The sequence below is a fragment of the Notamacropus eugenii genome, chromosome 2 (genome assembly GCF_028372415.1).
Source record: "Notamacropus eugenii isolate mMacEug1 chromosome 2, mMacEug1.pri_v2, whole genome shotgun sequence".
NCBI classification, from domain to species: domain Eukaryota; kingdom Metazoa; phylum Chordata; class Mammalia; order Diprotodontia; family Macropodidae; genus Notamacropus; species Notamacropus eugenii.
This window is the reverse complement of record NC_092873.1, coordinates 475,657,097-475,801,275: the sequence shown is the minus strand read 5'-3', so window position 1 is coordinate 475,801,275 and position 144,179 is coordinate 475,657,097. Positions and strand designations below refer to the sequence as shown.

At 38.8% G+C, this 144,179-nt stretch overlaps 1 protein-coding gene and 1 non-coding gene across 3 annotated transcripts; one reads left to right on the top strand and one right to left on the bottom strand.

Annotated features, from left to right (window-relative positions):
- Positions 1-32,772: 32,772 nt before the first annotated feature.
- PRRX1 (paired related homeobox 1) lies at positions 32,773-127,898 on the top strand. 2 transcript variants are annotated; one of them, XM_072648677.1, is made up of 5 exons: positions 32,773-34,208; positions 108,728-108,903; positions 115,980-116,161; positions 121,064-121,135; positions 127,730-127,898. In XM_072648677.1, exons 1-4 carry the CDS (start codon positions 33,968-33,970, stop codon positions 121,116-121,118), a joined length of 654 nt encoding a protein of 217 aa, XP_072504778.1. In that variant the 5' UTR covers positions 32,773-33,967; the 3' UTR covers positions 121,119-121,135; positions 127,730-127,898. The 2 variants fall into 2 exon arrangements, with proteins under 2 accessions (XP_072504778.1, XP_072504777.1); XM_072648676.1 differs by lacking the exon at positions 121,064-121,135 and having other exon boundaries at positions 33,254-34,208.
- On the bottom strand, positions 97,577-97,699 carry LOC140530692 (U6atac minor spliceosomal RNA). The gene has a single exon (XR_011976112.1). It is a non-coding gene; the product is annotated as a U6atac minor spliceosomal RNA (small nuclear RNA).
- Positions 127,899-144,179: the final 16,281 nt, after the last annotated feature.

Sequence of the window (144,179 nt, the reverse complement as noted above, 5' to 3'; positions counted from 1 at the left end):
TTCTGTCATTTAATGGACAAGTGTTGGCATTGAGATAATTTTTACATTATTTATCTATTTGCCATTTTCAATTTGCCAATTGGCAAATCAATTTGCTAATTCAATCCCTGAATTTTGGTAATAATTTATATGAAATATAGCTTTTATTCTTCTTAAAATGTTGGCAGAAATTTCAGCCACTTCTGCTTTGTGCATTTTGGTCTTTGGTCTATCACTAAGTTTGGAGCCTCAGTTGTGGATTTGGCTAAGGCTGTTGCTAGACAACAAACCATGCAAAACTGTGAAGGATGGGGGAAAAACTAGAGAACCATCACTGTCTCTTTGAATTTGGGGCTTGGCTGAGGGCTGGTATGTAGAGCATGCCAGATTTAGAACCACCTCAAACTGTGTGTGTTCAGAGACAAAAATCAAAGTCCAGGGTCTATCCATGACTGGCAGGAGATAAGGTTCCATTTTAAAAGAAATAATTTTCAAGGATTCTCAAAACTTAGCTCTTCTGGAGGAAGGGTTGAGTTAAGAGGCAATCACACTGGCTTAAGGACTTGGCAGCCATCTTGTTCACTGAAAGACAAAGTTGCTGACTTTGAAATAAGTTAAACTGAAATGACCAATATTGTATTCTTTAAACACCAATGAGCCCTTTTCCCCTGAGGTTAGAGCTAGGAGATGTGCATGAGCATATATACACAAGAATGAGTACACACACAAACATTCATATCCATACAAACACACACACACACACACACACACACACACACACACACACACACACACAGAGTAACATGATGATTCAGGAAATGCAGCCATTTGAGAAGATCAAAACCCCAGAAGAACATTCTTGTGACTGGCACTGACCAATGATGCTTCAATGTTTGGGTTCAAATTAGTAACTAATGACAGCGGTTCCTAAATTGAAATCAACCCATAGATGAAGGTGTGTGTGTGTGTGTGTGTGTGTGTGTGTGTGTGTGTGTGTGTGTGTATGTGTGTGTGTGTGTATGTGTGAGAGAGACAGAGACAGAAAGAGAGAGAGAGAGAGAGAGAGAGAGAGAGAGAGAGAGAGAGAGAGAGAGAGAGAGAGAGAGAGAGAGTTGCAAGGATGACCTAGCAACTTAAAAAAAATCTTTCTTTGGCTGTTTATTTTTCTCCAATCACTCATCCACCTATGATAGGCAACAACAGTGCATTGTCACTCTGACGAACCTACCTGAGGTATGGTTTTCGCCACCTCTCCAAATCCTACAAAACTGATGGCTGACTACCTCCATGTAACCTCCTTAAAACTCTCTGTTCTCCAGCACATGCTTGGGTGTTGGAATAGATATTTGATATGGAAGGGAATGTGATTCCACATCTAAGCTCCAGACTACTACCAGAATGTGTCATATGTCTGGCACTGCATGTAAACACCCTGCCAACTTAAAACTGCCTCCATCATCTCAGTTTTCTTGAAAGAAAAAAGGAAGAAGAAGATGATGACATTGGTTCATTAGAGGATAATGAAAAGAAATCTCACTAAAAACCTATTAGTTGAACAAAAAGTTTCAACTCTGAGTTAAAAATGAATTAAATAGTGGTGGATTTTCCCAATATATTTATATAATATTGCAATATTATACATATTTTTATATACTTATATGGAAGCTTATATAATTATACTTATTTCAAAACAGTTATTATGGACATCTTTTGTTTTTACATCACCTATATTTCCCCCATATTCTTTCCCTTCCTCCTCCCAGAGAGCTATCCATTATAATAAATATATTTTTTCAAAAAGAGAGAAAAAATTCCAGCAAAACCAGTGCGTTAAAAAAACAACAACTTGACATGTGGAATATACCACATCTATGAATCTCCCACCTCTATAAAAGAGTGGGGCAGAGGCTGTCTCATATTTCTTCTTTGGGGTCATACTGTTCTTTACAATTCCATAACATTCAGCTTTGATTGTTTTGTGGCTGTTCTTTCCATTGTGGAAGTCATTTTATGCATTGTTTTCCTGACTACTTACTTCACTTTATATATCTTTCCAAGCTTCCCTATATTTATCATATTCATTACTTCTTACATCATAGCAATATTCCATATATTGTACCACACACCATCATTCTATTACATTGTACCACAATTTATTCAGCAATTCCCAAATTTATGGGTATATATTTTATTTCCAGTTCTTTGCTATCACTATGACCTCCATCTCAATGTCTCAGATCAAAATTACTGGAGGGGGCAGGTCCAAGAAGCTATAATCCACCAGGCTTGTTAATTGGACTAATTTAGGATAAGAATTGAGAGCTTGGTATGATATCCAATAGCATTTCCACCCCAGATGTCATGCTGCGCAAATGGAGCCCCAATAACTACATCAATTGTAGAACCAAGAGATGCTTGAAAGAAATAGAAAGCAACACCCTTGCCAGTCATTCCTAACTGAAGGACTAAAGAACCAAACAGAAGCAAATATCTAATACAGTGAAGAATTACTATGGGTTAAGTGCAATCTAATATAACATTTTAGAATAATACAGTATTTCTAAAATAATTGCAATCTGAATCCCAGAGAATGAAAAAGAATGGTTGGACCAAAAGGGGTCTAAGAGTGGATAGAAAGCCTACTTAAAGAAATAAAGGTAGAAATAAAGAGTAAAATTAGAATTCTTGAGAAAACACTTGAAAGGTGATAAACAACTTGGAAAGAAGCTGGAAAATCTTACCCAAGAAGCAGATATCTTGGAAAATAGAATAGAAAAAATAAAACACAAAAATTCAATGATATAGCAAGAAATATTAGAGCAAAGTCAAAAGATTAAATAATGAGAAGTTATGAGGTATCTAGTATGAAAAGCAACTAGCTAGAAAACTCAATGAGGAGAGAGAACCACTATAAAGCAACTACAAAAAATAAACCTAGCCACTGTGTTTTGAGAAATCATAAAAGAAACCTGCCCAGAACCATTGGATTGAAAAGATAAAGTGAAATTAGACAGAATCCAGAGGTCATTGCCTTAAACAAACTCAAAATTTAAAACGTCCAGAAATGAGCTTGTCAAACTCTAGAGCTCCCAGGTTTAAAAAAATAATAATGCAAGAAGTCAGGAGGCTAAATAATACTGTGTCTGAAATATTATGAAGGGGACTTATGTTTTAGGAATGAAATGGATTAGCTGACCTCTGAGATCTGTTCTATCCCTTAATTCTGTGATTTTGTGTGATTGGTAATCACAATTCTCCTATAACCTCCTAAATGGTCAGTACTCCTACTAGGTGTCTTTTATGTATATTCTGCTTAGTATTTAGCATATTAATATAATAACAATAGACTGGTTAAAAAATATCCATTTTAAAATTCATATGCCCAGAAGAAACAAATAGTGCATTTATTCACCTGCTTTTATAATAGTGGTAGAAATAAAAAGAAAGATGGTGGTTAAGATTTTTCTCCTCTTTGGTTTCTTTGGACTCCTTCAACCCAAAGAAAATAAACATGCACAGCTGTTACATGATTTGATTTCTGCTTCTGAGAGGTATAAGTGTGGTGTAGAAAATTGGGTACCTCCAGACATTCTTTAATAACTAGATGAAGAAGATCACAATGGATTCTTCTCTGTGGCTCTGGCAGCTTTACAGAAAGAAGGTCATTGCAAAAGCATTCAGAAGTCATTAGAAAAACATTCAGGCAGCTGCACTAGGTGTCTTTCCTCCCTCAGCTGTGTTGGAGTACTTTCTTGCCTAAATTTGTGCAAATGTAATACAGTATATTTTGCTGGCTGCATCCACCCCTGGGTGGGACCAAGTTGTAGTCTGACAGGGATGTAGGCTGAGCAGGGTCAGCGATGCTCATCAAACCCTCCTAGCTTAGGGAGCAGGAGAAAGAGTAGCAGAGGACCTAGCATGAGTGGAATTTGGGAATGCAACATCTCAGACACCCTAGCTGGGTGACCTTGGGCAAGTCACTTAACCCCAATTGCCTCATCCTGGTTATCTCTGGTCATTCTGATGAATATCTGGTTACTGGATTCAGATGGCTCTGGAGGAGAAGTGAGGCTGGTGAGCTGCACAGCCCTCCCTCACTGAAAACAAGTGCAAGTCAGGTCATCATTTCTTTGATGGCATGGTCTTCTTTGACAATGAAGGATGAACACACACACACACACACACACACACACACACACACACACACACACACATTTCCTGTAAGAGACTCTGCAGTGTTCCAAGATTTGATTAATTCACTATAATGCCTTCTACAAACAAGAATACCTGATGTGTCTGACCATCTATCAGGAAAATTCTCCACTTGGTTAGTATAACCAGACCCCTTCAATGGCAATGGAAAAGAACCTTTGTTGAGAATGCTTTTCCATACCTTGCTTGAAATTAATACTCAGAGGACCATAGAAAAAAAAATACTTTTGCTGTCATATTTTTCAAGGAATCTCATATGATTTTAACATGTACATGTGACCAACTTTGTTGGAGGAGGGCCTTTAAGAAAGCATGTCATCGGGGCAGAGCCAAGATGGCAGAGTAGAAGCACCTATCTGTTGGAGCTCTTCTATCAAAGCCCTTATAATACCTGTAAAAAATGGCTCTAAACAAATTCTAGAGCAACAGAGGCCACAGAGTAAATGACAGAGTAAAACAGATTTCTAGCCTAAGACAGTCTGAAAGGCTGACAGGAAAGGTCTATTGCACTGGGTTCAGAACAGAGCACAGCCCAGGGTGGGCCATATGGACACAGACAGGACTGGAGCAGACTTTAGGGTGATGAATCACAGGCTGTTGCTGTGAGTTTCCAAATTTCTCAACCCATAAATGTCAAAGACAGCTTCAAAGGTCAGTGAAAAAGTTCTTTCACCTGGGTGAAAAGGGAGTGGTTCAAACCCCAGCTCCAGGGTGGTGATAGCCCCTGCTGTATCGGCAGCCTCTTCTGGAGCTCTTAGCCTATAGACCTTGGGGGAATCAAGCAGCTTATCTGGGTCTCATTCCTGAATAGTGGTCCTGGGGTGAGGAGGAGCACTGGTGTGGCAGAGCTGGTGGTGGCTGTGGAGAGGGAATCTTGTTCACAGATCAAGGCCAGAAAAAAGTGCTTGTGGTTGCTCAGAGATTAGAGTACAGACCAGGAAAGGAGTAAACACCTCTCCCTTGATTATACCACTTTGGAGGAACTAAGTACTAATATGTCTCTAGAGATATCTTAGAGAACAGCTGCACAAAACCTCTGAAGCCTGGGGTAGTACACCCTTCAATTGACAAAGGACTCAAAAAGTCAAGTAATTGGCTGGGAACATGCCCCCCAAAAGGGAAAGATAAGATTGTAGAAGGTTACTTTCTTGGTGAAAATGTCTTTTTTTCCATCCTTTCAGATGAGGAAGAACAAGCATACAACTGGAGGAATATAGAAAAGTTAAGGCTCCTCCATCCAAAGCCTCCCTCCAAAATATGAAATAGTCTCAGGCCATGGAAGAGCTCAAAAAGGACTTTGAGAGTCAAGTAAGAGAGGTGGAGGAAAAATTGGAAAGAGAAATGAGAGTGATGAAAGAAAATAATGAAAAACAGTCAACGACTTGCTAAAGGAGACCCAAAAAATGCTGAAGAAAAAGACCTTTAAAAATTGACTAACCCAAATGGCAAAAGAGGTTCAAAAATCCAACCAGGAGACGATTGCATTAAAAAGCAGGATTAGCCAAATGGAAAAGGAGTTCCAAAATATCACTGAAGAAAATAGTTCTTTAAAAATTAGAATGGAGTAGATGGAAGCTAATGACTTCATGAGAAATCAATAAATTATAAAACAAAACCAAAAAGATGAAAAAAATAGAAGACAATGTGAAATATCTCATTGGAAAAACAACTGATCTGGAAAATAGATCCAGGAGAGATAATTTAAAAATTATTGGTCTACCTGAAAACCATGATAAAAAAAGAACCTAGATATCACTTTTCAAGAAATTATCAAAGAAAACTACCCTGCCCTGATATTCTAGAACCAGAGGGTAAAATAGAAAGGGAAAGAATTAACCGATCACCTCCTTAAAGAGATCCTAAAAAGTAAGCTCCTAGGAATATTGTAGCAAAATTTCAGAGTTTCCAGGTCTAGGAGAAAATGTTACAAGTTGTGGAAATACAATCAGGATAACACAGGATTTAGCAGCTTCTACACTAAGGGATCAAAGGGCTTGGAACATGATATTCCAGAGATTAAAGGAACTAGGATTAAAACCAAGAATCACATACTCAGCAAAACTGAGTATATTACTTCAGGAAAAGAAATAGAACTTCAGTGAAATAGAGGATTTTCAAGCATTCTTGTTGAAAAGACCACAGCTGAATAGAAAATTTGACTTTCAAATGCAAGAATCAAGAGAAACATGAAAAGGTAAACAGGAAAGTGAAGCCATAAGGGACTTATTAAAGTTGAACTGTTTACATTCTTACATGGAAAGATGATATTTGTAACTCATAAGACCTTTTTCAGTATTAGAATAGTTAGAGGAAATATATATATATACATATATACATATATATGTAAAATGTAAGGGTGTATATGTATGCATATATTATATTTGTGTACGTATGTATATGTACATAGGTATATGTGTGTGCATATATATACACAGAGGGCACAGGGTGAGCTGAATATGCAGGAAGAATATTTAAAAAATAAAATTTATTGTTAAGTAAGAGTACTAGGAGTAAGAGAGGGAGAAGTAGAATGTAGCAAATCATCTCACATAAAAGAGGCAAGAAAGAACTCACAATGGAGGAGAAGAGGGGAAACTTGAAAGGGAATAAGTGAGTGAGCCTTACTGTCATGGAATTTGGCTTAAGGAGGGAATAACACACACTCATTTGGATAAGGAAATCTATTTTATCCTGCAGGAAGGCAAGGGAAAGGGGATAGGAGAGGGAAGATAATAGAAGGGACAGCAAATTGGGGAAAGGGATAATCAGAAGCAAACACTATTGTGGGAGGACAGGTCAAGGCAGAGAATGGAATAAATGCAGGGCAGAATAGGACAGAGGGAAATCTGGAACATAACTATTATGGAAGTATCTTGCATGGCTACACATGTTTGACCTATATTGAACTGCTTGCTTCCTCAGTGAGGGTGGGTGGGGAGGGAGAAAGGGAGAGAATATGGAACTCAAAGCTTTAATAATGAATGTTAAAAATTGTTTTTGCATGCAACTGGAAAATAAGATGTATAGGCAACAGGGTATAGAAATCTATTTTGCCCTACAGGAAAATAGAGGGGAGGAGGATGGAAGAAGGGTTGAGTAGTAGAAGGGAGGAAAGACTGGAGGAAGGGGTGGATGGATTGCATGCTGTCCTGGGGTGGGGGGTGGGGACAGATGGGGAGAAAGTTTTGAATTAAAATTCTTATGGAAGGGAATGTTGAAAATGGAAAATAAATAAATAATATATCAGAAAAAAATAAAAAAAAAGAAACTGGGGTCTTCAGAGGCTAAGAGGTGGACATAAACATAAATGATACTGTGGGGGAGGGGAGTGGTTGCCTGCACCATTTTCCTTATTGATCACCTATCACAATTAACTACACTGACATTCCTTCCTTGGATATTTAGGGCTAGTATCTGAGTGCTTTGGTGCATGTATAGATTGGGTATCACTTGGTGATAGAGAGGGTGGGGGAAAGAGTGCATTACTTGGTGCCTGTAGGATGCAAGATAAGATTTAGTAGCTTTCTTGAGGGGAAGAGGTTGGAAGATGTGAAAGAGGGCATTTCACTTTTGTTGAACAAGTAAATGAAAAAGAAATGGTTTGTTCCATAAAAATATTCACCATCATAATAGATTACATTTATATGGAAGGTTATTGCTACTCATAAATGCAATGCAATTCAATTTTATGAACATTTATTAGGCAAATATGTGCAAAGTTCTAGGGACATAAGAACGATACAAAAGATAGTTCCCATCTGCAAAGAGCTTACATTCCAGTGGGGAGTGCTTCCGGCTCATTATTTCATTTAAAACTCAGCCTTGTGAGCTGAGTAGTGTGAATATTAATATCTCTGCTCTACAGATGAGGAAACTGAGATTTAGATGTTCAATGTCACAGAGCCAAATTTAATCCAAAGCTCCTTCGAGTATATCACAAGTACTAGGTGGCACAGTGGATAGAGTGTTAGGCTTGGAATCATGAAGACGTGAGTTCAAATCTAACCTCAGACACTTACTAGAAGTGTGATTCTCAACAAGTCACCTAATATCGATCTGCCTCAATTTCCTCAAGTGTAACATAAGGTTAATAATAACACCTACCTCACAGGGTTGTTATGAGAATCAAATGAAGTATTTATAAAGTACTTAGCACAATGCCTAGCATGTAGTAAGAAATTAATAAATGTTCGTTCTCTTACTCCCACCCTCCTTTCTATCAGTGACTACAAAAAGGAAGAGAAGGGCTCAACAAAAAGGATGAGTAAGTTGAGAATAATTTCCAGTGTTATCTCTGATGGTGTTTCTCTAAATACTTAAGAATTCCACAGGGAGGAATTCCACAGGTGGCTCAGTTGATCGTGTTGTGCTTGAAGTCAGGAAGACTATCTCCCCGAATTCAAATCTGGCTCAGACACTTACCAGTTGTTGTGACCCTGGGCAAGTCATTTAACCCTGTTTGCCTCAGTTTTCTCAACTGGAAAATGAGCTGGAGAAGTAAACGGCAAACCACTCCAGTATCTTTGCCACTCCCACTGGGGTCATGAAGAGTTGGACACAACTGAATGACAACAAAACCTAAGATCTAAAATTTAAGCACTGGAAGGAATCTTAGAGACCCCCTTAATTCACAGATAAAAAACCTGAGGTTCAGAGAAAGGAAGCAACTTGGTCAAAATCACACAGTTAATTAAATGGCTGACCTGGAATTAGACAAAGTTGGAGTATTTGGTGCAGAGAGGCAAAAATTTTATTTTTAAGCAAAAACATATTTTGTTGGTTAGGCTTTACAAACATTAGGCATGTAGAGCCCTGTAGAAATAATAGCTTACATCCATGTGTCTGAAACATTTTTGCAGTGACGGAACACTTCATTTTATTTCTTAAATAAGTTTTTATTGATATCTTCTGTTTCTTACATCATCATAGATATTCTAAGTTTTCCACCCTCTCCCCCTCCCAGAGAGCCATTCATGTATTCAAATTCTTACTATGCTGTAAGAAATAAAAGCTCCAAATGAACTGATGCTGAATGAGGTAAGCAGAGTCAAGAATTTTCCAATTACTGGGCACTTTCGATTATTAATTTGTAGCCTGCAATAGGCTGAAGCTATTAATTGTTTCAATTAGTATCTTTGTTGATTCCCTAAGATTGTTCAAGTAAACCATCTTATCACTAGCAAATAGGAATAGTTTTTATTTCTTCATTACCTATCTTTATGCCTGCAACTTCATTCTCTTATTTCATTGTTTATTGCTACCATTTATAGAACTATATCAAATAATAATGGGGAGAGTGGTCATCCTTGCTTCCCTCCCATATTTATTGAAAAATATTCTATTGTATCCCCATTGCATATTATGCTTGCTTTTGGATAGATGCTATTCATATTTTTTAAAGCATACTTCTATGCCTATACTTTGAAGGGTTTTTAAAGATAAAAGAGTATTGTACTTTATCCAAAGCTTTTGAGATCTATTAAGATGATTTTATGGCTTTGAATTTGATTTTTCATATAATTAAATATGTTGATTGTTTTCCTAATGTTGAACAATCCTTGGACCCCTAGTATGAATTCCACTTGGTCATAATGAATGATGTCTTGGATAAATCTCTGTAGTCTGTTTGGCAGGATTTTGTTAAAAATTTTTTGAGTCAATACTCATTAATAATATAGCTCATAGTTTTTTTCTTGTGCTTTAATATTTCTCATGTTTAGATATTAAAATTATATTTGTTTCATAAAAGAATTCTGATAGGGTGCTTTCTTTCTTAATTTTTGAGAATAATGAAGTATGGGTGCTATAACTGTTCTTTAAAGGTTTAATAAAATTGTCCTGTAAATCCATTGGGACCAGATTTTTTCCCCCTTTTGATAGCTTTTTTTTCTGCTAAATCTATTTCCTTTTCTGACATTGGGTTAAGATAGTTAAGATCTCTATCTAGAATTTTGATAGTTTGAGCATTATACATTTTAAAAAGTATGCCTCTATTTCTTTTGTGTTCTAAATTTTGTTATCATATAATTCTGCATGATATGTTCTGTCTTTATTTCTTCTGGTTTTGCTGTGATTATACCGTGCTCATTTGCTATTTTATTGACTTGATTTTCCTTTCTCTTTATTAAAAATCAAATTGTCTGTTTTTCAATTTTATCAGTCTTTTCAAAGAACCAGCTTTTAGTTTTATTTATCATTTCTATGGATTTTTGTTATAACTTACCTATTCCTCCTTTAATTTTAAAATCTCCTATTTTGTCTTTATTTTGAATTAATTTTTTGGTTTTCTAATTTTTTAATGCCTATTCACTTCATTAAGCCTCTCCTCCTCCCCCACCCCGATTTTATTAATGTGTGTTTATAAAGATAAGATTGTTCTCCTCCGTTTTAAAACAGGGCTGTTTTAGTGGCATCCCCAAAAATTTAGTACGTGTTTCATCATTTTTTATTAATTGTTTCTATGATTTGTTCTTTGATTCACTCATTGCTTTGAATTTCATTCTTAAGTCTCCATTTAGCTCTTTTGTTTGTGGTCCCTGAACCAATTATGATTTTGATTGTGTTATCGTCTGTAAAGAATTTGTTGACTATTTCTGCCTTTTTTATGTTTGTTTGCAATATTTCTGTGTCCTAGTACATAGTTAATTTTTATTAAAGTTCCATGTGCTATTGAATGAGAAATATGTATATTCTTTTCTGTCTCATTTAGAAAATGCCATAGGTCTTTTAATTCTAGTCTGTCCAATAATTTGTTCAGATACACATTTTCTCTCTTCTTTTTGTTTTTGTTACAGTTATCCAAAACTGAGAGAGGGATATTGAAGTCCCCTGTCAGTGTCGCATTACTCTCAATTTTTTCCTGTAGTTCAGTTTGGATGCTAAGGAATCTGTAGCATATAAGTTTATTACTGATAGTGATTTGCTGTTTATGATTACTTTCAGCTTAATATAGTTTCCTTTGTCATTTTTTATTTTTTGAATGTTCTGTTTTTGCATTATCAGATAACATGATTACAACTCCTGGGTTTTTTTTTATTCACTTGATGCATAATAATTTTTCCCCAACCCTTCAGTTTTATTTTGTGTGGTTTTTTTTGTTTTTTAAATGCGTTTCTTGTAAGCAATAGATTGCAGAGTTTCATTTTCTTTGTTTCTAATTTGTCATGTTTTTCTATTTTATTGCATTATTTAATCCATTCATATTTAAAGTTATGACAGGTTTATATTTTTCTCCACTTGACCCCAATATTGTGGGGGGGTTTTTCAGGGTGTGATTTTTTTTCTTTTCTACTTTAAACACAATACTATGTTCCTTCAGTTACTTTACCGTAGTATTTTTTAAGGTGGCCCTGTTAGTACTGGCTTTCTTCCCCTTACTTCTAATTTCCAGCTCTTATTTGTTACCCCTTTCCCTTTTTCTCTCTTGCTTTTATCTAGCTATTTAATTCTTTTCCCTTTTCCTCCTTTCAGTTAATAAAATACATTCTTGAGACCAGCATGTGGAATACAGATCAGTGCAGAGCACAGACCAGCCTGGAGCAGCAGGGACAGGACCCAGAGCAGATTTCAGGGCATCACCAGCAGCAGTTCCCAGATTGCTCAACCCACAAACTCCACAGACAGTTTCAAAGGTCAGTGGGAGGGCTCCTTCACTCAGGAGAGGGGAGTGCAGTGTGGACTTCTGTCAGCAGGTACTGCAGCAGCAGCTGCCATTTTTGGAGCCCTCCACCTAGAGCCCCTGAAGGAACTGAAGGGCTGATTGAATCTCAGCCCTGAGTGGCAGCCCTGGGAGACTTAAGCCTAAAGCCCCTGGGAAAATTGAGCCACTGATCTGATTCTCAGCCCTGAGCCCCATCCAGGGGTGAGGAGGAGCACTGGCAGTGGAACTGGAGGTGGTTGTGGTGAGGGAATTTCAATTGCAGATTCTGAGTGGAAAAGTTTTTGGTTGCTCCCAGACCAGTGCGAAGGTCAGGAGAGGAGTAAACACATCTCCCTTGATTGTGCCACCTTGGAGGAACTGAGAATTTACAGGTCCCCAGAATACATCCTCCTCTCAAAAGTCAAGTAACTAGTTAGGAAAATGCCCCAGAAAGGGAGAAAAAATAAGACTCTAGAAGGTTACTTTCTTGGTGAACAGGTATTTTCTTCCATCCTTTCAGATGAGGAAGAACAAAGCATAACATCATAGGAAGTCAAGGCTTCGGGGTCCAGAACCTCCAAAATAAATATGCAGTGGTCTCAGGCCATGGAAGAACTCAAAAAGGATTTTGAAAACCAAGTAAGAGAGGTGGAGGAAAAATTGGGAAGAGAAATGAGAGTGATACAAGAAAATCATGAAAAATGAGTCAACAGCTTGCTAAAGAAGACCCAAAAGATGCTGAAGAAAATAACACTTTTAAAAACAGGCTAACTCAATTGGCAAAAGAGATCCAAATTGTCAAGGAGAAAAAGAATGAGAAGAAGAATGCTTTAAAAAGCAGAATTATCCAAATGGAAAAGGAGGTTCAAAAGCTCACTGAAGAAAATAGTTCTTTAAAAATTAGAATGGAACAGATGGAAGCTAATGACTTTCTGAGAAACCAAGAAATTACAAAACAAAACCAAAAGAATGAAAAAATAGAAGATAACGTGAAATATCTCATTGAAAAAACAACTGACCTGGAAAATAGATCCAGCAGAGATAATGTAAAAAATTTTTGGTCTACCTGAAAACCATGATAAAAAAAGAGCTTAGACACCATCTTTCAAGAAATTATCAAGGAAAACTGCCCTGATATTCTAGAACCAGAGGATAAAATAGAAATAGAAAGAATCCACAGATCACCTTCTAAAAGAGATTCAAAAAGAAAAACTCCTAGGAATATTGTAGCCAAATTCCAGAGTTCTCAGGTCAAGGAGAAAATATTGCAAGCATCCAGAAAGAAACAGTTTGAGTATTGTGGAAATACAATCAGGATAACACAGGATCTGACAGTTTCTACATTAAGAGATCAAAGGGCTTGGAATATGATATTCCAGAAGTCAAAGGAATTGGGATTAAAACCAAGAATCACCTACTCAGCAAAACTGAGTATGATACTTCAGGGGAAAAATGGCCATTCAATGAAATAGAGAACTTTCAAAAATTCTTGATGAAAAGATCAGAGCTGAATAGAAAATTTGACTTTCAAACACAAGAGTCAAGAGAAACATGAAAAGGTAAAGAGAAAACAGAAAGAACTTTCTAAAGTTGAACTGTTTACATTCCTACATGGAAAGATGATATCTGTAACTCTTGAGACTTTTCTCAGTATTTGGGTAGTTGGAGGGATTATGCACACACACGCATACACATTATAGACAGAGAACACAGGGTGAGTTGAATAAGAAGGGATGATACCTTAAAAAATAAAATAAAATTTAGGGATGAGAGAGGAATATATTGGGAGGAGAAAGGAAGAAATGAAATGGGGTAAATTATCACTCATCAAGGAGGCAAGAAAAAGCTTCTTCAGTAGAGGAGAAAAGGGAGGATGTGAGAGGGAAAAAGAGAAGCTTACTCTCTTCACATTTGGCTTGAGGGAATGATATGCTTACTCAGTTTGGTATGAAAACCTATCTTGCACTACAGAAGGGTAGGGGAGAATGGGATAAATGGGATGTGGGGGGATGATAGAAGAGTGGGCAAATGGGAGAAGGGAGTAATCAGAAATAAACAGTTTTGGGGAGGCACAAGGTCAAAAGAGAGAATAGAATAAGTGGGGGCAGGATAGGATGGAGGGAAATATATTGAATTGCTTGCTTTCTTTCTCAGTGGGGATGGGTGGGGAGGGAGGAAGGGAGGAAAGTTGGAACTCAAAGTTTTAGGAACAAATGTTGAGAATTGCTTTTGCATGCAACTGGGAAATAAGAAATACAAGTAACAGGATACAGAAACCTTGCCCTATAAGAAAAGAGAGAAGAAGAGATAAGGGAAGGGAGGAGTGTGATAGAAAGGAGGGCATATTGAGGGAAAGAGTAGTCAGAATGCAAGGCATTATGGGGTGGGGGAGGGGAGAAACAGGGAGAAAATCTGGAATTCAAAATTTTGTGGAAATGAATGTTGAAAACTAAAAATAAATAAATAAACATTAAAAAAAATAAAATGCATTCTTCCTTCCTCTCCTGTCTTTCAACTAGTCCTGTTCAATAGTTGTTTGTTGTTTTTTTTTTAATTTCTGTTGTGGGGCTCCTTTTCAAAAAGAACCTCTTTCACGTTTTTTATTATCCATTCTCTTTTTTGATCTACTCTAGACTCTTGTTCTCTGATTCACGATGCATATAATTATCTGGTCTCCACTTTTTCTTGGTATTTCTCACATAGTCAAAACTTCCAAGGTATTCCTTCTAGGTTCTCCCCAATAGGCAATTTCTGCCACTACCTTGTAGGGTTTGCCCTGTAAATTCCCCTTTTCTATTAAGCCACACTCCCTAAACAATTCCAATTATTGGAAGTGTCAAAGAGGACATTGATTCATGGTAGGGTCCCTCTTGTACCATGTCACTGATTATATAGTCCACCCCACCATTATGCAGCCCACCACGGAGCTATATTCTCCACTAGTTACCTTTTTTTCACCACTTGCCTCAAAATCTCCCTGGATCTATGTTCTTCAACTCCCTCATATGCCAGTTATCCTCAGGAATTTCAATTCATCCCCTTTCAAGGTAGAATGAGTAGAATTTTCAAGCATCAAATCCCTAAGCCATACTTAGTAAAAGGTCCCCATCTTTCTCTAGAAATATCATCTCTGTACTCACAGTAATATTCATCAGTGGAAGTCCCTCCTATCATCAAAGCAAAGTCTCTCTCCTTTGCAACCCTTCTCCCACTTCCTCGACCACTCCCCTAGACTCTTCCTTTCCTAAGATCACAGGAGTCAACTTTCCCTCATTGTTAGCCCTTTGTTTGATTCCAGAGCATCACACATTTCTTCCCCCGATCCTCTTCCTCTTCCCCCACTCCTCTTCTCCCTCCCACCTAGTTCATATACCCTTTCATGTTGTAATGTGGTCCCTCCCAAAGAAACAACAACAACAAACAAAAAATAACCTTGATTCACTTGTAGTCAAGGTGTCACCATGTTATGGCCATCCTGCCCTAGACCTGCCTCTTCACTGCTACTTTCACCAGACTTCAGCCTTCACTCCTGTTCCCTTGTGCACATTTAGAAAGAAGTTTCTTAATGGTCTCTGCTGTCACTTGATGTTATTATCATTGGTTGCTGCAGATAATCATTCCTCCTTTATTTCTGTTGCTTGGGGTATTGGAGAAGCAAATATTCTCTTCAATTCTGGTGTACTTTCTAAAAATGTTTCAAGTGCTTTTTTTTATTATTGAGCATTCATCTTATGTCATTTATGGTTAAGGTCAGATTTGCAGAGCAGATTATCCTGGACAGTATCTTGAGCTATATTGCATGTTGGCAAATTATCCTTCTTATGTTTTTTGGTGAGTGCAAAATAGTCTTGCTTTATTCAAATTTCTTTTCCTCTGTATTTGAAGATCTTTCTACCGATCACTTTGCAGAACTTGTTTCTGAAATGAATTATTTAATTTAACTACTATGTGTCTTGGGGTTTGCAGCCTTGGGTTATTATTTTTTTTCTGGAAATGATCTGTAAGTTCTCTCAACTGGTATTTCATTCTCTGTTTCCAGAAAATCTGTACAGTTCTCTTTTATTGTTTCTTTCATTATGATGTTAAGTTCTTTTGTTCTGTTGTGTTTATCTGGGGGACCCGTGATCCTTGATTTATCTCTGTGAATCCTATCTTTGAGATTGTTAGGTTTTGCTTGCATAGTGAGCTTATTTTATTTTAATGTTATTGTTTTTTTTCTCTTCTCCAGATTGTTCTTCACATTTTTTTATTTTTGCATTCCCAATCTAATGTTCTTTTGTTTCTTTGGTGAAATTTGCTACCACAGATTCCATTCTAACTATTATTTTTGTTATGTTGGCCACTAATTTCACTCTCATAAGTCTCATTTCTCTTTTGAAACACTCAGGAACAGTGTGTTGTGGTTCCATGTTCTCCTCATATTCCACAGATTTCTCTGTCTCATCAACAATTGGATCATTTGTTAAAAAATTGTTCTGCTAGGTGTCTGAATTTGTTTCCTAGACCTAAAGGCCATATCGTCTTCTGTTTTTAATATTCTCCTGTTAATTTATCTGCTTCTTTTAATTAATGGTTCACCAGCCTAGGCCTCTGCCTCAGGTGACTTTTGGGTGGTCAGAACTGGGCCCAGCTGGATTTTATACTTTTTCCCTCAGACTTGGTGAAATTCTACAGTATCTGGTCCTGGTATCCTGCCCCATATCCTCTGTTCCTCAGTTTTCTGGCCTGCCTCTGGAAGGTCAGAGATTTTCAGCACTAGTACTATGGGACTGTGGCCCCTTGTAAGCTTTTGCTCCTGAAGAGTGGCCAACTGGCTGACTGTATATTGTAACCCAAATGCACTTCTGCAGCCTGAAGCCAGGAGATCCATGGTAATGGAAAGAAACTAAAATTATTATTATTGCCTCAATTGTTCATGGACGTAATAATCTTTCTACAATACAATTCACATTTAAATAGTAGACTTTGTAGTTTGCAAAATACTTTTCTTCATAAAAACTCTATGAGGTAGTTAGTCTTAGTATCATTATTCCTAATTTACAGATGAGGATACTGAAACCCAGATAGGTGAAAATAAGAAATGAATTAGAGGCTTAGATTTCCTCTTCTTTCTCTAGCTCTATTACCCTATTACCCTATGTAACCTGCAAGGCTGCAGTACAGTGAACTGGAGTCAGAAAGACTGTCTTCTAATCTCAGATATGCTGCTTACAACCAGTGTAACTCTGGACACATCCCTCTGTCTCTATGGGCCTCATTTTTATTCTCTACTAACCTAAGGATGTTCAGTTAGAATGACCTTCCAGCTCACAATCTATGACCTTAGATGTACAGCAAGTGTCTTGAACAAGATCAAATACAGCTATTAAATATCTGGAGCAGAAATCAATCCTAGGTATCCTATTTCTAAGACCAGAACACTTTGAATTTCACCCTGTAGCTCTAACTAGTAAGCCCAAACCAGTGATAACTATTGTCAGTTTATCTTTGCGGAAATTTGATGTTTGAATTTGGTTTGTGGGTATTTGTTTCATCATTGAAATCCTGTTTACTAATAATGGTCTTTGGTCAAACTTCTTGATTTTGTCTCAATTGCCCATGATGGGTACAAAAAATTGTAAGTTCATTCAAAATATACCATACTCTAATTGTATAAATGGATACCGTTTTTTACCTAGACCCTACAAAGACAGTCTGGCAATTATTCGATTTTATTCTACACATTATTGGGCTCAATCAGTGATTCTAGGTCAATAAGAAACAAACATTTTCATCATGTAATTGATTTTTGTCAATATCTTGTAATTTCCCACCTCAGCTGAGCAAACACAAGATCAGCAGCTGATGGGGACCACAAAGAGGATGGATTTACTGTGTGGCACATTCTTGATATCTACCTCCCCACCCCTTACAACAGTACTTTGTGGAACTTCTAGTGATGCGTCCCAGCTGGGACTCCCTGGAACATAGTTTCTGTACCACTGGCTAACATAATATAGAGGACTAGCAGCTCTTAAAGTGTGGTCTGAGGACTCGTAGATGTCTGAAGATTCTTTCAGGATGTTCACAAGCTCAAAATTATTTTCCCAATAATACTAAGACATTTTACTTTCCAGTATAGAACATATCAATTGATATAACCCACATAAACAAAAGTTCTTTGAAAGAGGCACTTCAATAATTTTTAAGACTGCGAAGGGATCCTGACCTAAAAAAATCTGAGGACTGCTGCAGTAGAGATTATCTCATCTGATCCTAACAACAATAATAGATCATGGAAATATTATTTTGTCCATTTGATAGATAAGGTAACTGAGGCTCATAGAAGTAGATATAGGGTTATAGACTTAGTGTTTCCCATCTAGCTATACCTCTAATATGATTTTTAGTGATAGAATTTACCCCAGTTCCTACCTATTAAGTGATACAACTGAGATTATAAATTTAAAGTACAAAGGAAAACCAACAATCATCTAGTTCAATCTCTCTCTTTTCGCAGTGGAAGAAAATGAGGCCAAGAGAGGTTAAATAATTTCCCTCAAAGTCACACAGATAGTAAGAGACAAAACTTGGATATGAACTCAGGTCTTTGGACTCCAAATGTAGCACTCTACGTTAATCAAACCCAACTCCATTGTACTTGCTACTAAAGCACAAAACAGACTTACTGATGAAATCTGAAACCTCATGAGAGAAATGAATGACTACCCACCACAAGGTACAAATCAAAGCACACAAAGGCCATTGTGTTGAATTGAATTTGACCTTTCATCTCAAATGCCATTAAAAGCAATATAGGCAAGGCAGACTATGGACATCCTCAGTTCAGGTGTTGCTACCTCTGAAATTTATATTTTTTATTTGATCTTCTATAGAACACTCTTTGTTCTCTTGCATGAGTAATGAGTCCAGGTTTTTATTAGGCTTGCCATAGTGGGGTGTAGTAGCTAAAATTCCTCCTAAACCTGTAGGTGTGCAGATTCCTTTTTCACTGCAGGCTGCTATCTCCTCTAAGGACATATTTCACTAATAAGGTCCAAGGCAGTGAGGCTGAGAGAAGAGTGATGATAACAAACCTCATCTAGTGTCATAAAACAGGAGGCTGCCTCCCAGCAGCCAGCAGCTCTGGAGCGTGCTGCCTGCAATATGTATCACAATGTGTTGATGAAAAGGAATTTCTCCTTCTTGAGGAAGGAAGGAGACCAATGCTGGTATTCAGGATCTGGTTGATTAAAAAAAGAGGAGAGAGAAAGAGAGAGAGAGAGAGAGAGAGAGAGAGAGAGAGAGAGAGAGAGAGAGAGAGAGAGAGAAACTTCTCCTTGAGAAATGGAGACAAATGCCATTATTCAAGGAACTGGTTGACTGATTGAAAGAGAGAAAAAAGTGGAAAAGGAAGGCACAGAAAGATATAAAGAGAAAAGAAAAAGAGAGAGGAAAAAGGGAGAGAGAGAAAGAGAAGAGAAAAAAGGAAGAGAGAGAAAGAATAGGGAAAAATAAAGATAAAAGGGAAGAGAGAGAAAGAAATAGGAGAGAAAAGAAAGAAGAGAAAGGAAAAGAGAAAAGACAGGAGAAGACAGAAGACAAAGAAAGGAGAAATAAGGAGAAAGAGGGGAGAGAGAGGAAAGGGGGAGAAATAGAGGGAAGAGGAAGAGAGAAGAAAGAAGGAGAAGAAGGAAAGAGGGAGGAAAGAGGAAAATAAAAAAGAAAAAGAGAAGGGAAGAGAGGAGAAAGAGGAAAAGGATGAGATAGAAAGAAAAGAGAAGAAAGCAGGAGAAAGTGATAGAGTTGGTAATGGAAGCATAAAGGAGGGAGAGAAGGAAGAAGGCTTTAGACCTACTGGGGCTCTTCCACTAATTAGTATGACCTTGGGGTAATCTCTTTGCTGAGGCTGCTTTTCTTCATCTTTACAGTGAATATTACTAGATGACCTTTAACATTCTTTCCATCTCTACCATTCTATGATGTAACTTATCTGCAGCTTTAGTGGGCATTGATAAGTGTCATAACTAGCTCTTCAACATATAGCAGAGAGGACAGGATGATTTGGCAAATATCCTTGTAAGCCAAAAGACAGTCTTTTACAGAAATGTTTGTGAGGATGTTATGGTATGCTGCCAAGGAAGATGATTCCTGAAGTGTCACACCGTATAAAAGGCAGAGTTCCATAGGTAATTTACATCCATTACCCAGAGTCATTCTGGAAGAGGGAGAACCACGTACGCTCCCAGTGCCTGGTGCTCTTGTACCCATGATTAATTTCCTTTTGACTTCAATGATATGATAAATAGGAGGTTCCTTAGCTTACCACATGTGATGCCATCTTTGGGCACAGACTACTTATTGCTTGAAAATAGGACTTCAGTTGGGTGAACCCTTACTAGATCTCAGATTTAGTACCTTTACTCGGGAAAAATAGAGGGTGGAAAAAGAAGAATTCAAGCCAACAAATATTTATTAACCACCTACTATATTCAATGCACTTGCTAGGTGCTGGGGAAACAAAACCAAACTAGATTCAGCCCTGTACCCTGTACCAAATCTATTAATCTGCAAAATGAATAGGCTAGAGACTAAACAAATGATCTTGAAGTCCCTTTCCAGCTTTCAATCCTATGCTTTTATAATCTACTGTGGTGGGGTGGGGGGAGTAGAAATACAAATTATAATAAGTACATGGAAGAGGTTTGAGAGATTAGAGGAGAGAAGGACATAGTAGTGAGTAGTAGTAGTAAGTAGTAGTAGTAGTAGTAGTAGTAGTAGTAGTAGTAGTAGTAGTAGTAGTAGTAGTAGTAGGAACAGCAGCAGAAGCACTTATATAGCATGTTACAAATATTACCTCATTTTATCATCATAACAATCCTGGGGAGGTAGATACTTATATTATTCCCATTTTAGAAATGAAGAAACTGAGGCAGAGAGAGGTTGGGTAACTTGCCTAAGATCCCACAGCTGCTAAGTATATGGAGGAGAATTTGAACTCAAGTCCTCCTGATTACAAGTCCAGGACTCTATCCACTGCAATCACCTAGCACCCTAGATGGCTGCCTTATTATTAGGGGGGATTTTGGGGGAATCATTCTTGATACTAGAGGAAACAGCACCTAAGTTTTTAGAGAAGAGAAGGAATCTAATAAGGTATAAGAGGAGGGGAGCAGAAAGGAAAGAATATTCTAGGAATGGGAAAGAATTGGCCCTAAGACACAGGTGCAGGAAAAGTCAGGATGAAATTGGGGAATGGTGATAGTCCAGTTTGGCTGGAGTATGGAGTATATGAAGATAGCAGTGTAAGTTCTATGAAGACTGGAAATCTAGGCTGATTCAGGACTGTGGAAGGTTTTCAATGCCCACATAAGGAATTGGTTTTTTGATTAATAAACAAAGGGGAAAACTTTTGAGCAGTAGACTGATATGGTCAATGAAGTAAAAAAAATTACTCTTACTCTTTAACGCATTGTACAATGATACTTTCAAGAAACATAGGAAGCAAGAATTTTAAGATCCCAGGATTTAGAGTTAGAAGGATTGTCAATAGAATATAACAGAAGATAAGTTCCTTGAGGTCAGAGACTTTTTCTGTTTTTTGTCTTTGTCTTCCCTGTTCTAGCAGTGTCTTGTATACAGTAGGTGTTTAATAAATGTTTGTCAAAATTGAATTATCAGCTATTTTGCCCAATATCTTTATTTTTACAGATTTAAAACACAGACAACAACTATGTTCTTTAGTGATATTTATTAGACCTTAGCTATTAATAGTGATAAAACCAACACATTCCTCTTTAACTTTATTTCTACAACCAGAGTGAGGATCAGACAAATGAGAATGGGACAGGAGAAAGAAGACTTTTGTCAGGGACAGGTAAAAGATAAATGACTTAAAAGAAGGAATAAAGATGGGGAAAAGGTAAAATTTCTAGAGTGGATACCTTCTCCCCCATTGTCCCATTCCCCCTTTTGGTTCCTTTTATGTGATTTTCCTGAGGCATTTATTTGTGTCCTCAGCAATTAGCAAAGAGTGGGATACATGGAAGGGCTTACAGAATGATTTTCATTCTTCAGAAAAATCATAGGATTTATAAATCACTTACGATTTATAAAGAGCTTTACATATATTATCTCATTAGATCCTCTCAACAACCCTATGAAGGTACAATTCTTACCCCCATTTCACAGATAAGGAAACTGAAACTGAGAGTAATTTAGAGACTTGCCTAGGGACATATAACTAGTAAGTGCCTAAGGCTGGATTCAAACTCAGGTCTTCCTGACTCAAAGGCAAGTGCTCTGTATAATGTACCATATTAGCTACATTTGAAAATGGGGAAATACATGAAAATTCAGAAAATAGGAGAAAGAGGTGAAATATAAAGAAATATTAAAGATAAACTCAAATTTGAGCATTATCTATTCAAATTGAAAAGTCATATGTATAATTTAAATTGTTTTTTATCCTTATTTTGATCATTATTTTGAATGCAGTGGGTAAGCACTGAATTTATGTAAATATTCTCTGAGTTAATTCTTTGGTAAGTCAACTATTCTCTAGTGTTGTTATCAATGATCTCCTAAGATACATATTTTAGAAATCTGTATTTTTTTTTAAATAAGGGATTTTCTTAAAGTGGGGGCATCCTATATTCGACTCATGGATATATGGCATTAGTAGGTGAAGATAAAGTTAGTGAAACACTTTCAAATTGGTGAAAGCTTTCATGTTTTGGTGTGGGAGCAATAACGTGGAAGACAATTTAATTTAATTTTTTTTTTATTTTGTAATGTTTAACAATCACTGCCATACAATTGCGATTTTATCCCTCCCCACCTACTCCCCACTACCCCCCTCCCTCCCCACGACTGCATACAATTCTGTATAGATTCTACATATACTTTCCTATTGAGTATATTTTCACTATAGTCATGCTATGTAGTCAGACTAAGATAAATGAAAGAAATCATATAACAAATCAGAACATGATACACAAACACATACACATACACAAACATGATCTGCTACAATATGTGAGTGACTTCCATATTTCTCTCTCTGAGTGTGGCAGGCATTTTGCCTTGAGATCCTCCATTGGGATTTTTTTTTTTTTTTTTGGTAAGAAGTTCTTGTGTTATTACAAAAATCTAAGTCTACCAGAAAAAACTCTCACACACTGTGGTTGTTGCTGTGCATAAAGTTCTCCTGGTTCTGCTCCTTTCACTCAGCATCAGGTCATATAAGTCCTTCCAGGCCTCTCTAAAGTCTTCTTGTTCATCATTTCTTATGGCACAATAGTACTCCATTACATTCATATACCATAATTTATTCAGCCATTCCCCAATTGATGGACATCCCCTTGACTTCCAGTTTTTGGCAACTACATAGAGTGCTGCTATAAATATTTTTGTACATGTGGGACCCTTTCCCATTTTTATGATCTCTTGGGGATATAGTCCTAGTAACGATATTGCTGGGTCAAAGGGTATGCACATTTTTGTAGCCCTTTGGGCATAGTTCCAAATTGCTCTCCAGAATGGTTGGATGTGCTTGCAGCTCCACCAACAATGAATTAGTGTTCCAACTTTCCCACATCCTCTCCAGCATTTATCATTTTCTTGTTCTGTCATGTTTGCCAATCTTATAGGTGTGATGTGGTACCTCAGAGTTGTTTTGATTTGCATCTCTCTAACCAATAGTGATTTAGAGCATTTTTTCATATGATTATAGATAGCTTTAATTTCTTCCTCTGAAAATTGCCTGTTCATATCCTTTGACCATTTATCAATTGGGGAATTAATTTAATTTTCAAGAGTAAAGGCTGCGTGATGTATCGAAAAGAACACTAGATATGGAATTAGAAGAAAATAACTTGAAAACCCAGTTCTGCTGCTTACTACCATTGTAGAGGTGGATTAACTACTTACCCTCTCAGAGACATAGGTCCACTACTGTAAAACTGAGGAGGTTGGCCTCAATGACTTCTAATGTTCATTCTAGCTCTACATCTATGATCCTATGACCTTTCATGGAGAGCTTCAATAATTTTATCAACACATCCTTACAACTGTTCTGATGAAGACATCCATATCTTATATCGCTTGTGACAGGACTTGGAAATGGAGAAACCAAGGCATCATCTAAATTTATATATTACATTTCAGTCTCATTCTTTTCTAGGTCCTTCCAGTTCTGCAGACTGAAACCTAGTCCACAGTTCTGTGTAAGGAAGAAGCAGCAGAAGGAAGAGCAGAAAAGAGGGAGGGAAAATAAGAATGAAAAATCCAAAGGGAATTTTGAGTTTGTTTTTTGTTTTTGTTTTACCCTGAAGCAATAAGAAGAAAGCTGATGACCAAGAACTCTGAAGAGGGAGGTTCATATGGTTGAAAGAGGTGAATAGTGGCTTAGAATGTGTTGAAGTAGTAGGTTCATGACCTTCAAAGTGTTGAAATAACACATTATTTGCAGGTTTTTTTTTTCACATTTCCAACTTCCACTATGTAAATCCAATAGTCATCTATGGAGATGAGAGGCAAAGGAACAGCAGAAAAGAAGGACAACTGGAGGTAACAGGAATAGCAAATGGTTTTAGGTCCAGTGGAGTCTTTCTTCTAAGTGCTCTAATATGCATATCATCTCCAAAGATTTCAAACACCAGTCCCTCTGGTACTTTATGATACCACCACTCATTAGAGAGTGGATTTGACAAAAGGCTGATCCATGTGAATATTTTTAAGACAACAGAGAAATAAAAAGAGGAACAAACAAACACACACTCACACTTGGGACTCCCAGAAGGACAAAAGCACAGAGAGCTTTCAAGGCTTATATTGTCCAGTATTCAATACTATCACTTTGCTTGCTTCTGAGAGTTGAATTTAGTTATTTGCTAGCTCCTGGCCAGTGGGAGCAGAGAGGAGCAGAGTCCTACTTAAAAGAGGTATTTGTGGAGCATCACAGGGGAGGAGAGTGGATGAGTTGGGGGTTGGGGTGAAGCTGCTCCTTAGGAGCTATGAGCAAAGCAGTACTGGCCAGAGTAACGCCACAACTCAGTGAGTATTACAGACATGCACACGAGCTGGCTGAAAGACTCACACCCTTCCCTTAGAAGATGACAATCTCTGCCACTGTGCCCTCTATGGTTTATAAAAATGATTCTTCCCCAAACATTTTGCGTTCATCCTATAAGACCTGCTCTACTTAGGCAGTCAGGAATTAAGCTCTCAGGTACAGCCTTTAGAGAGCCTATGAGCAGCAGTAAGTTATCATGGGACCTAACTTCAATGCTCTTAGGAGTGCCATGAATCCAATCCCTAAAATGCAATACTATTCTAAGTTATTTCCACTAGGAGCCTTTCAAGATACCTTCATGTTGCTTACTAGTATGTTTCTGTAACAAATTCATACACTAGTTCTGTAAGAATATACCAACATGTATCAATAGATTGCCTACAAGTCCTTCTTAAAATTCATTAATAATTTCTCCTTCACTCATGTGCCTCATGGTGACTCATCCCCCTGACTCAGTGATTCTGGCTGCTCCTGGACTGTCCCAACCAACAGAGCACAAGTTAAGGCAGGTCTTACCAGATTTTGGCTTCAGGACTGGCAATGGACTGTGTGGCCATTATCGAAGAATTAATTAATTTGAAAAATTATAATGATAATAATAACTGCACATTTATATTGTACTTTAAGGCTTACAGTGCATTTTCCTCAAAATTCTTGTCAAATAGGTAGTACAAGCTAAGTTTAGGGAAACTCATAACAAGAGTTTGGGCTACAACAAAATGAATGTTTTTGATCGTAACTCATGAAGACCCACTACTAAGTGGTAGAGAAAGCTTATTATGCTCACACTAACAAAAGCATTAATCTTCAAAATAAGTTGAAGTTAGTAATTGTCATGCAGTCATGTTACTAAGTCTTTCACTTATTTATCTTTTAATTTTCAATAACTCAACATGCTGTTATTCAGTCATGTCCAACTCTTCATGACCCCAATTTTCTTGACAAAGATACTGGAGTGTTTTGCCATTTCCTTTTCTGGCTCATTTTACAGAGGAGGAATCTGAGACAAACAAGGTGAAGTGTCTTGCCCAGAGTCACATAGCTAGGAAATGTCTAAGGCCAAATTTGAACTCAGGAAGATGTCTTTCTTACTTCAAGCCCAGGGAGTCTTTCTTACTCCAATCCACTGTGCCACCTTGCCATCCTTAATGGAAAAGACAACATCTGAATAAGTATATACACTCAAAATATATGCTGTGTAAATGGGATGCAATCTTAGGAGACAAGAACTGAGTTTAAGAGGAGGCAGACTGGAGATGGAGTTCTGAAGGAAGCTAGGAAATCCAAGAAGGAGATATGACTGCTTCACATGGCAAACAACATTTTATACTTTATCTTGGAGGTAACTGGGAGCTATTGGAGTGTGTTGAATTGTGGGAGTTGGGAGGTGATGTGGTCAGACATGTTCTTTAGGAAAATTACTAGTCAAGTAGAGGATGAGTTAGAATGTGAAAAGACTTGACACAAGGAGACTAACCAACAGACTGTTGTAATGGTCATATATTGAAATGATTGAAATTATGTGTGGAGAGGAGACGAAGAGATAGTTGGAAAACATTGTGAAGGTGGAGAAACTTGACAAAATATTGGATATGTCAATGAGGCATGGAGGATGACACTGAGGTTTCTGAATTGGACAACTGGGAGAATAATGAAGCTCTCACCAGTCATAGGAAAGGTTGCAAGAGAGGAGCATTTTGTCTTAAAGATAATGAGTTTTGTTTTGGCCATGTTAAGATACTTATAGGTCACTGGGTTTGAAATTTCCAGAAGTCATGTAATGATTCCAGACAGCTTCTCAGGAGGATGTGTTAGCCTGCATTGATAGAAGCTTGTCCATTCTCTATCCCTATATTTTGTATATCCTTGTATATATCCATATTGCCTTCCTTTATATTCAGCACTTCTTAAACTGTGGGTCACGTACAAGGTTTCTGAAGGCACAGTGACCAAAACTTAATTAAATTAATTAAAAATCAAACAAGTAATGAATCTGAGGTGTTTCTGGGAGCATTTGCCCATGTTGCATCATGCAACTTCACTTCAGTCTTGGTTTTGAATACACAGGCTGTGCAACATCAATAAACTTGCTGCCCAAATGTGAAAAGGGATTGGGAGAGGAAAAAGTTTAAGAAGTCCTGATCTATGGAATATAAGCTTCTTCCGGGCAGGAACTGCTTCACTTTTTTCATTGTATTCCTAGGGCTTTTGCACAGTGTCTGAACTTTGTAGAAGCTTAACAAATTCTTGATAATCAATTAATCATGCCCTTGAACCACTGGAGAAGATAGAAAAAATTTAATTATTTGTGGAGAAAGGCAAAATGTTTAAACCTCAATAGTAGTTACATGGCCCAGAATTGGAGGGGGCCAGGAAAGTTCCTTTTAGATCTGTCTTCAAACCTTTTGTTCGTAAAAGCTTAAAAATGGAAATTCCACAGGCTTTAAATCCTACCTCAACCACTTGTTAGCTGTGTGGTCCTCGGCAAATAATTTAACCTCTTGAGCCTCAGTTTCCTCATCTGTAAAGCGAAAAGGATGGATTTGATGGTCTCTATGGTCTCTTTGAGCTATACATTTACGGCCCTGTGGCTATGCATGGGAACTAGGGTATTTTTCTCCCTGCTACATATTCTTTGTATGAGCTTAGTGGTGCTTCAGTTTATATTCTTAATATTATGGAATCTGTGGACTTATCACATGGGTTTAGCGTGTCAGCTGTGATGACAAAATGTCACTGAATGCACCTCCTGACTCTACCCTCCAGAGCTCATTCTGGGGAGAATGTTCACTGTAGGGTCCATTCTGCTGACCAGATGGGAAAGGGGGCTCTGCCAACTCGTTGTGCCAGGAAAGCCCCCAAAGAGCTTTCCACTGCCAGTCAACATCAATTACTACGTGTCCAGTGCCTGATGGGCTCATGGCTCAGAATCAAGCCTTCCACCTTGGCCTGCTGCCCTGGCAGAGATGCCTGGATAGACTGAGTTTCCTGTCCCAGTTCAGTGGGGTGGGATATAACATCAAGCACCATTTTAAAGGGGTGGGGAAGAAAAGGGGCTTGAAAAATCCACTCCCAGCTGCTGAGAAGGCCAAGATAAAGGGTTCTAGCTCTTTATTTTGTTTTTCAGGTGTTAGTGCACACTTTAGGCTTTGAAACTTTTGTTGAATTATTGAAGTTACTAAAGATTCTTTCTGAAACCTGGGGAAGGCAGAGTGGGGTTAGATTTTGTAAGTGACCACTACTCTCTACTCCCACCCACTGCCTTCTTTCACCCTACTTCTCTCCCTTTTGCTCCCTCCACATGATGAATCCAAAGGGTTAAGAACCCACAGAATCACAGCCCTGAGAATTTCCCTTTTTTCCCCCTTCCCCATCCCCAAACTAGGCTTGCCGCGTGCCTAGGATCAGGGTGTGCCACCAGCCTCCGCTTTCCACACCTCCTACATATTTCTGCCAGATGGTCGCTTCTGCCTGTCTCGAGCGCATTCCCCACCTCGCTTCTTTAACCTGGGCAGAGCAAAGTTGGGTCTCCAGTCCCTGCCTTCGCTAGCTCCATTCCCTCGCCGCAGCGGTCGTGGCGCCTGGATGGCGAAACTGTTCAGGAGGGCCGCGGAGCACAGCTCTGCCCAGGCCCACTCGCTCGGATTTCCCAGGGAAGGTTCCCTGCGTGCCCAGAGCCGGCTAGGGTTGGCGCACCTCTGGCCAGCGGCCGAGACGGGGCTGCGCTGTGCTGCTTTGGGCCGGACTGAGCAACAGCTGGACATGCCTTGCACCCTTATAGAGTCACCGTCCTTTCACTAATAAAACCGTAGCATGAGGTTTTTGTTTTTGTTTTTATTTTGAGGAAATCATCGTCTTTTTATTAATAAAGGCATATCATGGGATTTTTCTTTAAAAAGAAAATCATCCTCGTCGTCCTAATTGCAAGGACCTTCCAGCCAAATTATACATCTGTGGCATAAAAAAATAATAACCTGATATATTTGTGATCTTCAAGACAGAAGTAAAGCACTTATAAGGAGAGAGGGAATGAGAAAAAAAAGAAAGGCAGCTACCAAAGAAAAAGAGGGGGGTGTTTTTGAAGTATCTTGCAGAATAAAGAGGGGAGAGGTTTCACCACACTGTTCCCCTTTCCAGTCCCTGTGTGCTAGGCCTTCCTCTTAACTCTCCAAACGCAGATATCAGAAAGGCGTCCCAGAGTTCAAGGACCTCAGAACCAGGCTCAGTCCAGAACCCGTGGGGTGGAGCTCCCTGGAGGCTAGAGGAGGGAGACAACACCTTAGACAGGTCCCAGAACCTTTGATCCTTTCCTCCTAGTAGAGTGGAATCCAGCCCAGCCCCGGCCCTGGGAAGAGACCTCTCCAAAGATGCCCAAGGGAGTCTGATTCCCCAGGATTTCTGACGCCAACCCTGCCCTCTCTTCTGCTGCAGGGTGGGTACTCGGGGGTCTTCTCTTGAAGACTCACTGAATTGCAGGGGTGGGAATGGACCCCAGAGGTCATGAAGACCAACCGGTAAGTGAACAAGAGTCTTCTTTACATCCCAGAAAAGGAGTCGTCCAGCCTTGGCTTGAAGATGTCCCCGGAGGTCTTCTGGAGGTCACAGGTTTCTAGCTTCTAGCTTCTAGCTCAGAGAACTATGGAGGGGGTCTATTTAGCAACACCTCATCTGCTTCAATAGAAGGAAAAGCAGAGGGAGACAGCATTCATGTGTTTCTCTTGTCTAATGGTTAGGGAGGAATAGGGCATGACTTCTTGGCAGGGAGCAGAGAAGGAAGAGAAAGGACAGGACAACATCCAGGGACCAAGCTCACTCTCCTTGTCTTCTGCTTGCTTACTAATGAAGCCTTGGGAAGAGATTTATTTGGGTTCTTGATACTACTTGCTGAAACAGTAGACTGAGTCATCTTGATTGAGTCTAGGGTCTTCCCTACAGGAAGACACACATTTTTAAGAGGATCCCCTCCCCTCCCCACCCCTCAAGTGGACTTGATTAAAAGCAATGGATGGCTAGACCACAAAACCAGGTATCACAATCTTCCTTCTCCTTCCTGTTTTCTTCAGCTTTCCCACCATTCTCTTTCTCCTCCCTTGTACCTCCCACTTTTCCTTTTCCTAACAATCTCTTTTCTGCCAAAGCTGCCTTCCCTGTAAGTTTTGCAGCACCACTGAAATCTTTTTGGTTCCCCCCAAAAAAGAGTGCTGGAACATATTTTCACCCCATTTCAGTCAAATATCATCTGACCTAGAAAAACCCTTCCTCAAATTCTCAAAGTTGGTTGCTGAGGCCTAGTGGCAGACATGGTTTCTGGGCCAAGCCACATCTTCATGTAAAGTGGGACTACAGAGGTTATAACATAAGCCAGTCTCCTCAGATATTGGGATCTCTTTCATTTCCATCATTAAACTCAATTGTTCATTAAAGTGCCTCTTAGAATTCTGACTTTTTCTACCCTACTATGCCCTTCTTCACAGTCATAATGCCATGTTTACAGAAATTCAGGAGGCACTTTTCCTTGAATGTGTGTATATCCCCTCTTCTTACTATGTTCCCCAGACCTTCAATAGGCAAATATCTTGTCAAAGGGATGTTTCAGCTTGGATCAAGGAGTCCTCTTTCCTCTACTACTTCCCTTTCCCTGTGCCAAGATACCCTTCACCTCCAATTTTACTAATCCACCAAAGTTCAGACCTCTTAAATCAGTTACAGAAAAGTAAAGCAAAAATTTTTAAAGCAGGTCAGGTAGAGTGGGAGGAAGGATAAGAGAAAGAATAAGAGTTGTTAAAACTGGGAAGATCTAGATTTGGGTCTTGGGAGTACAAACCCATTCTCCAATGACTTGTGAAAGAAAACTAAGAAGGCCTTTCACAAAAGTGCGTTCAGTGAGACTGATCAGTGAAAATCAAATACCTGATGCGTCCAGGCAGACCATAGGTGCGTGTACAGTTATACATTTGCAAAGTGATTATCTGGGGACCTCTAAAGTGATATAAGTAGTATATATAAGTATATATATATGTACATATATAATCTGTGTGTACGATATAAATGTCACATAAAAATTCCTATCTACTCTCATCCCAATTTGCATCAGACTAGTTATATGCACATCCAGCCCGAGTCAAACAACTGGAGTCTGCACACACAGAGATCTAGTCACGTGGACAGATGTTTGATTTGTCAAAGACCCTCAGATGAAAAGGACAGAGGAAGCCTTGCACTGGCACTGATCTGGGCTCAGTCTGCTGTGGAGGGGAAAAGAAAGAGGAGGAGGGGGTTGGTGGACTAATGATGAAAAAGTCTCCTCCAACCCAGCTCCTTAATTAAATGCATGGAAAGAACCGAAGCAAGCACATCTGGTTTCAATCTGAAGCCCTTTGATGGCATCAAATGTTCTTTTCCCAGATCAGGGGGCTGGAAGTTCTGGGCTAACTATGGCAGTTTGGAGCCCAGACTCCTGCCATTTACACACACGAACCCTTCTCTCCTGTTGAGCCTCTCACTTAAAAAAAAAAAAATCTAGCAAGCCAAGGGGCTGGGTTGGGGGGAGTGGCATGTGTTTCTTTAGACCAGAACACAAAACATCACAAATATAAACACTTAATATTTTACCTGCCCGTCATATAGTAATTCATTTCTAATGAGACTATTAAAACTGTTACTCAATTCCAATAGGTCAAGAATAGATCCAATAGATCAGCAGTCTTCCTCTTTATTTAGGCTTTGCTGTTCTAAGGACAAAACTGTATATGTATATTTAGACAGAGATAATCTCTCTCCTTCTGTCTTTTTGTCTCTGTCTCTCTCTTTTGATCTGTCTCTCTGTGTGTGTCTCTGTGTGTCTCTCTCTGTCCGTCTGTCTCTGTCTCTCTCTCTCTGTCCCTCTCTGTCTCTGTCTCTCTCTGTCCCTCTGTCACAGTCTCTGTCTCTCTCTGTGTGTCTCTCTCTGTCTCTGTCCCTCTGTCTCTATCTGTCTCTGTCTCTCTGTCTCTGTCTCTCTCTCTGTCTTTCTGTGTATCTCTGTCTGTCTCTGTCTGTCCCTCTGTCTCTCTCCCTCTGTCCCTCTCTGTCACTGTCTCTGTCTCTCTCTGTGTGTCTCTCTCTGTCACTGTCTATCTCTGTCTCTCCTCATTCCTCCGAAGCTGAACGGAATAAAGAACAGTCCTCTGAATACACCAACCCATCTTCTCCCAGTTCTAAGCCTCCTCAGCTACCCCGGTACCCCACCACATTGGTATTTCTATTTAGTTGACTTGGGAGGCATCTTAGCTGGATAAAATGAGGTAACAAAATTGGATGCGGTGGTGAGCATTTTATTTTAATTAGTTCCCTCGGGAAAATGAATAACACAGTTATCAGGTCGGAGACGTACAGACTTCTAAAGCTTTAGGTACAAAGTATAGTTCTCCGGAGAAGGCGTGGGAGATCCTCGCATTATTTATTATTGTTATTTTATTACATTATTTAATAGGCTGTCAATACACAACCACAACCAGCCCCCCCCTTATATCTTTCTCCATTCACGCCTCCCTCCACGCCCCCACCCCCCGCCCCGCTTAAAGCAAAACTGTTGGAACAGCAGGAAACGTTAAAAAGAGAGAAGAAAGTTTGATTGCAGTGATGTGGATTTTTTCCAAAAAGTTTCCCCGCAGCTGTTATCAAAACATGCAAATGAGATTTTCCAACAGGATCTTAAACAAATCAGGAGGAGTTAATGCCGAAGCAAAATAATCACCCCGTTTGAAGTGACTGTGGGTTTCAGTTTGTCCTCTCTCCCTGTGATACTACTGCAGGGGAATGATAATTAGACCTTTACTTACGAAATCCGAAGGGGCTCGCTCGAGCCCCCTCCCTTCCTCCACTCCTCTCTCTCTCTCTCTCTCTCTCTCTCTCTCTCTCTCTCTCTCTCTCTCTCTCTCTCTCTCTCTCTCTCTCAGATGTTGGCAAAGAGGGTTTTCTTAATCAGACTGTTTTTTTGGTCCGGGGAAGGAGGAAGAGGGAGATTGTGATGGAGAAAGGGGTCTGTAAAACGTCAGGAACAGCACAAAGACTTTGCCACGTAATTACAGGCTCCTATTAAGTCGAGATCTGCCCTCCCAGGGGTCTCCAATTTTCATGTATTCCCTACAAAGCCTCCTCTGCATGCCAGTTTGTGCCTTTTGAAGTGCCAGAGAGCTTCTTGATCCAACTGAGAAGGAAAACGGAGCTCAAAAAGAAGAGGGGGAGAGAGAGAAGGGAAAGGAAAAAAATCACCACCCTCCCTTGGACTCCTGAAACCCTCATTTTTTTTAATTCCTTTACGAAGAGTAAAGTGAGCGTCCTGCTCTCCAATACATCTGCAAGACATCACCCTCTCCTCCTGAAACCTTAGTCACTCCTGAGAATCAACAGGAGTGCAGAGAGGGGGGAACACGTTTTCTTGAAGATGTTTTAAAGCTGGAACAAGCCTTCTTCTGTTGGTGCTTGAACTCTTGCCTGGGAATAACTTCTTAACGTAAAAAAAAAAAAAAATCAAAACCACTTTGATTTTTCTCTCCCCCCCCAAACTTTTCGCTCTTTTTCTGTTTACGGAACTCACTCCCCATCCCTGCTGGCTTTCCCTTCCCTTGCTTCCCCTTATTAATAATAATAACAGCAGTATTCTTATTATTATTATTTTAGTGCCTGTGAAAGCTTTGGGGGGAACTGGAAGCGATTTTTTCTTCCTGAATGTAGGACGATTTAAAAAAAATTTTTTTTGATTGTGTGGAATATCTCTTTGGAATCCTCTGGTCTTCTAGGCTGCAGAAAACCAGCGAAGGCTGCAAGAGGTAGACCAGTGGAGAAGGCTCTGCTCTGCAGAAGGGGTCCCTGCCTTCTTTACTTTCTCTCTCTCTCTCTCTCTCTCTCTCTCTCTCTCTCTCTCTCTCTCTCTCTCTCTCTCTCTCTCCCTCCCTCTCTTTCTCTTCCCCCTCTCTCCCCCTTTCTCTCTCTCCTCCCCCCTTCTCCTTTTCCCACTCTGTCTCTCTCCCCCTTGCGCCCACAACGTTTGGTGCTGATCCGAGCGGGAAGAGGGGGGTGGGTGGGATTGGAGGGGGAAGACCATGACCTCCAGCTATGGGCACGTTCTGGAGCGGCAGCCGGCCCTGGGTGGCCGCTTGGACAGTCCCGGGAACCTCGATAACCTTCAAGCGAAAAAGAACTTCTCGGTGAGTCACCTGCTCGATCTGGAGGAGGCCGGTGACATGGTGGCCGCCCAGGCGGATGAAAGCGTCGGCGAGGCGGGACGGAGTCTGCTGGAGTCCCCCGGGCTGACCAGCGGCAGCGACACTCCACAGCAAGACAGTAAGTGTGCGTTCCCCGGCCTCCAGGGACATTGGGACAGGCATGGGCTTCGGGGAGCTCTTGGGGAAAGTGGACAGAGATAGACAAGAGGAAGACAGGCGCTGGGGACGAAGACAGGATAGCGGGGATGAGATCGAGGCAGGGGAAACCTGTAAATGGGGACGATTAAGGGACGTGGACGGTGGGTCAGCAGTCAGGGCCAGGAGCGAAGAGGAGACAAGGGGATTTTGTGCCACTGAGCAATGTTACTATTTCCAGAGCGTCCTTGGCTAAAGGGGGATCAGGCTTGAGGTAGAAGCTCTTGCCAGTCTTCCGCCTGACTAGTAAAGAACTGGGAACAGCATTTGGGCTCTTTTGCTTTCTTGAGCTAATGGGATTTAATAGGTTGTCTCCTCCTACTTTTCTTATCAGGACATAGAACCCCATAAACGGCAGGAAGGAGGGAATTGGGTGATAGTGAACGCGTCTGGGTTGCTTCGATAGGAGTGGGTTGGAAATTATAGAAGGGGGGGGGGTGGGAGTAGGAAAACCGAAGCGGAGAGGGAAACAGGCAGGCGGAGGAGTGAAAAACTAAGAGAAGAGGAAGGTTCCCTGAGGTAGCGAGTGTCCGGTTTGCCCGCCGGCAGTCTCCTAGCAGGCTGCTTGCTGGAAGAGGAACAGTTAGAAGGCCAGGCAATCCCCTGAACTCAGCGCAGGGAACCCGACTGGAGGGCTCTTGGGGCACGAGTTTGTTTGCGGATCGTCACGTCCAAGTGTAGCTCGGAGTTTCCGATACTGAGCTCGATTCCGCCGTTTGGGGATACGGGAGTTCCGAGGATGCATCCTTCCACCTCCAAATCATGCCTATTGACTCCGCCAGCCTATCGCCGCAGAATCAAACCCGGCCCAAACAAAGTCTGAGCTCCCTTGAGAATGTTTAGGGCTTCGAAAAGTGCCCCATTGTACAGAAGGGAAAACTGAGGGCTTCTATACTCACCGTGGTCACAGCCCCTCAGGGCGCACCCACACTCTTGCTTAATGTGCTCAGGAGTGGAAAGTTCAAGGCAGTGTCCCAAACACATGCCGTGGAAACTTCGGATTTCTCTCCCAGCCAGCCATACAATGCACTTTCCCCCTCCCATACTGGCACAAATTTCTTCACTCAAAACTCTTGCTGTCGATTAAAAAAAAAAATCATTCTAAGCACCACTCAGCCCCAAATTTCCAGTACAACGTTATCTAATCAATCACACCCTGAACACGAGTTTGTTTGCCAATTGGGCCTTCAGTTCTCTTAACAAATCTACCCCAGGCAGGTATGGTCATACTTCACATGGGAGAACATTGAGGGAATTTCTGTGTCCTCTGTGTCGTCTTTAGTTGGAGGAAATGGCTAGCCCCTAGAAAATTGTATGTTTTTGAACTTGGCTGATAGTCCCTTTTAAAGGGGAGGGGGTTTCCTAAGAGAGATTTTATTGCTTTCTTCCATAACTAGGTAAATGTTTTTGCTCCGGAATTAGAAAGTGTGAGTTTAAAGTGTGTGTGTGTGTGTGTGTGTGTGTGTGTGTGTGTGTGTGTCTAGGGAAATATTTCCCTCATGCTTCTCCAAAAGAAACTGCCGTAAATGAATGTGCCTTGAAACAAGAAATGAGACAAGATGAGAACGAGTTTACCTATATTGTTTATTGCTCTGGAAGATAACCTTCCTAAGACAGTCTGAACACATTTCCTTTAGTGTGCCGAGAAGCCTCCTCATCCCACGCCTCAGGAGCCCAGAGAAGGTTCTGGAGGCCCAGTCAATTCTGTATTCTTTCACCTTTCTAAGCACTTGACCCTGTGCAGTGGGAGAGTGTACTCTAGCAACCCAAGATGATCCCTCCCTTGCTGCATAAAACTGTCTGGGAGCTAAGAAGGCCAACTATTCACCGTCCCAATTGTCAGGTTATGAAATGCTACTTGGGATTGTGAGGTGGAGAAAATATAGTCTTCAATGCCTCGCTATTCCTCTTTAGAAAACTCTTGATGCTCTTGTGTAGAAAGGCATCATATCATAAATAGTCTATAATTCATTATTTGTGCAAACATTTGGTATTCTTTGAGAAGATTCAGGGTTTCTGCCCATAATAGAAAATTAAGCCCTGAGGAAGTTGCTGTGTAGGACATTCACACAACTGGAAGGGACTGAGTCCCAGGGTCTCTTTCCTCCCCAAGAACATGATAACCAGAAAAGAGAAATAGGCGGAAAACTTTATGACCCTATCAGGCCAATTAATTTTCTGCAGCGCTTAAAAATCTTCCTAAGCATGGAATACCACAGGGTTCCAGCACTGTGGCAGTCTTGGCCATTTGTTTATAAAAGTACTTTATATGCTCTGAGAGGAGAACTGGGAAATACATGATTTCCTCATGCTATATAGATAGGAAGTGGAGAGGTGTTTCCCTGGGGGAGGAAAAGATGGGTTGAGTGATGAAAAAAGAACCTCTGCTGGGCCGGGAAAGGACTGCCTAGATAAGGGCTGTTCAGTGGTTGGAGATGGGAAGGAGAAGTAGCATTCCCAAGAAGAAGAAAGAACCTTAGGATTCAAGATGTAACAATCAGCCTTTCAAAACAAACAAAACAGCCTCTAGTCTCTCCTGTAAATTCGGTTTTTGGTGTGTGTTAGGTTATGCAGCTATCTGTACCGACAGCGGATAAAGGGCAAGGTGTACACACACACACCACACACACATGCCATGTCCAAAGGCAAAAGGTATCAGGGCTCAGATGCTCGAGGTGTCTGGGTCAAAAAGTAGCAAGTGATCCCAGAACTCAGCAAAATCCAGGAGGGCAGGGAGAGGGAGATCCCCTGCCCTGGAGGTGAGGTGACAAGTCCAGCATACTGAAAGCCTTCAAGCTGATAATGGAGAGAAAAGAGAATGTTGGTGAAGGATGGTTGACAGCTCCCCTTCTCCAGACAGAAGAGTACATTTTTAGTATTCTCAAAACCACTTAGCTGTAACTGCTAAGCGCGGAACAGAATGAAGAGAGTAGGGGCAGGGAGCGAGAATGGGGTTTTGGTTGGTGGGGATAGGCAAACACATTGTTGGGAAATCTTAGGGGCAGGAGCACGAGTGTGTTTGCAAGCACACACAAATTAGATGCTAACAAGAGATATGGATGGGATATTTTGACAAGCAGGATTGTTGCTTTTAGAGTCCGTATGTTTTCTCAACCCCGCTTCCCTCCCAGCGTCTCCAGTGATCAAAACATGCCTATCAGCATATCAGATAACTTTCAAGACACCAAAAGCAGAAGGGTAAGGGCCCATCCAAGCTCTCTCCACCCTCAGATCAGAAGCTGCTAATGAAGATTCCCAAGGCGAACTGTTGTGATTTTCTTATGGAGCCAGGACTCCTGGTGCTGTGACAGGCTTCAGGACTCTAGGCGAGGTGATAAATTACCCTAAGTGAGGGGGGAAGCAAGACAAAGAGTGAATACCCACAGGGCTCCCGCCCACTGGGATTCAGTGAAACTAATTCTAAATTCTTCCTTTCAAGGAAGTTTATTACAATTAGGAAGAGAGATCCTAGTTTATTACAGTTAGGAAGAAAGATCCTTGCCAGTTAAAGATGTCCAAAAAAAATTTTTTTAGAGGCCCAGTCATTTGGATAGGTTTCCCCATTATTTTCACCCCAAATTTCTTATTGGTGTGAAATTAGTAAAACATTCTTTCTTTATGGGGGTGGTCAATATGTGATCATTAGGCAATAAGAACACACACACACACACACACACACACACACACACACACTTTCTCTACTCCAGTCTTCAGGTCCTCAGGCTTCACTGCACCATATTAAAGATCTAAGCCTTTTGGGGACTTTGAATGTCTAAATCCAAATTCTAAGACCACTAAAAAGGGGGGAAATTCTTTTTCTCCCCCCATTGTCCTTGGGGCAATTCCATTTTTCTTCTTTAGTAGTATTTATTTCTTCTTCCTTGAGTTTTCTCTTTTCCTGACTCGGTCTCCGTTCTGCCCAGCTCTTGCCCCGCCCCCCCCCCCCCCCCCCCCGACTAAAGTACCCAAGATTGTACTTCGCAGAGAGTCTTGGTTACCCCACAAGGCTCCCATTTAGAAACAGAAGGGGTGCGCTAATGGGGGAGTGAGTAGATGTGCTTATGTGATGGGGGGGAAGAGAGTTGTTTTGGAGGGAAGTAGGACTCATAAAAATGTGAAGACCCACTTCTGGGAGGTGGTACATCCTGCTGTCATTTCTTAATCTGAACTTCTGCAAACTCTAAAAGAAAAAAAAAAAGCGCCTGCCAGACTTCTACGTTTCCGACCTCTAAATTAGTGAAACCAGATTGTCCTAATAAGACCTTTTGTTGGAAACACATGTAGCTATAAAAAGGTAGACGGAAAGTCAATTAGACACACGCGAACGCCTGTACACACGAGCGCAAAATGATGCAAAGGGTAGACCGAAACGGAATGGGCGCAGTGGAGCGTTGGGAGAAATCCATTAGTCACAAAGAGCTGGGGAGTTCGGCATGAAGTGAGGTGTGAAGGCTGGGAATGTGAGCCAGGGCCCCGAACCTGCCAGTCCAGCCGGGATCGCCAAGACCGAAGCAGCCCCAAAGGAAGGAAATCTTACTTCGTATACCGTCGCCATGAAAGTTTGTCCCAAATCCCGATGAGGGCAGATACCGTTCTTTATACTGGACCTCTATTTTGTTTCTCATCATATTAAGCTAACTTCTGTCTCACTCCCCAGCGCGCCTGGGAACGGGAATTTTCCTCCCTGATTTATTGCAAACTTGTATTGGCATGAAGGAGAGAGTTTTAAAGAATCAAAATCTGGGATCCAGCTACCAGGATTCAAATTCTGGGCAGGGGGAGCCAAATTATCATCGAAACATTGCTTGTGAATTTTAGAAGAAAAGATGTACTCAGAAAGAGGAAAGAATGGAAGAAATTACAAATTGCAAAATAATCTCTACCAACCATCACCATCACCAGAATTATCAACGGCAGCCTTCCCCCAATTCTCTTTTCTCTAAGTTGAGTTATCAAGGATTCCTGTTTCTGGGAAAGTGAGAGGCCCACTGGAGTAGTAGTGCTCTCCACTCTCTCCAAAAGGAGCCAGTCCTGTTTCTCTGGATGCATAGTAGGATGCTCTGTCATCCCTATCCCTCTCCCCCTCCCCCCTTTTTGAGGGGAAGGGGATAGTTTGATTTGTCAATCATCCTAACTCACTTCAGGAAGACAGGTAGGCTTTCTGCAAGAATGAATCAATGCCTTCTTTACTAGCCTGCTAAGAAGTTGTGGGAATGCGGGTCAGGGACTCCTGTCAGCCTGTCTCCCTCTTCCTCGAGGATATTTGGAGAGATCCCCTCACACCTTGGCAATACCAGAACTTTAAGACACCTTAGAGATCATCTAGGCTCATCTCCTCATTTTAGAGGGAAAAAAAACCCAACCAAGCAACAATTACACTTCTCATAAGCCTGTCCGTCTCCTAAAGGCCCTGTCTAATCTGTGCTAATAGTGAAAGCCTTAGAATGGCACACATTCGTTCCAGAAAAGAGAGAACAGACATCACAATGATCATGGATTCCTGATTAATGCCAGGTGTATGCCCACGGCTGAAATTTAAAGGCAGGTTGTCACTAGGAGTGCCTACAGTCGTCCAGTTTTTCCAGGGGTGCTAATATTTCATCTTAGGCGTAAATGAACAGCAAAGAGAAACAAACTACTCAAAAAACACAAAACCACCCAGATACATCAGAACCACCTCTCCAGAGAGAATCCAGAGGGATTTCCAGAGTCAATCTAGCCCACACTAGGAACTCTGAAAATAAATTTCACCAGGAATCCACCAGGATCTGCAAGTAAAGATCCCGGACTTCCTTTTCAGAGCGCCGGGAGCACGACGCGGGAATTGACAAAAGAAGGGAAATGATCCGGTGGTTTTTGTTTGTTTGTTGCCCCTCTGGATTAATGGGGATCTGTGAGATTAATTCAGTTTTTAAAGGTTTATTTCCTTTATAATTCCTCTCCTTTCCCTTCGAGGACCAGGAACACCGACCAGGCACGGAGTGTAGCGCCTGGAAAATATATACCTTTGACAGAGATCTAAGGGGACTTTCCACCAACCTGGAAAGGATACATTGACATTTGTGTAATGCGGTGGCTTTTGCATCAGGGAATCCACATTCTCACCCAAACCAGAAACTAATCGAATGATTATTTATGGCGCGATGGAGAAAACAATGATTGCTAATAGCTAACTTTTTTTTAAAAAGTGTTTTAGGACTTGCAAAGCAAATTGGCTGGACCGCTGTGAATTAGAGCTTTTATAAACGGGTAGCAGAGTGTACCTTGGATGGGTGTGTGTGTGTGTGTGTGTGTGCGCGCGCGCGCACGCGTGTGTGTGTGGTTTCTCACACTCAACCCTCCAGCTCTTCTGCTGCCTTTGTAGGTATGTGCAGAGGGTTGGGTTTGGGGACCGTTTTTTAAAAAATAAAATATAAATCTTATGGATCTGCACTCCCAGTCCAAAGGATCGTCCGAAATAAGCTTTGCACCTGGCGGTTTCCCCCCTCAAATTCGTAATAGAAGTTTATGTCTGCCTCTCGGCATTCAAACATTTATAAAACTAGAGCGGTGTTGACAAATAGATTGAAAAATCATTGTCATGGCCAAGTGTTTTACTTTTACTCTCCACCATTAGAATCTGAAACCTTTAAGAGAAAGAACTTTCTGACTTTTTTCCCCCTTTTGTATCCCCAGTGATTGGCACAGTACCTGGCACATAGTAGGCACTAAATAAAAGTTTATTGATTGACTGAATCCTGTGATCGCTCTATTGCTCCCACCATTCTTGTCCTCCAGCACCTTTCCAATGATATAAACAGAGAGAAATACTTTTTTAAAAAGTGCGTATTCACATGCATGTGATATGTATATCCTTGTGAAATAAAATTGTCAATATATTCTGGGTGATCAGAAGCCTCCAGTAATGCGAACATCAACAAAAACATCAGTGCAGTAGTGTAGTAAATGACCCTTGCCTACATCAGAACAATAAAGACAATGGCCAGCTGCTGGAATTAGTTTTTAACTGACGGTGGGATTTTTTTTTAATCGCTAGATCAACAGGTGGGAGACTTAGCAAGGAGGATAGGTTTACAAATTTGTTCTTGTGATAAGATATATTTTCATAATATCCACCCTAGCACAAGGGTTTTTCCTTAAAAACAAAACAAAATATCTTTCTGCTTGCTAAATTCTACACTGTACTATATCATATTAGGGAAAAGAAATATAATATAGATTATTACTATTCTGATTCTTCCCCAGGAAGATTCTTGATGATATTGTTACCTAGGAAGTCTGGTGATGCTCACTTTGGGGTAGTGTGTGTGTGTGTGTGTGTGTGTGTGTGTATCAAATACTGTATTTTGTGGTCTCAGAACCTGGGTTTGAATCCCAAGTCTTGAAATCAAGGACACTTACATTTGATCTCAGTTTTCTTATCTGTAAAATCAAAAATTAGACTAGATGTCTTCTTGGCTCCCTTCCAGCTCTTACTCTGTGATCCTATAAAGCAGAGACAGAGACATGTATGCAGAGATTAAAAACCAAACCTTAACCAGCCATTAATCTATAAATTACCTTCCCCTGAGTAACAGGGATAAATTGAATTACCTAGGATTAGCTTTTCCTCTTTTCCTAGAACTGAGTAATATGTGTTTGAGGTAATGTACTTGAACAGAGAATTTTTTAAAGCATCTATCTTGAAAGATCTGGTTACAACCCAGATGTATGAGTTAGATATATATATATATATATATATGAAATATGAGCTATATAATGTATATGCAGTAGCCTAGCATGGTGTACTGAATACAGTAGGCATTGAATAAATGTTAGTGGAATGGTATGCATATCACAATCCCTCAACATGAAAGATTTTGGGGTTTATTTTATGTGTTGTCCCTCATCCCCATGCCCTACAAATAAGGAATGAATGTTTATAAAAAGACAAACTATTTTTAAAGCAAGTTTCTTAGAAACAAATTTGGATAAAAGACAGGACCTTTGCCTCCCAACCTCTACTGCTCCCATTTCAACTCTCTACTATTTTGTAGGGTTACTTGTGAAAAGTTCATGATTTTATTTATTTTTAACACTCAAGAAGACAGTGGAGGTGAGTTTCCTCCTAAGAGTGACTATGCAGAAACATTTTCACACTATGGCTTATAGGTTGACCAGAACTGTTCAGATCTGATTTTGTGTTCCCTTTGATATTAACGCTGAAGAAAGGCTTTAAAAACTATGACTATACCTTCAGGAAATTGACACTATTCCTTTATGTGCCCTAATTCCTTGCAGACCATGAAAGACCTATGACCAAAAGATCCTTCTGAACACTTGCTGGTATTGGGGCTAGTTTAACCTGAGCACATCCCTAGTCCAGAAGTTCTGAACTTTCTTTCACAGTCCAAAAGGGGACATCCCATTTTCCTCCAGTTTCCGATGAGGATCCAGTGTCTATAGGATCTCCCTGAGAAGTAGAGGGAAAGCATTGCTCATCACTTGAAGGGTGGGATTGACCATGGAGCCTCAGTAATAAAAGCTTAAAAATAAGAAGAGTAGAGAAACATTTTAGAGAAAATATATGTGCCATATAGGAGAGAGATAAAGGAGAGAAGGAAGGGAGGGAAGAGAGAGAGGGAGAGGGAGAGGAAGAGGGAGGGAGAGAGAGAGAAAGAGAGAGAAAGAGAGAGAGAGAGAATTAAAGTAGTCTAAGTGAATACTGGTTTACAATCTGTTTGGAACCAAGGAGATCCATGGTGTTTAAAGAGTGAGGAAAAGAATAGAGCTCAGAAGAAGAGAAGGAGAAAGAGGAAGAGGAGGGAGAGGAGGAAAGAATGTATTCTTGGTAGAAGTTAGGGCTGGTGATTGTGACCTTTCTGTGTCTCTGCTCTAGCTATAGCAACTCTGCCACTGTAGAAATATCAAAGTCCCCTGTCGCCTGGTCCTTGTGTTTCAGGATGAATGTGACTGATTTGGGGAAATATTCTTCAGTTTTTGCCAGGTATCCCATTTGAAACAAATAATATGAGGCAAGTACTTTGTGTAAAATACTACTGGGTGCCAGCGTAAGTGAAACTACCAAATCATCTGATTTAGAGAAGAAACCATTCTTTAAAACAAAAAATAGAAGTGTAGGATAACTCTAGACAATTAAAGAATCAGACTTTTTCTGCTTATTATGAAGGGTGGTAGAGTATTTAACATAAATTGCTTGATCTAATCCTCTTCTTCCCCTTTCATTTCCTTTTTTGAACCTTTCCCCAAGTTTCCCTCCTCATCACTTGGAAATTCTTGATTTCCCTATACATATTCAGGCCCTCCACATTTCAGTGCCAAGTTCAGGATATACCTCTCCTTAAACACATTTTCCAGACTAAACTCCATCCATTACTACTACTACTACTACTACTACTACTACTACTACTACTACTACTACTACTACTACTACTACTACTATTACTACTACTGCTACTACTACTGCAACTACTACTACACTTGTTATAGTAAGCACCCTACAGTTTAACATTTAATTATTTTCTAATAGTTTAATGTGTATTAATTTTTGCTCTCAAATTTTTTTGAGGTAGACACTATGTCTTGCATTTCTTTTTGAATTCTCTTTCCTTTTCCCTTCCCTTTTTAATGCTTTGAGCTAGTACTGAGCGTATACATACGCGACCAGTCATTAAACGACACAATAATAAATTGTTGCTAGGTATGATGCTCTATTTTTTCTTATCTGTAACTCTAAGTGTGAACTATTCAATCCTTTTTTCAAAGGCAAAGGTTCTCAGACTTTTTTGGTGTGCAGATTACATAGGGAATACAAAAGCCAACCACACCAAATCAAACCACTCTACCTATCCTCACCTAAAATCACAAAAAGCTTTAAAAAATGATCTTAAGATCTATGTGAGTTGCAGTATCCTTATCACTCCTCATTGCTCCAAGCTTTAATTGGTGAATTTTCAGAAGTTAATCAAAATGGGCCAGTTCTTTCTCCTCCCTCACTTCCTTCTTTCTTTTTTCTCTTGTGTTCATTGGGATTACACAGATAAGAACAGCTGTTGTCCTTGAAGTTTGGACAAGTCTGTAGATCATCTGAAAGATCATACTTGGAAAGCTTATTGCTTAAAGCAGTCATTTATGCATGATCTTACAGAAGAAAGGGGAAGGAAGGAAATATAGTTGTAGAAGATTGAAAACTTTTTGTTTTTAGAAGACAAATAGCTTCCATTTATATGTTGCTTTTTGCTTAAGAAGGCATTTTTACATACATACATGCTCTTACTACAACCCAGTGAGGTTGGTAGGACAAGTATATTGGAGAACGTCTGGTGAGTGGACTCATTCCACAATGTAAAATGCAACCCATCTAGGACTTAGATACGGCCCAGACTTGTCTAGATCATGTTGCCTTCACCCATTTTACAGAATGGAAAACTGAGGTTTAGGAATGTTAAGGACCTACTCTATCACTCAGCTGCCAAGACTAAATAAGGGGTCAAGGAGAAAAGCATTTATTAGCCACCAACTATGTGCAGTTATCGTGATAAGTGATTTACACATATCTCATTTAATCCTCACAGCAACTCTCTGAGGTAGGTGCTATTACTACCCTCACTTGGCAGTTAAGGAAACTGAGACAGATAGAAATGAGGTGACTTGCCCATGATCATACAGGTAGGAAGTAACTGAGACTGAATCAGACCTTAATGTCTTTCTTACCTCCAGGATGGTCTTTTGATTCTTTTTTGAATTCTCTTTCTCCCACAACTGTACTACATTTCTAGAGAACCTTACATTTGGATTCCCTGATTTTCTCTTATAATGAAGTTATTTGAGGTAAACCCCACTTTTGCTTTTGTGAAAAACTTCTTCAGAATCTCTAGGGTATCTCCAATGTGAGAACCTCCTCCATTGACCTGACTAGTGACTCCTCCATCTTTAGTGAGTGTAAGATGGCTTCAGGAGTCATGGTAACCAGAGAACTAATTATACTGTAGCCTCTGGCAATGAGCCTTGCTCAACTCAGCTAAACTAGTGCTCAGAGGGCAGATTAAAAGTCTCTTACTGGACTCTTACCCAAAACCTATCCAAAACTTGCTTGGTCTAGCTTGAGGAACACAGGGTCACTTACACATACATGATAGTGAGGAATGAAAAGAGAACCTCTGTAGAAAATTGTAGATACAAAGAAATCAAGAAGAAAATACTCAAGCAGTGTATTGTGGTGTCCAAATATTGAACTTTGGATTCAGAACACCTAGATTTGAATTCTTAATCAGATTCTTAGTAGCCCTGGGACTCTGGGCAAATCAACCTCTATGAGACTTTTTCTCTATAACATCAGGATGATAATAGCACCTACCTCATAGGATTGTGTTTTAAGGATCAAATGAGATCATAAATGTAAAGTATTTGCAAACACAAAAGTACTGTGTAAATGACAATCATTAATATTACTATTCAATATCAGGAAAATGAATGTATGTCTACACTTCACTGTAAGACAGTGATATGTCTCCTGAGCAGAGAATAAGGAATTATAGGGGGAATGAGAAGGTGTGATAACCCATTCAAATGATCTTCTTATAAAAGGATATATTACTAACTACTTTATATATACTTTAACCATTTCAGTTTAAGGTTTTTTTTTTCTTTCTTGAAGAAAAACAGAAATTATCATCTTTTAAGTCAGTACATTTAGTAGCTTCTCTCTGGCAGCTGATCTATCAAGAAACTAGTTTTAAGGAGGTGAATCAGGAAAGGCATTTTAATAAGAACAAAAATGTAAGAAAGGAGAAAAAGCAGCAAGTAGCCACAATTTTGATTGTTCCATATTTTCCTCTTTTTCAGTTAAAAAAAATTGAAATATTTTTAGCTTTAAAGGAAAACTTACTAGAGGAAAAAAATTGCAGAGTTCTCCATATTGCTTGTTTCTAAGGAGAGGAAAATAGAACCACCCAGCGAGATCTTTGTCTGTAACCAGATGTGTTGTGCAGTAATTCTAATCCTCAAGATGGGTGGAAGACCATGGTCTCAACCCTCAACACATTTAAGAAATAAATTGTAATTTAGTTCATTAGTCAAGAAATTGACATTTACAGTTTTTCTAGGCATATTTCTGGGACTGAATCCCTTCTGACAAGAGAATCAAAAAACCCTAAAACTGCCCACTTTGGCTATTCCTGTTCTTTCCTTCTTCAGCATGGAAGTTCTCTCTCTCTCTCTCTGTCTCTCTCTCTCTCTGCCTCTGTCTCTCTCTGTCTCTGTCTCTCTCACTCACTCACACACACACACACACACACACACACACACACTCACAGAGAGACAGAGACAGAGAGAGAAAGAGAGAATATGTAGTCATAAAGACTTAACAGGCCATTGTTTAAACTCTACTCCATTATGGGAAAGGGAATATGGCATAAAGGAAAGGACTTTGGATTTAGAGTCAGAGACTGTGATTTCGAACTCTAGTTCTAGTGCTTAGTGTCTGTGAACCTCTCTGGGCCTCAGTTTTCCAATCTATAAAATGAGAGGTTTGGGTTAGAAGAGCTGTGGTATTCCCTTTCATTCCATGCTTTCTCCTACTCTTAGGGTGCTATAAATGTTTTTTGAGTTTCTGGCACTTTTTGCTTTAAGGAAATTCAGAGTTAGCAGAGTGAATATCCAGCAAACTTAGGATATGCCTGAAAGAGGTTATGCAGCAAAGCTACTGATTCATTGGTTAATGAATGAAAATTAATGACTTGACATGTTTTTCAGGTCAATCATCTCCTGATTGAATTGATAGATTGTTTTGTCACCACTCAAAACCTAAGAGAACCTGTTACAGGACGTTTTAAATTTTAATTTAACTCTTAAATTTAATTTAATTTAACTTTAATATAGTTATAAACATAAAAACCAGCACCAAAAACCAATATTTGAATAAAATGCAATCTTACACAAACCTTTAGCATCTAATAAAGTAGAACCAAATGAATAAACAAGAAAAAAATTAATGTATTCATTTCCAAGTCTCTGAAATAGGATCAAAGGAATATGGATTTAGAATTAAAAGAGACCTCAGAGATCACTGAGTCTAATTCTCTCATTTTACAAATGAGGAAATCAAGGTACAGAGAGGTTACTTGGCAGAGGATCATATAGCTATTAAGTATCTATCTCAGATAGGATCCAGACTCAGGTCTTTCTGCCTCTAAGCCCACTATTCTAATTTTATCCTAGGTGCTACTACAGTACTACCATTGAAATATCTATGTGTGTACCCTAGATGTACAATTTTTATACACTTCCGCACAGACACACATATATATGTATGTATATGTATAGGTATATATGTGTGTATGTTGTGTATGTATATGTACACACAGATATGTATATAATATATATCCACATACAACATATATACATATATGTATATATGTATGTGTATATACATATGTGTAATGTATGTGTGTGATAAAGAGCTTGCTTTGAAGCTGGGAGGGTCAGTCCTTTCTTCTGCCACATTCTGGTTGGATGGCCCTGCATAGTGCCCTAGGAAACTCTAGGTCTGTAAACTGCTGAGAAAGTGTTGATAATATTGGTAAAGGAAATTCTTCCATAGTCATTTCTTCTACTGATGAAATTGCAGTCTGGGTAATTAAAAGAAAGGTATGCAAAACATGTATGTTGTATGTATGTGTGCAGTTTTAGTCAGTGTGTTGTTACATAGATTTGTTTGTATCACTTCATATGTTTTTGATTATTTACTTATATTTTTCATTTTATAGTACCATAACATTTCATTGCATTAACATGCTCTAATTTACTTATATTCATGTGTTGAATTTAATTTATTCTTCAATTTTTATTCATATACATTATTTCCAGGATTTTCTTTTTCTTTTCTCCTCCTCCTTCTCCTCCTTTTGCTATTCTATTTCAGGCAGTTAGCAATTAATTTTTATTATTCTGACAGATCCTCTCCCCATATGATATATTTTTAGGTTTATGTCTTAGCAAAAGTTCTGATCGGTTTTGTGACTAGAGTGTCTCCTATAAAACCATAATAGTCTAACAGAAAATATGTAGAAAGTAAGCATCAGGAGGTTCTCTTGCCCCTTTGCACTGTGTGATCTTCATACAATTCAATTCAAGTAAGTACTTATTTAATATGTAGTACAATGTACCTGTCCACTATTGTGAGTGCCTGCTAAATGTATGAGTACCTACTGTGTGCGAGGTACTGAGGACACAGGTTAAAGTCAGAACCATTCTTTTCATTAAGGTGTTTACTTTCTATTGGGATGGTAAATGAGATATACACAGATTAATATAATACAAAGTAGTGTGCTATGGGGGCAAAAGGTGGAATAGACAAAAATGGAGAAGGGTGAGAATCTTTCTTTCACTTGAGGATAATCAGGGAAGGCTTTAAGGAAAGTCACATAGCATGTTTGTCCCTTAGGTTCTTCCACTATCGAATCAGCAGCAATGTCTTACATTTATGTATGTTATAGGAATTTTATAAGGAGAAAACATATAATACTAGGGAAATATAAGTATTCTGTAAATGTAGCATAGATTTATTATATATACAGCATGTCTCAAAAAGACTTGCACTTTTAGGGAATATCTATATGCATATAAAGTTATTATATATATTATATAAACATATGCACCCCCACATACACACATATATATTCGCACATATGTGGGATGATGATATATTTGTGGAGGTATAGGTGGGTAGGTTCTGGACCTATGATTCCATTAATGTGTGAAAACTTTCCCCACTCATTGGCAACTCCACTGGAACTTATAATCTTAGAGAATTGCCTGGAAAACTAAAAGGTTAAATCAAATTATATATATATATATATGTCAGAGCAAGGCAGGTCTTCCTTAATTCAGGGCTATCCTAACATAGATGCCATCTGAGGTCACTTTTAGCTCTAAATCTGAGATCTAGTTATGATCTACTACCTCTTATTCTCATTATTAACTATTATTATCATCCTATTCAATGGACATCAGATAGAAAGTGTACTTAGGTTTTTTCCAGCAGATACAAATGCAAGAATTCCTTTCTTTGGTCCAAAATAGTAGTGTGCTGTTTTTACATTTTAAATGGAACCAGCACATTTTCAGTTTTTTTCATTAGACTGTGAACTCCTCCATCAGACTCCAAGCTTCTTTGAGAGTAGACACTGTCTTTTCCTGCCTTTCTTTGTATTTCCAGAACAGAAACTGGCACATAGTAGGTGCTTAATGAAAGCTCCTTGAGAATAGAGATTTTTGGGGAGGACCTTTCTTCATATCCTCAATGTTTAGCATAGTGCCTGACACATAGTAAATAAATATTTAGCAAATAAATAGTATTTAGTAAATAGTTAATAAATATTTTTTGCCTGATCAACTGATTGATTTTTCCTTATTATGCTACTTTTAAGCATACACAGTCCTGTAGTAGAGGCAGAAGTAATCTTATGTTGAAGAAAATAAAAGATCTTTACTCTACACAACCTAGGTTATCCTGGAAGCAGCAGTCAACTGCAAATTATGGTATAACTCATTTAGGAGCCTTGAAAGTTAATTTTCGTGCATATTTGTATATATGTCTTCATTTACTCGGGATTCAGTGAGCAAAGTTATATATTAATAAATAGGGAGCATTTTGTCACTATTTTTGTGTTTGTGTGTTGTTTGTATTTATTAAGATTCAATAGGCTTAAAAACTTGGATGTCAAAAATTGGTCTTACATGAAAGACCACACGAAGTACTGGAGAGAGCTGGTTTCTAAGTCAGGAAGATGCAGGATAAATTTCTACTTTTTCACATACTGGCTGCATGACCCTTATATAGATTAATATTGTGGTGCCACTGGTAATTCTTTTATACAAAGATTTTTTACTTTTTATCTATTTTATGGGTCCCTTTGGTAAATACAAAATAAAATTTGTATTATTACAAAGGAAACCAATTATATTGAAACACAGTTGTCAAAATATTTAAAAACACAAATTAGTGGATCCTAGGTTAAGGACCCCTGATCTGATACCATGAGATGCAGAGCTTTGCTGGTCCACATGAATAAAGGAATTTTTTTTTCTTTTAGTGAAGAAATATAGTATAGAAATTTTAATGTGGATTTTTTTTTTTGTAGCTGTTGTGTGTAGAAGTTCCCTACACAAAAGAAATCTCAGATTCAGATTAAAAAAATAACTTTCCAAATAAACTCAGGCCAGCCATGTCCAATTGTCTTTAGAGTTCAACGATGGTAATGTAGTGTTATCTTACTACTTTTTTTCATTGGCGAATACTGCTTATCACATTGACTGCTATTGTGTTGAAAATCTGCCAGTCCTCTGAAAATCTTTTTTTTCCTCTAATCAGTTTAATATGACAAGTTTTCAACCCCAGCTTGATATGTGACCTATTTATAGGAATTTTCATCAGGGTCATTTGGAAATCCTGTAAGTCTGGAAACTACTCAGATGATATTATATTATCACACAGTATTCCCAAGATTCTTTTTTTCTCTTTCCCTTTCCTTTCCTTTCCCCTTTCCTTCCCCTTTCCCTCCCCTTTCCTTCCCCTTTCTTTCTCTCCTTTCCTTTCCTTTCCTTTCCTTTCCTTTCCTTTCCTTTCCTTTCCTTTCCTTTCCTTTCCTTTCCTTTCCTTTCCTTTCCTTTCCTTTCCTTTCCTTTCCTTTCCTTTTCCTTTTCCTTTCCTTTCCTTTTCCTTTTCCTTTTCCTTCCCTTTCCTTCCCTTCCCTTTCCCAACAGACAATTCAGAAAATGCCTCTAATTTCCTGAGTCTTTGATCAGCACAGCTAATAGCTTAATGAAGTGAAGCTGGACTACTGAAAAGCTTTATCCAAGCTAACCTTCCAGGTCAGGGGTGTGGCAGGGAATGGGGCTACAAGGCATTGGTACTTAATTCACTTTGCCCTTCCATGTGATAAATTGGAATTTACTGTAGGTAAGAAGCAAGGTCTGCCAAGAACTCCATTTCTCACCTGTGGAAAGACTTGCTCATCTGTGTGGTATCTTTTGTGGAAAAGTCATTAAGACAATTGGATGTCCTTAATTGGTGCTGCAAGTGTTACTCCTTGAAGTGTGGCTGTTATGGGTTTGAGAAAGTGCTCTGTAGTTCCTTTTCCATACAGCCTTCTGCTTGTCTTTCCCTCTGTCTTATTCTTTTCTAGTGCCTGGGTATAAAGGAACATAAAAAAAAATGAGTAATAAAGTCTATGAGAGTAGCAGCCATAGAATTTAAAAATAAAACCAGCCTAAGAATAGCTGCTATTATGTATAGATGCTATGAAAAAAAATGCAACTCTCCTAACTTCATTAACTAACTAATCAATTAATTCCATGTTCTCTACCCTAGGTGAGGGAATAAAATGAATATAAAGCATGACACTCACCCTCAAAGAACTTCTTGTCTTCTTTCCTTGAGCTCCCAATGCTCTTTTCCATTCCTTGAAACTCTATCCTATCACTTTTTAATGTAGTTTTTCTTTTCTTAAAATTATGAACTGAGCAGTTTTTCTCTGTCCTCCTCACTCCTTTGGTTCTTATCAGTGAAATACCTTGTATATGTGTAGGAGCTCACCTTGTGATATCTCATGGGATCGTAGAAGTAGAATTGGAAGGAGCCTTAGAGTTACAGGGACCTAGATTATCCCTTTTTCATTTTTACAAGTGAAAAAACTGAGGCCCAGAGAGGACAAGAGACTTGGCAAAGGCCACCACGTAACAATAAAAATTGCTTATGTTTGCATAGTTCTTTCAGTTTTGTAAAGTATTTATTCAATTAATCAATGAGTCAATATACATACATAATACCATAGCTTCTTCTCAGCAAGGGAATGATTTGAAGTCTAGTTTTTCCCAGATCAAAGGAGGGACCAACAGATCATGAGAGAGGGAAGCTGGAGAACTTTTGAGCTCCATGGAGTGAAAGGTGATGCTACCCTGAAATGAATATAATCCTGAGCAGTCAGAGCCTTGTCTGGCTGACTGATTCACTTAGGAAATGAGATGCCTGGACAGAATTTTGTAGTTTCTCTGACTGTCGCCACTACTGGGACCTGGTGAATTTATCCTGTCTTTACTTCTTTCTCTTCTCATGCCTCATTGATGACTGGAAAACGGCCATCTTAACCTCAGGCGTTTCCTGCTTTCTTTAGACTTTGTTTATTTCCTATATATTTTTATAATGGGTTTTATCTCCAGATAAAAATAAGCTGAATTTCATTGCAGTCTGAGTATTTGCTATAAATAAGCAGAATATACAATGGGGAGGGATGAAAGACATCATGGACCAATAGCCCTAAACTTAACCAGAGCCTATATATTGAAGCTTTCTCACTTCCTTTTTGGAGAAATAGAGGGGCCTCAACATGGGTATTTCATTTTGTGGCAGCTAGATGGCACAACGGATAGAGCCTGGTCCTGTAGTCAGCAAGGGATCTGAGTTCAAATCCAGCCTCAGACACTAGCTGTGTGACCCTGAACAAATCACTTAATTCTGGTTACTTCCTTAAAAAGAAGTATTTATGCACACACACACATACACACACACAGTATAAACCCATATAATATACATGATATAACCATATAAATGTATATATGGTATATATAAAAAACAATATTTAATACAATATAACAATGTAATCTGAACCTCACAACTCAATGAGATAGGCACTATTTTACAGATTAAGAAACTGAGGCTGAAAAAGGTTAAGTGATTTGTCCAGGGTCACAGAGCTAGAAAGCTTTCTGAAGTAGAATCTGAATCCAGGTCTTCTTGGCTCCAAATCCAGCATCCACTCTATGATACGGCAGAATTTGGATTTGAACTCAGTCCTCCAATTTCAAATGCAAGGTACTCTCCAGAGCATCATGGTGACTTTCTTCTGTCATTGCCTTGCACCACAGTTTGTTTTTTTGCATGCCTTGTCTTCTCGTACAGATGTGAGGTTCTTAAGGGCAGGGGCCAACCACAACACCTTTCAGTGTCTCCTATACACCCAGCCAGCTGAGTTGCAGGTCTCTAATTAGGATTAGTTTTAGTGACTTGAGCATTGTGTCTCTGTTTGGTGGCATTATCACATCTCCCTTAATAGAAGTAAAGTTTCATACTCAACAGTTGGCTTTTTAAAAAATGTAATCATTTGCTAAACATGTTAGGGTAAATATTTAATAATAGTTATTCTTATGTAGGCACTTTAAGGTTTGCAAAGAGCCTTGTAAATATTGTTTTATTTTATCCATGCAAGAACCCTGGGAGGTAGGTGCTAGCTATTATAATCCTTATTTTACAGATGAGGAACTTGAGGCAGAGGGTTAGGGACTTGTCCAGGATCACACAGGGGCAGCTAGGTGGCACCATGGATAAAGTGCCAGCCCAGGAATCAGGAAGACCTGTGTTCAATCTGGCCTCAGACGTTATGTGACCCTGGGCAAGTCACGTAATCCTGTTGGGCTTAGTTCCTCATCTATAAAATGAGCTGCAGAAGAAAATGGCAAACCACTCCAGTTTCTCTGCCAAGAAAACCCCAAATGGGGTCATGAAAAGTAGAATACAAGGAAATAGTCACAATCAAGATCACACAGCTTGTAAGTGCCCGAAGCCAGATTTAAACTCAGGTCTTCCTGAATTGAAGTCCAAGACCCTATCCACTGTGCCATATGACAAAATATATCATTACACAATAAGAGGACAATCCAAAGCAAGGAAGGTGAATATGTACCTGGGAAGAATCTAAATGGGAGGTGGGGAGGCAAGATATTTTCTTCTAAATGTCATTTAATTGTTCCTAGGAGAAAAAAGACAAGGGAAATGGCTTATTGCCTTGTGATATGGCGGACTATTCGCATAGTTTGGAAAGTACCTGAAAATGTGACTTCCTAACATTTATATAGTTTCATTTTCTTTCTACACTAGATGGAGGCTAGACCAGCAACAATTTCACTTTACCCATATTCAGTCACCAACCCTAAGGGGATGCTGTCTTTATGGTCCCAACCCAGGCTTTTTTTTTTTTTTTTATAAAGTTTACCAAGTCTCAAGAGAATGAAAATTGTTGCATTAGTGCTTGGAGCTGGTCTTGGCAAAAATTAAAGCTTAGCTTTCAGTATTCCATTTAAGGTCAGCCCCACCCTCTTATCCTAAATGGATTTTCCATTAGGCCGCTGGCTTTGTTTCTTTCTAATGAAGTAGATGCAATTCATGCCACAGGGGGAAAAATAACCTTCCAATTGAACATTTATTTACCTCTCCATGAAGCCACAAGGCTTTAGAGAAGTCTGAGGATGGTGGATTTGAAAGGCTTGGTGGGACAGAAGAGAGTTATAAAGGAAGAACCTCTTCCTTTATAGGAGGGGATAAATTCTTTATTTTTCTTTTTCTTCCAGAGAACTAAATTCTACAGGGACAACTGCTGAGATACAGGCTTCTAATCCCATCTGGGACTTTTTTCGATGATTTGAGCTTTGCTCTCTTGGCTTATGGCATCGCCCTGATTCCCTTGATCGCATTATAGCTTCATAACTCACAGTTGACTGTTGTCTATTTTTATGTTTAATCATTTGCGGAACACAGAACAAGCGCACTCAAGGGGGTGATGTGGTTATGCTCCAGCAAAGCTTTCCATCTCATAACCAAGGACATCATAAGTAATTCAATGAATGTCACAACATTCCATGTTTCATTTGGGATTGGCCTTGAAAGTAAGCAATGCTGACTCACCTTCTCATTGGGTTTTCCCGTTAACCAAGTTACCCAAGCTTGCTTAGTGTGACTTGCTGGAGTCAGAATACTTCCTTGGGTTTGAGGCTAGTTCCAGCCTTGTGACTCCAGGCAAATCATTTCATCTCTCTGTCTCAGTTTCCTCATCTATAAAATGGAAATAATAATACATTCTCTACCTCATAATATTATTGGGAGGAACACAACTTTAGTAAACCTTGAAGTGCTATCTGAGTTATTATACCTGCAACTGAGCCTCAGTTTCCGCAGCTGTAAAATGAATTTAATAAAAGACATACCACCTATTCCACAGAGCCACAGAGATGATCAAATGAGTCAGTGAGTATAGCATATATTGTAAATATATTATATATATGGGATAAAACATGTGAACTACTTTTCACTATGTAAATGCTAACTATTATAATTTGCTTTATTATTGTGGAAAGAGACTCAATCATTTATTGTAATATTGATTACTATAATATTGTATAAATCACTAGATTATAGTCTGCATGTTTCTGCTTGCTAAATCAGTATTTACTGTGTATAAACCATGTGTGAGACACTGATATGAAGAAGGAAAAATAAGTTTCCTTCAGGAACTTGCAGGTTCTTTGGGTAGATAAAACACGTAATTGACATGTATGAACGTGGAAAGGTTTTCACAAAGTGATGAGGATTTCTCTAGGTCCTCAAATGGTGGTATAGTGGATAGAGTACTAGGTCTGGAGTCAGGAAGACTCAAGTTCAAATCTAGCTTGATGTGATGTAACTTGATGTGATCCTGGGCAAGCCACTTAGCCTCAGTTTCCCCATCTGTAAAATGGGGATAATAAGAGCATCTATTTCCCAGGATTGTTGTGAGGATCAACTGAGAAAATATTTGCTAAGCACTTAGCACAGTGTCCGGCACAGGGTAACTCCTAAATAAATGTAACCTATTATTCTTGTTACAATTGTTAGTTTTGAATCTATTGACTTAGCAATGATTACACTTAACTTGGGCATTAAACCTGCAATTGCCTTACCCTGTAGTGACTAGAGAACTGAGGATCCTTAAGATGATTGGTGAACTGTCCCTGCCACCTCTGGTTAGGGTTAATACATCCCTGCTCTTTGTATATATCACCCATCCGTGAAAGTGACTAGAATCTCTGCAGGGCTCAGATATATTGCCTTCTTTTTTTTCGGCTAAAACCAAAAACTGGACATTTTTATCACTTTGATAAAAAATAAAAATATCGTATTTCTTTTATGACTTTTAAACAGTAAAAACTAAACAAAATGAAATAGAAAAATTATGCTAGGAGGTATCTAGAGCATTCATATTTATAACAGTTTTTAGAATGAAAACAAAATCAGTCTTGTCAAGTCCACTTGCTAAATTATGTATCTTTGTGTCAAAAAATGTGCCTGCATACATAGAATGTAAAGCTGAAGGTTTAAGGAGAAGGGATTTGGGAATCTTTCAAAGAAATGGAGAGTGAGCTGGTGAATTTTGGTGAGAGTAAAGGCTTGATTTTCTCTTTGCCTCTGAATATGGATGTATCTCTTCCTCAGGCAGGAATATTCCAAAATTGTCTTGTTTGGGGTACGTGACAACTTCACTGTTGGCACATCTTTTTGTAACAGATCCTAGGTTTCAGAATTAAAGTAGTAATTCTTGTCATCCAATTTTCTATCTTTTCTGGTTGTCAGTAAACATTTATTAAATGCCTCCTATGTGTTAGGCACTGTGGTAAGCCCTTAGATCTAAGTAGCTATAGATCAGAGGGAGGAAGAAAGGGATATGCCACAAAGGACATACTTTAGAGGAAGTACATTACTCCCAAAGAAACTGGACTGAACAGCTGGATTGTAAAATCTTAATAGAAAAGACTATAGACAGCAGTAGAATCCAAATTTCTGCTTCTGTTGTTATTTTCTCTCTGAGTGGGGGATGGATTAATAGCAAAAAAAATTCTGTCATTCTGATAAATTTTGGAGCTGAGATGAGACTTTAATTAGAGGATAGCAGCCAGCACTCACCTCACAAATCTTCTGTAAATTACTTCTTTAGAACTCAGAATTTATTTGTTTTTTCATTAACCAAAAATATTTTGGACCAGATATTTCGAGTTGGAGGGAATCTCAGTGAACATTTCATCTGACCCATTCATTTTATAGATGAGGAAACTGAGGCCCAAGGAAATGAGATGACCTGAAATTTCACATACTAGTGAGTGGAAGAGCCAGGAACCAAGCCCGGATCCAGATCCTCTGACTTCAGATCACTGCTCTTCTCCCTGGCAGGTCTATATAAGCCTAGTTACTAGAAATGGACAAGAGTGCTGCTGGTACCAGTCTGAATTCTGGGTGCTGGAAATAAAACACCATATATTACAGGAGTGAGAAAGAGAATAAGAACTTCCTACCCCCTTTCTGGTTTAGGTCCAATTCAGAGCAAAATTTCAAAATAGGCAAATTTCATCTTTGGAACCCAACAACTCCCTTTAAGCCCCTTCCTCCCTCCTCCTGGTAAATCTCTCCCCCAGCTACCTCCATGCTACCTAAAGCACACTATAGCTCTTATACTTTGGAGGATGAGCAGATATTTCCTGCTTCACTACTATTACCACCACCACCACCACCACCACCACCACCACCACCACTACTACTACTACTATTACTACTACTACTTACTATTACTACCACCACCACCACCACCACCACCACCACTACTACTACTATTACTACTATTACTACTACTACTTACTATTACTACCACCACCACCACCACCACCACCACCACTACTACTACTATTACTACTATTACTACTACTACTTACTATTACTACCACCACCACCACCACCACCACCACCACTACTACTACTACTATTACTACTACTACTTACTATTACTACCACCACCACCACCACCACCACCACCACTACTACTATTACTACTATTACTACTACTACTTACTATTACTACCACCACCACCACCACCACCACCACCACTACTACTACTATTACTACTATTACTACTACTACTTACTATTACCACCACCACCACCACCACCACCACCACCACCACCAGCACCACTACTACTACTACTATTACTACTACTACTTACTATTACTACCACCACCACCACCACCACCACCACTACTACTACTACTATTACTACTACTACTACTACTATTACTTACTATTACTACTACCACCACCACCACTACTACTACTATTACTACTACCACCACCACCACCACCACCACCACCACTACTACTACTACTATTACTACTACTACTTACTATTACTACCACCACCACCACCACCACCACTACTACTACTATTACTACTACTACTACTACTACTTACTATTACTACTACCACCACCACCACTACTACTACTATTACTACTACCACCACCACCACCACCACCACTACTACTACTATTACTACTACCACCACCACCACCACCACTACTACTACTATTACTACTACCACCACCACCACCACCACTACTACTACTATTACTACTACCACCACCACCACCACCACTACTACTACTATTACTACTACCACCACCACCACCACCACCACCACCACTAGTACTACTACTACTACTTCTACTATTATTACAACTACTATAATACTCCTACTAATAGTAGTTAATATTTGTGTAGTACCTACTATATATAAGGCACTTTACACATATTATCTATTTGATTCTCACAACAGTCCTGGGAGGTATGTGCTATTATTATTCCCATTTTACAATTAATGAAACTGAGGCACATAGAGGTTAAGTGACTTACCCAAGATCATAGAGCAAATAAGTATTTGAGGTTGGATTTGAACTCAGGACTTCCTGACTCCAGGCCTAGCTCCCTATCCACTATGTCACTTGAAAAAAAAACCTTTAAAGGAGCAGGTCTTAGGAAGATGTTAGGAGTGAAGCCAATTTAATTGATTACATCACCCTGAGATGTGATTGATACCCTCTTGACCTTCTTAGAGACATCTCTATGTATCTAGAATATAGAGATACCCTTGTTTAAAAACAAAGATTTACATTAATCCAAATATCTCCAATTGATGAAGTTAAGGCATTTTAATAAACTAAAGAGAGAGAGATATCATAGTGGATTGAGAACCAGCCTCAGAGTCAGTGAGACTTCAGTTCAAGTCAGGCTCAGATGGATTCTGGCTATGCTGTCTTGGGCAAGTCACTTAACCTCATAGTAATCTAAGTAACTCTCTTAGACAATCAGCTGCTAAGCAGTGGAGGGAATTTCCTCACCAGGAGTTCCCTGTGTGGATGAAATCACAGATCTATTTCCAAAAACAAAAACAAAATGAAATGAAAAATTTCAGACAGTGGGGAGAAATCTATTTGGGGCATAATTACCAATCTAGATTGAAAAAGAAATCCCAGGATCATACTCTTAAATTGTCCTTGCTTTTTACACATTCTTCCTTCCTCTCAAGACATCTAATTTTCTAAAAACTTTTAAGTTTTTCTCTCAATGTCTTTCCTAGCAAGAGCTCCAGCAGTCAAAAGGGAATACAAGTGACTCTTTTTAAGTCAGATATTCTTAAGTTGAAGACTGCTTCTAAGTTCTTTGAGAAGAATGGCTTTGTTCTGAGGATAGGAAAAACCAACTCCATGTAATTCAGCTGACCGACAGAATTAAACAACACTGGAGATTGCCATTCAAACATTTGGCATCTTGATAGTTTCTCTATTCTGGTACATACAATTAGAGAGGAAAATCCAGAATCTAGGACATGCAGATTTATGCAAATCTAGATACTCAAATGTTTCTCTAAATACTCAAACGTTAATCACGTTAAGTAAAGCTGGAATTAAACAAGGACCAATTATGAAACAATATTTACTGAGCATGTTCTAAATCAGTCATTTAATAGGTATTTATTAAGCACTTCCTGGTGCCAGGCATTCAGTTGAGTGCTGGGAATACAAAAAAGACAAAACCAATTAACCAATCAACAGGTATTTATTAAGCACTTACTATGTGCCAATGACTTGGGCACAGAAGAAGAAAATACAAAGAATGAACTGTGCTTGATGCTTTCAGGGATACTATGATCATTTACAATGATGACTTTGTTTTGTTTCCCCCATGATGTTATAAACTCTTTCAAGGCATTATTGGCAATTAGTGCATAGTACATAACCCATTGCTAAACTGCACAGAAAATAACAGATATTCAAAGACGGTGGGAAATAATGAAATCTGGGGCAATTGGTGAAAGTTTTAAGGATGATCTAGGACCTAGCCTGGGCCTTGAAGGATAGAAAAAGAGGGGCAAGCATTCCAGGGTAGAGGATGATCAGTGGAGACTATCAGTTTCTGGCTCGTTGGTTGATCTTTTGGAGAGCTTGCAGAACTCTTTCCACTGACTAGATTACATAATGAGCAGTGGCTATTGCTGTTGTTGAGTTGTTTTCAGTCATGTATGACTTTTTATGACCCAATTTGGGGTTCTCTTGGCAGACATATTTCTAGAAGAAACAGAAGGGTGCTGGACCTGGATTTGAGTTCCAGTTCTAGTCATTATTTGGGATGCGACCTGATGAAAATCACCCTCTCTGGACCCTGTTTATCTCACCTGTGAAATGAAAGGGTTGGGTTAGATACTCTCTGAAGTCCCTCCTAGTTCTAAATCAGTGATGCCATGAAGCATCATGGAAATTAGGTGGCAGCTTGTCAAGTGCATTGTGGGTATCTGTCATCACGCCAGCTGTTCTCTTCTTTCTCAATGCTCTAAACATTCCAACTTCCAACTAATTAGCTTCCCAAGCACTAACTGTGACAAATTTTACACAGGGATTATTCAAAATGAAAACATTCAAAGGGGAACAATCGTCCACAGTTACCATTAAGTCCTAGGTATGCTAGCGACTAAAAAATACCATGTGAAGAATATGATGTTTTAGAAGGAAAACTGAAGTTGGTTTAAATAGGACTTTGGAGTGAGTTGATAAGGCATGCTAAGCACAATTTTTGCCAGTTGCTATCCAGTGTACTCTTCTTCTGATACAGACCAGATTATCAATGATCTCTGCTGAGTCTGGGAGGCTGGATGTAGGCCAGGACTTTACGGGGCTTTTCATCAGGTTTCATTGTACCCTCTGATGAGTCTTCTTTAACATTTTCATTAGAAAGATTTTCACAGGAGGGAATTTGACTGGAAAGTGCCAGCTAACTCCTTTGTCATCTCTAGTTGTGTCTAAAATACCAAGTGAATGTATTAACCATGACCTTGGGAGAGAATAGGTGGAAGGTGAGAACAACTCTGTGTGTGTGTGTGTGTGTGTGTGTGTGTGTGTGTGTGAGAGAGAGAGAGAGAGAGAGAGAGAGAGAGAGAGAGAGAGAGAGAGAGAGAGAGAGAGACAGAGAGACAGAGAGAGAGACAGAGAGAGAGAGAGAGACAAAGACAGAGAGACAGAGACAGAGAGACAGAGAGAGACAGAGAGAGACAGAGAGAAACAGAGAGACAGAGAGAGAGAGAGAGAGAGAGAGAGAGAGAGAGAGAGAGAGAGAGAGAGAGAGAGAGAGAGAGAGAGAGAGATTAACCCAGGTATAGAGGGTAGGCAAAGTCACCCTTTTACCAGGGATACTAAGAACTAGAACAGATGGAATACTTTGAGGAGAAACTGAGAATACATGTTTTATAAGTAGTGCTACTGTGGGTGTGATCAGGGAACATTCAGTTTGCTCCATGTATATATTGATGTGTGAAGCTGTATGTCATTTATCAATAAAGATGAAACCTCTGCCCTCAGGGAGCTTATAGCTCAGGGTTCTTAGCCTTTTGTTTGTTATGGATCCACATCATGGACCTTTCATCTAAAAATGTTTTTAAATGCATAAAATAAAATACAAAAGGAATTGAAATATAGTTATTGAATATTATTCAATTATATTGAAATATAGTCTGAAGATAAAAGAATTGGGATTATGTGAAATCCAGAGTGGACCTAATAATCTCAGTAATTTCAAAGTATAATGACAACAAACAATATTTTAAGGTATCTACAACAGCTCTAATGTGAAATGAAACTACCTATGGTTTCTATTGGTGATGAAGTCATAGGTACTGCTAATGCATCTGTGGTTTGTTGCTTATATTTATAATAGAACAAAATGATAAATTTCAGGTTATGAAAATAAAGGTGTATTTCTTTCCCAACCACACTCACAGACCTTCTGAAATCCTAATCAAGGTTAAGGATTTCTATTCCAGTCAATAAACAAAGATGTGAACCTAAAATGAGGCATATAGTTTTTTTAAAAATTCAAAATCAAAAGAAAAAAATTGAAATGGCAACTATTTTGAAAAATAAATTTTGTGCTGCTTTATCTTCAGAATAGCCTTTAAAATAGATGAGTACTTTTTGCCTCAGTGGGAGATAAAATGGAGGCACAGAAAAAGACTAAGGCTATGTTTTCCACAATTTATAACTTTTTGAAAAGTGAAAAAATCTTGACAGTTCTGGTCTGTGGATTCCCTGCACTAAAAAAGGCTTGACTTTTAATGTCCCCTCTTCCTTCAGTGAATGAATTGAAATATACAGATATTATGTGCCATGTGACTCAATCTGAGGGAAAAAAAAACTTCAGTTCCCCAAATCCTAAGTCCCAACTTGTTGCTTCCATTAAATCAGTCTCAATGTCCACATGACATAGGGTAACACAACTCTGCAAATTAGCATTGATCATACCAGCCCAGACGACAGAATGAATTAGTTTTATCCTAAATGAATGCTGTGGACAAGCAAACATTTGAAAAACATTGGAAACTACAACCTACACCACTGGAGTATATTGTTTAGGTGGCTGATGTTCATGACTCCTGTTACTTTTATCCAAAATAGACCAATAAAAAACAGAAGTATATGTTGAGCTGTCAGGCAGTTTGATTAAGGTAGGGGGATGTGCTGATCTAATGATGTTCATCTGTTTATCTCGATACCTTTTCCATATATTTCCAAGCCTCACCTAGGAAAAACTCAAAACCTGGCAATTGATGTCTAATGTAAAAGCCTCCAGCTTGAAATTTAACTTGGCATGTCACCATGAAAAGAAAACGAGATATAATATGGAGTTGTTTCTTTTGTTATTTGTGATAGTAATATAAACTAGAAATTGATGAAGGAAAAAAAGATGATGGATGTTAATTAGATCTAAAAGAATGGACCATGTAGGGGACAAGTTGGTCTTTTCCTGATTTCTTTGTACTCATGATTGCCTTGTTCTTGTTCTAGTTACTATTGGCATTTCTTAATAAAAAATTACACAGTTGATTAGCAGTGTTCCCTTTAATATTACAGATGGTGTCTTATCATCCAGAATGGGGACTGGAACTCATTGCACTTGCGTCTTCATTTTCTCTTTCAATACTGAATAATATAATCTGTGTGTGTGTGCATCAGTTGCTCATTTTAAGAAGGGAACCCTGCCAAGCTGAAGAGGGAGGGGACAGTGATTCTTGCACTGCCTTTGGCAGCAGGATTCATCCTGGATTGGTTCAAGCAGACGTGATGTCTCCAGGGCTGTCAATCTGGTAACTTCCACCAACATTAGACTCATTTGAAAAAAATTAATAATGTCTTTATTTATTTAAATCCAGGTTTATTTTCAGTTGGGTGTAAAAAATCAAGTTGCTGTTTGCATACTGGATTGTTCTCTTCTTTTCCTCTTTCCTCCTCTCCCCTGTTCTTCCCTCCCTTGTCCTTTCTTCACCCCATCCTCCTTTCTTCTCTCCTCTCCTCTCTCCTCTTCCCCTCCAAATATGTTTGGGTGACTGAAATATGGCTACATGAGAAACAATAAGCAGTGTGAACATCAGATAAACCATAGGCTTGGAGGACAGCAAAATGGCCAGCACCATCAGGCTCTGTCCTACTGTGCTCTTAGAGGGTCCAAGGTGGTCTTGATGGACTGAGAAAAATAAAATGGAAGGCAAAAAAGGGAGGCCCAGATAATTTCTTACCTGCATCATTTCATAGTTTTCAGCAAGTTCAAAAGTCAGGGATACCTGATGAAGTGGGATTGAGGAAAATGTGACTTGCCAAGGTCGACTGCTTCCAACTTTGCTTCAGACTCCAGCCTTTGGGGCATTAGCCATGTGGTGAGAATGGAGGAGGAAGTATCCTGACTACAGAACACTTTAACAAGCCTTGGGACATAAAAGGGAACAGGGAAGTAGGCTAGCAGCCAGTTCAGTTGCCATTGGAATTGAAAATCTCAGTAGTGTTTTTGTCATATCTTAATTTAGTGCATGAAGACTTCTTACATCATGTATGTCCTTTTTAAGGTCTAGGTTGCTTTCCCTCTATTACCTAAAGTGTCTTAGTTACATCTTTTTTTTTGTATAATTATATCTGATTTTCATATTGTTCCAGCGTTGTTATTTTTAACCAAACGTGATTTCATCAGCATATGGATCCCGTGGGGATCACTTGCTGTATCGATGTAGTTCAGCATCTTCTCTGCATCTTATAGACTCAGACAGTGGCTTTAAAAACTGAACAAATGATTTGGCCAAGGTAACACAGCCATTCTGTGCTGGAGGCAAGACTTGAACCCAGGTCTTCTAGTCTCTGTTGCCAACTCTCTATGACACATTGTCTTTCTTGCATAGTTTTAAAAATATTTTCAGAGTGATATAAAAACAATTTATTTATTAAATTTTTATTCATTTTGAACTGAATGACAAAAAGACAAAAAAACCCCAACGAAAGCCCCTGCAACATTTCCATGTACACAGTACAACATAAAGAAAGGATTCAATATAAAATCATGAATTTCTACTCCAGATAGATTATTTGCTTTTGAAAAACTATGTAACAAATACTACACATTGATTTCAAAGTTGCCCTATTTTTCTGTGCTTCCTGTTCAGTTTTCTTTTGCTCTCTGCTGTGTACTTCTTTTCTCCCTCTCTCCCCACCCCATCCTAGAGAAGGCTACAATTAAATGCAAATATATGTGTATTTTAATTTTATTTATCATCTCTTTCTCTGGAGGTGGATGGCATCTTCCTGCCTAGGTCTATTGTCATTGGTTTGAGTATTTCTGATGCTCAAGATGTATCAGTCATTCCAAATTGCTCTTAGGTCAATATTTCTGTTATTGTACAATGCTTTCATGGCACTGCTCATTACCCTTTTCATTATTTCATGAAAAGAAGCTTATTTTAAAAAGGTTATCTTAACCTTGGAGACAGCATATGGACATTTAGGACAATATAAATAAAAAAATAAACAGATGATCAAACTTCCTATTATATATGGGAATATTTTTAAAGTAGTGGAGAAAAAGCTTTCGGCTATGCATATTATCAGTGTGTGGAAAAGCCAGTTTGAGAGCTGGTGAATTTATAAGACTTCAGGCTTATCTTCTCCAGCTTCAGAACAGAAACCTTAACTGTTGTCCAGAGACTCCTTTCAGAAGGCCTATAAATACTGTGGGCCCTGTCTGGATTTGGACACCGCCTGCTGTGTTTTTAGGCACACAGTTTTCATCAAAAGGAGCAGGAGATTTGCCCTGAAGGAATGAATATTACACACTTCAGCAAATACTAAGTCCTTTCTCCATCATATCACCACTCAGTTGGTGGGTGAATTTTCTCTTGACATTTTGGTAAGCATCTGGAAGCCATTTGGTGTGGGGGTTCTTCAGGTAATTTTATAGAATCGCCCCTAAAATGAATGTATACTCTTTGGAGATTTGTAGGGTCAGAGAGCAAAATGACCATATCCTTCAAATAAGGGCAGACTGAAAAGCATTGTGGGAAGAGGATAGACAAATAATATGTTGCTTAGAAAGACATCAAGTATGTTTTTATTGAGAAAGCGGAATGACAGTCAATGCCTTAAGAATTAAGAGAACTGATCTATCCTGAAATTTGAATCAGCTTTCTGTGATTACTTTCTTCTTAATCTGTTTCACTTATCTCCTAGGGATTTTGATATGGGTAAAACAATGAGATATTGGAAGGTGAGGCATCAGATTACTCCTGTGACTATACCAGGTCAGAAAGACATAGGATTTGGAGATAGGGGCCATCTCCCTCAATTTCCTCACTTTACAGATAAGGAAACTAAGTTTCAGTGTGATGGAGTGAATTGTATAATATCACACAGGTAAGCAGTAGAACTGGGAGACAAACCCAAGCCTTCTGATTCTAAATTGAGTACTCATCCATCTCTCTGTCTCTCTGTCTCTCTGTCTCTGTCTCTCTCTCTCTCTCTCTCTCTCTCTCTCTCTCTCTCTCTCTCTCTCTCTCTCTCTCTCTCCAGTACTCTTTCTACTCCTCTGACTACTTGTTTCCTCAAGGTGGATTTTTGCATTTAATGTTATATGTGCATAATCACAATAAATATGGCATCCTTTCCAATATAGTAATCTTCCTAAAATAAGAAAGCTATAATTTAGCTAATGATTTTGGTCTCAAGTTGATGGTCATGTTGAATCAACAAAAAAAGGAATCTATGATCTTTTAGGGTGTAGCTAGAGTGCCAGAGCTAGAGGCAGGAAGACTCATCTTCAGAGTTCAAATCCAGCCTCAGATACTATCTAGTTGTGTGACCCTGGGAAAATCACTTAACACTGTGTGCCTCAGTTTCTTCATCTGTGAAAATGCTCTGGAGAAGGAAATGGCAAACCACTCCACTGTCTTTGTCAAGAGAAGCCCAAGTGGGGTTATGAAGAGTAACAACTCAACAACCACAACAATAAATAATCTTTTATCTTTAAAAAAATGTATATACCTAAGAATGGTCCTGGGCTTCATTGTGCCTTATCCTCTCTCTAGCTTCAACATCTCACCCTTTGATTAACCCTTCACATTAATCTTCTGAACACCCAGGTTGGATCATTCCACTCTCCAGCTCAAAACCCTTCAATACCTCTCCATTACCTAACAAATAAGGTTCAGATTGATTAGCTTGGCATTCAAGGACTTCGTCAGTCTGGCTACAACCTTCTTTTCCAAACTTCTCTCGAGATATTTCCTATTATATGTCCTTTGCTCCAACCGAAATGTTTTCCTGCTTTTGCTCAGTCTGTTCTCTGAGACTAGTATATTTGTTCCCTGACCCTGTCCCTCTCATCCCAACCCTGAAGCACATTTCTACCATTTGAAGTTATACCCATTTTTTTTTTAAAACCTAGTTCAAATGATACTCGCTTCGTTTGTTCCCACCAGGCAGAAGTGATCCCTCTTTGCTTTGAACTTTCAAGCAGTTTGTACCTTTCATGGATCTTATAATAATAGCTACTATTTACGTAGCACTTAAAAATTTACAAAATACAAACATTTTTCTCATTCAGTCCTCACAACAACCTGGGAGTTGGGTGCTATTATTATTCCCATTTTACCTTTGAGGAAATGAAGGCACACAGAGGGTAAGTGACTTGCTCAGGGTCACACAGCCATTGTGTCTGAATTCAAATTTGAATTCAGATCTTTCTAAGTCTAGGCCCAGGGTTCTATGCACTATGTAGCCACCATGCTGCAATTTACCCTGCATTCGGATTCTCATTTGTGTAAATTGTATACATTTAGTCTATTAGACTAAATTTCAGGGTGGCATGGACTATAGGTATCAATCTTCATATTCTTCTAATTTTCTTGTGGTCCTTGAATATGGAGGGAACTCAAATCTTGTTGAATTAAGTGGTTATTAATTTGTTAGTGTACAATATCAAATGAGATATTTATAAAGCATTTAGCATGATGCCCACCACAGAGTATGTGCTATATAAATATGAATTATTATTATTATATTACTATAACATAGTCACATGTGTTTTTAAAATTACATTCTACATTTTTAAGATTGTTAATGGAGTCACTCTTTATTTTTGTGAAATCATACCAAGAAGCTGGAGATTGGACTTTCAGCCTAGAGTTCCAGGGTCCTGATATTTAGTGGTATCAAATAAATCTTCGTGCATTGCTCAGGTTTTCCCCCTTCCTTTCTCTTTTGGACACTGGGTATAAATATGGAGTGAAGTAAGGGATCCGTGGGGTAGTAGAGTTAGATTAAATCATAACAGCTCAAGATGAATCATGTAAAATAATCAAAAACAAATTTTTGGGAATTGAATCATCACTGTAGATTTGGAGACTAAACAGATTGTGTGTGTGTATGTGTGTGTGTGTGTGTGTGTGTAAAGGATATGAGTAAAAAAGGAAAACTTTTTCAAATGTCAGTTGCATTCTGACTAAGAAGCATTTGCTCCCCATTTCTAAGTATGAAACAACCTTCTAATCACTGATGACATATATACATATATGTATGTATATATAATTTAATAATAAAAAGGTGATTATACATGAAACTGCAAATCTATTATATACAATTTGCTATTCCTTTTAAATATATAATAAAGTTATCATGTACCATTCCTCCCTTTTTTCTTCCCTTCACTCCTAGAAATGGCAATCATTACACACAAATGTGTATGTATGTGTGTGTTTGTGTTGGTGTGTTTGTAAAGCAATTCTGTACGCACTTCTATCATGAGTTCTTTCTCTAGATGCAGATAGCATTTTCCTACATATGTCTTTTGTAGTTAATTTTTCACTGATAGCATATAACGCCACTTGTAAACTCCAACCAACTTAAGCAAAGTCCCCTGCTCTATCTGGCATCTTGCATTGAGAGCCACTGGAACACAAGGACATGGGCAAAAGACTGTAGATAGTATATTTATTGCCCAGGTCACTGATTACCTCAATAACTCTTTCTTTGGGTTTGTGTTGCTTGGGAAGGGCAATTGTTCATGAATCTGCCTTTTTAGTCACACACATATCTATTGACAGTACCTGTTATTAGTAACATTATTTTATAATTTGAAGAACAGGTAAAATATATGTAGCAAGAACATCTTCATGCATAATTGATGTGGACTTTCAGGATATTCTGAATTAGTGGAAAAGAAATGACCAAAATGCACATTGAATTTTTAAAAACACTAATATTTTACTGAGACAGAATGGATTTAACAGCAGTCTAGTAGTTTTATGTGCCCAGTGGAAGACCCAAAGTTATGATTCTAAAAAGGAAATGGAAGAAGTGAATATATTTATAGAAAAATGTTGAGAGTTTAGCAAGCATGAGAAACTGGAGATGAGATAATTATGTGATTTGATGGAGGTAGTAAGATTTACAGGGGTTACCAAAAAGAAATGTGTTAACCAGAAATAAATCTTCCAGAAAGAGCCTGAATATCTGCTTAAGAGATTTCATCTAATCAAACAAATATTTGATTAAGGTGTGATGAGTTGAGTACTATGTTAATTCTTAAGTTAGAGTTTAGGCAAATGTAGAGAGAGAAGTCCCTCCCTTCCTTCCTTCCTTCCTTCCTTCCTTCCTTCCTTCCTTCCTTCCTTCCTTCCTTCCTTCCTTCCTTCCTATGTTTAGGGTGAAAGAGAGGACAATGGCACTTTCAAGAGGTGGTGTGTGGTGTGGAAGTATTCTTTGCCTGTTGGCAATTTTAAAAATAGTATTTATATAGCATTTTAAGGTTTGCAAATGCTTTACACTTGATCCTCACAATAACTCCGTGAAGCACATTATTATCCCCATTATACAGATAAAGAAACTGAAGCTGAAAAAGGTTGAGTGATTTGCCCAGGGGGCACATACCTAAAATGTGTCTGAGGTTTGATTTGAATTCAGTCTTCCTGACTCCAAGTATATAGCGTTCTATCTACCTGCCCCAATAATTGTTGATGTCCAACAACATATGATTGTACAAAGTAAGTGTGATTGTAGAAAATCAATGAGTAGACCAGAGCCAGCTTGCTGAAATGAGCAAGTTGTACTAACAGAATTTTACTGTCATGTGGATCTTTGAAGGATCACCAGGCCCTCCACAGGGAATTGACTTTCTTGGCCTTAAAAGGCTATTTTGAGTCAGGTCATATTCTGTGGAAATATAGGAATAAGATTCTTAAGGGCTAGATAATCCTTGTGAAATGGGTCTGAGAAGTCAAAGGGATGGTCTGATACCCTGGTGGTGTAATAGAATCAGCACACTTTTAGAACAAAGTTAGCTTAGACACCGTCTAGTCAAATCATATTTCTTAGATGAGGGACTTGTGGCCATTGAGGTGAAATTATTTGTCCAAAGCCACATTGTGAGTTGGTATAACAAGGACTTTTCACTCCAAATCCTAGGCTTTTTTCCCCTTCTTGTTACAATGCTTTGGAACCAGTTTGGAGAATTTTATTTGGAGAATAATGTGAAATCTTAGAATTGGAAAGGACCCTTGGTCTAACTCACACTGAGGGTGGGATCCTCTGGGCTTTAGTTATCCCCAGAAAGTGGATTCAGAAGATCAAGAATGAGGTTTCCACATTTGTTCTATTTTGTTTTGTTTTAAAATTTGAAACTAAAGGATTTACTGCGCAGCCAGTGAGGAAAGACTAAGTAGAGAAATGGAAAGACTGGAGTTAGGTATGTGAGTCAATGATTTGGGAGCAAAATTTGGAGTAATAGGCTAAAGGACCTTGAGATCAATTTCATGAAGTTGATTTAAATAATGAGACACTAGACAGTTGATGCCCCAAACAATTTCCTTACATGAAATAAATGGTAATTTTGCCCTCTCATCCACTCTGTATGTAGGAATGCTACTGGCAAAGGGGAAGAACCATATTCCCAAGGGAATAGATCAAAAGAGAAACCCCCATCTTGTGCTTTTGGGTGATGATGGCAGGATAGTACTATTGTTTGGAAAATCCCCTTACTCAGTTTTATCACAACAACACACCTTATGTTTGTTTAGAGCATTACAATTCACAAGTACTTTTGGCATGATAGAGTAGAAAGGATGTTGAATTTGGAGTTGCAAGGTCTGAATTCAAACCTCACATATTATATATGTGACCTTAAGGGATTCACTTGATCTCTCTAGGTCCCAAGTTTTTCATCTGTAAAGTCAGGAAAGTGTGCCACACGGCTTCTAAGTTGTCTTCCTTCTCTATATCTATCCTCTAAGATCTCATTTGATTCTTGAAACAGCTGGGTAAGTCAGATGGGGGCAGGTGTGAAAAGAAAACTGAGTCTCAGTAAAGTTAATAACTAAAGATCATACAGTTCTACAGCTGACTAGTGACAGAATCAGACCTGGAATTTAGGGCTGCCAATTTAGATGAATACTCCTCCCACATCTATCTACCTATTCATATATATATATATATTATAATCACATTCATATATATATATATATCACACCTAAACAACCCTATCTATTTAATATATATCTTTATATATTTATATCCATTTACCTAAACAATCCTAAACACATGTAACATTTATCCTGATCTTTAGATCTTTAGGAAACAACATTTTAAAATCTCTTGTTAATTCATTGCACTATTAAAAAGATGTCCACAGATAGAACGATCTTCTTGACCTATATTCCTCTATTATAAGGTAAGAATATGGCTTTGTATTGATATGTGTACACATATAAGTGTATATATATATATATATAGATATAGATATAGATATATTTGTATGTGTGAGTATGTCTATATATATGCATATACGTATACATGAATCCCCCTTTCAAATTAGAGGTACAGTTTCAACAATTTGGACTGAATCCCCATTTTGAAATGGACAATCTTCAAAGAGACCCTAAGAAGCACCAGGGAAAGGTTTGGTGAGTCAGTTTTGGGCACCTTTCCTAGAGTCACTATTGAATTAGCCTTTCAGCACACTTTTATGGGATTCCCTTCCATTGGAATTGAGCTGATGAATCCATTTGGAGGAAAATCAAGTTCATTCCTCATTTATGGTCACTGAAGATTCCTTATGGGACAAAAATTTGGTCCATTATGAGGATTTTCCAGTTATAGAATCCTTTGCCTAATAATAGGAGCATAAATTTAGCTACCTACGTTTGGAATGGGAGGGAAGGGAAGGGAGAGAGACTGACAGAGACAGAAAGACATAGAGAGAAATAGAGAGACAGAAAGAGACAGAAACAGAGGGACAGAAAGACAAAGACAGAAAGCTCAGAAAAGAAATAAAGTAAGAGAAAGCTCCCCTCCTCCCTCTGCCCCACACAAACACATACCCTCTTCTGGAGATGGGACCCCTGAAACTTAATATAGTCAAAGGACTTTCTACATTTAGCCTATAAAATTTGCCTGGGAAAAGACCTTCTTCACAACTTTCCTTACATAGATACTTTGTTCAAATCCAACAGACCTTGTTTATTCTGATAGACTTTCTTGGTTTTAATCAATTCTAAAATTTATCAAACTGACCTTCAAGCTAGTCCCCTTTGGCTTGTCAAATCATTCTTTTCTGTCTGTCTCCTCTGACCAAAGTCATTCTGGGGGGACTATTTTGTGCACCGCTAGTGATGGCTGCTTGCGGTCTTGAGTCCTCATGGGACGAAACTCCAGGAAGGCCAAATACCATAGATGTGTTATTATTACAAATCACAGGGACCTACCTTGAAGGAATGGGGTGTGAAGAGATGAAAAAGCAATGATAAATGGCTTGGAAAATATAAAACATTGCAGAGAAGTCTAATTACTGTGGCTAAAAGTGGCAACAGCCCAACAATGTGATTAGGGAGCTGGGGGTCAGAGGGCAAATGCTAGAAGATGGGTGCACTTGGGGTCACCATGTCCTAAAATTACCATGATGCAATTTCCTGCCTACACCAGTCTCAGGGGTCCTGCTTTCAGGAAACAGGATATTGAAGATGGCAGCACTGCCTTGCCCTAAGAGGGAGACCGGGAAAGAACAACAATTTGCTTACTCATTGGGCTGAAGTCCCCTTTTTCATTTTCCTTGTTACTCTTACCAATCAACATCATGAGTAATTTGGAAATGTTTGTTTAAGGCAGAACCTAGTCAGCCTGCCTCTTAAATTGGTAACTGAGGCATAAGATGGCTTCCTGCTAAAAGGCCAGTAGTGTACATACCTAGAAGGGGAAGGGAAAGGGGAGGACTGAATAATAATAACTCACATTTACAAAGTTCTTGAGTGTTTACAAATCACTTTCCTCATAACAATCTTGTGAGGTAGGTAACGTAAATATCGCTACCTCCCTCTAACCAAGGAGGAGCCTGGGACGTGAAAGGTTAATTGCCTTGCCCAAGCTTACATGGCTAGCAATATGAGTCTGAGGCCAGACATGAACCTAGCTTTTTCCGACGCCAAGAGCAACTTGCTATATACTCCCTGCCCCATGTTGCTTTTCTCAAGCAAAGGGAGAGGGGGAAAGAAAGGAAAGGAGGAGGAGAAAGGGGTAAAGGAATGGGGGAAAGGAGAGGAGGAGAGAAGAAAAGAGAGAAAGATAAGGAGAGAGAGAAAGAATGGGAGAGATCTTCAGACAAAAACCCCTTTTTAGCCTTTTGGAAGAAAGGTGTCGAAGTGTTATCATCAAGATTCCTTCATTTTTATCTTACAATCCCTTGTTTCCTTTAAAACTCTGATAAAATGACACCTTCTAAACGAAATGTACTTGTTTCTTACCTCCCCACCACCCAGGTGCCAGTGTTCACTCCCTCTCCCCATTTTCCTTGTATTTAGTTTTTGTGCATACCTGTTTTGTCTAATAGAAGGTAAGTTTCTTGAGGACATGGACAATTTAATTGTTAACTTTTCTGCTTGGTGCTTGGCATAGTTCTAGAACACAGTAGCTACTTAGTAAATGCTTACTGATTAATTAGTCAAGGTTTTGTTACTCTGTAGTTTGTTCTCTTTGTGCTTTCAAGTAGAGGAATACATGTAAAATTCATTGCTATAAGGTTTTAGTTTCAGACTTGTGTTTGTGGCTTTGTGTCCCTCCCAACCCCTCTCCCTCCCATAGTCATTTAGAAGGATCTAGGTCAAGGTCAGGTTTAAAGATTATTTTCCTCCCTTTTAACATGGATTTTAAAAAATTGATAAATTTGGAGTTTAAATAACCTGGACTTTCTCTCTCATCCCTCTCTCTCCTCCCTCTCAGAGAGCTATTATTTATAAGAATTTTAAAAGAAAGAAAATATCAGCAAAACTAACCAATACATTTAAAAAACTGACAATATATGAAATGTTTCCCAATACATTATACACAGTCCATTCAATACATTAAAAAAAAAACAACTAACAACATATAAAATGTTCCACATCAATGGTACCCTACACCATTGCAAAGAAGCAGGGTTAGGTGTCATCACATATTTCTTCTTTGAGGTCAAATGTGCCCTTTACAATTTCCCGATGTTCACCATCAGCTGTTTTATGCTTATTCTTACCATTTACATTGTTGTGGTCAATGTGTATATTGTTTTCCTGGATTTGCTTTTTTACTTCTCATCAGTTAGTGTAAGCCTATATTCTGCTTTTCTGTATTCGTCACATACACATCGTTTCTTACAGCACAGTAATATTCCATTGCATACATGTACCACAATTTGTTGGATCCATTCCCCAATTGATAAGGCATAGGCTTTGCTTCTAGCTCTGCAACCACACACACACGCAAAAAATGCTGCTTTAAATATTTTGATGCGTCTGGAAACTTTCTGTTATTTGCCTCCTTGGGAATTCCACTTCCCAGCGGTAGAATCTCTAAGTCAAAGTGTATGGACATTTCAACTACTTTATTTGCATAATTTCAAATTGCTTTCCAGAATGGTTGTATTCATTCAAAGTTGCTCCAACGACAATGCATTATTGTGCCTGGCTTTCCCCAACCTCTCCAACATTGACTAAAAGGAAAATGATAAATATTAAAAGTAACTAGGAATAATGAAATTCAGAGTTGAGAAAGACCTTAAAGGTCATCTAATTTTAACTTCCCACGTAGTGTAAAAGTCCCTTCTGCAGGCTTTATCCTCCATTTTAAATCCTCCAAATGCTGGGAAGCTTACTCTCTGTAAAGGCAGCCAATTCCGTTACTATTTCTGATTATCTGAAAAGTTTTTTCTCACATGACTAACAAGCTGTGTACAAATTACCACTGCATACACCTGTGTTTTAGTAAGTGTTATAACAAATCCCTTTATATTATTAGCAAAGTGCCTAGCTTCTTTTATAGAATCATATTATTTTAGAATTGTCAAGGGATCCAACCCCTCACCTTATTCTCTTTATTTGGTCCAACCTAAATATTTCTCAAGGTCCACATTTTTGCTTTTTCATTCTGTCTTCATAGCTAGACACAACTTGATGCTTGGGTCTTAGATCTACCACTTACCACCATATTTCACTTATGAGGGCCCGTGTTTAGGGACTCCTGCTATTTCACAATTACAGCAGACTGTAAATTAAACCTCACTGAGCACCCCCCACACTTCCTGTAATAACTAAGGCAAATGCACTGAGCCTCTTGAGTCTAAAGAGCAGCAGCTGTGTGTGAAGTAATGTTTTCTTATAGATAAAAATACAACTACTGTAATATCTGAGGGACATTTTTCCAAAAATATTTCAAATGACAATATTGAAATGGAGGTCCAGATATCATTCTTTTCATTTATTAATAAAAAGAATTCGTATATGTGTATAATAATTATATAGCTATGCAATTTATATATATAAAACTGCATACCATTTACAAAAAGCCTTCCCCACAATATCCACATGAGTTAGGTAAGTGTATTATTACCCTCTTTTTGCAGATAAAGAAACTGAGTCATAGGGAGGTCAAGTAACTTTCCTATGGTCACATAATTAGTACATGTCAGCCTTGAAGTTCAGAATCTTGGGAGGCAGCATAGTTCATTGGAAAGGATCCTGGAGTAGAAGTCAAGAGACCTAATCTACCATTTAATATGGTAGAGTCAATATTAAATAATAATTTAAATTAGACAAACCACTTAAGTAGGTCTTTTCTATGAGGAATATGAATCAGAGTTAAATATTTTGACTATCTGGGACAGGATTAGAGCTCGCCATCTATATCCTTTTCCTCTTCATCTTATCTAAAGTGATGTTTTGAACTCTGGCCTCCTGACTTTGGAGAAAGGAGCAAGTGACAGAGAATGATAAATGTGTCAGCAATGTGTCAGTCCTACTTCCCTTGCTATGGCTCCCCTCAAACTGTCTTTGAACACAGAAAACTTTTGGAAACTTCCACATTCACACAAGCTCTCCAGCCATTTGGGATCACAGGTCTCTTCTATCAGAGCTCCTTACCTGCCTTTGTGTATTTTGAACATCTAGAAGCTCTTTTCCTGCCCTGGCAATGGATCTTGTATAGACCAAAGCTGTCTATTGGGAAACTGCGTAAGACCTTTGGGTCAGGAGCTGGCATGGTTAGGTTAGAATAGTTTCTTTTGTACTTTCCCCTTCCTATTACCCAAACCCAGAGATAAATAGATGATAGGTAGGTAGGTAGGTAGATAGATAGATAGATAGATAGATAGATAGATAGATAGATAGATAGATTGATAGATTGATAGATAGATAAATAAATGATGGATGGATGGATGAACAGATGGACAGACAGATAGATAGATAAGTAGACAGAGCTTTTATTAAGCATTTATATGCCAAGAACTGTGCTAAGTACTGGGGATACAAATATGGCAAAACAAGACAAGCTTTACCCTCAAGGAACTTACATTATAATGGTGGAAGGCAACACATAATGGAGAGCTAGTAAGCTGATGGGGATGGCTGTTCCTGGCTGTAGAGTGGCATAACTAGAAGCAGGTGGGGAAGCAGCATGGAAATCTGGGTCCTGGCAAAATAAGCTATCAGAGGTAAGGGCATCCCTTGTATTTTCATGTTTCTTTTATTCTTTTTCTTTTGATGGGGGAAAGCAAAGGAATTGGGGTTAAGTGATTTGCCCAAGGTCACATAGCTGGTAAGTGTGTTAAACTTCTGAGGCTGGATTTGAACTCAGGTCCTCCTGACTTCAGAGCCAGTACTCTATTTACTGCACCACCTAGCTTCCCCTGCTTTTAGTCTTTTTAAAGCATGGTACAGTGGTAAGGCTGCTGGGCTTGGCGTGATGTTGGGGCAATTTCTCTACCTCTCTACATCTCCTGTTGTTTAATCTATAAAACAAGGAGAGCTTGAAGGTCTCTAAAATGTTGGGAATCTTCATTTTTTCATGAAATATGACTATACAATTATAAGATTGATTCCATCTGCCACCTATGAATATCAACTCATTAATTTAGTCATATCTTACCTTTCCATAGGCATGGAAGATTCTGATTTTTTTCCTCTTTTTTTTTTCCTTTAAGTTTTTGTGCTTGGTCAATGTCCCATTTTTGAAAGCATAGTGCTTTATCTATGACTTCCCTCCTCACCTCTCGTATCAAATTGCCACAGATTTGAGTTAGTAGCAATTTCTGCAACATCTTTCACATATATCTGTTTTGAATGACTCTATAGTGTGCCTCACCACCCCCTTGTATTCCATCTTGTTTACTCTGTCTTCTGCTTTTCTGTTTTATTTTTATTTCTTATTCTCTTCCTTGTTGACATTCAGTTTTCCCTTAGTCCTTTTCTGCATTTTCCATAGTAGTAGCACAGATCATCAGAGTAGCTTAGCTATTTTCCCTGTCTATTCCCCTAGACCATCCCCAGCCTCCCCCTCCCACAACCAGACCCAATCTAAATGGATAAATTGGATTGGACATGCTCAGTGCAGAACAGTATAGCTGCAAATATCTCTTGGTCAGGGCCTTAGCATTAAAACAAAGCAGACAAGTATCGGCACTTGATACTCCCTGGTCTTAACTTGAACATTATGTCAAAAATTCAATGAAGAAAGACAGGAGAAATATGGGGGTCTCACTGCACAGGTCACTCCGAGTGTAAGGTGAAATAGAGGGTGTGGGCATTAGTTACACATGAAAGGTCTCAGACCAAGTGGTAGAAGGAGAAACCACTCATGGAGCCCCCATGGCTATTCGAAGAGAGACCGAACTTTTCATTCAGTGGGAGTTATTCCCACTTCACAGGAAATAGCAGTGGACAGACTTCATTGTGGGTATGGGGCATGAGTTTATTATATTCTTTTTATTTTAAGGAAAATAAGCATAAGGAATTCCTAGCTCTACTAGGACATTCTTTTATGCTAAACTTTAAGGCATTTGCAATTCTGATGCTAACTTCACTGATTTTCTTTTGTTTGTACAAGCTAACATTTATGGAAATAAGGGTATTACTATGGATTCATAACTTGGTTTGCATATATTAATGGGAGAATAGGTAGCATGGATGACCGAAATCAGAAATGATGCAAAAATCTTACCACCTCCAATTTAGTGAAATCTTTATACATTTTTCTACCAAGAAGTGAAGTTGTCTGCTTTGACATTTGACATCTGGAGACCATCCTAACAATGATACATTCATACAGTTCCTCTTGTAACCAGGATGCCACACGTATATTGTGATCCTCACAATGACCTTGTGAGGTAGGTAGTACAATTATTATCTTGTCCATGTTACAGAAGGTAAATGGAGGTTTTGCAGGGTTCAGGGAATCATCCACGATTATACATTTAGTAAATGTTAGTATTAGTCCTTGAAGCCTCTTTCAGTCCAGTCCTTTTCTATTATTCCAAGTTAGGTGAGTAGGTGTGAAGCCAATGAGAATTATGTATATGTGTATGTATATGTACATGTATATGTATGTGTATGCATATATGTGTGTGTATATGGAAAGATATACACACATGCATATATGTGTGTATATATACACATAAATACATATATACATACATACATATATACACATGCAGGTATATATTAGGAACACACAAACTAATGAGGGGAGACAATAGGCAAACAACTACGTACAAACAAGATACATAGAGATTAAACTGAATACAATTGCAGAGGAAAGACAGTATCATTAAAAGAGACCAGGAAAATGGCGTGGTAGAAGTGAGGAGGAAGAAAATTGCAGGAATAGGGGATTTCTCAGCCTATACAAAGAATGCTCTGAACCAAGATGCTTTTCAAACTAATAGCTCCTTTAAAACTTTTTTCTAAATTTTAGCTCCCTAAGTTCCCCCAGAGTTCTAGATCTGTGGTTTTACGTCCCCAATGTGCCCATAAACACCATAATCACAGTCTGTAGCTCATCGAATCTGATTTAGAGCAGGCAGGGATCTTAAAGAGCATTGAAACCAAACCCCTCATTTGAAGACAAATGATACACAGAGAAGTTATAGGGGTCTTGCCTAGGGTCAAACAGCTTGTAAAAGTCTGAGGTAAGATTTGAATCCAGATCTTCCAAAGATGTCTAGGTTCAGTACTCTGTCCACGACTCCACATTACCTTTAGTAATGTGGCTTTAGCATGGATAAATAATTCATGAAGTTTCAGTATGACCTTCTATGTCTAATTGCTACTTGTCCTATATCATATACCGGTTGCCATGAAATAACAAGGTAATGTGCTGCCCTGAGGTGGGGTGCCAGATGGAACATGGTAAAACTTTTAAAAATCCTTTCTGCAGAAGTATGCCTCAGCCACCAAAAGTTACAAATTGTTTCCTGATAGAAAAAAAGGCAAGGAAAATACTTTTCAATTTGTTGGGGATGATGGGGGCAGGTCGAGTGTCTTTATTTACATGAAAATATTTTTAAGAGCTGGTGGGGAACCATTTTGAAAATTTATAAAATTCGAACCATCCCACTACAGCAGATTAAACTAAGGGACTTTATCAAATAAAATGAGTCCTCCTAGATGCATTCTGAGTCCCTTTCTCTGAATATAAGTATGGTCTCTGTTGGAGGAAGGAAACAGTAAAGTTCTCACACACAGAGGGAGAACATTTACCATGCAGTAAACGGGTCTGAGGCTTGCAACTTGAAAGCCCTAATTTAGCTCAGCGAGTTCATGGTGAACATCAATAAAATGTGATTATTTTCAGGCAGAGGATCTGCTTGGCACACTCTTCCAACTTAATAAAGCTAAATAAGGTTATTCTTGGAAAAGATTATCTTTGACTGGTAACTCTTCATGGACTCCACCAGGTCATTGTGGAGGGAACGAAAAGTATGTGCTGACTTCTCCAATCCTGATAATATATACTGTAGATAAGTCCTTAACGATAAAAATATACTCTTCTATCCCTATCTCTACCAATCTATGCATATTGAGAAGAGGTGTGGAGCAGTGATTTCATAGGAATCAGAAAATACTGGTGTGTTGATCAGTAACTTGTCTATAACTAAGATGAGTCAGGGCATTAAGTGACTTGCCCATGGTGTCCCAGCTAGAATGTTATCAGACAAAAGATTGGAACTTAAGTCTTCCTTACTCAGAAGCCAGCCCTCTATCCACAACTGCTCATATACATATATGAAATTTAAAAAGTCATAAAGTTAAAGGAATAAAAATAGTACATCTACCAGTCATACACCATCTAATACACTAGTCATGCCATAATGCCATATTATTTTCATAATGTGATTTATTGTAACAAGGAATGACTAAAATAATACCAGTGACTTAATTTATATCTCTCTTTATAGTGTCAGAGTGTTTTCATGTGCATTAACTCATCTGATCCTCACAATAGCCCTTTGAGGTAGCCTGAACAGGTATCACTATTTCTATTTTACAGATGGTGGAGGAAAATGAAGTTGACAGAAGTTAAAGAGATTGTTTGAGGTTACATGGGAGTATAATTAACAAAGCTGGGAACCAGAGCCCATGTATTTTGACTCTGTTTTCCATGAGATTTCCACTCAATCACGCTGAACTCAACTAGAGTGATAAGAATATATAGTAAATAGCATAAAAATAGTAATACTAAGTCATATTTTATAGCATTCTATGATTTGTAAAACATTCCACTCACAAGCCTGTGAGATAGGCACAGTAAATATCATCCCCAATTCACAGATCAGGAAATGGAGTCTCTGAGTGGTTGTGACTTGCCTGTGGTCACACAGCCAGTAAATATCTGAGTAAGGATTTGAACATAGATCTCCTGACCCCAGGACTTGCACCCAATCTACAAACATCTTGGGAGAACCAATGCAATGTACCTATGTCACTTGAGAATGGCCCTCTACTTGAAAAATAGTAGGACAAGATTCAAAAGAATGGGACACATTGGCTTTGGAGATGAGAGCATTTAGTGCCAGAAGGGGCCTCTCTGTTCCGGTTTCTTAACTTTTTTAATGTCAGATACTTTTGGTGTTCTTGTCTAATGCAATGTGTAGAGCCTTTCTCAGACTAAATTAAAAAAAAATAGTTGACGGAAATACAACATTTCACTTAGAAGTTAGTGAAAATAAAGATGGAATCCCCTCTCCCTTCCAACTTCACAGGCTTTCTGAAATCTCTCCATGGACCATGAACTTGGAGGATTTGTGGGCCCCGGGTTAAGAATCCCTGCCTTAAAGGCAGAGCTAGAAGGGAATGGCCATTGTACATTTGGAATTAGAGGACCTGAGTTTGCTGCCTAGATTTGCTATTTTCTGCTTGTGGGACTCAGTTTCCTGATCTTTAAAATGAGGGAGTTGGACTTGATGATAGATTTATATAACCTAGATGCGCCTTCAGTGAATCACTGAATATTAACCCTTTACAGGCAGGAATGTTTGTTTCATTTTGTCCTCTTATCCCCAGCACTTAGCACATACAGTGTCTTGCACATAGTAGGTGCTTAATAAATGCATATTGGATTGGATTGGATGAAAAGACTTGAATCGTAATCCTGTTCTTTCAAGTTTCTCTTAAAGGGAGAACAAAGATTTTTCACTTGTTAAAATCCTTCCCTTCCCCCAATACAAGTATCTTCAGATCATCTAGCTTAGACAAAATGATGTCAACTGGGGTAGAAGAGAGGGAGCAAGCATGGCCTCGTCTATTTAACTTTTAAAAGCCAAACCCATAATTTCAAGTTTATCACCAGTGGGTGTTTATAGCATGGCTGGAGCCAATGGGAGCCATTCGCTTACCTGTCAGTGATTTGTTTTGACTGGTTATTCTTGAATAATGGCCATTTCACAAGGACCTGAGGCCCATGCTGAAACCTTGGGAATTCACCAGCCTCTGGGAGAAGAGATGAAGAGATGGGGATGGGGGAGGGAGCCAAAGGCATTACAGTGTAGGGTAAAGGAAAAGGTAAGGGTGTGAGGAAGGGTAGAGGTGTCTCTTGAGAAGGGTCCTGGGCTTTGAATTTCATAATCCTGCCTTCAGCAAGTCCTGCAGGCTGCCAAGAAGCACTGTTGATGGCCCCCTAATCCAGTGTCAGTGTAATTGAGGGTGAAGTCTGTGCTCTTGCAGCTAATGATAAATAGGGCTTTTAAAGGTTGTAATTTCTTGTTTAACTGATGCCAGTTGCAAATACTTTGTGCTGAGGATTAATCCCCTATCCCCTGCTGCCAAATAAAATACAGTGGAAGTCTGGGGCCCATTTTTCAGCTTATTGTTAGTCACAGCTTGCCTGACAGAGTGCGTTTTGTGCAGGAGATAAATGCTTAAGCAGTTGACTGCCAATCTCCATACCGGAAGGGCTTCCACTCCTTTCTCCTCTCACACTCTGTTGTATGTGTTAAACAGATTTATGTTTCTTCAGCAAACATCTAATAAACTGTACTAACAAAAATACCCAACACCAAGCAGAGGCTAGTGATCATTGATTCTTGTTAAAGGGATTTTCTTCAGTTCTCAAATATATACCCCAGGCTACCCTTCCAAGGCACTCCAGGACCCCAGTTTGCAGGCAGCTCTGCTGGAGAAACAGAGAGAAATTTTTCTTCCTGTTAACTTGGGTAAAACCAAGACCTTGGGGGCCAATTCAGGGGCACTGGCTTGGCACTGACTTAGAAGATGGTATGTCTGACTCACGATTCTTGGAGGTGAAGTCATAAAAGAGCTAGGAGAATGGCGGAGACAAGGTGGATTGACAATGGTCATTGTGGAAGTAAGTGGAAATCACTTTTCCCCACTCCCAGAACTGATCTAGGATTGTTATTCAGTCATTCAATTGTACCTGACTCTTTGTGGCCCCATGGACCATACTGTCCACGAATTGTTTTTGGCAAAGGTACTGGAGTGATTTGCTACTTCTTTCTCCAATGGATTAAGGCAAATAGAGGTTAAGTGATTTGCCGAGGGTCACACAGTAGGTATCTGAAGCTAGATTTGAACTTAGGTCTTCTTGACTCCAGGCTGAGTGCTCTACCCATTGAGACATAGCTGCCTCTGAGGACTACTACACAACTTATCCAACCCCAACACACCCATTTTGTCTCTGTCCTCATAGAAATATATATTTTTTGATATAATGGGGAACTACTTTCTATTTACTTTATCTGTATTTTGCATTTACTTATCTGTGTGGGTTTTTTTTCCCCTAGTAAAGTATAAGCTCATTGAGGATAGGGACTATTTCATTTTTTTTTCCTTTTGCATCTCTTATCACTTAACCTAGTACCTTGCATGTACAAACTATTTAAAAGTTGTTTTTTTTTTTATTGCTGAATTGAATTTACAACCTACTGGAAAGTTAAATGTCAATATAATAATATTTTAAGTTTGCTAGTTAAGCTAGTTATTTAAAACAATCATTTGATTAAACTTTTGTGAAACAAAGAATCTTTTTTTTAAAGAACATTACATCTTTATCCCCCTCTTGCTTTTCTATTTTCAAAGTTGGGTATAAGCAAATTTGCTTAAAATAAAGGGCACCAATAGGTCACTTCTGAAACAAGCAAGGCATTCTCAGCTCACGTGTTCACCAAGGACTTTTAGTGTGACCACTTCTCAGGGATGTTACAGACAGGCTTCTTTTTTCAGGTACTTTGGTTTGGGTGGTTTCTGAAGTCCCATCCAACTCTGAGAATGTGTGATCCTGTGAGTAGCAAAACATACTTGGGATGATTTGGCAAAACCATTTCCCATTTCCCAAAGCCTACATTGAACTTGAGTCATGAATTACTCATGATCGGTGTTCTATTTCACCTTTTGCTACTTCAGTAACTTGGGTTCATGCATAGAAGAGCTTTTTGTAACCAATAGAGAAGAATTTATAGTGCTAACTGCTGCCCCAAGAAAAAGTGGAACATCATTATAGCCTTTATGGACTATGTGGTTCATTATCCCAACTCTTGTTCAAAATGAGGAGTCGCATTCCCAGAGTGTGAGACTCACTGGCTATATCTTCCCTCTTAGGATTCTAGGGGTATCCCTGAGGGATTGAGTGTATCTAATGTGTATCTAATGCTATTAACTCAAGCCTCCATTCTGGTGTGTTCCTCCCAATGTCAACGGTCAGTTATCTCTTCAATATCCTGTAACCAGTGGCAGTTAATATATCTTCAATATCATCATTGATTAGCTCTCTATTAAAGTAGCCCCATTTCACCGTGGGATGCTTCTAACCATTTAACTGTAGAGTTCTGGATCATGGGCAAAGTTCCCTTTTTTCTTAGTCTTTAGAAGAAGCAATATGGAATAAAGTAAACTAGGAACAGGAAACATTAGTCCAGGACTCATTTTGCCAGATGTGCCATATTAGGCAATTAATTTAATCTCCCTGAAACTCATTTTCTGCATCTGTAAAAATGAAACAATGGAACTAGATGTTTTGAAATCCTTCTTGTTCTAACATCCAATGATATCATGACTCCAATTCTTAGCTCCCTTCTCAGTACAAAAAAGGTCTTGTTTCTCTCAAGGATCTCCTAGTTGTCAATGTCCTTCCTCTCTGTAGAATCTATATTGTGAAGTTGCACATAGCTGTATGTACAGGAAGAGCAAGTTTACTTTCTTTTTTTAAAATATCGAATGGCCTAAGTAAGGAAGTATCTAAATGAGCGTTTTTCTTAATCGGTTAAGTGATACACTGAAATGAGCACTAGGTCTGGACTCAGGAAGTCCTAGATTCAAATCTAGCCTCAAACTCTTTGTGTGTTCACAATAATTTTAGAAGAGTTTGGAGAGTCTAATTCTGTTCTCCTTTTTTTGGCAAGAAAAAGGACTAAATATATGTAAAAATCTAGTTCAGAAATACTTTGAAATTAATTTTTCTCCGAGGACAAAGAATGCTTCTGATTACTTTGAAAAATCCTTCTTTCTCTGTTCTTTTTATCCACAGAATAAGATTTTATTCATATGAAACTTACAATATTAATAAATATTTCATTTCTTGTACTTGTATTATTGCAAAAGTCTTTCTTGAGGATGAAATGTTTGGATGCAAAAAATTTGATGCCTCAGAGGTGGCCACCATCAATTTACATTCTCTTCCCAGACCTCATTTTCCTTAATTAAAGAATGAAGGAGTTGGTTGGACTTTGGTTCCTTCCAGCTCCAAATACTATTATTTCTAGGGTACCATCTAGCTCTGGAATTACATGACCACATGATTTTTGCTTAAGATCACACAGTTAGACAATGACTGAGCCATGGGTAGAAGTCGGATATTCTGCCTTTGAATTGAGAGGTAATGTATTGAAAAGAATGTTGAACTCAGAGTCAGCAGATATGTAGGTTGGAATCCCACTTGGACATTAGCTGTGCTTTTATTTCTTCATTGGTAAAAGAGGGATAATGGTAATACCTCATGAGGTTATTGTGAAGATCAAAAATGTATATATGTATATATATATGCACACATACCATATACATATACATATATACATATTTATGCACACATGTATACATACATACATATACATACACATACATATAGTGCTTTACAAACTTTAAAAAGCTACATAAATGTTGATCATCATTTTTCCAGAATCACAGAATGTCAGTGTTAGAAGGAACGTCCACAGATATCTAATTCAAACCACATTTGAACAAGCAGCCCTTCTCCAACACATCCCATAAGGGGTCACTGAGTTTTTTGAAGACTTTGAGGAGGAACTCATTACCTACTTAAGCAGCCCATTCCATCTTTGAATAGTTTGAATTAGCAGGAACTTTTCCCTTGCTGTTGTTCAGTCATTTAAGTCATGATGAATTCTTTGTGCCCCCATTTGGGATTTTCTTGGCAAAGATACTGGAGTGGTTTGCCATTTCCTTCTCTAGATCATTTTACAGACAAGGAAATTAAGGCAAACAGGGTCAAATGACTTTCTCAGGGTCACTCAGCCAGTAAGTGTCTGAGTCCAGATTTGAACTCAGGAAGATGAGTCTTCCTGACTCCAGGTCCAGCAACTAGCTGCCTTAAATTGATTTCTTTGCGACCTATTATTCCTAGTTCTGTCCTCTTGGGGAGAATACCAGTGTGACAAATCTTCAAATACTTAAAAAGTAACCATTACCTTTCATTCTGTACACTAAACATCCTCCAGTTCCTTTAAGACAGTCATATCTTGAAATGCATGAAATTGCTTTCCTCCCAATATTCTCCAACTACTCAATGTTCTGTCTAAAGAATTCATCTGAGAACTGACCATTAAGTGGTCAGATATGATCTAAATCAGAGTAGAATGAAACAAACCATCACCTCTCTCATTCTGAGCGCTATATGTCTCTTATCACTAAATCACTAAAACCACATCAGCTTTTTTTCTTTTGGCTGCCACATCCCACTGTTGATTCAACTATTTTTGTAGTCCATTAAAATCCCCATATATTTTTCAGATAAAGTACTGTCTAACTACACCTCCCCAACATTGTACGTAGGAGGTTGACATTTTAAAACCTAAGTGGAAGATTTCACATTTACCTGGAGTCTCAACCTTCTGTGCTGTTAAACTCTTTTTGTGTCATGCCTCTGCCTTCTGTTGTGTTAGCCTTTCCTTCCAGTTTGTTTTAGTTACTGATTTAAAGAAAAAAAACTAAGCATAGATTCCTGGGGCATTTCACTGGATAACACCTCCTTCCAATCCAGTAATGACTACTCTTTGGATTTGTCTATTCAATCAATTTCTAATCCATCTGACCATGTGATTTCTTAGATCACATCTCGATTTGTAGTCAGGCAGTCAGCTAGCACTTATTAAGTACCTGCTATGTGATAGATACTGTGCTAAGTGCTAGGGCCACAAAGAAAGGGAGAAGGACCAATCTGTGTTCTCAAGAAGCCCACAGTGTAACGGGAGAGACAAACAACTATGTAAAAGCAAGATATATATAGGATAGTTTGGGGGGTAGTCTTAAAGGGAAGGTGCTAAGATGAAGGAAGCTGGAAAGGCTTCCTGAAGATGATGGAATTTTAACTGGGTCATGAGGGGAGCCAGGAGGTAGAGAAGAGGAGAGAGGACTTTCCAGGAAAGAGGAACAACCTGGGGAAAATTCCTGGAACGGGGAGATGGAGTTTCTTATGAGAGGAAGAGAGAGGTCAATTTCACTGGATCATAGAAGAAGTAGAGGTGTAAGGTGTAAGGTGTAAGGAGAGGCAAAAGTGGGAAGGGTCAGATTGTAAAGGGCTTTAAAAGCCAGAGGATGTTAACATTTGATCCTGGAGGTGATAGGGAATTCCTAGAGTTTATTGAATGGGAAGTGGTATGACTTGAGTAGACTTGTGCTTTAGGAAGAACTATTAGACAGCTGTGTGGAGAATGGACTGTGGAGGAGAGAGACTTGATGGAGGGACTCCTTCCCTACCAAAAGACTTATCTTAGTCCATGTGTGAGCTGATGAGAACCTGCACCAGAAGGTGGCAATAACAAAGGAGAGAAAGGAGATTTTCTAAAATCTTAATAAATGATATCTAAAGCATATTCCTGGCCCTGTTGAAAAAAGGAAATGAGATTAGTCTGCCATGACCTTTGGATGATGCCATTCTGAGTCTTTTTCATCACTTTTCTTCATGGATATTCACTAGGCAGCTAGGTGACACAATGGGTAGAGCATTGGGTCTGGAAGATCTGAGTTCAAATTTGACTTCAGACACTTAATAGCAGTGTGACCCTAGGAAAGTCTGCCTCAGTTTCCTCAATTGTAAAAGCACTTACCTGCAAGGTTGCTGTGCGGATCAAATAAGAAAATATTTATAAATACTTAGCACAGTGCCTGGCACATAATAGATATTCAATAAATTTTTCCCTTCCCCCTTTCTTCCTTCATTAACTACTACTTGAATAACACGTTCCAGAATATTGCAAGTAATCAAAGTCAAATTCAAAGCATTATAGTTTACAGACTCCATTCTCTTCCCTTTCTTGAAAGCTGGAACATGTCTTGATTTTCAAGAAAGGGAAGGGAACAGAGTAAGAAAACTATGGCCCAGTTCATTTGACTAATCAGTATTCTAATCAAGTGCTCTTTCCACAACACTGCACTGCCCTATTCTGGTTAGAGAGACAAGAAGCGCTGACATGAAAAAAGCAGGGAATATTCCAGGAGACAGTTAGTAAAGACTAAATCGTGTGTTGCCAAAGTGCTATTGGACACTGTAAAAGAGAGAGATCAGTGTGAGCTAAAGTATAAATAAATGTTTGATGAATGAAAATGCTTTGGTTTCAGAAAGAGGGTCCACTAAATAGTCAGGATTTTCATGAAAATTTTTCCCACCCTCATTCTTTCCCTTCACCTTTCGCTTTCACCCTCATTCATCTCTTTCCTATATCTTGGCTACCCTGTCTGTAAAATAGAGATGATAGTAACATACTTCTTTTGTTTTAAAGCACATATTGAGTATAAATGATATAACACATAGGTGGTGCTTCATGCTCCTTGGAAGAAAGGATCCACATAAATTTCAAGTGTTACTGGAATTATTCAGATGTACCAACTCCTCCCAATCCTTAGAGGTTCAGACCACAATCACATGTCTTTCTTAAATGGAATTCTGCTTTCTCAAGCTGTCTGGTGAATGCAGTGGGAAACAGAGGCTTCCAACCCTTATCCTTAGGGCTAAAAAATCTCTAGGCTGTGGTTATGTTTTGGCCCAATACCATGAAAAACAGATTTCCAATATCCATCATATCCAAAAGTTAAGGAAGGTAACACAAGATGCAATAAATTCATTGGCCTTTGGTCACTGCATTCATTCTATAGAATAGGATGCAAACTTGTCTTTAGCTCTCTTAGGGGTTTAATAGAAGTTGGAACATCAAGGAAATCTGGCATCTTCCTTTTTCTTGACTGATGTTTCCATGCTCCACAGCAGATGATGCTAATGGCACCCACTTGCATAATTTCTTTTCATTTTTTAATTTAATATTTTATTCCTCCCCCCAATTACATGTAAAAACAATTTTGATATTCTTTTTTCAAATTTTGAGTTTCAAATTCTCTCTCCTTTCCCCTTCCCCTGCATTGAGAGGTTGAACAATTTGACATAGGTTATACATGTGCAGTCCCGTCATCTCCTTTTAAAGGAACAAAGGATCAAGTAATTTTCCCTAAGAGACCTGCACCCCTAATGTTCTTGAGCTCATACAAATCACAGTGATTCACTCCCAGGTCTAAGGAAAGACTTTGCTCTGTCTGGGGAACACATTGTTTCTCTGAATATTCTGCCCTTGGAAGGAACATTGGCCTAGAATTCACCTAACAGGCCCAAATTCTGTTGTTACTGGATACTCTGTGCCATCATTTTTCCAGCTCTGACAAGATGTTCTTTTTTCTGGAGGGAATTATAAAACATACCTAGTGGCCTAGATCTGCAACTGGTTCCAAAAAGACCCACATACTATTTGGGTCTGAGAGGGATAGTCTTCATATAATGCCTCTTGGAAAGTAATGAAAAGAAGATTCTCACCACCAGTGATTCACCTTTAATGCCCCAACTCATTTTTCAGCCCCCTTTCCGTTCTCCCAGCTGTGTGCAACATACAACAATTTATGGCCCTATTGATCTAGTCCTTGGTAATCACAACCAGCAGAACTTGGCAAAAGCCCTGAGCTGGAGCCTGACATTCTCTGGCTTCTTGATGTCTGTTTCTTTAAATGTTAAACATCTGATATATCTATTGAGAATAAGTTTCTTGTTTACAACTGATTCCAGCTGGTAGTGGCATCACATGAGCCATTGTGGAGAGTTCATATGTATAAAATTATACGTCGAAGTGAGTTACCAGATATAGTTGGCACCAGCCTAGGTAATCATAGTGATCCTCAACTACCCAGCAAGGCTCTCCTGAGACAACATATAAGCAATGAAAGAAATTTTATAAAAAATCCAAAATTCTAGGAAAAAGGCTTACATTTCAGAGAAGAGCTTGGGAATTAAAAATTGGCATTTGCATTTGCTCATGTCATCCATTTTGGAGAAATCATTAAGAGCGATGGTCCCCATAATACCATGGATGTCTCGACCAGCAGCAGTCTTGGTGGCCCATTCCCAATGGTGAACCTCTTGCCTGGAATGGACCACCATGAATGCTGCTGGCTGAGATGTCCATGGCATTATGGAGACCATGGTTCTTAATGATTTCTCCCAACTGGATGACATAAACATATGCAAATGCCTCAATTTTAAATTTCTGAGCTGGTCTCTGAAATGTAAGATTTTTTTCTAGAGTTTTGGATTTTTAATAAAATTTTTTTCATTTCTCCTTCCTCTCCTCTCAAATATTCTATTTAAGGAGTTTATAAGTCCTGAAGTTTTCTAAAGGATTAATTCAAAAGAAAATAATTACTTGCATATTATTAGGAACTAATCTTACTCAAGATATAGTAATAATAAAGGAGTACAATGTAGATAGAACATTGTAACCATTTTCTATGGAGGCATACATGGTCACTGGACCATAGGAATTCTTAATTTGACCATGCCTTAGTTTTGGTATACATAGATTTTTCCTGAGGTTGATCAAACTATTGACTCACTCACTGTCACTCAAATATCCAAATCATCCTTTATCTTAAATTTAGAACTGGAAGGGACTTTAGAGATCATCTGGTTCATCTTCATCATTTTAAATGTGAGTAATTTGAGACCTAAAGAAATAAAATGACTTGTCCAAGGTCATATAGTTCCTAAGTGTCACAGCCAGAATTCCAACCCAGCTTTCATGTCTACGGATTCAATTTCTTTTTTCCATGACAATATGTTCTTCCAAACCACCAACATCATAGGCTCATAGGATTTAGACTTGAAATCTTAGAAGTTATCTAGTCCAAAACTCTCATATTATAGATGTTCCCTATGGACATGGAAATAAGATCTAGCTATAACAAACAGAAGGAGAACTTTGGTGGTTTCTGCTGCTCCAGATGCCATCATCTCTTACCTCTTGGTATCAGAGTTCCTCAGATAGACCATGACAATCACCCAAAGCCCCAAACTAAGGTGAGGTGACCAGTGTCTAATCCCAGGGCAATGACATTACTTGCATTCTAGTAGAAATGTTAGAACTTTCACTTAGTTGTCAAGAACACTTGGTTAAAATAGGAAGTTAACAGATGGAGAGCTGGAATGAGTTTTTCTTCTACTGTACCCACCTCCACTCATTTCTGCATAAAGTAGTCTAGTTGGGATAATCCTCAGTCTCTCTCCACCCCACTTGGGGCCAGATTTTCCCCCATTTGTCCACTTGTACTGAGTTCAGTTGTTCACACTTATCATGGATTCAAACAATCCTATTACCAATCCTGTAGATGGTAATCTACAGGAATAAAGCCTAACAGTATAGTTAACATAATAAGTATTTATGGCAAAACTTTTGAACCTAATGAGATGAATATGGGACAAAACCTTTGTTTTTCCTTATAGGTCCTGTCCTATGGTTACATCAGTGTGGGGAAACAACCTCCACAGATGCAGATACATAATAATCTGCATCATCTTGGAGTGTTTATAATAACCTCATAATTTTAGGGAGTTTCTTGGAGCCAGTGAGAGGTTAAATGACTGGCCCACAATCACAATTCAGCATGTGTAATAAGTAGGATTTAAATTAAGGTGCTCTCAGTTTCAAAATCACTACTCACTGCCCACTATACCAGCCTTGCTCTGAAAATAAGATGTTAAGGGAGGATAGTATCCTTCAGTAGGAAGACGGAGCAGTTTGCTATAGTTAGGAAGACTATTAGATTCAGAGTCACAAGACTGGTGTTTGAGTTCAAATCTGGTCACAGACACTTACTTGCTGTGTGACCCTGGGCAAGTCACTTAACTCTGTTTGCCTCAGTTTACTCATCTGTAAAATGAGCTGGAGGAAGGAATGGCAAACTGTTCCAGTATCTTTACCAAGAAAACTCCCAAAGAGCCAGACTTGACTGAACAACAACGTATCTTTATATATAAATATATTGTGAGGCAGCTAGGTGGTGTAGTGAATATAGTACTGAACATGGAGTCAGGGAGACTGGAGTTGAAATCCAGCTGCAGAAACTTATGAATTGTGTGATTCCAGGTAAGTTACTCAACCTCTCTGCTTCAGTTTTGTACTATATAAAGCAGGGAAATAATCACACCTACCTCATAAAGTTGCAAGGATCAAATGAGATGACATATGTAAAGTTCTTTGCAAATCTTAAGGTGCTATATAAATTCTAGGGTTAGTATATAGTAATTATCTCTTAAAGCACAGCCCGTTATGGCCCTTTCATCTAATGACAAAGCTATCTTTTATTTTTTCTCATAGAGAGACCTCTTGGTTCATAACATTGGCAAATTTCTCCCTTGAGAGATTTTTATAAAATATGCAAGGTCAAAAAGGAATTCACTTCATTGCTATAAACTTGTGCATTGTACCTGGAACATACGAAGAGAAAAGAAGAGAGGGCATAAAAAAAGAAATGAAATGTCTGTATTTTTGTAAATTAAAGTTCAGTTCATGTTAGAGACTGGGTGTTAAAAGTGTCCTGATTTTGAATTTTGCATGGTGCCATGGTGTCTGACCAGTCTTCCTTAAAAGAAATGATAACTGCTATGTGTGTGTGTGTGTGTGTGTGTGTGCGCGCGTGTGTGTGTTGAGGGGAAGAGGGTGGCACTTGGGAAAACATGGGAAATCTGGAAGAAAATCAAATGGGTCTCAAAGGAAACATGTCAAGATGTATAGGAAAGTATTGCTGAAAGCAAAGCCCTGGCTGGCATGATTGACTGAAGTGTTGGAGGTCATTGGATTATAGCTCTGCCAACGTCCTCTCCTTATCCTAGAACGAATTCCATTCCTCATTATCTTTCTCTTATCTTGGGTAATTAACAAGCATTTTTAAAGTCCTTTCCTGTGTCTTCGCTACTTCCCGTCATGAGCCGAGCAATGGGAATAACTCTTGCGACTTTCAGGTTATGGGAATATGGAGGCAAGAGTCATGACATGAGCAGCCGTGACATGACTATTACTCATCCATTTCCACTCCAGGCAGACAGAGTTTATTAACAAGGAGTCCTTTTGGGCTGCTCCACAGAAGTGACATGAGTCAGTGGAATAACATTATTCCACAAAGATATTTTGGGGGTTTTGCCTGAAATGAACACTTTTGCTTATATGACCTTTGTCCATTGGCTTCTTCCTTTATTAAAAACCGTCACATATCCCTAGAGAGGAAGTGGCTGTGCAATTAAGACTGAGTTAGGTGTGGTTGGCAGAGAGTAATGTTCCCATAGGTTGGAGAATGAATTAGCCAGGTTTTGGCCCAAGCTCCTTTGCCAGTCAAAGTGGACAGAAACCACTATGATTTGAACTGACTCACTAGAAGAGAAGACAGGCTAAGGATGAAGGTTATATTTTCCCAAACATAGGAGGATTTTTTTTATTCCAGATTCAATCTTTGAGGGTTTGTGTCTTCTTACGTGTCAGGTGTCAAAAATAAGTACTCTGGATGTCTCATCATCATCAACATCTTTTTATTGCACAGGGCACACTAAGAGAGTTGAGGAATAAGAAGACTTAGAAGACACAATTCCTGTCCTTGAAGGGATTACAATCTAGTTGAAGAATAGGGTATCTCTTCATTTTTTAATTTTAATTTTATTTTTTTCACTTAATGGTATTTAATTTTTTTCCACTTGTAGGGCATCTATTCAGAAAGGATAAATATCAACACAAAATATAATATTCCAAGAGACAAATGAAGGGCATAGATAGAATAGAATGGCATAGATAGGTAGGTAGGTAGGTAGATATCACAGAAATTCTAAGGAGGGTGTAGGTCTTGAGGACTAATGTGGTCAGGTTAGATTTCCCAGAGGATATAGGCTCCGTAGGAATGAATTTAGGATAGATTTTCAGAGGAAATATTCCCTAGAGTCAGGAAGATCTGAGTTCAAATCCAGCCCATATATTTCCTAGCCTTGTGATTCTGTGTGTGTAACTGAACTATGTGACTTTGTCTTAGTTTTGTCATCTGTGAAATGGGGATAATGGTAGCACTTCCCTCCCAGATTTGATTTAAGAATCAAATGAGAAAATACAGCATGTACAGTTTCTCTTGCCTTTCTTTATATCCCTAGCATTTAGCACTGGGCCTGCTATATAATACGTGCTTAATAAATACTATTAGACTGCTTGAGTTATACAGTGGGAGGAGCACCTGCCTGAACTTAGAGTCAAAGAGAGGCTAAGGGTTCCGTCTCCCCTACATCTGTGTGACCATGGGTAAATCACTTAATCTCTTTGAGCCAAAAGAAGAATGGAAGGCAGTAGTGGGTCATCCCTCAATGGAGTTCTTTAAGTAAAAGGTATATTTCTTAGACGTAATGTAGAGTAGATCCTTTTCCAGGAGTGGGTTAGATGAGGTTACCACCAAGATTCCTTCCAACTCAGAAATCCTATGACTTTGTGAGGTGATGGCAAGAATAGTCCAGACTAGGGACAAATCTAACGTGACTGGTGTGAGTTCTTGGAATTTGCTCCACAGGATTGATAAAATAAGAATTTTCCACTACAGGAAAGTGGAACAAGGGATAGGGGCGAAATTACAAGCAACTTGGGTGGGTATAGTCTCCTAGAAACTCTTCTGGTAGCATTTCTCCAGATTATGGGTACAGGCAAAGTAATTTTCCCAAAATACCATTCAAAGTCAATATGATATTTAGCATTATTGCATCTGATTGAGTGTACAAGACCAGCCATCGTTGTAGCTCTAAACTTTTAAGAGACTTCTAAGAAGAAAAGCCTGCAGTAGTACAGAGGGACTGGGATTACATCGCTTAGGTTAGAATATGGTGTGTCTTTGTCAAAGAGAAGAAGTTGTACAAATCATTCGTTGGTTAGGGTGGGGATTCTGCTTACTAGTGAGTCTTTCCTGAGCACCAGTAATACTCTAATCAAGCAAAGGCACAAGTTTTCTCAGGTGGACTTACAGTCTAAGGATCTCACAGTCATATAGGAGACACTAACAAACGAAATAAAATAGGGCTAATGCATGGATTATAGGATCATAGATTTAGCCCTAGAAGGGGCCTGAGTCAGACCTGATCTGGTCCAATACCCTCTTTTTACAGATAGAGAAACTCAGACCCTGCGAGGTTAAATAACTTGTTAAATGTCACATATGTAGTATCAGAGAGAGATTTTGAAACCTAGTCTCTGACTCCAGAGCCAATGAGATTTCATCTAGGGGGAAAAAAGGCTGAGAATCAATTCCATAAATGCTTAACCATTTTTGTGTCCAAATTGGGTATCGACAAGCTGTTGTTTTTTCTCTCAAAGAAATGAATCTGGAGTCTTATCTTTGCCTTTGTATTCTTAATACTTACTATAGTACCTGACACACAGTAGATATTTAATAAATGTTTATTGATTGGTTAGGAGGAAGATCAGGAAAGAATAAATCATATGGTAATTTGTATTGCTTTGGAAGAATGTGTGATCCAGGAGTGGCTAAAGGGAGTAGATGAAAGTAAGGAGAGAAAATAAGAAAAATAGATTGTATAACAATATTATTTAAAACCAGATTATTTTATGTTTAAGGTAAGCTCACTGCTGGAAAAGTTGAATTCTGTGGATTTTGTCTCTCATATAAAACCACCAGGAGGCCCAAGTTTTGCTTATCCAAAGCCTTGATTCAGTTACTGAGTTAAATGCATCAGTGGATTTTTTTTTAAATGAAATCGTTATATTTGTAAATATCTTTCTCATCTCTGAGCTAAGGTTTGGAAAGTTTTCATACCTACTCAGAAGCTTATATAGCATCAATTTTAAGCCTATCAACTGACAGTTAAGGAAACTGAGAACCAAAAAGGTTATGAGATTTGACCATGCTCATCTAGCTAAGGAGATGATAGAGCTAGGACCAGAATCTATGCCCTCCTTACTACTTTCCACTATACCACATTAGCCCCAGTATGTGTGAGTAAAAAAAACCCCAACACTTCCATACTCTATGGACTTTTCTATCCCAAAGGAGTGTGCAACCTCCATGTTCAAATATAATCTTTTTTTTTATGTATGTAATGAGTTCAGTCCAATTTTCAAAGATTCAGACAGGCAGATTCCTTTGGTCAGAAAAATGGTGTATGTATTTCATGGAAAGACAATAAAAGAAGAAAAAAACTATGCACATCAAGGACTACTGAGTCCAGTTCCTTGTTTGGTAAGCTATAAAAGGGTTCCAACGCATCTCAAAGTGAACAAGGGCTACACAGTCGGAAACATATACTTTCAGAGACCTGGTCATGCTTGTAAACCACTGTGATTTGATGGGGCAGAGGGCCAGGTGTGCTATATAAATGGCACTGGGGGTGCTGCTAATCCTGTGTTTGAGGTCACTTAAATGCACTAAAGCCAAATCTGTGCCCATGCAGCCGTCCCAATTAAGAGTGAAACGTGCCATTTATCAGGGGGGCCATTAAAAGGACGATGCCTTAATTGCAATTGGAGCTAAGTATGCACAGAGAGACCCAGATGAATGCCATAGCCTCATTTCACTACTTTTCATTGGGCTTCCAGTAAAAGCCATACACTTTTTAGTGGCTTTCACAATTATGCTTCCCTTCAATTTTCCAAAGGTTACGGGGACTGAACCACACAAATCCCATTAAAGTAAGTAGCTGTTGTGCAATATAAGTCCCTTTGAAAACCTTTGCCAGGGCCTATAAAATGATCAGCTGGCTGGACATAGATGCCCCTTGTCTGCCATGTTTGCAACCAAGATTCCAATGACAAGCTTTGATGTGGGGATAGATTTCTGCTACCGAGGCCAAGCTTTTTGGTTCTTATTGCATCAGATTTCTCTGAAAAGTGAGGTGATTAAAACTTATCAAGAACATTTGCCTTTAGGCTCTATTCTAAAAATATGCCTCAATGTACACTGAAATTAGATTTGCCTGATTGAAGATTTAGGTATATTCCAGCATTTGCCCACAAGAACTAAAGCATCATGGAGGCATTGACTCATTGACATAACCCAGTGAATGAAAAGTAGTGGTGGAGTGTACTTGATAATGACCTGGCTCCCATCCTTGAGGATCTTACTCTCTCCCTTTCCACATCACTCTTCTTCCCTATTCCTCATTCCATTTCCTCTGCGTCTTACTTTCCCTTTTCCCTTTTCCCAGGCTCTTTTATTCTATGCTTAAGTTCTCCATGACTACCTCTTATTTCACTCTCCTCTTGAATTCATACCTCTCAATCCCTCTCACAGCTTACATACCCAATCACTGTATCAATCAATCAATCAATCCACTAACTTTAATTGTATCTATTACCTGCTAGGCATTAGGGTAGGCACTAGAGAGGTAAAGATAAAAAAAAGTCTCTTCTTCACTTACAGTCTGTAAAATAAAATCATGTTGAATGACCAAGAGCAGGCAGCAGTATCTTGACCATATGTATGATGTAAAGGCTGCTAGATCCACCATCCTTGTTAAGAGAGAGTTATCCTTCTTACCTTTCATATAATAAAAATTGAATGCTGGGGCGTGCATCAGGCTAAAACTAGAGTAGAGCTATTGATTATTTGCTCTGTGGTTTCTACTGGTCTTGAATCAGAATGAGTTGGGAAATATTAGTTCTCTGATTTTTTTTTCTTCTCAAGATATCTGCTCATAGTTTGAATTATTACCAACTAATGGAAATACTATTCTGTTAGGTATCCCTTCACCTCGCCCTACCACTACCACTGGAACTTCTCAGGGTTATTCTGATGTTCACTTTTCTTATTATTAGCTTTTTAGATTATTCTTTCACATGGTTTTTAATACTTCACAATTCTTCATCTGAGAACTTTTTGGTGATAACGGTTTACATTTATCTATATGTTCGTATGATTTTTCTATGTAGCATGGATGTCAAACTCTTCTCAGGGAAATTTGATACAAAGAGTTTTCAAATTCTTTTGTTTCCATTCTTATTCTAGATGCATTAGTTTTATTTGTAAGGAATGCTATCAAAATTATTTCTGTTAACTTTGATAAGTGTCCCTATCCTTTACTTGGTTAAAAGTCTTCCCCTCACCCTTTGTTTCTCCAGCTCTTGGAAGCTTTGCCCAGGTATTACTGCTGTCTCTGCTTCTGGGTATATGCTATAGCCTATTCCTGGCTCTGAAAAGTATATGATCTTCTACATGTCTAATTTTTTTATGGTATGATCTTTAATATTAAGGTCACATTTTCATTTTGAATGTATTATAGAAAATGGTATAAGATACTGATCTAAGTCTATTTTCTGCCAGAATATTTTCTAGTTTTCCCAGCAATTGTTTTCAAATAGGAAATTCTTCCCTGTGTAATTTATATTTCTAGGTATTTCCTGAGTAATTTATATGAGCCCTGCTAGAGCTCTTAATAAAAATATAATAAATAAATCCAATTTGTAACCCCTCTAAGGAATGGTATGTGGGGATCAGTGTACAAAAAGCAAGCCATGCAAAAGGAACTCTCTCAAGTCATTTTTTGAAGAATGTTCCTAGGCATACGCCTCAAAGATAATGTTATAATGAGAATTTAGGGTATTTTAGTTTTGGATATAAAAAGTCTTGAATTATTTGAAGAGTTTCAAGGTGTCACTAAATCAAAATATATCTCCAGAATATTTACAATACCTTGTGGCATGGATTACCAAAATGATATTATCATATGATAATATGATAATGGTAACAATCATAAATAGATAATATTTATATAGTGCTTACTATGTGCCAAGTGCTTTACAATTATTATCTCATTTGATCCTAACAAAAACCCTGGAGGTAGGCACTATTATTACCCCCATTTTATAGATGAGACAACTGAGTCAAATAGGGGTGAAGTGACGTGTCCAGGTCACCTACCTAATAAGAATCTGAGGATAGATTTGAACTTAGGTCTTTCTGACTCCAGACCCAGCACTCCATCCACTTCATTACCTAGAATAAGCACTGGACTTTGAGTCAGAAGGTGCTTATATTTACTACCTGTGTAATGCTTCCAAATTATCTAATCCATTCATTTGACAAGCATTTATTCAGTGGAAGGCACTGATGATCATAGGATTGTGGTTGTTTTGATGGGACTAGATATACTAAAGATTTGGGCCCTGCTCAGTAAACTTGTGACTCCACTGTGATGGTGGCCACAGCTGTGGACTAAAACAATGGTGTCAAAAAATATTCATACAGCGTTTGTATAGCCAATCATCCCTGAAGCAAGATGTCTATTCCTGCTCCTTTGTAAGCATTGCCTTGGTTGGAAGGATGAACTTTAAAGATGCCCCAGAAGGAGAAGCATTTTGTATCCATAAGAGTTACAAACAAACTTTGTTTTTTATGATTCCCAAAAAATCATAAGTTGTTTCTTTATTGGCAAAATGAAGCATGTCTGTAAAAACTCAAGAAAATATAGAGCTATTTTGGTAAATAGAAGCCAGGTTGGACAAGAGAATGGTAAGAGCTCTGGGTTACAAGTCAGGAGGGTATCCAGGCTTTGCCACTCACTTGTAGTGTGACTTTGGGGAAATTATTGGATTTTTTTCATCTGTAACATGGGTACAAATAATCTTTCCCCCATTCAATTCAGAGAGTTATTGCAAAAATCAAATGATCTGATACGTATTGGAAGAGCTGTACGAATACGATATAGTCAATATTTCAAGTACCTATGATGTCACTACTTTGGCAACATCTTATGTTGAGAGACTGATAATATGTCTATGGCATAAACATTCATATACTTCTACATACAATATATGTATATACACATAGTGCACATAGGTATAGATGCACATACACATGCATATACATACACATACATAACGTATGCCATAATCTTTGAGAGTTATCTGAGGTTCAGAGAGATGACACAATTTACCAGTGAACACAAGGCTATAAAGTGTCAGAAGAAGGTGTTTAACTAAGGTTTTCCTCACTCCCAATCCAGGATGATGGTCCTTATGGGTTTTTATTAAATAATAATAGAGTAGCAATATTTTTCAGAATTTTACTATGCCTAGATTGGAAACACTGTTCATTTAAGTTTCTATAAATATAATCCCTTACATTTTCTATAAAAAAACATGACTTAAGAAGAATATGACTTTCAGAAGAAATGGCAGTTTCCATTTTTTGAAAGGAAAATCTCTCTTGGATATAGTCAGTTTTTACGAATCAGTTGGGGAAGGTCTCTCTTTTCTTAGATGCAAGTATTAATGTGACTAAAATTTTAGTTGTGGTGGTGGCCTCACTAATGAGTTCTAACACATTCTTGGTGCCAACAATCATAATGTAACCCTTCTGGCTAAATAATACAACCTTGATGGTTGTAGTTTGTTACAACATTTGTTTCTGATGTGCATATAAACTAGGGCAAGGAACTCTTTATCTTTCTACTTGAAATACCAGTTTCTGTGGGCAAGGAAAAAAGATGTGTCCTCATAATGGAACTGAATCTTCCAAGGCCTATTACTTTTAATCAAGTAGAGATGTTGCAGACGACATGTGGTCATACTGGCACTCATTACACAGTCTCCCCCACCCCAACTCTATAAAGCAGTCCAGATATCACAAACAGATAAAATTTGCTTTGGCTGAATATAATCTGTCTTAGAAGAGCAGTCAAGTTTGAACAGTTCTAGGAGTGCTAAGCAAAGACAAGTTTTGAAAAGAATCTTTCCTGGAAACATTTTTATGAATGCTTGTTTTTTTTTTATGACTCCAAAAAATCGTGTTATTTCTTTATTTTTCATTTACTCATATTATTTTTCATTTACTCTGATGATGTGGTTCTTCAGAGTTACAGTAAGGGCATTGCCAAGCAGCAGGATGAACGTGTTCATTTATGTATGAGGCAGAGGGAAAAAATATTATGTTCAAGGAAAAGGCAATGAATTTGGAATCAGAAGATCTGGGTTCAAAACTGTTCTTACAATGTCATCTCAAGCAAGTTGCCTACCTTGCCTCAGTTTGCGTCTTTATAAAATGAGAGATTGGGCTTAGTCATTTCTAAGGTTTCTTCCAGATTTAAGTCTATGAACAATTTATTTTACTTTTAGTAGGATTTGAAGCCAGTGGCAAGATCTACATGGAAATAACCCAATGATTCAGGAAAATAAAAACAAATAACGAAACCCTTGGTGTAATGGGAAATGTACTGAATTTGAAGGCAGGACCTGGATTTGAATTCTATTTCTGCCACTTATTTCTGGGTGACATTGGTCAAGCCATTTAACTCCTCTGGGTCTGTTAATTCTCTTGTGAAATGAGTGAGTTGAAATAAATAACTTCTCAAGTTTCTTCTAGCTCTAAATCTTTTTATCTATGATCTGCTTTCTCAAATATTAATCCAATATTCTTTGACAAGGTACTGAATACAAGGCACTGTGCTAGGCATTGAGGATTGAGAGATAGCAGACATGGCCCCTGCCCTCAAGAAGCTTATAACTCATTGGGGGATAATGCAGATAAAATAAGGTACACAAAAGACAAGACAAATTGAAATATATTAAATCCATAGGAAAGGTATACAATGCTAGAATTTTGGGAAGGGAGAGTTCTTTTTAGCTGAGAGGAATAAGTAAAAACCAACTTCTCTATATTTTAGATATCTTGACTTGCCTTGTAGTTATTCTGAGGTTAGATAAATACTGCCCAGTTCAATGTCCCAAAGAATGAGATGTCCTGTGACATATTATAGGAAGTGAGCATCTTTGGGCAGGATGTTCTAAAGACCAATATGAATTAAAGTTGTTTTCTCTGGAAAGCTGGTAAGAACATCAGACTGCAGTCAGAAAATGAACAGTTAAGCCCCATCTTTTTTCCTACCCTTCATCCAACCTGAGTGTGAGGTCTGATAAAATCTTTTACTGCAGAGAATGATCCCTCCAGTGCCCAACATTTGCAAACCTCTGTAATGTTTACATTTCCTCTGGAGCTTCTAAAGATACTATGCTGGGTTGTGGTCTCACAGTTTGGATCTCGTGAGCAAAGACAGACATACTATGTAGCTGAAAGGCTATTTCTGCTGCTTGCTGGTCTTGTCTTTCCATTACACCTTACTCCATAAAGGATGTTTGCCAGAAGGAGAATTTCTGGCCTCTCTTTATTTACATGGTTTTTTTTTTCCATACCCAAACTCATCTGGAGGGGTGTTAGGGTTTGTTAAAACAACAACAGTAACAGCAAATACACAAGGATGTTACTCAGAGCTACTGCCAGAATCTTTCAAGTCATCACAGTTGTTTGCTCCCTGTCATATATTGTAATTCTCCATTTCCCTCCCTCCCATCTCAGGGGAAACTGGTGGTTTATGGTGGCCAGCCAGTGGAATTTGGGTTAACAACAGGTTTGCTTCAAAGAAAAACTAAGGGAGTACACTTGTAGTTTAGGGAATAGGATATAAAAAGTCTCATGAAGCCCTAATTGTGTGACTGCAGTTCAGAACAAGAGAGAATAGATATAAATGGTAGCATAGAGGAATTAAAATTTCACCTGAGGAAAAAATTCCTGACAGTGAGAATTACAAATGGTTGGAACTCCTTCCTTAATCTTCCTTTTGGGAGGATCTAAAAGAGATTCATCTCAGTTGGGGGTAAGGAAAGACCAACTGAAAGGCCAAATAGCCTCTGAAGCTCTTTTCTAGACCTTTGCTTATTTAACTGGATCTTCAAGTTTGGTTGGTGACACCTGTCACCAGGGCTCAGACCACCTGGAGAGACCTGACCTGCCTTGCTATCACAATGAAGAAGACAGGATTGTAGATACCAGTAGACCTAACCTTTCTTTCTGAGGGTCTCCCTGGAGAGCTTGTAAACGTAGGGAGAACCAAGGTTTAGGGACTGGTGTTCAACAGACCCTCATAATCACTGTAGAGATAAGTGTTTTGGGAGGGGCAGTAAGAGACTCAGGTGAGACTCCTTTGTGGCACAGCATCATCTCTCAGGAGTTACCTGGATGATTTTCCTGATATGCCTATGTCTGTGTTCCTTTGAATGTTGGATGCCTCTGGAAAAAGTCATATATTAGGCCATAGTATAAACAGCCTAAGGGCTTAGCCATACTATGGAGACTAAAGTAGTACTTAGTGATGATGCTGGGCCACTAGGTCAGAGACAGATGAATCCCTGATGACACCTTCAGAGTCTCTTAGTCATGCCTGTGTGTCAAAGGTCATGGGGCCCTTGTACTCAGAGGTCACAGTGTCCTGACAGGCATGACAAGTAGAATCACTGACCGGACATAGACCTAAGGATTGAGAAGAATGTCTGTGGTACATTACAAATGGGAAAACATTGCACTTGCTTTGCGGTTGCTAGAAGATGGCACTGCTCCAAAGACATTAAAAGATCTGTGGTTGACACTTTTATGTTACTCTGCTTCATCTTTCTTCTAAACAATGAAGTAAGTGATGATTCTCTGTAAAATATTTGAGGATTTATTAGACCTAGGAAATGGCTAGTGGAGAAAGCACTGAACTAAGAATCAGGAGGGAGGCAGCTCAGCGAATTAGTGGGTGGAATGCTGGGCCTGGAGTCAGAAGGACCTGAGTTCAAATATGACTTCAGACATTCACTAGCTGCATGACCTTGGACAAGTCACTTAACCTCTGTTTACCTTAACCCAATGGAGAAGGAAATGGCAAACCATTTCAGTGTTTTTGCCAAGAAGAACACACAGGGTCACAAGGAGTCAGACATGATTGAATAGCAACAATTCAAGAGACTTGAATTCTCTCTTGGATCACCTGCTTACCAATGGTATGAATTTGGCCAAGTCATAGCATCTCTAAACTTCACTTTCCTTGCCTGTATGATGAAGATGATAATATCTATTTTGCTGACCCATAAGGTTGTTGTGAAGAACAAATGAGATGATAGACAAATGGTAAATTGTAAAGCTCAGGATAACCATAAGACATTAGGTTAAAAAAAAAAAAGCTCTCACTTTGTTGAAAAATATTCAAGATTAAGAAAACTTAGGCTTTTGAAATAGGTTCTAATAGTTATAATAGATTTGCGTAGATAAAGAAGACTCTTAATAAATGTTTATTGGATGAATGAATGAGATTGTATAATTAACTGAGAGTTCTATTCAAATTCAATTCAACTGGAGGCATTTATAGCTGAACTTACAGTCACAACACTGCCAAGACTTCTTATATGTTGAAGAAATACTTAGTTACTTGCCTAGACTTTTCTCCTGGTGGTTTGCTATTTATGGAGAGGTAGACCTTTGGGAATGGAATCCAAAGTCTGGTTCAACAGGCTAAATGTATGATTTGGGTTGTTACAGCTTACTGAGTTGTAAATCTCTGAGAGATCTATGGGCTAAGTGGCTAGGCTTTGTGGCTGCCCCTGTAAGGTAGGTTTGTCAGTGATGTTAGCACAGCTGGTATTCTGCTCAACTTTATACATCCATCACTCCTGACTTCAGCTGAGTGGGGGGAGATGGGTTTGGGTGTACACTAATCACTGCATGCAGACATGGAAGATGGAAGGCTGGATAATTGGCTTGCTAGGTTTCCAAAAGTAGATTATGGAAGGAGTTGAAGATGGAATGCATTTGTGGACATAGCTAGTACTTGGGAAAGTCTCAGACTTCACCGTCTCAGAGTCCTATTTTGGGGAGACCTTTACAGGAGGTCTATCAATTCTACTCCCTCTTTCTGGGGAGACTTAGAGTCTCCTAGATGCACAGAGTTAGCTTAGTTTGATGTTGAAGGAGCATCTCTGATAACTCGAATCTGGTTTTGTTGTTGTTTTAAAGTTCTATTGTTGCTTTTTGTTTTAAGTCATTTCATTTCTCCTTAAACCCCTTTGTTGAATCCTTTCTTATAACAAGGAAAAAAACCTTTCAGCAAATCTGACATCGTGACCACTGATATCATGTATAAATTCCATACCCATGTTCTCTCACCTCTCTACTGAGAGGGGGGAATGTTTCATCATCAGTTTTTTTAGGATCAAGATTATTTATTGCAATTCCCCCAAATTAGATTGTCGTGTAGTATTATTACTGTTTATATTGTCACAGTGCCAAGACAAACCCAAAATGAGGTCATGAAGAGCTAGACATGACTGAAAAATGGCTAAACAACAACTACTATAGCAGAGGAAATTAGGGGAGCCTCTAATCTGTTCCTATTGAGGTGAACATGCAAACTTTGACTCTGAGGGTGGGGCCCCAGTCCAGTAGATCAGGGATGTCTCTGTTCACTTCTATTAAACATTATTGGGGTTGTTATATATATAGTGTTCTCTAGGTTTTTATTTCTTCACCCTATACCATTTCATCGTGTTTCCATGGTTTTCAATTCCTCACACTCACTGTTTCTTTTATTATTGCAAGGACTGGAAGGTGGGGCAGAGGTGTGATTTCTGAGCTTTCTTAAATGTAGAGAAATCCTAGTATCAGTTCCCATGCCCCTCCACCTTCAGAAGGAAAAGAGATTAAGAAGAGGTGGAAAGAATACACAAAAGAACTATCCAAGCAAGATCTTAACATCACTGATGGCCTTGATGGTGTGATTACTGATGTAGGATGTCTGTCCTGGAGAATGAAGTCAAGTAGACTTTAGGAAGCATTGCTAATAGTAAGGCTAATGGAGGTGATGGAATTCCAGGGTCACCTAGCTAGTGTGCTTTTGTGTGGAAAAACCTTGTCCATCAAATTAACTTCACAGAAGCCAGCAAGACATCACCAGGGTTTAAGTACAAGTCTTCTTGACTCTAATGCTGACTTTTTATCAACTGCATTATGTTGTCTCTCTAATCAGTTTTTTTATTGCAGCAATATTCCATTATTTTCATGTACCACAATTTTTTCACCTGTTTCCTAGTCAATGGGTACCTATTTTTTATCTGTTTTAAGCAACTTTAGTTACTGCATCAGTACCGTAGATCTTGGATAGTCTCTGCTCTGTTTCATTTTGTATTTGAAGGCTAAACTTACCTGTTATTCTAATTATATTTTGATTTCCTACTTTAGCATTCCAATCCCCTATGATGAATGTGAAATTCTTTTTTTTTTTTTTTTTGGTATTGTTTCTAGAAGATGTTGTAGGTCTTCATAGAACTGATCAAGTTTGGTCTCGTTGGCACCAGTGATTGGAGCATAGATTTGTATTAGTGTGAGTTTGAACAGTTTGTCTTGAATTTGAATAGATATCATTATCATAATTGAGATTATCCCCCAGTACAGCTGAGGTAGAACCTGAACTAAATTAGACAGCTCTGTAACACACCTGTTTTCATCTATGTGATTCAGAATCCTGGCAGATTCAAACTGACTTCTTGAAGTAGAGGAGGAGAATTTGTTCCCACTGCGAATTACCTTTTGTTTCATTTTCATCATGTAGCCCCTTGGAAGCAGCATGTGACATTCACTTCTCAATAACCACTCACCAGATTGGAAAGGATCAGTTTATGTTCCAATCCTAATGAAAGACAACACCAAGGAATATTGAAATTACTGAACAATTGACTCATTTCACGTGCCATCTAGGTTATGCTTAAGATTCTGCAAGCTAGGCTTTGGCAATATGTGAACCAAGAATTACCAGAAGAGCAGGCTGGTTTTCAAAGAAGTGGAGGAACTAGAGACCAAATTGCTAACATTCATTGGATTATGAAGAAAGGAAGGGAGTTCCAGATAAACATCTACCATTACTTCATCGGCTACACTAAAGTCTTTGATTGTATAGATCAGAACAAAATGTGGCAAGTTCTCAAAGAGATGCTAGTGCCAAATTATCTTCCTTGTCTTCTGAGGACCAAGATGCAGAAGTTAGAACTGAATATAGAAAAATTGATTGGAAAAAAAGTACGACAAGGTTGTATATTGTCACGTTATTTATTTAACTTATATGCAGAGTACATCATGAATAAATCAAAAGCTGGAATTTAGGTCTCCAGGAGAAATAGCAGAAATCTCAGATATATAAATGATACCACTTTGATGTCAGAAAGTGAAGAAGAATTAAGAAGCCTCTTGATGAGGTTGAAATAAGAGAGTATAAAAGCTGACATAAAAAAACCAACCCCCAAAACTAAGATCTTATCAACTAGTTGTATCACTTCCTTGCACATAGAGGGAAAAAAATCGAAGCAGAGTCAGATTTTATATTCTTAAGCTCAAAGATACTATAGACAGTGCCTAGAGCCATGAAATTAAAAGATGATTATTCCTTAGAAGGAAAACAATAGCAAATCTGGACATCATATTGAAAACAGATACGTCACCTTGTCAACAGAGGTCCATATAGTCAAAGCTATGGTTTGTATGGCTGTGAGAGTTGGACGATAAGGAAAGTTATGCACTGCAGATTTAATGATACTGACCTGTGGTACTAGAGATTTCTGAGAGTCCCTTGGACAGCAAGGAGATTAAGTCAGTTAATACTGTAAAAACAACTAATGTACCCACTGGAAGTTCGAATACTGAAACTGAAGTTTAAATATTTTGGCCACATAATGAGAAGATGCGACTCATTGGACAAGACCTTGATCTTGGGAAAGATTAAAGGAAAAAGGAAAAGGAGACAGCAGAGGATGAAATGGATAGATGATAACATGGAAACAATGAACGTGAACTTGGAAAGACTTCAAGAGATAGTGGAAGATGTAGAAGGGCCTGGCGTGCTGTGGTCTAGGGGGTTATGAAGAGTCAGACACAACTGAATGACTCAGTAACAACAATCCCAGCTTTGCTCCCTTCTCTGTTCTTGGGAAGTTAAGATATTTCATCCTTTTTCTACCCAAAAGGACTGGGGGCAGGTAGGTGGTGCAGTGGATAGAGCACCAGTGCAGGAGTCAGGAGGACCTGAGTTCAAATCTCACCTCAGACACTTGACACTCACTAGCTGTGTGACCTTGGGCAAGTTACTTAACCCCAGTTGCCTCATCCTGGGTCATCTCCAGTCATTCTGAAGAATATCTGGTCACTGGCTCTGGAGAAGTGAGGTTGGTCACCTGCACAGCCCTCCTTCATTCAAAAAAGAAACAAAGTCAAATGCCAGTCATGTCATTATTTCTCTGATGGCATGGTCTTCTTCCGCAAGGAAGGATGAACACGCATACCCAAAAGGACTCCTAGAGCAACAACTCAGGTCCTTCTGACCACAGGTGGCCCCAAACTTTTATACATAACTGACCAGTGACAAGGAACCCTTGTTGTCCACTTTGGGTTATGGAAGGCTAGAAAGTAGATCAGGGCTGCATCTTGGTATGCCAAGTCACTTAAACTTTCTTTGTTTCAGTTTCTTCGGTTGTGGAATGGGGAGAAAAACAGTTGCTTCATAGGGTTATTATGTGGCTCAAATGAGTTACCAATGCAGTAGGAGAACGATGGTAATAGAATCTTATTGCCTTGAGGACAGTGACATTTTTGTTTTTCTTTGTCATTGTATCCTCTATGCCTAGCGGATGGCCTTGTTTACAGGGGGCACTTAATACATGTTTGCTGGATTAGAAATATACAGAGGAACCATCAGAGTCCTTACCATCCTTCATTCTTTTCTCTTCCAGATGATCAGCTGAACTCAGAGGAAAAGAAGAAGAGAAAGCAGAGGAGAAATAGGACCACTTTCAACAGCAGTCAGTTGCAGGCATTAGAAAGAGTCTTTGAGAGGACACACTACCCTGATGCTTTTGTACGGGAAGACCTTGCCCGCAGAGTGAACCTCACTGAAGCCAGAGTTCAGGTAACCAAATGCTTGCAGAAATCCAGACATAAGTCTTTGGGGAAGCGCATCCTTGAACCAGAAGCCCCATCTTGAGATTTCAGAATGGGTGCAATAAAAATAGAATCCTAAAAAAGATTAAAATCTCCCTATTCTGCCTTTTGCTAAGAACATGAGCAAACAGTTTAAACTTTCAGAAATGAGATGGGAAAAAAGGGGGCAGCTAGGTGGCACAGTGAATAGACCACCAGCCCTGGAATCAGGAGAACCTGAGTTCAAATGCAGCCTCAGACACTTGACTTAGTAGTGGTGTGACCTTGTGCAAGTCACTTAACTCTGATTGAATCGCCTCACCCCTCCAAAAAAAAAAAAAGAAAAGAAATAAGATGGGGTAGAATTTAGCTTGGCTGAATTGAGTAAATGAGAGGAGGCATAGGAAGAAATTAGGAAGCTGTGTCATAATAACAAATAGGTCAGTGGATCAAGGGTCCAATATTTACTTAGAGTAGGATTTCTCTCCCAATCTATAACTTAATAGATGCCTTAGAAGATTATCTGATCGGAAACAGAGCAGGTTCAAGTTCATGTGTCAATCAGAGTGGGATGGAGCCTTGAATTGAATAGCCCTTATAGTTCTAGCCTGGGCAAGATGGAAAGATCTGGTCTTAAAAATTAGACTTTTTTTTAAAAAAAGAAAGTTATCTGTGACTGAGACAGGTAGGTGAATTGTTCATATGGTTTCACAGCTGTCAAGTGTCAACTTTAGGATTTGAACTCAGTTCTTCCTGTATACAAATCCAGCTTTCAATCCAATTCAACAATCATTTCTTAATTACTTGCAATGTTCTAGGTGCTTGAGAAAAAAAAAGTCAAAAATGAAAATAGTCCCAGGGTTCAAAAAGCTTATATCTTATTGGAGGGGAAACACCAGGTGAACAATAAATAAATACAGAATACATATTAAAAATTAAATTAATTTTGGGATGGTAAATACTAGTAATGGAGACAATCAGGAAATGCTTTTAACGGGAGGTGGCATTTAGGCTGAACCCTGAAGGGAACTAGAAGTTCCAAGGGGTGGTGGTGAAAACAGAGAACATTCCAGGCAAGGGAGACAGCCTGCATGAAGGCATGAAGACAGGAGATGAAAAGTCATGTATAAGGAACAATAGGTAGGCCAGTTCAGCAGCAACCTAGGCTCACGTTTATACAGCACTTTAGCACAGACACAGTATTATTTATCTGTATTCCATTCTAGTGAGGCAATCAGGGCAAGAGCAAATGGAAAAAACAAACCATAGACCAGTAAATCCTTCAAATGTGAATGCAACAAATCTTGGTGTCTGCTGGGGTAAGAAGCGGATTGCTGAGACTTAAGAAAATGGGCACTGTTGCTTAATGCAATCTGTGATTCAAGTAAGTTTCTCTAGGACAAATGCCTCTTTCAAGGAAGTGATTTGTGCCCTGTTCTGTAAGCCAAAATAGACAAGGAGGTTGTATGTCTCCCCATGTCTGACTATGATATGTATATACGTACATGCACATACAGTTATTCTGATGAAGTGGATAGGGCAGGTTCTTGAGAAGGAGGGGCTGAACTTTGAGGGGCATGGAAGGTGATGATATGACCAAAGCTGCTTTTTCTGCCCTCAAAAAACTCGAGTCTAAATCTGGTTTTTCTTTTTGGTGTCATGGACCATGGGTGTGACATGGGCAAGGTCACATTGAACTGGAGTTAGACAGGGATCTTAGAGGTGATCCAGTCTAACTCTCACCTTTAATAGATGATAAACCTGAGGCCCAGGGAGGCTAAATGACCCAAGGTCACAGACATGTAAAAAGGACCAGAGGTCAGATTTCAACACAGATCTTCTAGCTTCCTAATCAGTGTATTTTCCATTGTACCAGACAAGACTATAAACCCCTCAAAGGCTGGTGTTGTATTTTATAATTCCATGTACATATTCCCAGTTTATATATTCCCAGTGATGTATGGTATTAGCAATATCATGATGATATCTCATTTTTATAGAATCCTTTAAGGTTCACAAGGTACTTTATAGTACCATAGTATATAATGTTACATTAAGCACCTATTGTGTGCAAAACACACACACATTCACACACATATGATTCTTTTCATATTAATGGACTTTAAAGTCCTCAAGGGCAGGAACTGTGTCTAATCTAAACTTGGCAACTCAAGTTTAAATGAGACATAGTTCCTGACCTCAAGGGCTTTAAAGTCCAGTAATGTGAAAAGAAACATATGTAATATATACTTACATATTACATATATTTATTTATCTATGCATATACAGATGTGTATATATACATGTATATGTATATACATACATACATAAACACACACATATATGGAGAGAGCTATAGCTATTGTAATACATGTAATACCTGCTATTACGTGATAAATGTGCCTGAGAGTTATAGAACAAAGTGCTATGTGGGATATGAAAGGAAAATAAATTACCATCCAGGCTCAGGAAAGACTGCCAGAAGGAGGAAGAATTTGAATTGAGCTTCATACCTGGTTGTTCCACCTGGGGCCTCTACCCCAAAACAAATAATGAAAGAATCATATTCACTTATCCACTCATTCAACAAACTTTTGTGATGCACTGTGTGTATAAATCAGTATACTAAACTGGAGGGGGAAAGTGAAAAGATTAGATAAGACAAGGTTTCAAACCTGATCACAGATCTCACTCACCATTCAGCAAAAGTTATTCATTAATAATAATAATTGGTGTTGGCACTTTTAAAGTTTGCAAACATTTTATCTGTATTATTTTCATTTGAAGCACACCACAATCTACTCACCATTTTATAACTGGAGAAACTGAAGCTCATAGAGTTAAATGAATTGCCCCCCGTCACATCTGTGACAGTAAACTGTCAGAAGCAGGCGTCTTCCTGCCCCAAAGTCTAGCAATTTGTCTACTCTACCACCTTGTCACTCTCTGGCATGATCCCCTTTCCATGAGATGTACACATCCTTTTCTCCTATTGCTCAGTGTCAGTGAGTTGTCCGTGATGCTGCTGTGCCAAGGCTTGCTCTCCCTCAGTCACTCCCCAAACCCTTTCTCCCTTTCCCCCATACTTGCAAAATGCTCATTCTTCTAGGTCTCTGCTCTCATCTAAGCTTCCTCAAGGGATGTGAGTCCTAGAAATTAGTAAAGTAGAAATGATGGATAACAACTAAGTGCTATTATGCTTTTCCACATCTATTTTGAAAGGAGTTGATAATGACAGTATTTCTGAAATAGTGGAAAGTGGCAATGCAAGATATTTCAGGGACAGAGGGATTTCCAGGGGCTCCATCAATCATATCCCAAAGGCAAAAACCCATTCTACACAAGGCTGGTCTTCCCTCTGCCTTCCCCCTGCCCTTCCCACCCACCTAAGTTTTAGTCACTGCCAGAAAAGCAGAACACATACTCCATTATTAATAACTGCTAAAGGAGAAGGATAGAACCTTTAGCCAAGCTGTTATGTATGCGGAAGCCAGAACATCTCTGCTTGTAAAGAAGCTCAGTACTTAGCCTTAAGATACACATCAAGACATGAAAGTAGAGGAAACTGTTTAGTTTGGCATCACCTTCAATAATTTAGAGATGTTTCTTTAATCATTTAAAGGGCATAGAGGAAGTGTTGTGAGATGAATATTGTATTTCAGAGACACAGAGTGGTTATGGGGGAAGAAAAATAAAAGCTCTGTGTATGTAAAAATTCCTGAGATAGCCCTGATCAAGATTCTTCCATTGGTTGGCATTCAACAGGGGTGAGATGTATGCTGGCTATTTGTAGGAGAGAGAGAAAGACAGTACAAATAATCCCATGGTTCAAAGCCAGTACAGAACTGCCTCACAAGCCAATAAATTGATTGACAAGCATTTATTAATCCCCTACAATGTACCAGACACTGTGCAAGGTGCTAGAAATAGAAAAACAAACATGAAACAGTATCTACCCTCACAGAGGTCACATTCTACTGGGGGAGACAAAATGTGCATGAATGAGAAGGTACAGAATAAATAGATACAAAATAAATATGAGTCGACTTTGAGAGGGCAGAACGCCAGGAGCTGGGAGGGAGAGCTGGACCAGGAGAGACTTCCTGTAGATGATGTTTCTTGAGTTGAGTTTTGAAGGAAACCAGGGATTCCTGGAGGTGAAAGGGTAATGCTTCAAAGAATGGGCAAGTCAGTAGGGAGGCACAAATAGAGATGAGAAATAGAATGTCCCATTTGAGGAACACCTGGAAAGCCAGTTTGGTTGCACAATAGAGTGTGGGAAAGGGTGTGATGTGTAATAAAGATGGAAGGGTAGGATGGGACAAGGTTGTGAAGGGCTTTAAATGCCCAAGAGAAGAGTCCATATTTGATCCTAGACAGTATTTTGTCTATGGAGACATTGGAGTTTATTGAGTAGGCAAGTGACATGGTCAGACTATACTTTAGGAAAATCATTTGTGAAGGATGGATTGGAAAAGCAGTCTTGAGGCAGGGAGAAAATTAGGAGAATGTTTCAATAGTCCACACAGCCGTAATGAGAAGCCAAACTAAGGCTGTAGTCATAAGGGTATGTATAGCTGGGGTTAAAATCAAGAGATATTGATTGGGGAAGTGGAAATAATAAATTTGGTATTTGGATGACTCTATGTGTGAATATAGAAGGAGTGAGAGTGAGGGGTTAAGAATAACACTGAAGTTGAGAACCTGAGAGGTTAGGAAGATTCTGATACCCCTCAAAGATTGAGGAAAGTTTAGAAGAGGGATTAGTTTGGGGAGAAAAATAAGGTCTGTTCTGGACATGATGAATTCAAGACATCTGTAGGGAATTTCAAATTGCTCTCCAGGCAATTTGTGATGTGGGATGGGAATGTATGAGAGAGACTGAAGCTGAAGATGTAGATCTCGAGTTTTAGGCATAGACCTGATGAGGTCTCTGGGTGAGAAAGTATAGAGAGAGAAAATAAGAAGGCACAGAGAGTTGTGGGAGAGAAGATGGAGACCAAGAAAGAAAGGCAAGTCAGGAAAGGGGAGATTCAAAGGAGCAATTTTAGAAAAACTCAGAAAAGCAACCATACCCAGGAGAAGAAGGTCATGAATAGTGTCTAATGCTGCAGAGAGGTTGAGAAGAATGAGGACTGGGGAAAGGTCATCAGATTTGGTAACAGAGAGCTCATGAGTCATTTGATCTGAAACTTAGCAACAGATTCAGTTGAATAAGAAGGCCAGAAACCATATTGCAAAGGATTGAAAAGTTAGTGAGAAGAGAAGCAGAAGTAATGAGGGAAGAAAATAAGGGAAGGAAGACTGGGACAAAGAGTGGCCTTTCCAGCCCGTGTGGGCCCTCTCCGTGCTACCACTCAGGTTTATAAAACAGATGGCTAAGGATCGGGTTAAATAAGCAAACTCTAAAGTTCCCAAGTTCTTTTCAACTCTTTAAATGCCATAATTCTGTATTTTATGTCATCATCTAAAACATCCATTTAAAGGTCTCGGGTTTTCAATGTTAGAAAAAGATGCTGCTTTTGAGGGAAAAAGTATCTTATTACTCTTCCTTTTTAGAGATGATAAATATTAGCCAACATCTGTATAGCACTTTAAGGCGCACAAGGGTTATCTTGTTTGATTTTCACAAAAGCCCTGTGAGAGAGATGACAAAACTATGTCCAGTTTACAGAGGAGGAAGGTGAGACTGAGGAACTTTCTCAGACTGCTCCTAAGTATCTGAGGCAGGACTCCAAGCCAGGTCTTTCTTATGCCAAGTCCAATGTTCTCCCCACTGCATCCCCTAGCCAATTACATAAATAGGAATGGACAAGACTGAATCACATTTAAAAAACATATTAATCAGGATCTATGATTGTACTGGTTTGAAACTAAGTGGGATAACTTCCTCTATGACTGAATATCTGCATTTATTCTGCGATTCATAGTCTTAGAACATTCCCTGCAGCAATGGGAGATTAAGTGATCATGTTTATGATCACACGATCTGTTTGTGTTAGTGGCAGGATTTTAACCAAGTGTCCTCCATTCTAAAGTCTTTTTACTATCCATATATCACTTTTTTCTCTGACTTATGGGACATTAAGTCAAAAATTGATTATGATAATATAGCCCACTTTCTAAGTTATAGGATAATAGGATTTAAGAGTTGGAAGTGCTCTTGAAAATTATTCTATTAGAATGACAGATCTTTGTGAGTATTCCAAACATCTAGTGCTTATGTCAGTCATATAGTAGATATTTAATAAATACTTATTGATTTATTGATGCTTGTTGACTTAGCCTAACTTTGTTATTTCATAAATGAAGAAACCAAGGTCTACAAAAGTGAAATGTCTTTCACAAGGACATTCACTAAGTAGCAAGGCTAGTATTTGAACCCAAGTGAAATTAATTAGTAATTCCTGAGATTTCAAATCCAGTGGTCCTTCCACTATTCCAATTAGGATGATGCAGTAGACAGAGGACTAACCTTGGAGTCAAGAAGACTTATTTAAAATCCATCTCTGACACCTTTTGGCTATGACCCTGGGTCAGTCATTTAATTTCTCAGGGCAACTCTCTAAGATTCAAGTTATAAGACTAAGGCTTAAATTATAGAACAGATATCCACCTGACTCCCTATACCAATGACATCACACATCTAATCCTTGTCCCTGATCACTATGGTGCCTACATTCACCTGAGGAAGGGAGTGAATTGTACTAAATATTCATAAATGCATATCAGTGCAGTAAATATGAGGTCATCGGGGTTGGGAGCCTAAATATCTGATAACAATAATGCAGAAGGAAGTATGAGTCTAAGGGGAAATAGAAGGAAGTGAAGATTACCATAAGATTACATAGCTAAAGAACTTCTTAATACAATGTCTTATTGATAACGTAATCTTTCATCAGGATCACTGGGGATCCAGGGATCAGAGCTCAAGAGTAGGAGGAAAAAAGTTGCAAGTTCTCCATGTTTAGAGGAGAATAGCAAAGAGTAAACCAGGGAGAGCTTCAAGTATGTAACAACTGTCCCCCTTTTCTCTCTGTCTTCTCGCTGTCATTTTCCTTTCAGGTCTGGTTTCAAAACCGAAGAGCCAAGTTTCGCAGGAATGAGAGAGCCATGCTGGCTAATAAAAATGCTTCCCTCCTCAAATCCTACTCAGGGGATGTGACTGCTGTGGAGCAGCCCATCGTACCTCGTCCTGCTCCAAGACCCACCGACTATCTTTCCTGGGGGACAGCCTCTCCGTACAGGTGAATGAATGAATGAATGAATGGCACACTCTCCCTTGCTCCACTTCCACATGCTTTACCGCAGTTGTGTCCATGCTGCCAGTGTGGCTGACCGAAATTTCTTTCTGGGTTAGCCTCTCCAGAGACGCTCATCTTGTTGGCATCCCCAGTTTTCTGCAGGAGAATACTAGTTGCCCCAGGAGCGGGGTTTGGGGCAGAAGAGAGAGGGTCAGGCCATCACCAGTCTCTTCTTGGACTCATGAATACTGAAAAGGGAGAGAATGGGGAAAGGATTCCACAGAAAAGATGATTAAGACTTGCCCAATTTCCCTCCTGCAACCATCCTGGAACAAACCTTCCCCTCCCACCCCCACTCCATTACAAATCTAAGAGATTCTTGTATTATTGTGGTCTAACAAAAACTTGCATAATGTCAAGGTAGTTGAGGCTCTGAGTACTGTCTGGAAGGCAACTGTCATGTTAAAAACAAATGTTTTAGAATAAAAAGCTAAAGAAAGAAAAAAAACTAAGCTAATTCTGACTGGTTTCATGACCATAGTTCCTTTCATAGTAGATGGGGATGGTTATATATCTGAAGTTATTCTCCTCTCCTATTCTTAGTTCTCATCTAGTTCCCATGCAACTCTCATGATGGGGCATAATTATGTGGGGTGTTTTGTACATAAAAATGGGAGGAGTTCCTCTCCAAATTTTCATCATACAGCTTTAATATTACAGAAGTGCAATTTCTAAACACACACACACACACACACACACACACACACACACACACACACACACACACACACACACACACACCCCAGATCCATTCAATGAGACCCAGTTTCTTTTCTTGTGGAGGGAACATCAGCCTTTACACGTTTTGCTTGGCAGCCAGTGTTAATTAATGCTGGGAGGAGGAGGAAGGATAGGACTGCGGACAAGAATCACCCTTGTTATGAGCTAAAACTATTCCACATGGGATCATGCTGATGTGTCACCCATAGCCAAAAGTAATTAATTAGGGATAAAGTAGAGACTAGGTCAGAGAGCAGTAGGCTTATATTCTCTTAGGTCATCACTTCAACTCTTTGGCCCTACACCTAGTCTATCAATGTAAATATGTAATGGCTAATGTCCAAACCAAGTCTGTTTTCAATGAAGGAAGAACAATGATCACATCTATTGTGCTACGATTTATCCCATTTCTAAGACTGATGTTTAATTTAAACAATGATTTCTGCTTGATTTAAGGTTCTAATGAATTTTCCAGTTCTAAACGCTGTGATCCTATGTTTTTCTTTTTGCAAATGAGGGAACTCAAAAATCAGAAAGGTTGATTGACTTTGCCAAAATCACATAACTGGTAAAAGATGGAGCCAGGACTCAAATATAGCTTTTGACTATACATGATTATCTGTGATCAAGGCTTTTACATAAGCTTGGAGAAGGAAATCATATCTGCTGAACTTAACTCTCTGATGTAAAATGTCAGGATTGATACCAAGATAGGTTTTCATGTGCTAAATGTACTAATCATATAAACATACACCTAAACCAATAAGAATAATCCCCAGAAAGCTAAACAGACAAATGTATTAAATGATTTGCTATATTTTCTTCCTATGCTCAGGACATTAGCCAGAATTTTGACCTTCAGTCTTCCACGTATGAAATGCACACATAGGGAAAATCCTATTACTGACCATTTCTGCCCCCAGAGGTGGCATCTAAAGATCTATTCCCTGGCATAAGTGAGGAAAAACCATGCCCCAAAATGAAGATAAAATTCACTATTCAGAGCACCGGCTTTCCATTGACTTTACCATAAAAGTCTTTCAGATGTTTTTTTTGGAAATCACCCAAATGCTCAATGGCTTTTCCATTTCTCAGAAAGAATGAGTAGATTCTAGGGCCACTAAAGAACTGGGGAACTCAATACATTTCAACACCTTATTAACTGATGTTTTGAAATTTGCTTATATAATAACATTGTATTTATATAATCTGCTAAAGAGTCCCTGACATGGATTGTATCACCAGATCCTCACAATCATCTTTTGATGAAGGTTAGACAGGTGTAATAGCATCATCAAGAAAAGGTGAGGGTTGGACCAAGGTCCCATTCTCACTCTAAATCCTATGATCCTCATTTTGTGAATAAGGCAAAAAGGTGGATGGAGGTTAAATGACTGGCCAAGGCCACACAGCAGATAGGGGATAGAACCAGGACTCAGGGTCAAGTCTTCTGACTATAAGCTCTGTGCCTTTGCCATTACATCATACTAGCTCTCTAGGTTCACTGAGTCTTAAACATGTTTTATGATGTGTACAAAGTATACTTCTCTATGTATATATACTCTCACATCCACCCACCCACCCACACATATATATATCTCACATACATATGTATATATAATGTGTGTATATGTATAAACATACATATACATACATATGTATGTCTCTCTATATACATATGTGTATATCTCATCCAAAATAATCACAAATGGCATGGATTCAAGGTCAAGTAAAAAACCGAGGACAGAAGGATGAGTGGGTAGCAGGGGCTGAAATCCCTCTTAGGGTGAAATTGAAGTAGATGACCAGGGCATTATAGCAAAAACTCACATCCCTGGTGCTTGCATCCTCTTTATTCTGAGCATGTCCTGAACATAAATGCAAGATTTAAATTGTTAACAGTATAGGCCGGGTGGCTCAAAAATCTCAGTGACCTTTTAAGCTATTGTATCATCAAAGATTTAAACTATGCCAAGACTTTTGGTACACTGTGTATAAGGTAAAGAAAGGGGTATTTTAAGATCTTTTGCTAGCACATTGACTGACACCTCTTCACTTGCCGGGCTTGCCTCCTAAAATGCTTAGTGCCTGGATGGAGGGCACATGTAAGTCAGTGACATCAGATGCAGGCCTGACTTGAACTTTTCAAAGTGCACAGAGGGGAGGGAGAAATGTTGCTACATCAGGACATCATCATAATGCCAATGAAGCTAAAATGCCATCTCTAACTCCATTACATTAGCAGTAGTATTTTTCACTAATAACCTCATAGCATCCTCTTGAATAACTCCTCTCTTAGATACATAGCAAGTCACAGCATAGAATTGGCCAGACCTTACACAGTAAATGGCTCCCAGGACAGAAGGATGAGGTATATCTGTCAAGCAATCATTTTATCAATACTGTCTTAGAAGAACAAAGCATCGACACATTTCCCTGAATGACTGATTTACGCCTGGCATATTCTTGCCCAATATTACGTATGACATTTCCATGACTTTTTGTCTAATTATCTTAAGGTGAAGTCAAATGTCATCTTAGCATTTTAGCACTACTGTTTTCCAATGTTAGCAAAGCCCTGGTATAATGAAGACAGATAAGGAATATAATCCCAGATTGACCTCCCAGGTCAGATCTAAAGGAAGTCCAAAGGAAGGAAGAATGGTGCAAACACAATGAAGAATTAAGATCTTTGTGTATGATGGGGACTGGAGACATGCTTACTATTGGTACTACAATGCCTAGTTACTTATCTGATACATTCACTTTAGGGACTGCTCATGACATTTCTGTGGGCTGGTAGCTCGTAGTCATTTCTCCCATTTTCTAGAGTTGGGAGCTGAAGCCTTGCCTAAAGTTACATGGCAAATCCTCACAACGTCAGAACTAGAACTCATTATCCCTAACTCCTGTCTCCATTGCTTAACCTCCTGCCTCACAGTGCTGTTTTTGCAGTTAAGATGTAATTTCACCAGTTGCACCAAAAATGGGAGGGGGTAGAGTATAAAGATAAGGGGAAAGCTCTGAAGCTTTTCTTGTCCCTTTATCTTTCCTATAACTTAAATGGTCCATTTTTATGACCAGAAATGATGATCTGATAGTTGAAGGACAACAGGTTCACAATCCAGGGTGCTTTAAGAAAGATAATGATGCTGAAGTAGTTCAGGATATACTTAGTTACCTGGCTCAAGGGCTAGCAACCCTTATAGAGACCTCCAGAGCCCTTTAAAATCCCCCAGCCTTTCTTTAGGAGAAAATAGTATGAAGTCAGAACCTCAAAGCCTTTAGCTTTTGGTCAGGATTGAGATAGAGGCCAAAAATAACTAGGGAATAACCAATATACCATGTTTCTACTTAACTGTTCTAGCTCACTGTGCTTCATCTCAATCCGATTCAGTACCTGGAGCATTGCAGAGTCACAAGGGAGAAAAAGTTTTCCATCACTAAATGAATAGTCATTTACTAATTTGATGTGTTCCAAGCCCCTAGGAATACAAAGATAAAAATGGAATGGTCTCTGCCCTCCAGAAACATATTTTAACGATCTTCATAAGATGTTTTTCTCTAACTTTAACAAAGTTCTGAAGACATCTATATCATGATAGAAGACCTTAGGATCATAGAATTTTTTAAATTTAGAAGGAACTTTAGAAGTCAGCTAGTTCAACACTCCTTTTTACCTTATGACCTACCTTGGAATTATCTGCCTAAGTAAATTGTGGACTTGGCAAAAAGGAGACTATCACTGCTGTGGGAATCATTCTCTAAACCCCTCGATGGTTTGTCTCCCAAGGTGGTAGATATTGGTAAACCCTGGGCTCCTGGCTTTCACTTGAGAAGGAGTAGATGAGGGGCTCCTGTCTCCAGTCAGTCTCTTCTGTGGGTGAATTCTTGTCTTCCATATACCTGGCTTTGGCAGTCTTTCATAGGGGGAAGGCCTGGTATCCCAAAGCTTTCCAGAATGACAAGTAAAAGAGAGGGGTTGACACCTTTAATTGTCCACCTCATCCCTCCCCAGTTTTCTCATCCTGCTCCCTGTCTCCTCATGTGATCGTGGTCACAGTGCTGCCTGACATCTGCTGAACTCGTTTGGCTCATTTCTCCCTTTCACACTTTCAAAAATAGATCTTCGTCCCTCCCAAGATGTTGTTTACACGAGGGGCTTCATAACGGATTCTAACGGAAGACACTGAAAAGGTAACTTGTCAGTGGGGGAAGGGGGCGGTTTCTCGGGCAGGGTTTGAAGGGGGAATAGTGTGCTCAGGAAGAGGTATAAATATAGTTATATTCCCAGAAGCTTAAGCAGTGAGGTGCTTGGGTGGGGAAAGCCATTAACAAACAAAACAGAACATGTCCTTCCCTTGACTGTTAGAATGGCCAAGGCAAGGACAGTTCTCAGAGAGGGACTCTAGGTGAGATGATGCTACCATAACAGACTGAACTTCTAATCCTCATTCCCTGCTTGACCTTAGCCAGGTCAGACCATCGATCTGTTCTTCGATCATAGGATCATAGCTTCAGAGCTGTAAAGAACTTTAGAAATCAATTGAATCCAACCCCCTCACTTTACAGACAAGACCACTAAGACCTTCAGATGTTGTTATTTGCTCACAATCACACATGCATCTTGTTAATAATAACACTAGAATTTAACCCAGGTCCTCTGGGTCCAAATCTGGCAATATTTCCATTATATAATGTTGTTTCCTAACTTCCATGACCTATTTTATGGGAGAGTTTGAAGGATTAGAGAGGATATGTTCTAAACATTTTGAAAATGAAGGAAGATGCTAGGCAATTAGAACTTTTTTTTTCTGTAGCAAATATCCAGATGAGTCAAATTATGAAAGTTTTCAGATATTACTTCTAAGGGGAAAAATTAAACAAAGAAATAGTGACATTTAACAGAGCATGGTACAAGTGTAGCCTGTTTTGGGAAGCCAGACTGAAACAGTCATTCACTTGCACTTATTAAAGCTTTTGATGTTCACCATGTTGTGTTAAATGTTAGGCAAACAGAGACCAAAATAGAACATTCCCTGCTCTCAAAGAGCTTACATTCAAATTTGAAAATCAAAATTAGAAAGTGACTTTTGCATGAAAGACAGAAGTAGAAGTCATATTTTAAAAGTAAGATTATCTAATGTATTTAATGGACTTGATTGAGCAAAATTTAATTTGCATGCAACTTTTCAGGAAGCCTGGCTTATACAAACTAAGCTGTACATGCATAGTCTTTGCTGCTGCTGTTCAAGCATTGGGATTACTCTGCAAGTAAAACATCCACCCTTATAGGTAACATTTTAGGACAGCATTACACATGTGTAACTTTTCTATGTGTAGCATGATTTTGGGGGAAGAGACAAAGGACTTAATATTATTCTTTGTCAAAGAATAAGGAGACAGAATTTTTGAATCTCAGGAAAATCTCTAAAAATTTCTTCAAACTCCTTGTCTGCAAAATTAGACTTGGACAGAGATCACGGGGTGACTTTTTTTTTTTTTTAGCAAGTCTTTTGGAAACCTACATGCAAGAGTAGGTCTCAACAGCTATATTATGTTTTGCAGTCCTACTTCCCACCGACGTCCAAAAGAACTATAGAAATCCCTTAAATCTGAACTTGAAGCTAAACTAAGGTCAATCATAATGAGATAAAAGTCTAAAGATGATTATGACCCATTCCAGTTTTTGCATTACTATATTATTTTTAGCACCACATAGACAGGAGTCAGAAAAATTTGTTTCTATTTCGGACTTCCTCTTCAATCAGACACAAGTCAACTTATTAATCTAGTTTTTCTATCTTAACATGAGTTGATACTAAGAAGTAAATATTCATTTCCATGAGTTACATGTGCAAACAAATTTAAAGACTTGATAGATATGCTAAGTATCTCTTTTTCCCACATATCTATTGATAGTTATTTACACAACAACCTGACAAGTTAATATTTCACTGAACCAATACTCAGACATGGTAAATGCTCTTAATCTCTTGCCAATACATGAGTGTGAAGGAGATGTAACTTTGCTAATGTAGACAACTCCTTATGAGTTGGTAGACCTATCTATGCCTTAGTTGCTGGCTTAGGGAAGTCCTGGAGACATATGAAGGTTGCCCAAGGTCACACAGTTAGAAAGACCCAGATGCAATGTTTAAACCCTGGTCTTCCAAATTCCAAGTCATCCATTAGACTATATTTCAAATAAGTGACAAAAAATGGGACCCCAAGACCCAAATAGGCAGTCAACTGTCTGATCTGCTCAGCTGAATCACTTCTGCCATTAGTTTCCACATAAGAACTTCAAGCTTGCTACACTTGCGTTTATTTCAACCTTGAAATTTCCTTTCTCCTGGGCAAATTTGTTAACTCAGTAGATGTAACCTACATAATTATTTTTTCATCCACATTTCTCTAATGCACTCTTCAAGGTTAAAAAATAAGAAATTTCTGGGGATAGTTTAAAAGAAATTATAATCTCAGAACAAAATTGATTGATGCAGTGGCCAAGGCCCTATAAATGCAGCCTTTCCCACAAAATTAAGTCATGTGTTCATTCTACAGGACAGAAGAGAAAAGGGAAATGGACTAATAGCTGAAATCAAGAGAAATGCATGGTTCTTATTAAGAAGGCATGACGAAGACAAGCTCAGTGCCACAATTAATACTAACCAAGAATTCAGCTGTTTTCATGAGGTCTTTTAAAGTCTACTAAAACAAAAGCAAAAACAAAACAGCCTTCAAGTTTATTCTTGTATTCTTATCCCAGGAACTTTATAAGTAGAAAATGGTGGTGTTTTGTTGGGTTTGGATAGTTTTGTAGGGGAGGAAGATAAGATGGGGACATAAGTAGTCATATCTCTATATTTCCTGCCTTGAAAAAAAAGTAAGATAAAGTTAATATCTGGAGCACTATTTTTCCTTCTTGAGAAGAAGCCATAGAAGAAGTGAGGGCTTGAAAATCTAGTGATCCTACATAGTGCCTTCTCACTTCTACTATTTTAAGAAGCAAATTGCTTCCTTTATACCCTTAAACCTTTTGTTGAAGTATGAGTTAGTCAAAAGCCATCAAGCAACCTAGAAACACAACCCACACACTCCCCTCCACCCCCCTTCTGTGGATCATGAGTGTTTATAAGCAAGTCAATAGTGTAACGGAGACGTTACTATTAGCTAAAGGGCAGATGCAAACCCCTCTGGGTAAGACAGACTCTTGTGACATATATACAAAATGCCACTGGAGTCCATGTTTATGGAGGGAATAACTATTTTCTAGTGACTTGAGCAGAAGTTTGGTATTTCAGACTCTCTGCTATAGATTGGGTTGATGCTATGAGATGTCCAGAGAAACTGGGTCATATTTTAAACTCTAGTTCATGAATTTATAATTCGATTTTGGTTGGTATCTGTGATTTCATTGATGTGGGGAATTTCCAGTGTGGAAATTCCACCATAGATGTAGATAAGCAACCCATCTTACCTTAGAGTCTTCTAGAGTTGCCTGGGGACACTATGAGGTTAAATGACTTGCCCATGGTCACATAGTTTATGTCAGAGGCAAGAACTGAACTCAGGTCAATATGACTTTATTCACTATCTCATGTCTGGCTTTCTAGATAATAGGAACAGAATGGAAGTTATACCATCCATCTACCTAGTATGGAATTGCAAAATGCAATTCACTAACAATTTAAAAACTTCTTTGTGATCACTAACTACTATAACCCTATAATACCCCAAAATATTGCAGCCCTTGTAAGTCACCTATGGTTATCACTCTTGGAGTAGTGGCTACAATCAGCCACCATGATGTCAGTGTTTAAATACTATAGGACCTACTGCAATAATCTTTCAATGAAAGTGTATTATTTTTTACTACTCAGCACTATCTAGTACTGTTTGGATGAAGGTGACTTCATGAGGCCATGTTCTTCTGCTCAAAAGATGCCCTTCATTTCCATAATTTCCCTGTAAGATAAAGAAGTACTGGTCAGCCTCGATGCTGAAGAAAATTATAGTGTGATACCTTAGTTAGAGAGAGCCTTAGAAGCATCAGAAAATTTGTGATGGTGGTGTCTAGATAATTAGGTGAAAATTTCCAGTGAAAAACACAGCCAATAATAAATAAAGCAACTTTGCCAGTTAGTTTTCTCGCCAGAGATCAAAATCTTCATCAAAGCTATCATCACTTTTCAACAAAACTATTTCCCTGGGGTCATTGATAGACTCTCCTTCCCCCTTCTTGATAGAGAAAAGGGACTTGCTTTCCTCCTCTCATTGAAGTCTTATCTCATGACCCCTCCCCCTGACAAATTACCCTATAAAAATGAAGCTTAAATGAGCAGAACTGATAGAATGAAGGCAAAAATAAAAACAAACCAACCAAACCAGATCAAACCAAGTAAACATAAAAGGAGAACTTTGGTCTGTTTAATATCTTCCCAACTCTCATAAAATAAGACTGGTATTCATCAATACTGCATAATATGAAAGTTCAAATCTATTACAAAGTCTCCTTTTATGTGATATGTATGAGATATCAGCTCCATGTTTACAAACTCTTTTGACTTTACCCTGAGTAGATTAACAAGAGTTTATATAATTTAAAATTTAAACTAATATTAGGCTGACCACACCACCTGTGATTAGTATAGATCTCAAATCTTGGTGGTCTCTTGTCTTCATCACCAGGAAGACCATGGCAACTTAAGGGTATGCTAGATGAAAATGCTAGCAGTTCCAATAGCACCTGGTGTTGAGATGTACTGGTTCACATGTTTGTGGAATTTGAAATTGTATAGAATTCCTTGGCATGTTAATGGGATGAGACCTGCAATTGTCTTTTAATAGTTGGTTCTTTCTGAATGGTACAGCTACCCTTGTAGCTATCACAATGATCCTCAGCAGTGATGGGTGAGAAGGAGGGAAGAAGTCTCATTTTCTACCACACATTTCACTAGCACCTACTACTTTCAAGATAATTGTCTTTCTGCTTCTATGTATAAGTATATGTGCGTATATACATAGATGTATGCATGTGTATATGTATACATACATATATGTATTTACGTGTATATATCTATAAAATATATACACACACATGAAATGGATTGAGAGCTTCTAAACCTAAGGAATGTTAGTCAAAAAGCAATTACTAGGCACTTATAGGCACTATGTTAAGAACTAAGACTACAAAGGAAGATAAAAATATCTCTACTTCAAGGACCTTACATAGGAGAGACCACATTTATTGAAATAGGTACATATAAGATACATGTAAAGAGAAAAGGTAACCACAAAGGAAAGGGCTTCATCAGTTGGGTGTGAGGGTAGCACCCAAGAAATGGCTTGTAGAAGATAGGATTTGAGTTGAGTTTAAAGTAAGCCAGGAATTCTAAGAAGCAGAGAAGGGGAGGGAGAGCATTCCCAGCATGAGGGACAGTCAGTACATAAGGCCTGGATCTGAGACATGGAGGTTGTTATTCGATGAACAATAGGCCTGTGTAGCTGGATCATAGAGTTCATAGAGGGAAATAATATGTAAGAAAACGTAGGAGGAAGGGGCCAGTTTGTGAAGAGATTTACATGCCACCTAAACGATATTACATTTGATTCTGGTGGTTAAAAGGAGAGCTGCTGTCTACATCGTGAGCCCTCTCTCCCTCCCCTCTGTCATGTTACAAATGAGTATTGATGATATGTTCAATCTGTCTTGGGGTGGCAGCCTCAGTTTTCTCTCTTTTTTTGGTCTTACCACTCAAGCCTTGGAACAATGAACTCCCTGGTGGCTGACAGAATCCTGTCGGAATGTAAGGGACAGAAAAGCACATCATTCCATATATGAGCATCCTTTCCAGTGGAAAGGGATTTTGTTGGATTAAAAAAATTTAGGAGTACTTTCATTGAATTTAAATGTCTCTTTTTCAGGAGGTTCAAAGTGATGAATATTTTATAGAAAATCGTATAGACATTTATGTGGTATGTTTGTATGTGTGTTTTCTTCTTAAGGACATGTAAGTGCATACATGTGCATTAGCTAAAGCTAACCAAAACCCACTAATTAAAAATTTCAGAACACTTTGAGGTCTTGAGGTCTTAATTACAAGTTTTGATGATGAAATGCAACTTCACATACTTTTCAGTGATGGGTATAACTGGAAGAAAAAAGAAAAAGCCTTTGAGATGTTGGTTCCTGAATTCCTAGCTGTTAGTGCTGGAGGAGACCTCCAAAGGATGCATTCAAAGGGAAGAGGTTTGTTAGTTTCCTTAGTAGTTAGGAGGCGTACTTTATAGACCTAAAATTCCTGAAATGTTGATAGTCTTAGGCTCTTGTCCTGGGTACAATGAGCTATGTAGACCCATCTTCTAAGGCATGCAGAGCTACTGACAATGTAGTTGTGGACTGTTGGGTGATGTGGTTCATATGCTTGCCCCACTCATGATCTAGAGCTTATTTTTAAGTGCTTGACTTGCCCCCAGTGCTGCTTCCTAAGATCAGGAATATAGGCAGGAAGGGAGATTGAGAAGTGTTTTTCATGGTTAACTGATGAAACACATTTGCCATTCAACAGCAAGTTTTCCCTCTTGGAAATTAATCACTGCTCACTGGAGCCAACACAGCAAATGCCTTTTCTTCTTCTCACCCCTCCCCCAGCCCATCTGTTCTCTCCACTGCCCCCTCCCATCCCCAACCGCTGAAATTGGTTTCCAAGTGTCGTATGGCAAAGACTTTGAGCTCCCTGAAACTAATGCCTCTTCTTCTCCCTCTTCTCTCCTTTGTTCCTACAGTGCCATGGCTACTTATCCTGCTACATGTGCCAACACTAGCCCTGCGCAGGGCATGAACATGGCCAACAGCATTGCCAACCTGAGACTGAAGGCAAAGGAATATAGTTTACAGAGGAACCAGGTGCCAACAGTCAACTGAGAAAAACAAATAAAAACATTCAAAAAGAAACCTAAGAAGAAATCAGAAACGAAGTAAAACAGAAAACCACCAGAAGAACCTGTCTGGCTCTGTCCACTGCTTTGTCTGCTGGGGAAAGCAAACACAAACAGACAAAGAATGCAGAACTAACATTGGGACCATAGCAGAGAAAAGCAGGAGAGGAGCAAACTGAAAAAAAAATAGTTAACAAATGTTTCCCCTCCCTTTGGGATATCACTACCATTTGTTCCCGTGTTCGATTATTTTTGTTTTCACTCATCTATGCTTTGCTCAGTATAATGCAAGCTTCTTCAGCTATGTCTGCCCCATCTCTCATTATTCTAAGTTTTTTTTAAAAACTTCATAACAGCAGAACTATATAGACATGCAGAAAAGAGTGCCTAACGTCTATCACTGACCCTTCTTGAACCTTAGTGCCTTCCCTGTTCTCCTGCCCAGCTCAATGTCTAAAAAGCTCAGAGGGCTTTCACAATGGCCAAAGTCTTTCTCAAGTGCCTGCCTTCCTCCCCAGAAACCTGATTCGTTCCCTGAATCTTCCTCTGTAAGGTGTGAGCAGGTTTTGTATCATAGCTTCTGGAAAAGAGCAGCCATGTCCAAAGCAGGTCATTAGCCTGTCCTGATCTCTTCTTACCTGGCTGATTCAGAGCACTAAGCCTTATTTCAAATAATAACAACATAAAACAAGACCCATCCATTCCCCAAAGTATCAGCCATTCTGGATTTAGAATGATCTATAACTTCACAACTAACCATTTTGAGAGGGGAATACCCTACATTTAAGAGAAATGGAAAACTAGCCCTATGCAGAATCAAAGACTGAGATCTGTAACTGGTGCTGCCCACTGCTTCCTTGGTGCCACGGGTTAAAGGATAGTCAGATGCACATTTATATATATACTGTATATATTTATATATATTATGTATGCATATATAATATTCTTACAAGCTCGGTTTTGTGGTTTCTCAAATGTAATGCATTGAAGATGAAAACATCAGGATTGTCAGTGCGGCTACAATCACTTTGTGTATCACTAGTGAAGGGAAAAATTACTAGTCATTAGGCTCCTGGTTTAGTTGCTTTTCTGTTACATAATTCCAGGTAAGGCCATGTAGGGCAACCCTTTCAAAATAGATTTCATTGATGCAGTGTGACTTTAAATGGATCACAGCTTGATCAGAGGGCATGAAAATAAGGCTCTTTTATGAAGAGCCTGGTTTCATACAGAATGATGAGAAGACCTGTTCTACAGTGGGAATTATTTTAGAGAAGAAGAAAAGTCATTTTAATCATCAGTCTTTTCTTCAACCAACAGTAATCTGAAAAACATTTTTTGGAAGTCAGCTCCTTAAAAAATTTAGAATAAGCCCCCAATTTTAAAAGATTATTTCTTTAAAAAATAATTTTCAGTCAATAGTATTTGCAGTTGGGAGCACAGATACTTTTATAGTTTTTATTAATTGATGCTGATTTTTCCAACTGTGCTTTAATCTTACCAAGAAACCTCAACTGAGTTCTATCACCATGCTGTGCCTTAGTTTACCTGTTTGCAAAATGGGTTTCGTAATACTAACCTACCTCACAGGGGTGTTGTGAGGCTCTAATCATTTGGTCAGTCATTTCTTCCTTCACTTTGTAGCACCTGGGAGGAAAGATTATTTTCTAGCAAGGAGATGCTGCCTTGCTATGAACAATTATAATTGTGTATTGGGAAATGGGGAGACTGATAAAAACTCACAAATTTCTCAACCAACATGTCTTTTGGCCAAAAGGGTAATTTGCATTGACTGCATGGGAATCAATATGAGATACCTGGAGCACATACTTTCTTTTTGTCAACCCTTGTTTTTCATTCATACTTCTTCTCCTGAGCAGCTTGGCTCTAGCATTATAAATTGCAAATTGTTAAAATGCTTGAGATTGATCTGCAAAGAGTCCCTGGCTGAGGGCCAAAGTGGCAAAGACCACGCAGAGGATGCAACATTCTGAACATGCCCCATGCACATTGGTCATGTCCTTTACACCCCAGGTTGAGTTGAGCTTGTCATGACAATCTTTCATTTCTTCATATGGACTGCCATCCAGCCAAAAATATATTCCCTTATGCTGTCACTAAATCTCTTTTGTGATTCTGTGTGTATTCTGGTGGGTACAAAGGAGGTTCATATTACAAAATCATGTTTACAACTGAGTACTTTCTCTCTTCTCTCAACCCACTTGAGAGAATTCTCACTGGACCCCTGAACTATCTGCTGGGGGATGTCAAATGTAAGGAAACTCTATACTCATTTCCTACTTAGCTCCTTGGTTTTGTTTCTGGTAGCTCCTGAAAAAATAAGAAGGTCCATATAAGCCCAGGAACCTGATTTAGAAGGTCATGATTTGTCTTGTGGAAAGAGTATGGTCTTGGACTTTTCGAAACCTCCAGGGAGGGTAGGGGGCTAAAGGTGTAATGGGGTAGGATGGTAGTGAAGGTGTTGGAAACACCATTATTTCTAACAAGGTGCTTAGATTTCTGAGGTAGGGGGACAGGAGAGATCATTCCAAAATGAGATTTTTATAAAACAACTTGATATCCCTTGTCAGTCAAGAACAGAGAGTCCTGAACACACAACCAGAGTGCTAGTCGGATAAATCTTAAGACTGGGCCTACAATTCCCAGACACCTCAAAGTACCACCAAATGCTGATCACCTATGAGGAATTTCCTGCTGGAGAAACCAAAGTGTTGGCATCCATTTTCTTTGCAGTTCACCAAGAGTTATAACAGTACAAACACTATGGTCTTGTGCATTTATTTTCTTCTATTTTTAAAATGCAGTATTATATGGAATTTAGAGGAGTAGCCCTCTGGCTCCTGGGTCAGGTGCCAACTGGGAACTTGGGCACTACATAGCTTGAGGCATCTCCCTGTTTCTCACTCTTACCATACCCAAATAATGATAATAATAATATATATATATATAGACTATCTATCTGCCAGCCTCACCCCTCCACATAACAAGATGCTGGTCCATAGAGGATTTAATAGAAATAAAACCAGGAGAGGTGATGAAATGAAAAGGGAACAACATGAGGGGTAGAAAGACCTCATAAGAAATGTATTATGTAAATTATATCTTGCTTTATGTTGTAAAATATACAGTGTTTGCTCTAGAATAGAAATGATTTCCTTTTCAATAAAAAGAAAGAACATGTCTCTTGTCTTATGCACTTGTGTCTGTTGCCTCTTTGATGTCCAGATACCCTGGTCTACAAAGCCTGAAATGGAGAATGAGGGGAATGGGATGAAGGTGAGAAGGGGCAGTGAATAAGAGAACTGTAGATATAGGGATTAGGATCTAACATCCAGAAAGTCCTTCAGAGGCCATTCTCATTCTACAGGCCAAGAGGCAGAAATTTCTAGTGGTTATTTGCCCAAGGTCACCCAGGTAGTAAATGTCAGAGGCAGAATTTGAACCCAGATCTCCTGACTCTAGGGAGCATCTGTGTGGTCCAATGGATAGAACATTGGGCTTAGAATCAGGAGGACTCATCTTCTTGAGTTGTAATCTGGCTTCAGACACTTACTAGATATTTGAACCCAGGTAAGTCACTTTACCCTGTTTACCACAGTTTCCTCATCTGTAAGATGAGCTGAAGAAGGAAATGGCAAACCACTCGAGTCTCTTTGCCAAGAAAACCCCAAATTGCATTACAAAGAGTCAGATACAACTGAAATAACTAAACAATAACCTCTGACTCTGGAACCAAGGCTTTTCCTACTGAACTATTGTCCTCTGAAAAAGGACCTGAAAGAATTACTGATCTTCATGAGTGATGTGGGGAGAGTAGAAATGCTATTTCTTAGAGGAATAAGAAGCCATGAAAAGAAACTGACCTCCTATTTTCTTTGTGGAGCCCACCATTGTAACCAAGATCTCAAAAGCCCACAGAGTACCAGGGACAATATGGTCAAACAGAACCTAGTCTTCTGCCAAAAATTGTAGCTTTCCTAGCTCAGTCCTAACTTTTCATAAGACTCTGATTATAAAGTAAAACAAAGTAATCCATTCCTTTAGAAATTATGAATTAAGTATCTGTTATGCATTGTATTAAAAATGCTCTGGGAGCCATGGCATTGATTAAGTAGCCTTAAGTCCTTGAACTTCTGGTAATCTTTAATGTCAGATATACTATGTAATTCCTCCCTTACTAATCCTGAGCTATTGAATATTAACGGGGAAATCACATTCTCCAGGTGATTCCATCCAGAATAAATTTATGAAGAAGGCAGGATGCAAATGCCAAGTTCAGAAACATGTCATTGCTGAGAGAATATCAGAATCCAAAACACAAAGTGGGCAAATATGATCTGCAAATCTGTAAATATGATTAGCAAAGCAGGTGTATTGGAATCCAAAGACCAAAATGAACAATGATTGTCTAAGGTCAAGGAAAAATTCAAGAAAACCATATGAATGAACCATATGCCATATGAATTCCATAGAGGTTGCCAAGGGCAGAGATGAGATTGTGAATTCTTCAGGGGATGAAGATTTGGCCAAAATTTGATCTCTAGTCCAAGGAGCACAAAGATATGTAAAAAGGAATTGTCTGATTCAGGGTGGGGAATCTGTGACCTCAAGATCATATATGGCCTTCTCGATTCCCTTCTAGGTTCTTGGATGCAGCCTTTTGACTGAGTTCAGATTTTATAGGGGATTTGTTTAGTGAAGTTTGGATTCAGTCAAAGGGCTGTACTTGAGGACTAGAGGGCCATATGTGGCCTCAAGGCTGCAGGTTCCCCACACCTGTCAGTGGTGGTTTTAGTGAGTTTAGAAGACAAGGTCAGATGGCATACAGCTGAGCTTCAAACTTCCACGTACATGTTCATAGACCATGTCTGTTTTCCCACTCAATTTTGTAACTTTAATTCAATTTAATAACCATTTATTAAGCACCTACTATGTGCCAAGCACTATCCTGAACACTGGAGATATAAATAAGAAAAAGCAGGGGAGGTATCTGTCCACAGGGAGCTTACAATCTAAATGGGAGAAGATAACACACAAAAGAAACTGGAAAGAGGCGAACCTGCCTTGAGTGCAACATGAACTAAAATCAAACCAAGTTACAGATGGAAAGTTGCTGTTGTTGTGTTTGTCCTTCATTGTCGAAGAGGACCATGCCATCAAAGAAATAATGACATGACTTGTACTTGACTTTTGTTTTGAATGAGGGAGGCCTGTGCAGGTCACCAGCCTCACTTTCTCCTCCAGAGCCATCTGAATCCAGTGACTAGATAGTCATCAGGATGACTGGAGATGACCCAGGATGCAATGGGAGACCTTGGCCTTTTGACATACTCACTTACAGGGAGGTAACACCCATTGAGTGAATAGGCCTCTTTAAGAAGTAGTCAGGGAATAATTGGGAGGGAAAGAGAAAGTATTCTATTGATAATCCCTCTAAGCCAGCCAATAAGTGGAGCTTGGTAGAGTAGCTGCAAAGTCTAGGTTCTAACTTCTACTTAAAAACAAAACAAAACAAAACAAAACAGGATTTGGGAGGAGTTCATACTCCACCCTCCAGCTTTCCAATCAGAGACTGAGGGAAGTGGAAAACTCTTGGCTTTGGATGGAGTTGGCAGCATAGTGATGAGATCTGAAGTGATCAGCTTATCCTAGGAGGGTCACCTTGTTCCACAGAATTGACGCCAAGCAGAGCTGCAGATGGAAAATAGAAAGCTTGTTCCCTCTCTCAACCCAACTGTCCTCTTAGAATTTGTGAATTTCTGCTTTTGACTCTGTTTCTCTACTGGACACCACTTTATGCCTCTGACCCTTTCCAGATACCCATTTGCACAAATTCCGTCTTTCCAGAAATTTCAATCAACTGATTAGAAATTAACAAGCATTTTTAAGTGCCTACTATGTATCAGGCACTGTGCTAGACACTGAGGATACAAATACAAGGAATGAAACAATCTCTGCTCACAAGAAGCTTACTTTGTAATGGGAAGTATTCACATATATATGTATATATATATATACAGAATAAATATAAAGAGAATAATTTTAAATATAAATAATTTATAAATATATATTACATTGTCTTATATTATACTGTCATAAAATATTATATTGTTATATCAAATATCATATATACTACATTACATTATTTTATAATATAGCAAATATTACATATATTATTTTATAATATATTATATCAAATATTACATATACCATATTATATAAAATATGAACATACAAAATATTTCAATATAAAGAAGTTTGGAAGGGAAGACAGTGGAAGTCAGGGAATCAAGAAAAGCTTGATGCAGAAGGTGGGGTTTGAGATGCATATTGGGGAAGGTAAGAATTCTCTGAGTCAGAGCTGAGGAGGGAGCACATTCTAGGTACAGTGCAATGGCCTGGAGGTAGGAAATGGAATGTTGTGTGTGAGGAAATGATGGAGCCAGCATGACTTGGTCACCAAGAGAGGAGGAACAATCCCCAGTGAGTCTGGAAAGATTGGCTGGGGTCTTGTGGACTTTAAAAGCTAGACAAGAGTTCCTATTATATCCCAGAGGCAATAAGGAGGCTCCAGCATTGAGCATCTATACTTGAAGACCCTTTTGACATCAGTAGATAGGATGGACTGAAAAGGTGAGAGACTTGAGTCAAGGAGATCAATCAGTAGATAGGATGGACTGAAAAGGTGAGAGACTTGAGTCAAGGAGATCAATCAAGAATGTCAGAGTAAAATAGGCTAGAGGTGATGAGGGCCTGATCTAAGGAGGAAGTTGTAGGAATAGAGAGACAGGATGAACATCTTTTCAATAAAACATTTTTTTGATTAGCATCTTGATAGAATAATATAGTTTTTCTTCATAATTTCTTTTTTGTGTTTTGTCATAGCCTTTGTGCACCTGCTCTTTTCTCCATTACCCTTTGAATAATACTCATTTTCAATTATTTAGAGCACATACAAACTTTTTTAAACCAATAACTAGCATTTACCTAGTGCTTTAAGGTCTGTAAAATGTTTTCTACCTCCTTTCTCATTCTACAATGTTCTATGACTCCAGAATATACAATATGAGGGGTGTATTTGAAATCAGAAGCTGATTCCATGACCCAGGCAAATAATTTAACTTCTATGGGCCTTAACTTCTGGATAACAATGTTGGAGTGATGCCTCACAAATTCCTTTCTGGCTCTGAATCTCTCTGATCATATGAATAATATCTGAAGATTATTTATATTAAAATGATGAACCTTTATGTCAAGTCCATTTCACATTCTACCTCTAGGAGTATGCATTTATCTCTCTAAAGCCCAGCTCCAATGAACTGGCCATGCTGTTCAAATGCCAAACATACCCTTGCTAAAAAGACTATTTTATGAAGAATTCACACAGGGTAAGTGCTCACAGTGGTGGTCAGAAGAAGCGATACAAGGACCCTTTCAAGGTCTCTCTTAAGAACTTTGGAATTGATTATGTCACATGGCAGACACTGGCACAGGACCACCCAGCATGGCTTGCCCTCATCAGAAATGGTGCTGTACTCTATGACCAAAACAGAATTGAAGTAGCTCAAAAGAAATGCAAGATGCACAGATTTAGAAAGTCCACCTCAAATATTCACATGGCCATTTATGCCCAACCTCTGGTAGAACATCACAAACTCATATTGATCTGATCAGCCACAGTCAGATGCACTATAACTTGACTCTAATGTGGTGATGTCATTTTGGTCCTCTTCAAGAAGGAAGGACAACAACCAACCATTTATCTAGTTGGAAATGATATCTCTTGCCTCAAACTATGTGGAGGTTACGTCCTGAAATAACTCAATTCAAATCACCTAGAGCACAGATGACCCATGAGTGTGACCTTTTGACTGAGTCCAAGTTTTACAGAGCAAATCCTTTTATTAAGGGAATTTGTTCTGAGAAATTGGATTCAATCAAAGGGAACCTACAGGGCATATGGCCTTGAAGCTGCAGGTTCCCCACCCCTGATAGGGTTACCCAGACACACATTGTGGAAATTTTCAGAAACATCTGAAATAGTGTTTTCAGAAAGAAAATAAAAGCATAGATTGCATGCTAGTTAGGACTCTGCTTCTAAGGTCCCTTCCTGTGGACAATTCATGATTTCTGTATTTCTGCAAACTGATGATATAGGAAGTGAAGAAGAAGGAAGGATGGAAGGCTCAATGCTGATTCCAAGATTTGAAGCCTGAATGAGTTGGAGATGTGTAGGACACCAGGTAGAAATGAGGAAGTCCAAAGGTTTAAGGAGAAATAGGTTGAGTTACGTTCAGTCACTGTGAGTTTGAGATGTGTGAAGCATATCCAGATGTAGCTGTCTAAGGGATGCTAGAGATGTGGGACTAAAGTTCCAGGGAGGGGGAGGGCTGCATATGTAGATTCAAGAGTCTAATTATGAGGATAAGCTAGTTACTATCTTTGCCAACCAAAGCTCTGGGTCATACATTTAGGAAGAGGACCACTGTAATGAGGTGGAAACCCTCAAGTGTTTGATTTTGTGTCAAGAGATCTGGATTTAAAACCTGGGTCTGCTATTTGTGAACTGTGACCACTGGGAACTTTCTTCACCCCTATGACACTCAGTTTCCTCATCCATTAAATGAGTGTATTTATTTGTACTTCTGACCTCACACGTTTGCTGTGAGTAAGGCATTTTTTGAGTTCCAAGGGATCTTTCTTCCATCCTCCAACCTTCCGATACAGGTTAGGTACAGGGGAGGAGAACCTGTAGCCTTGAGGCCACATGTGGCTCTCTAGATCCTCAAAGGTGGCCCTTTGACCAAATTCAAACTTCACAGAACAAATCTTGTTCTGTGGTCTTGAAGCCACAGGTTCCCCACCCCTGTACGATTTCCCTCTATTTCTTCAGATCCTTTCTTTTCTTTGTTTACCTTTGAAGCACTTATACCATCCTTCCAAGGAATATTTCCTTCTCTTTAATAGGTTGATAATCTAGGGGAATGGATCCTCCTTGAGGGCAGAGACCTTTTCATTTTGATATTGATGTTCTTGGTACTTGTTGAGGATTTAATGAATGTACATTGAATTTTTATTGAGACATCATTTTTCCTCTAGGAAGAAGACCATTTTGTGTCCATGTAGCTTGCCTCTAGAAAAGCATATTATCATTATAATTCATTGTTGTTGTTATTGTGTGAAATGACTGCTGCTTGGATCCTTATCTATTTAACCACCATCTGCTGTGGGAAATCACTATACACTTAACTTTTTCTGGAATACAAAGAATAACATAAAATTGGACTAATGCCTGTGGACAGGATATACTTATTGGCCAGTTTATTAAATGGGGAAATATTTGCATTTCTGTGGACAGCTCCCATTCAATGCAATTTAACTGACTTCAACAAGTCTTTACAGAACAGCTATATATGAAGTACTCTACTAGGCACTGTGAAGGGTACAAAGATGGATAAAATATACCATCTCTGGCCTCAGGAATCTTGCAATTTAATTAATGGAGATGATCAAGAAAGCAGTTATAAAAATAAATAAAACACAAAGCAGAACTTCTGAGTCACATAGAAGAGGTTCAAGAAAAGAATTATGGGTGCTCTGTTGTTTGTCCTTAATTCTCGAAGAGACTCATGACATTGGGAATGTGATGTCATAACTTGCAAGTGAATTGGATTTAAGTGAGGCCAGGCTGTGCTAAGTCCCCAGCCTCACTTTCTCTTCTGAAGGATAGATCATGTCTACCTTAAAGCATTGGGGCATCTGAGTTGGACCTTGAAGGGAGTACAGGGTGTCCCAAATGTCTTAGTACAGTTTAAGATTCAGTAAGTAGTTAAACTGCAAGACTTTTGAAACACCTTGCATTTCAACAGGTAGAGATGAGAAAGGGAATGGAAATGGAGGGGACAATATTACAAGTGGGAGGAAACAACAAACAAAGCCCTGGAGGTAAAAGATCTAATATGTATTTTGAAATGGACCAAGTCTAGCTGTGCTAGAGCATAACATATGTGAAGGGACGTAGCGGGTGATAAGATTGGAAAGCTGGCTGGGGTCAGATTGTTGGAAGCCTTACATATCATGTAGAGAAGTTTGGACTCTATTCTGTAGGCACAGGAGCCATCAAAAGTTGTGCCATGATTTGGGTAGGGTCTTAGGAAAATGACTGCTTCAGCATTGTGTAGGATGTTCAATAAATGCGTATTAGATGGAGTTGAATTATAGAGGGGGTTTGACTCTGTATTGGTGCTAAGAAAACCAATGACATGACTCACCCTTGAAGTACTAAAGCCAAATATCTCTCTTACAAGGTTGTGACAGGATAACTTTAATCTTAAAGAGCCATAAAATTGTGGGTTATTTTCATCATTCAAAATACATGTAATCTTCAAGTTTTGGAAATTCAGGAAAACTAAGAGATCACTTAGGTGAAATTGCTAACAATCACCTACCAAATTTCATATTGTTCTCATTTTATTTGGGGCAGTGTTTTACATTGGATAGAGAGCTGTCTTAGAAACCAGGAAGAGCTGAGTTCAAGCCTAGCCTCTAAAAAGGCAAGCTGGCAAAAAATAAATAAAAAAAATAAAAATACATGCTGGCTATGCTACCTCGGGCAAATCTGTAAACCTCTCAGTACTCTAGGCAGCTGTCTAAAACTATACATTGCCAAGAAGGTGGCAACCTGTAATCATAGAAGAAACTTCATCCTCTGGGAGTTCCCTACCAACAAAATCAGAAGTTCTTTCCCTATCCCTTTTCAATTTAAGAACATGGGTGTGTATTGAGTTTAGAGATCTACTAAGACCTAGGGGACTTAATCTCTATTTATCACCATCCTCTTCTTTCTAGGAGTAGGCTGACCAACACAAATTGCTTAAAACAGTTACTATATTTCAAGGAAATCTTCAATCAAACTCATGCCAATTGCTTTGGGTGTGATTAATTTTTAAGGGTTGTCTATAGTGTCTTTACCTCATTCTAAAAACCTTAGTTTAGGACAGTGCTTGATGATGGCAACTGTCAGTTTTGATTTGACTGGAAAGGCATCATTCTTTTAAAGATGGGCTTCATTTTGGATTTCTCTAAATCCAAACTTGGTGAAACCAACAACCGGTACTAAAGGTTCGCATTTCACTCGACTTGGCTCTTGGGTATTTGAGTTTCTATCCCAGAAATGAAAATGCAACTTGGGTTTTTTAATGTTCAAAGTATTGAAGAATTTAAAGTTCAATTTGAAAGTCAAAAGTAGATTTTTCTGTTCAACTTAAGCTCCTAATTTGTGCAATGACTAAATGGAATACCTCCTGACCTGGCAGGGGAATATCATGTAATTTCTATTTTAGCATTCCCTGGTCTTTTTGGGGGGAATGCATTATAAAATTCCTTTACAAGACCATTGATTCCTAAGAAGAAAGTAAAGGACTTTTGCTAGAGCAACTTTTCTTCTTCCTGGCCATTTAGTGGGAAATTTGAGAGTTCTTTCATAAGAACAGTTGATTTGGAGGAGGAATTTGGCTTAACAAACAGGAAGAGGTAATTGTCTGCTGAATGAAGTAGAGTAGGAATGAGTTTGCAGACCACATCATTTGAGGAGTGCTTCTAGACTCTGCAGATAGCTTGGTCTCTTTGGTGCTTAACTAAATAAAGGCAAGCTTTGCAAGATTCACACATAACTTCCTTTTCTAGGAACAAAGCTGATCTAATACAGAATGGACTTCCCTTCAACAGTTTTCTGTCTTTTCAAGCAAAAGGAAACCAAGTTGGGAAAGACCAGTTCAACACTTTTAAGAAATCTCTAGTACAAGGACATATTTCATCCATTAGGGTAATGTTTTCCTCAGGCTTGTCCAGGAATAAATCCCAACCTTCTCCCCTTAAGATCCCAAAGATGCAACTGATTTGTTTTCAGTTGGGGCAATGAAATGTCTAAATGAGAAACACATGTCTGTATGGTCCAGAAAGGACATGTTACGGGGCTTCTCATTTATGAGGCCCCCACTCAGCAATAATCTGACAGCCGTAGAAAGACTAAACAAGAACTTGACAATTAACTCCTAAATAATAGAGTTCTTTCTGGGGAGCTGGGGTTTTCATTACAAGTGAAACACCACCTAAAGTAATGTGTAAAGGTCCTCTTCCCTCGAAAGAGAGGAAATGCCAGTAAAGGACTCCAACTGAGACTCTCTCTTCCCTGTCTTCCAAGCACCCATCACTCTACCTACAGCTACTCATATATCTGCGTTTGATGTGTTGTCTGTCTGGAGGAAGGTTAGATGTATCTATTTTAGGATCGAGTATAAACTGCTTAAGTTCTTTGACAGATGCCAGTGACCAAATTCCCCCAATTAAGCAAAGGATCCTATATCTAAAAATATAAGTAGTTGTCATAATAACAACCACCTGGGGAGAAATGAAAGCTTTCAAAGCTTGCAGGCACAGCATCCCCCTTTTAGCCAGTAAAGGGGAACAACACGAGATTGCTATTTCTGTCTGAGAAAACAGGGATTCTCCTAAGGCAGAAGTTCTTGAACTTTCTGGTTGCAGAATTCCTTTATACTCTTAAAAATTATTGGCATTCCCTCAAAGAATTTTTGTTCATGTGAGTTTTATGTACCAATATTTACCAAATTAGACATTAAGGCATCTTAGTTGTTGTTCAATGACATACTTTCTGTGAGCTCATTTAGGGTTTTCTTAGCAAAGATAGTGAAGTAGTTTGCCGTTTCCTTTTCCTTTACAGATGAGGAAACTGAGGTAAACAAGGTCAAGAGACTTGCCTAGGATCACGCAATTAATAAGTGTCTGAGGTAGAATTTGAACTCAGGTCTTTGTGACTCCACATCCAGTGCTCTATCCACTGAGCAACCTAGTTGCCTCAAAAACATCTTAGTATTTATGAAAATAGTTTAGAGCTAGTAGAACCCAAGGATCTCTGGGACCTCCACTGGTTCCAGAATCACATTTTGAGAAATGGTACCTTAAAGGAAGAACCTCTGAGGATTCAGCAGTTGCAGATATAATCTACCCAAAGGAGCCCATATAGTGGTGATTATCGTATTTGTCCTCCTTTCTCATGAGTGTTTTTTAACCCATTCACAAGGATTAATTGAGGACCTACCATTCTAGCATGGTGCTTGGCACAATAGAGGAGACAAAGGAAATGTACCATACAGTCCTTGCCCTCAAGATGTTTGCAATCAGGTTGGGGTGTGGGTGAGCAGGAAAAGGAGGCAAGGCTAATAGACCTGAAACAATTAGAAAGATGGAAATTGCGTTTAATGAAGTACTAAATTGCATGTATGCTATGTGCTGTAGGACATTTGAGAAGGGGGAGATCAGGGTGGCCTGGAGTGGGTCAGGGAAGACTACACAGAAGCAGAGGGACTTGATTTAGGCCTCAAAACGTAGGTGGGATTTAAATAGGGAAAGAGGAGTGAGGAGTTCATTCCAAGTGGTAAGCAAAATCTTGGAGGCAGAAATGTACATGGGAAAGGATAAGAAAGAAGGAGGTAAGTATAGAACTTAGTGGGGAATTTTAGCAACAAAGATGTTTCACTTTAATTAGAATCATCCCAGGGAATTAGGGTGATTGCTTCAGCCCTATACTTTGAGGGTTTTGCTCTTCTGGGATCTGCAGCAGCTGGGAGAGGCAGCCAGGGAAAAGAACAAGATCATAAGAGATCTGAGGCTAAAATATAATTAGCTCAGAATTCCTCATCATTTCTGAAGCAAAAGAGTGAAATTACTCAGTCTCCCCCTCACCTCCTTCCTTATCCCTCCTTACTTCTACCTTCTTCACCAACTGAGCCCACAGCAGTGCCAGCATAGATCAGTCTAAATAAATGATGGGATCAGAAAGTCCACATGGTGTGATTTGACTCAGTCTCACATTTGTTTAGGGGTGGCTCTGATGTCATCTTAGAAAACAAGGACAGAAGCTGTAAGGACTCATTTAAGTCATGGAGAGGAATGATAGAGGTGTCTATAATGACCCTAAAAACCCAGGTCTAATGAAAGTGGTGGGTATGATTAGAAGTAACCTGAGGAACTGAGAATGAAGAACATAGACTTTGAAGGAATTCTCAGAGCACATCTAGCTTACCCTTGGTACTTCTTAGAAGGATTACACCTAGCTTCTGGAGGCTCTGAGGATTGTAGAATCTAGCCTCAAGCAAGAGATTCAAATCCAACTTCCTCACTTTTTAAATGTAGAAACTGAGGCACCAGGAAAGAAATGGCTTTCTAAAGGTCACACACACAAGAACAGGCAACAAAGCTTAGATTCAAACCAAGGTCTTTTAGTTCCAAATTGGGCATTTTTCTCCGCAGAACCACATTGACTCCTTCAGAGAAGGAGATTTCACCACTTAACCTAAGTCTCTAGTCCAATATCTCACACGTTTTTGAAGGAACACATTGGTGAGGTTGAAGGCAAATGGTGCCATTCAAATTAAAATCTAGACATTTGGGAGGAACTATCACTTCTCAAGAGAGGCAGAGTGGAATCCTGGATGGCAAGCTGGCCTCAGAACCAGGAAGAGCTGTGTTCAAGTTTTATCTTTCACACATAGACTAAGTCACAACCACTCAATGCTCTAGGTCAGAGGACTCAAAATCAAATAGAAACAGATCCCTGGGACCTTTTATTAATGACCATATCAACTTAGAAAACCACATATTAACATTATGTATGTTTTATTGTATTTTTATTTTGGAAAATATTTACCAGTTACATTTAGTTCTGGTTCTGGCCCAATTTGGGAGTTTGGGGAAAGGCATGAGCTGTATATACTTCTGCTCTGTGTATCTCCCTGAAATTAAAAATTGCAAGGGAGCTACTCTCATCATGGGATGTTCACTCTCAGAAAGAATTTCTTTTTCTGGAAGTCCCCTATACCAATGAATCACAGGTCTAGTCCCTATCTCTGATCCTATGCATTCGAAAATTAAATGCAAGACACATTTATTAAGCACTTACTGTATGCAGTGCATTGTGTTAGACATTTAGGAGAATACAAAGGAAAAAAACACATAATCCCTGCCATCAATCATTTTAGTGGGGAAAATGAGTCATGTACACCAGAAATGTCAAGCTCCCTGCTCGAGTCACACTTACGACTGCAAACTCAACTGTATTAAAGGAGAATTGGGAAACATTTAACAAAATTAATAAAAATACAATACAATATAATTTTAACTTGTCATTTTCTTAGTCAATGTGCCAGGCTCACTGGCAGGGAGCCATTTCTATCGCAGTGTGGCATCACTGATATACAGAAATAACTATATTATTTCTTTCTTCGAAGTAGTTAAGAAAAGATGTTTCATAAGTTTGGAAACGAAAAGGAAAGAAAATCAGGGAAGCATTTAGGATGTGCCAGACACTGGTGTTGTAGTGAACAGACAGCACTGGGTTTGGAGTCAGGTTGCCCAGTTCAAATCTGGCCTCAGACACTACCTCTATGACCCTGAGTAAAGTCATTTAACCTGTTTGCCTCAGTTTCCTCAAGTATTCATTGGAGATCATAATCACACCTACCTTGAAGGGTTGGTGGAAGGTGCCTGGAACATAGTAGGCACTCATTACGAGGTATTGTTATTAAATTTCAGAGCTAGCATTCAAAGTCAGGCAGGTCCCATGACTCCAAGCTGAATGTTGCTCTCCTCTCTGTCCCTCCTTTGCTCATTAGCTTGGGCAGTTGAGAAGAGAAGAATTCTAATAGGCATTGAAGATATAGGACAGAGAATACTCCCAATATGGAGTCGGGGTAGAAGGGTTTGAAGGTACAAATCCAAAGAGATGGGAGAGGACAGGATAAGAAATGGAGTAGTGAAGTTCGACTAGTGTACAAAAGGAGTTAGTGTGAAATGAGGTCTGAAAGGTTGGTCAAAGCCTACATCAGATTATATTTTATCTTGCACTACCAGTAGTAGAATGCTGGGCTGAGAGTCAGGAAGATATGAGTTTAAATCTTGCCCCAAACATTTACTAGCTCTGTGATTCTGGACAAATTACTTAACCTTTTCTACCTCAGTTTCCTCATCTGTAAAATGGGGATTAAATAGTAGCGTCTAACTCATAGGGCAGGTGAATTGAATGAGGTATTTGCAAAGTGTTTTGAAAATCTTAAGGTGCTAAATAAATACTAGCCATTATTATTGCTATTATTAATAATTGGTACAATTATTAAATCAATAAATAGTATGGTGATACGAATGTTAATAATAATCATTGTTCATATAAGTATGCATGTAAAACATAGTGATAGTAATAATT

Bases quoted from the DNA above. Each gene is read 5' to 3' on its own strand.
- PRRX1 (XM_072648676.1), top strand. From the start codon at position 33,968: ATGACCTCCAGCTATGGGCACGTTCTGGAGCGGCAGCCGGCCCTGGGT. The intron at 34,209-108,727 runs GTAAGTGTGCGT...TTTCTCTTCCAG, and splicing joins CGACACTCCACAGCAAGACA to ATGATCAGCTGAACTCAGAG. The intron at 116,162-127,729 runs GTGAATGAATGA...TTGTTCCTACAG, and splicing joins GGGACAGCCTCTCCGTACAG to TGCCATGGCTACTTATCCTG.